We start from the raw sequence: 142932 nt of genomic DNA on the forward strand, positions 1-142932 counted from the left end.
CCCCATTGTATATTCTTGCTTCTTTTGTCATACATTAATTGACCATATAGGCATGGGTTTATTTCTGGCCTCTCTATTCTGTTCCATTGATTGATGTGTGTTTTTATGCCAGTACACGGCTGTATTGATTACTATGGCCTTGTAGTATAGTTTGATATCAGGTGAGCATGACACCTCCAACTTTGTTCCTTCTCAGATTGCTGGGACTATTCAGGAACTTTTGTGGTTCCATATAAATTTTAGGATTATTTGTTCTAGTTCTGTGAAAAATGACCTTTGTATTTTGATAAGAATTGCACTGAATCTATAGATTGCTTTGGTTAGCATGGACATTTTAATGACGTTAATTCTTTCTATCCATGAGCAGAGGATATGCTTCCACCTATTTGTATCTTCTTCAATTTTTTTCTTCAATGTCTTATAATTTTCTGAGTATAGAACTTTAACTTCCTTGGTTAAATTTATTCCTAGGTACTTCATTTTTTGATGCAATTATAAATGGGACTGTTTTCTTAATTTCTCTTTCTGATAGTTCATTATTGATGTATAAAAATGCAACTAATTTCTAATTATTAATTTTGTATCCTCCTGCTTTACTGAATTCATTTATCAATTCTAATAGTTTTTTTGGTGAAATCTTTAAAGTTCTCTATACATAGTATCATGTCATCTGCAAATGATGACTGTTACTTCTTCTTTTCCAATTTGGAAGTTTTTTATTTCTTTTTCTTGTCTTATTTATGTGGCTAGGACTTTTGATACTATAATGAGTAAAAGTGGATATCCTTGTCTTATTCCTGATTTTAAGAGAAATACTTTTAGATTTTCCCATTGAGTATGACTTTAGCTAAGGATTTGTCATATATATATGGCCTTTATTATGTTGAGGTATGTTCCCTCTATTTTCATCTTGCTGATAATTTTTTATCATAAATGGACGCTGGATTTTGTTAAATACTTTTTATGCATCAACTTACATGTTTGTGTAATTTTTATCCTTCATTTTGTTTATGTGGTGTATCATGTTAATTGATTTGTAGGTATTGAACCAACCTTGCATCCCAGGAATAAATCCCACTTGATCATAGTGTATGATCTTTTTAATGTATTACTGAATTCAGTTTGCTAATATTTTCTTGAGTATTTTCACATTTATATTCATCAGGAATATTGGCCTATAATTTTCTTTCTTCTTTTGTTTTTTTTTTGGTAATGTCTTTGTCTGGTTTTGGAATATGGTGATGCTCGCCTTGTACAATGGGCTTGGGAGCCTTCCCTTCTTTTGAAACAGTTTGAGAAGAATAGGTGCTAATTCTTCTTTGAATATATGGTAAACTTCACCTGTGAAGCCATCTGGTCCATGACTTTTTTTTGTTGGGAGTTTTTTTTATTACTGCTTCAATTTCGTTAGTAGTTACTGGTCTGTTCAGATTTTCTGTTTCTTCTTGATTCAGTCTTGGAAGAATTTTGTTTCTGGAAATTTATCCGCTTCTTCCAGATTGTCCAGTTTGTTGTTATATTTCTTCATATTTCTGTGGTGTCACTTGTCACTTCTCTTTCATTTCTGATTTTATTTATTTGGGTCCATCTCTCTTTGATGAGTTCAGTTAAAAGTTTATCAATTTTGTTTATCTTTTCAAAGAACCAGCTCTTAGTTTCATTGATCTTTGGATTTTTTTTAATACTTTATTTTTGCTCTGATCTTTCTTATTCCCTTCGTCCTACTCACTTTGGGCTTTGTTTATTGTTTTTTTTCTAGTTCCTTTAGGTTTAAGGTTAGATTGTTTGAGATTTTTCTTGCTTCTTGAGGTAGGCCTGTCTTGCCATGAATTTTCCTCTTAAGACTGCTTTGGTTATGTGCTATGGATTCTGGGTCATTGTGTTTTTATCATCATTTGTCTTAAGGTACCTTTTGATTTATTCCTTGATCTCATTGTTACCCTATTTATTGTTTAGTAGCATGTTATTTAGCCTTCATGTGCTTACATGGTTTTCAGGTTTTTTTCTCATAATTTATTTCTAGTTTCATACAATTGTGGTTGGAGAATATGCTTGATATGATTTCAGTCTTCTCAAATTTACTAAGACTTGTTTTGTACCCTAAAATGCAGTCTATCCTGGAAAATATTCCATGTGAAAAGAACTGCAACTTTGGGGTGAAATGCTCTAAAAATATCAAATTCACTTGGTCTAATTTGTCATTTAAGGCCATCATTTCCTTGTTGATTTTTCTGTCCGGAAGATATACTCATTGACGTCAAAGGGATGTTAAAGGTCCTTACTATGACTCTGTTATTGTCGATCTCTCCCTTTATGTCCTTCGCTATTTGCTTTATATATTTAGGTGCTCTGATACCTTTTCTTATGAAGTGACTAAGTTCTCAGAAATTGGTTCTCTCCTCTGAGAGCCCAAGCTGATCAGGACTTCTGGAACCTGAAGACAGCTTCTCAATGGCCTCCTTCCCGAAACATCCATAACAACTAAAACCATTTTGTCTATTTGTGTATGAGCAATCTCAACCTGCCCTTGGTGTTTCATGGGAACCATCCAAAACCTATTACTTATTATAGTCTTCCCTTCACCAGGTGCAAAGGCTTACCCCTCTTGTGATCTGCTGCAAAATTTTTCGATGCTTTTGCTGAGCTATTTTTAGGCTCCTGACTTGGCCTCATGGTTCTGCCTGCAGAACAGACATTACTACTGACTGAAAACACAACACTTATTAACCAGCTGATTAATCTCTTACAAAATTCTATTACTTGTCCTCTCCCTATCACATTATTATTCACTGCTGCAATACCCTGAATCCTGCTACTCTTTCCCCAGTAGAAGGGGAGCCTTGTGATTATCTTACCTCAGATAATTAGGGAACTCTCTGTACCTCACTCAGATTTATTAGTCTCCTATTGAGAACCCTTACCTGATACTCTTTGTTGATACCTCAAAACTGAAGCTGGAAGTTATCTAACGGCATATACTTTCACTAATTTAAGGTCTCTTTTAAAACATAGTCCTCTATCTGAGGTAAAATCAGACCAGATGACAGAACCTATTGAATTTATTAGAGCTTATCAACTAGGCAAAGACTAGACAGTAAACATATATACAAATAGTAAAAATGCTTTCGTAATAGTACATGATTTTTGTATGTTAGAACCCTCACCAAAATGGACAGGAAGTCAAGCAACTTTTAGATGTACTCAGTGTCCTAGAGAGTTGGCTATTATAAAGAACCATGCAAAAAGAGAAGCTAAAAGGAAATGTTCTAGCAGGTTATCCTGACAAACAAATAAACTTAACCAAGGTCATGACCCTATCTAAACCCTCAAAAGATAAATATCTGCAGGGACTGAAAGATGCCATTATAAAATGTCAACTTTTAGTTCCCGATTCTGAAAAGGAAGAGTGGGAAGAATCTGATTGTGCACTCACTCCATTTATATAATCTCCAGTGCCCTCAAGATAGTTGCTTGGTAGCATCAGATAAATTCAAATAGATATCAGCTAAATTTCTCCCTGAAACTACTCATAGGGTATAAACTGATTACTAGCTTAAATCAACACCGGAAGAGAAGCTTTAAAGAGACTAGAGGTCATTTTGGGGTTATGTGTCACCAGTCTACAACATAATCCTGGAAAAACTATAAAAGTGGGACATGGTCAGAACCAAAGCCTCAAGGGTCCTTTGAACACCTTCAGACCCATATAGGTCCAAACATGTAACCAGCTAATGTAAGGCCTGGTTTTGTCCTTCTGTCATGAACAGATTTTTCTCCTAGATCTCCATGTGTCCCTGCCAGATAGTAAATATTTTGTGATCAGGATGCCTGGTTCTGTTTACTTTAGGCTTACACCTCATGCATGTAGGAATAGCATTTCAAAACTTGTCTGTACACAGAGATCCTAATTCTATAAATCATAAAGGCTAAAAATTCTGATCCAGACACGATCTCCAAAAGGAAGCCACCCTTGGTTATTCGGTACTCTTCCTGGGGGAATGACTTGCTCATAATTCCCATTGGTGGGATTTAGACATATAGGATTATAAGAAACTTACCACTAACTTTGGCAGAAGTCATTAGTGGTACTATCTCTTCCCTAGACGGATCACAGATCAATCCCAACTCTTTGGCATGACAATGATGGACATTGTTCTGGATTTCTTGTTGGTTAGTCATGGTCTGTGCCATTCCTAGTACTGTACTTGGATCAGGAAAACCAGGAAGGTGGGACAGGTGGCACAGTGCCTTAAGACAAGGGCTACTTGGCTCTCTAAAGTGGATCCCCATGGCCTATACAGGACTTGTTCTTGGCCTGGGTTGGAATTCTTGGTTCAAAGCACCTTACAGGGATTGTTAATTGTTCTTGTCATTGTCATAGTGATCATGATGCAGGTCCACTGCATTCTATCCAGGTTCTGAAATGCTTCTGCACAGCCACTTTCATGTCAGATGATCACTGTGATGATACAACAGCAAGATCAAGGACACTTCATGATGTAGTTCGCCATGGAGATGACTGAACAATCAGTCTTAAGGTGGTGAAGATCCGGATTTTTTTACTTCCTTGAATTAATTTTCTTAAATTTATCTTTACTATTGAGTATTACAGATGTCCTCGTTTTCCCCCCATTGGACTTCCTTGAATTTTTCAACCTATAAGCCAAAAAAAAAAAAAAAGACCAAAATTGGGAACTGAAAGTGTGAATATGCAAACAGACAATGGCTAGATCACATATAACGAACGAACTCTGATCCACAACCTGTGCAGTCATCGGCCCAGGATAATCAAGACTCGCTCAATGACTGCCAGCTTCTCTATCTGATGCTCCCATTTCCAACTCAGAACCAACCTAGGAAAGCCAAGTACGTTCCCCAAGTGAGTCACATAACATGCCCTGCTTCTATCTAGCCTGCCTCCAGCTTTGCCACGCCAACCGCCTGATGACAGCACACCCGAAGCTCCCACCTCCTTTTGTTCCCACTCTCCAGCTCTTGCGCTCCTCTGCTTGCCTTTGAGTCTCTGCCAAAAACAAGTGAGAGTGGCGGAGTCTCTTGCTATAGCAAGTTCAGAGTAAATAGCTTCTGCTTGTTCTCATTTGGGTGGTCTTTATTGCTATAAAGCAAAGGATTATAGATAATTGGACCTCTCTTAAAAATTTCTTTTCTTCCACAACACTTTTACTTATTTTAATGACTATCTTGAGAGACCAGAACCCTCCCCTCCTCTGTATTATTCCTATTCTTAAAAATCATTTCCTATACTCTTTCCCCTTCCCCCAGACACTCATGAAGTCTCCCAAACCCTTCAGGTGTTCCTGGCCTCTCAGGCCCTGTGGCAACAGAGCCTCCAGGAAAAATTTCAAGCTCTTTAAAACTCTCAGAAGAAAAGCACAAAGTATGGAGCAAGTCATATGACCTTGGTGGGAGGAGCCCCCAGAACAGGGCTGTGCCACAGGCTCTGTACGGACCCCCTCCAGTCCTCCGGACCAAGTCCCTTGCCTCAGGTGGCAAGAGGCAGCTTTATGTTCTTTCTTCCCCTGGGCTAGACCCTTCTCAGCCAGAGGAATGTCTTTCCTCAGTGGGGAAATGACAAGCACAGAAAGGACTGGGGGGCAGGTGAGAAACAAGAGCAGCTAAAAAAGATATGGTTTAATTTGGTACAAAGATCAATAAAAGCATGGACACTTAAAATGGACTTTGCGTTTTTATTCAAGAACTTGACAGTGTGCATGGTAAATGTTGTCTGTATGAAACATCAAAATGACTTTCTTCTCAAAAAATAATTTTTTTTTTTTTAAGTTTTAGCATACACTTTCCTTACCTTGCCTGCCCACATTGTGAACCTGAATTGTTCAGTGTCATCAGAAAGGATGCAGGATCACGGTCTTTCCTGATGTGGGACAGAACTCCTGAAGTCACTGTGGTTGGAGTCGTCTCACGTCATTGCTCCTCCCATGCTGCCTGGCCCAGGTCCCTGTGATGTCCATGTCCCTGCAGCCTGCAGCCACCACAGGCAGATGGCCTCCCTGTGGTGCTCCCTTGCCTGGGCTCCTGCTGGGAGATGTTGGTTGGCCAGGTCCTGTGATTCAGCACATCTCAGAAACATCTGCAAAAATATCTTGTCACTTGACACAGCAATCAAAACCTGAGTGGCAAAGATTAACCGTGGTGGTTTCCTTTGGGTGTTCAGTGTGTGTCTCATTAGCTTGCGGGGCGAAGCTTATGCTCCAGCTGTTAGACGACAACCCACCCAACCTCCGCTGCAGGACAAACAGGAAACTCCTCTACCTCCAGGTTCTGGCTTCGTATCATCTTAGCAAAGATAATCCTTCGTGAGTCCTAGCTCCCTAAAGAGGTGGGAGACCCGACAAAGTCCTAACAGGCCGTCACGGCTGCTGCGCTGGAGAAGGGAGGGGACAGGGCAGGCAGCCTCAGTGGAGGGCGCTCCGTGTCTAATGGCGCAGGAGCAGAGGACAAGCGGCACACGTGTCTTTATGCCGAAATGTGAGGGGCGTGTGCCCCAGGCTGCAAGTGTCCTTCCCACCCACTCTCACCACATCTTCCAGGGCCACAGAGGTAAGACCTTCTGAGGCATTTCCTGGAACCACCTTAAATACCACCAGCTAAATACCCTTTGTGTGAATATGCTGGGCCGAGAGAAAGCCATTTACTTCCCCGCCTGGGGGAAAAGCGTTATCTGTACTGCAGGAAATTGCACTTCTCTATCAAATTTTCTTTTATATATGAAGTATCTGTCTAAATCCTGTTCTCAGACATTGCATTCAACTACATTTGCACCCAAATAAGCTGGTGGGAAGGGATCATCCGTGGAGGCTGGTGAGAATATGCTGCTTAAGAAAAATAAACTGAACACAAATGGAAAAATAAACCGAGTACAAACGCCTGCGGTCTTGTAAAGGGGCTTTTTAGTATTTTAGTGTTAGCTTTTCTCATCATGGGTTTCTAAACGTTCAGAGGTAACGGCTATAGCAAATAACTGACCCTAGAAATTAGGTTTATTTCCAGCCCCTGTAGTCCAGACTGAAGGAGGAAGCGGAGAGCACGCAGGTGCCGAGGCAGCCGCTGCAGGGGGGCCGGGCGGCCGTGGGCGAGGCTCGAGGAGCTGGTGTGTGCTTGTGCATCCGCCTGCACCAGGCAATGACAGGCCTCGGCGGCTGTGAGTCAGATTTATGTTGGTAACAACTTGTGTTTGCCGACTGACCCACCTGCTCCCTGCCAGGCATTTTGAGGGGTCCACAGAATGTCTGCACAGTCCAACGGGAGGATGGGAACAGAAGTATTTAGTATTTTAGCTTTATAGTGGTTCAGGGCGTAATTTCCCCTCCAACTTCTAATGGACTTTCAGCTATGACTATGCATTTTACAGCTTCTCTCCCACAAGTGTCCAACTCCAGCTTCAAGAAACAAGCAGCAAGCACAGTGCCAGGGGACTATAAACACCTGAACCTGACATTGGCTGCGGCTCTATTCCTGAGAAGGAAACCTCAAGGAACGGATTCCTTGAATGGCGGAACTAGCTGAGTTTTTAAGTTACTATAAATGTGCCTGTTCACATACATATTGTGCAAGACAAGTTGATAATATTACCAACAGCCTCCTAACCATCCATTGCTGTTAGTTCCCCAGTAGTTACCCCAACAGATTCCTGGGACATTTCAATCCTTGCACCGAAACTTCGAAGTCAAAAAACCCTGAGGTTTCCAACTAGGAAGTTAGAGAAAAGAAGTTTACACATTTTATGATACATGATTTTATTTACATAACTGAAATTATTTTCTTAGTCACCTTGATTTACAAAAACAAATTAACATGGTATGCTTTTAATAACCTTTCATAAATAGATTTTACAAATTTTAATAACTGGCAGATTGCTACTTAATACTTAGTAACACTTAACACTTAATAACTTCTGCATATATGCATGAAAATTCTGATAGGACTAGTAGGTATGAGAACTTTTATAACTCAGGACTAGACAATTAGGTTATTAGTTAAGGGTTAATTCTCCACCACTGGGTCAGCCACTTAGACCCGGAGTATGCAACCTGCTGAGAACAAACCTGCTACAGCAACTCACTTATTAAGTAGGCATTTTTAATAATTTGAGAGTTTATTCATATTTAATAAGACTAGGATTAAACACATCTGAAAACCAAAAGCTTCCAACTAGGTATCTGTAAAAGAACTAATCATAGTGGATCTGAAAAATGGCTCCAACGGCAGCCACGTTACATCTCCCGTAAGTGCTTTTCCAGCTTTCTCTGGGTGTGTGTACAGAGGCACGCACACACCACGAGGCTCCAACACACACTCAGCCAAGCCTTCTTGGCCACAAAAATGCCATTAATTTTATGAAATGCCTATAAAATACAGTATTGTAATAAAACTACAGTTAAGTCCTTTCACAGTGCTTTCATCTGAAGGCCAGGCAGTGTTTTGGTAACCGATCCTCTCCTGGGAAGTCACGGTGCTGAGACAAACAGAAGAGCCACCAGGACTTTCCCAAAGCCGCCCCCCAAGAGGGGAGGGGCGCAGTGTCTGACCACAAACAGGCAGAGACGAAGCTTATGAGTCACAGTCGGAATCTAAGAAACAAAAATGTCTCACTATAGCAGCATTGTTACAAACACAGGAAGAGTGGATACATGTCCTTTTACACACAAGCTCTATAAGAGCCAGACACTGTCTTTTCCACATCAGAACTGTTACTGGAGGTGCAGTGGTCCTTGGTCATTGTCAGTACTACTTCTAACATAACTAGCCGAACGGTCCCTTTTACACCGAGCACCGGCTCCCCCCACTCCTGACGTGCGAGACGAGCGGCTGATTTTTGGTGCTGGGCATGCAGTGGACCGAAGGCTGGGGGTGGGCTCACAGCGGCCACGTGTCTGTGGTCAGCAACGCCTGGGCTGGAGGCCACTCCACTCACACGCCCCCTTCCTTTGTGCTGTTCTTGACGGGGCGGAGACCACTCAGTGATGGGGCAAATGTGTCCGTGAGCTCTCTTCCCTCACACCACTTGTCTACACAGCAAACTGGCATCAAATCTCTCCATTGTGCTAAATCTAATAATCATTTTAATTGTAATAAAAAAATGTTTTCCTATGAAAAGGTTTTCTTATAATTAAAAAAAAAATTCTCAGGATCTTGAATGCTGAGCCAAGGCCTGTCCCAAGATCCCCTCTCCCCCTCCAGCCCTGGCAGGGTTCTGACAACATCACTAGGCCTTGCCAGGTCCCCATTCTCAACACGGACGGGTCATTTGGGCCAGGTTTTTTCCTTGCTGCCTTTGTGGGGGCGGGGGGAGTGTGTGCTTCATGTTTAAATCTCGTTGCCTTGTTTGGCGGCAACCAAACAGATCAGGTAGTAACTGAGGGACCCAAACGTGAGCGCAGAGTACGGTGATCCCTGGTGAACACAGACCAAACACGGGGCTGCCGAGGGCTGAAGAGGGAGGAGGGACCTAAACACTGGGCTCGGGACTCCCATCCAGTGCTCAAGGTCTGCTGGGAGGGAGAACCACTGGCCAGCGGAAAGGGCACAGTGAGGGCCGGTGGACAGTCTCGGCACGTTTCCTCTCCTTGCGGGTCCATTACCTTTCACAAAGAAATGTTAACTATCAAACGAGTCCGTTAACTGTGCCGCAGAGGGTGAAACCATCCAGTTAGCATATACACTATCATTTGCATATCGTGGACACCCAGTGTTAGTGCCATCGGCTCTCGTGAGTGGTACAGGACTCTCTTCAGGCCAGTTCGGGTCTGACATGCCTAAAAACGAAAACAGATCATTTGTTCTGCACTGAAGAACCAAATTTCATGTGCAGACAGTAAGGCCTTGGCAAAACTCCCTTTGAGGTTCAAACCAAACTTCTGGATTCTGTGCCAATTACAGGAACGGTTTCATGCTCCAGGTTTCCAAAGCACGTATTGGGGGAAATATCACGAGCTCTCTTGGTAACTGTAACTTGACAGAAACTCCCAATTTTGACTTTTATAAGCTTCAGACTCTCAACTCTGGTATCTTTTTGTTGACCTGCTTAACTCTCTGTCTAAGGCACCATAAAGCATCTGCTTATGGCTGTCCTCAACGGCTTACTGCAGGGGGCAGCTTCCATAAAAAGCTCTCTGACCTAGGAAGCCTACTATTTTCCACCCAAGTCTACCCTGGAGGAGAGGATCTTCCAGATCAAGGGTGCACACGGGTGAGTCCCACAGCGGCGACAGGAAATGGCATATAGCACGAGACCCAAAGCCAGCAAGGAACCCAGTGACTCAGGAGGCATGCAAAAGGAACAGTCCCAGCTGAAGAGTGCTTGAAACGCCAAGATTTCAAAAAACAATCAATGATGAGGTTAGAAAACAGAAAAAATTTTCAAGTATTTAATTGAAGACAAAAGAAGGAGTTTTGGCAAGAACCGTATTTACTGTCCATTGCAAGACCACAGCACCACGGACTACGTTCTCTCAGAAAGCATTTGCTCTAGCTTTTAGCACTGACTGCGTAAGTGACCACCGTCAGGACAGTGTGTAACACAAAGGATGTGAAAACAGCTGCCTGCGTGTGACCTCCCGGCTCTGGGCACGTGGCTGGGCACCCAGCACCGAGAGGCCCCCGGAGCTGCCTGCCCGCCCAGACGGGGTCCGGGGACCACTGGCTGTGCCCTCAGCGCAGGCAGGTGGTGCTGGCTCCTCCTTTCTAAATCAGATGCCTCCCCAGACTGGGTAAGTGTATTCCAGTAGTTAAATTAGAAGTACTACGACTTGCTACCCGCCCCAGAAATGACATCATCATCTCTCCACATCCCCTGAGTGTTCTGCCCTGCTCACTTCCTTTTTCATTTTAAATTGCGGGGCAGTATAGTAATTACACTTATTTTCACATCCTTTAAAAAAAACATAGTTGCAAAAATGCCTGAATGTAAACGGATGCAAAATCAGACATTACAAATAAAAAGGTTCAGAGTGGACTTTGGTTTCATTCAGACCAGAAAGACTCTTAAAAAGCATTCCAGAGAGTAAGGATAGTGCAGAGAGGAACAATGTTGCTAGAATCGAGTAAATGCATGTGAAATTCTACCATAGAGTTTGTTTTCAATCCACGTGGAGGGGAGGGTTCGAGGGAGGGGAGCATTATTACAGTCCACCAGGGGCATCTCCTCTTCCGAGAGGCCATCGTCATAAAGCAGGGAGTCGGATGGGGTGGACGCGGCCAGATCCAAGTAGTCCTAGAACAGAAAGATGGCTGGTCACCACTCCCCAACGTGGGCCACTGCTGGACTCCTGGGCAGAAGTCCTGGCCATGTCCCATTCCACACCAGCGACTGGTTTCTCCAAGGGACCTGAGCCCCTTACCAGACTGCCAACATTGAGGTCCTCCAGCCCCTGCATTGCCTGGCCTGTTCCTCATTGCTCCCCCCTAGAAAGTCATCTCCTTGGGGGCAGAAATGTCCTCCTTCACTGTTTGGGTCCCATCTCTGCAGCACTGGGCACCATGCCCAGCACTAGGAACCGGCCTGTTTATAAACCCTAGGCTCTGGGAGAGCTCCCTTCAGCCCCATTGCTCATGCGGAAGTGCCAAGATCATTGCCCATCTGCATCCCCTGCCTGCCCCTCAGCCCTGCGCTAGGAAGGCGTCCTTGGCATCAGCTGTGCTTGTTTAGGGTGACCCTGCATTACAGGATTTGGAGGCTCTGCCCAAACGATACACTTTACTACAAATGGCCTAGACCATGCATCTTGCTTTTCCTGTTTCCCGTTTCCAGGGATTACAACTGTTGGTAAATGTACACATGAGGACGAAGCAGTCTATGTAAGCACCACGAGGGCAGGGTCTGTGCCTGCCTGTTGACTTGCATTTCCACGATGTAAGATAGATACGGGCACAGCAACTGCTCAGTAACTGTTAGTTCAGACTTTGCTGACTTCCTGGTCCTCCAGAGCTGTCACCTGGAGGCACACCAGCCGAATCTCGCCTCCCAGGTCTGGTTTGTTGGGCCCACACTGGGCTTTTAAAAATATAAATGAGTTGCTGACATTAAAAACTGGGAAACTTAACCTAAAAAAAATCTCCTAAAATTTGGAAGACCTGACACACTGGAATTCATTTTCCTATAGGTCACATGTGCCTACAACAAGGGGTCCCTCAGAGGGCTGGTGTGCTCTTCCCTACTCACCCTCCCCCCCAGCCAGGCCCCTCAGAACATCTGAATTTAGGACACTCAGGTCAACTTTTACCTGTGATTTTGTTTGGCTTTGAAATATATCCCCCATACACCTGTCTTCTGAGAGCTCTTCCCAAGTGTCAAGCTAAAAATCTTGGTATCTTCATGATTTGAAAAGAAGCCTAAGGGCCTGGTGCCCTTGAGGGCCAGCACCCCATCTCACCCTGCACAGCCTCGCTCTGCCCAGGCACAGGGCCCTCCGTGGACCTGGACTGGGGCTGGGAACCACCCCTCCCCACCACATGCCCCCTGCCCCGCCCAGCCTGCTGGCGCCTGCACTGGGAACCGCGCCAGACACTCACTCTCCTCTTCACCATCATCTTCTCCAGGTCTTTGCTGATGTCGGCAAACACTGGCCTCTTGTCTGGCTCCTGCTTCCAGCACTGCAGCATCAGGCTGTACCTGGTGGGAAGTGCAGACAGGAGGCTATGACCCAGCAAGAACCACGCTGTCACGGCCACCACACCCAGCACAGTGCCAGGGGCCTGGGGGGCTCTGTTCTCAAACCCCAAAGCAGTCTCTGCATCACTGACATCCTCCTCTGAGCTGGGCCAGGATCTGAGGGCTCATCGGGGGCTCAGGGTGCCCAGTATTATAAGCTTCCCTTCCCTTGAGAGAGATTTGTTTTCAAGTCCCTTCAGGGACACTGGTAAACAGCTAACAAGATGCCGCGCCCACTATGACGACTGAGTGGGAGATGCCAGTCCTTACAGCTCTTAGGAAGGATGAACTAGGTGTGGAAACACACAAAACGTGTGCCAATCACACCTCTGTCTTACACCTTTATCACCCCCTCACTTCTGCCAGGCCCCGCTCGGCCGCGAGGCCTCCAGGACTGCCGTGTGCGGAGCGCTGGGCCGGCTGGCCGCCAGCTCAGGCTGCCAGGGAGGTGGCGCCACTCACCCTTTGAGCCCCGCGCCAGGCACATGGTAGGCGCACAAAGACTTTGTGGGATAAATGGACGGGCATGTGTCTGCACGCAGACAACCCCTTTCTCATGTGACCTCCACCTGTCCTCCGAGAATCACCCGAGAACCTCCGCGTGCGAAGGCTGCGCCCTTGGGCTGAAGTCTGGGCTCTGCCTGCCTACCCTTTGCCTGCCTCTGCACCCCCACTTGGGCACGCCCCAATATGTGCTCCATGGGCCTGACTGAATTATCTGCCCCTCTGCAAGTGACCAACAGGCACAGGTCTCTGGCCTTGGGCTCAGCTGCTCTGAGTCTGAAGTGCCGGCTCATCCTTCCCACGACTGTGCCTGCGCTCCGCTTCCCTCATCCTGTAGGTCCCCCCAGGAAGTCCACCCAGCCCCCGGGGGAGTTGGATCCTCAGCATCCGCCGCCATGCCCGAGAGTGGTTCTGTGACTTCTAACTGGTCATGCTCTGCCCTGGCACTGCCCACTCCCAGCTCACCGCAGATTGGCACCCAGGGCTGCTCAGGAGCCAGAGGGAAGAAGCGCACGTGCCCCGCCCCCAAACCCGGGCCAAAGCAACGCATGCTCACATCTCCTCGCTGCAGTTGTCGGGCCTCTCCATCCGGTAGCCTGTCTTCAGAAGGTTGAAGAGCCGCTCAGGAGGAATCCCGGGGTAGGGGTTGCCCCCCAGGGTCACAATCTCCCATAGCAGGACACCAAAGGACCACCTATGGGGAGCAAGACAACCAGTGAGTGGCCACCCCAGGCCTGTAGCGCCCTCCAGGAAACTCAGGCATCCAAACCCCCAGCAGCTGCTGACCCACCAGCCCAGAGCCCCCACTGTCACCTACAGAGAGCTGGTCTCAGCCTGGGGCCCCCTGCACCAATGGATGCAGGATGAGGTGGGGAGAGCCACCTGGCTGCCCTGCCCCTGCCCCGTGAGGCCTCCCAGCTCAGCCCTCACACCCACAGGGGGCACTGGGCAGGCCAAGGCAGGGGATCAGTGAGGTATCAGAGGTGGCCCAGAGCAGCCCAGCAAGTGCAGCAAAATGCAGGCTGGACCCCGGCCACAGGCCCAGGTTCCTGGCACATTTCCTCCACCTTCTGTATGCTCAGAAATGTCCATAAAGTCTTAGAAGAAAAAAAGCACTGCTTTCGAAAAAATACTTAACTGTGAGGGAAAATTTACTGTGAAGTTGGAACAAAATCATATCACAAAATAACATCGTCACATGAGCCCGCTTCCAGTGATGAAAAGCAAACACCTGCTTCCCACGGAAACCATGAGAAGGTCATGCTTGTGAGGCCAGCAGTGGTTACTCGGGGGGGGGGGGGCAGGGTCCAAGTGGCTCTTAGTCTCTTCAGTATGCTTTACTTTGAATTTCCCAATTGTCAACTTCCACAATCAGAAAAGAGCTGTTTAAAACTGTAAGAATTGCCTCTTCACAGCCCACATTACTCAAGATGTGCACGTCTGTTAGTGGCAGGACACTTAGAAGAGACAAGTCTGCTGTGTTTTTGAAAACTACCAAGTCTGTAATTTGACCTGGAAGACTGAGTTTGGGTTCTGTCTTTAAGCAGTTTGGGGCACACCAGCTAGAACTTACTCTAGGCCATTCCCACCTATGGTGGGGACCAATCCCAGGCGCCCTGGCGGAGCCCAGTCCTGGTCAGGCCCAACGAAGGGGAGCTGCTGGGCTAGGCCTGTGTGTCACTAAGACTTCCACAGGAGGCAGGGGAGAGGAGGAGGGGAAGGGGGAAAGTGAGGGGGCTTTGCGGCCACTGCTCACCGCTCTCAGGATGTTACTTCAGCTTTCAGAACTACTGCCTGAGCCCTGGTCATCTGCCAAAGGAAGACACAAAGCTCCCTCGGGTTGGGGAGTCCCTGTGGATGGTTGGCACGAGCTGACAGGCACTCAGGGCCAGCGTTGTTACCCAGTTGAGCTGCCCAGACTGGTGTCATAGTCCCCTTCGCATGTAACCTGCACCCCAGGAAAGCAACACCCACACTTACACATCACTTTGGGTGGTGTAGATATGATCAAAAAGGGACTCAATTGCCATCCATTTGACTGGAATCCGGCCCTAAGGAGGGAGTGAAAGATGGGCATTAATGTTGCTCGGACACCCTGGGAACTGGAGGAGGGGAGTGTGGAGGAGGCTGTGGCCCTGTCCCAGGTGCTTCCAGCTGAGTAATGACACTCAGAATGCTCCTGGGTAAGGAACTGGTAGCTCAGCTTCGGAGGGGCCAGAGATCCAGCCTGGCCCTCCCAGGCATGGCTGAGATGCCAGAGGGAGTCAGCTGGCCTGCCCATAGATACACAGGGCTTGTTTGTCATGCACCACATTCCTGCTGAGAGGGAACCCGAGGAATTGATACCAAGCCCAAGCTAGGTCCTCTACGGCCACATCTGCGGAGCTCTGGGGTACCCTGGGTGGTGCTGCCCAACTAGTGGGTCAAGAACACCATCTAACAAGATCTACCCTGATTTCTGAGGGCGAATGCCTTTGGGAAACCAGCATTTCTATCTTGGAGACTTCTGATGTAAACTAATATGCTAACAGCTCTTCTGAGAAGCTCTGAGAGAAGAAACCTGTTTATGTGCTGGTTTTCCCTCTTATTTTATGCCAGGGCCCTTTCAGCATCCTCTGGAGAGTGCCCCACACTGCAGAGGTGCTAAGGTCAGACCTAATAAGCCCTTTCAATGCAACTTCAAAAATTTTATTTTTCAATCACAGTTGACATTCAATATTATATTAGTTTCAGGTGTACAGCACAGTGGTTAGACATTTATATACCTTACAAAGTGATCCTCGTGGTAAGTCTAGTCCCCATCTGACACCACACAATTATTACAATATTATTGAGTATATTCCCTATGCTGTACTTTACATCCCTGTAACTATTTTGTAAGCACCAATTTGTACTTCTTAATCCCTTCATCTTTTTCATCCAGCCCCCAAACCCCCTCCCATCTAGCAATCATTAGGGTGTTCTCTCTAAGTTTGCTTCTGTCTTGCTCATTAGTTTATTTTATTGTTTTGGATTCTACATATAAGTGAAATCATATGGCATTTATCTTTCTCTGTTCAACCGATTTCACTTTCCTCAATGCTCTCTAGGTCCATCCATGTTGTTGCAAGTGGTAAGACTTCATTCTTTTTTGTGGCCAAGTAATATTCCATTGCATATATGTACCACCTCATCTTTACCCATTCATCTTTTGATTGGAGCATTTAATCCATTTACATTTAAAGTAATTATTGACAGGTACATAGTTATAGCCGTTTTATTGTTTTCTGTTTTTACTTTTCCATTCCTTTCTTATTTTCTTGCTCTCTTCCCTTGTATGTTGATGACTTTCTGTAGTGTTATATTTGTGTTCCTTTTTATTTCTTGTGTTTCTCTTGTAGATTTCTGGTTTGTGGTTACTCTGTGCTTCACATATACCAAGCTATGTTTATAGTAGTCTATTTTAAGCTGATGGCTGCTTAAGTCTGAACACATTCTATAATCACTACTATTATTAATCACCTCCTCTGTATATTTATGTTTTTGTCATTATTTTTTACTTCATTTGTGTGTATCCTTTAATTTACTGTTGTAATTACATATGATCTTGCTACTTTTGCTTTCTAACCCTTCTAATAGTTTTAGTGTTGGCTGATCCACTGCTCTTAGCATGTGTTTGCCTTTGTCAGTGAGATTCTTTTGAGACATTTTCTGATTCATATTTTTTATTTCCTTCTTATTCTTGAAGAAGTCCCTATAACATTTCTTGTAATAGCGGTTTGGTGGTAATAAACTCCCTCAGCTTTATCTTGTCTGAGAAGTTTTTTATCTCCTTTGATTTTAAATGAGAGCTTGGCTGGGTAGGGTAGTCTTGGCTGTAGGTCTAGGTCCTTGCCTTTCATCACTCTGAATATTTTGTACCACTCCCTTCTGGCCTGAAATGTTTCTGTTGAGAAATCAGCTGACAAGTCTATGGGAGCTCCCTTGTAGGTAAATAACTGCTTTTCTGTTACTGTTTTTAAGATTCTCTCTGTCTTTAATCTCTGGCATTTTAATTATGATGTGTCATGGTGTGGACCTCTTTGTATTTATCTTGTTTGGGACTCTCTGCACTTCCTGGACTTGTGTTCCTTCACCAGGTTAGGGAATATTTCAGTAATTATTTCTTCAAATAGATTCAATCTCTTGCTCTCTCTCTCCTCCTTCTGGTACCACTATGATGTGGATGTTGTTATGCTTGATGTTGTCCCAGAGGTCCCATCCCATTAACTATCCTTTTTTTGGATTCTTTTTCTTCTGCTCTAATTGGGTGCTTTGCTACCTTGTCTTCCAAATTGCTAATTCAATCCTCTGCTACATCTAATCTGCTGTTGATTTCAGCTAATGCATTCATTTCAGTTATTGTATTCTTCATTTCTGACTGGCTTTTTATGGTTTCTATTTCCTTTTTTATATTTCCTATCTCTTTGTTGAAGTTCTCACTGAGATCATCTATTCTTCCCTGAAGTTTATTGAGCATCCTTTACACCAGTGTTTTGAACTCTGCATCTGGTAGATTGCTTCCCTCCAATTCATTTAGTTTTGGTTCTGGAGTTTTGTACTGTTATTTCATTTGGGACGTTTCTTTGTCTCATTTTAGCTGCCTCCCTGTGTTGGTTTCTATGTATTAGGTAGATTTGCAATGTCTCCCAGTCTTGGCAGAGTGGCCTTATGTAGTAGGTGTCCTATGAGGCACAGCGGTGCAATCTCCATTTCCTTGAACTGGATGCTCTCGGGTGTCCCTTGTGTGGACTGTGTGCCCTCCTGTTGTAGTTGAGCTTTGATAGCCATTGGAATGTCAGTGGGTGGTGCTGACTCTCATACTGACTGGTTATGAAGACTGGCAGGGACTACAGAAGGCAAGTTGCTGTGTGTGGGCTGACCTCATGAGTGAGATTAGCTGTAGCAGGGCTCAGATATCTGCCACTTCCATCCTTTGGGTGTGATGTTTGTAGTGCTAATTGGGTGGTGTTCTGGTGTTATCTGAAGCCAGCCACCAGATGTATTGGTTTTGGGGACTCTTGGGAGGGTCTCCAGTGCAGGCCAACTTCAGCTGCTGCCTGTGTGTGGCCCAAGGCTACCTGGTATGAGTCACAAAGCGGTATTTGGTTGGTAGCTGCCTGTTATGGGCTTGGTGGTGCCTGGAAGTGGTTATGCTGTGAACCATGGCTGGTTGCCACTACTGCCAGGCTTGGGGATGCTTAGAAAGAGGTACAGGACACACCGAAGCCAGACACTTCTTGTTTGGGGTTTATGGAGCTTGGAGAAATTTTTAGAAAATTCCACAGTGTGAGCCCAGGCTAGCACCTTGTGTGGATTAGCTTCTGAAAGAGGTTCGGGCCAGGCAGGGTGTAAGAGAATCGTCAGGGCGAGGTGGGAACCATGTTAGCCTGGTTAATGGAGATTCAAGGCTTTGTGCCCAGCTGCACTTGTAGGCTGGACTGGAGGAGGGCTCAACAAAGCAACAATGGTACCTGTAGGCATTTAGTTCCAGGAGAGAGATGCCCCTCCAGCCTTTGCCCCAAAGCCAGATAATTCAGTTCCTCCCTTTGTCCCTGGTACTTTTTGAGCTGCTGTCCTTTTGTTGGAGCTTAGGGAGTGTGTTTGTGACCAAGTGAGTCTGTGCTTGGGCCCTTCAAGAGGATGCCTGGATCTACAGCAGCCCTCCCTCTCAGCTGGACAGAATCCCCACTGATTTTCACAGCCAGCTGTTGTGGGGATTCCTCTTTCCAGAACTGGTGATCTGGGCTGGGGAGCCTGGTGCAAGGCTGGGACCCCTCACTCCTCAGCAGGGACCTCTGCAGCTGAGATATTCTTCCTGAGTCTTAACTGCCACATAGGTGTGGGACACATCTCTGCACCTTCTACCAGTCTCAACAGAGGTACCATGGCTACTTCTTTACATCTCTGGTTATAGCTCTGTTCATCAGCTAGTCTTCAGGTGATTGTGAAGGATGGTTGTTCTATAATTTAGTTGTAATGCTCGTGTGGTAGTGGGAGGAGGCAAGCAGAATTTATGTGCCATCTTGACCACAGATGTCCCAAATACAACTTGATAAATAACTTTTCAGTAGGTAAGTCTTTAGGCACCAATCAATTAAAAATTGTGTGCACTGGACTTTAATGTAGTATTTACAGTAATTCCTTTTTCTTTAAAGCGTTCTTTAGGATTCATGTCCCTAGTGCAGTGTGACTGTTTCTGGGGCACGCGTCTGGAATGCTGCCAGCAGCCTGTGCTCTCCAGTGCCCTGTGTTTGAACCCCCTGTGTTTCTCTGCTCTGTGACACAGGCCTTCTTGGAGGATTGTGTGACAACAGGAAGGCCCTGTCCACATCCCTCCACAGGGTGGGGAGTAGCTCCTCTCCACTTCCCCTCTGACAGTACTGAGATGCGCTGCCACAATGGAAACCCCAGAAAAAACGAAATACCGTCCTCACAGCCTGTGGCCACACAGGGCTTCTCCCCGCCCCTCAGAGCAAAGCTGAAGTGTATGCAGTTGCTTCTGGTGCTATTTTTCTGAGCAGCATCTGTCCTGCATGTCAGGTCAGCTGTGACTCCTGAATGGCCTGGGAGCTGGCTGTGCCTGTCTGTCAGAAGGAGGCTGCAGGAGGGGCCTCAACAGGCAGCAGCCCTAAGAGGCCAAGACAAATGCCACAGGAAGCTGGACAATGCCAGGAATCAGATTTCCCCAGAGGGGCCCCAACCACCTACTTCAGAGATTCGGAGAACCATTTCAAGAACCCCATGCTGAATCTCTGGGCCCGTCTCCAGGGTCCTCTTGTGCCTTCCAAACTCACCCAGGCTCCTGTCCCAGAGGAGCCTCCACTTGTAACATGCTTCATTCCTTCCTACAAAGAACGGTCACTTCACTCTCCTCTGGGCAAAAAGCTAAATTACACAGAAAGGAAACGGTGACCTGCATTCTGTGGGAAGGAGAGGGACGCTGCAGAGGAGAGGATGGCTCTCTCCTCAGCATCAGGTGGCCTTCACAAGTGATAGTGACTGAAAGCAAGGGAAGCTTCGGGCCCAGCTCTCCAGCGGCCGGCTCTGAAAGGGCGGGTGTGGTCCTTAGGAAGAGACGAAGGACTCGGGGTTCAGTCCTGAACTGGGTCTCTAGAGACGCAAGATCAGGGAGGATTTGGGGATGATGGCTCGAAGCTCATACCCTAAAAGCCACTTTATTCTCTCCAGGCATGGTAGGGGATCTGCCGCCACCCTGACTGCTGTCCCCACCCAGCCCGGGGTCCCCGGCCAGCACCCGGGACCTGTACCTTGCTCCTCTTCACGTAGGAATCCTCTTCATACACATCCCGGGACAGCCCAAAATCTGAAATCTTCATCTTCCGCCCCTCGGCTACCAGGACATTTCTGGCTGCTAAGTCCCGATGGACAAGCTGCAGGGAAGATATAGCAGGGACCCCTAAAACCACGGCCCATCGCCGGCGGCGGGGGGCCGGGCCGGGGCGGCACACACCTTCATCTCAGCCAGGTACCGCATCCCCCGCGAGATCTGCCAGGCGAAGGAGATGAGGTCGCCCATGGTCAGCGCCCGCTCGTCGGGGTTGTCCAGGTAGCTGGAGTTGCGGCTGCCTCTGCTGCCTACGTAGCCGGGGCCCGCCTTGCGGCTCTCTCGCAGGAAGCCCCGAAGGGAGCCGTACTTGGCATACTCCACGATGAGGAGAAGGGGCCCTGGGGCAGAGCGGAGCTGTGAGCCGACTGCCTGCCAGCCCTGGGCAGGCAAAAGTCAAGCCAGCTCTGGGTGCCTCACAGGGCATGGGAAGGAGGGGGTGCAGGGTTCCTCAGGGCAGCGAGGCACCCTACCAGTAAGCAGGCAAATGGACACGGCCCTGCTCTGGGGGGCAAGTGCCTGGGTTCCGGGCAGCTCCAGGACTTAAGTCCCAGCTCATTCTCACATCGCTGCGCCCCCGACCCCGTAAGGCCGTGCTGAAGCCGCTGCCCGGTCGTTGCACATGACCTTATCCCAGGGTGCCCAAGGCGGGCGGCTACTGCACTCCACGCTTCCCGGGGATGCACACCCTGGTTCCTCGGATGTCAGGCCTTTCGGCATCCCTGGTCCTGCCACAGCATGGCCTGGGAATGGCTGACGGATGCAAGGGGTCTGGATCCCACACGGCCCCCTGCTTTCTGCTCCTGCCTGCTCTCAGCAGCTCTGCGCTAAGGCCCTGCCCTAGGCCCAGGCCTGAGTTCTGCTGGTGCTGACCAGTATCCCTGCTGCCCTCTCCCTGCTGGCTCCCTGTCCCCTCACACCCCCAACACACACACACACACACACACAGTGAGAGGCCCCTGGTAGCTGGTCTCTTGTGTCCTTATGCGAGAAATGGTGACAATGCCTTTGTCATGCAGGGCTGGGGTCACCTGGAGATCATAGCATGTCTAGTCCCCAGTGGTGCCTAGGAGGCACCATCCAGTTCCTTGCCCAGGGGCTCTGCCTGGAGCAGGGTGCTAACAACAACCAGAATGTTCCCAGAGACCTCTGGGCAGTCCCAGCAGGCCTGGGGCACCCAGAGCCGTGGCCTCACGCAAGCACTCCTGCGGCAGCCCCTGACAGCCTGCTCACTGACACAGGAGGCTCTAGCAGGGGCCAGAGCCAGAGACCATGCTTCCCGGGAGACAGGGAACAGGGGCCAGAGAAGGAGAGGATGGGGAATGGGAAGGAAGGAGAGCAAAGTGCCCAGGGCTCCTGGCCTATGCCCAGCAGCTGCTGTCCTGTGGCCGGCCTCACCATCCTGGCTGCAGGCGCCATACAGCTTGATGACGTTGGGGTGGTTGACCTGCTTCAGGAGGTTGAATTCTGACAGGAGGTCCCGCAGCTCATTTGGGGAGGCGTTCTCTGAAACACATGTAGACACAGAAGGCTGCAAATCCATCCCTCTGGAAGCCCCTCTGTGACCACGCAGGGTCGCGTTAACCCACAGCTGGGTTCTGCAGAGACCTGTTACCTCCTCCTCAGACACCCTCCCTGAGGATCCCACAGCTTGCGGCTAGGATTCAGAGATCTCTCATGAATCCTTCTGAAAAAGCAAGGGGACTCCCTGATGTCCCCACACACCCAATGACCAAGCACTCAACAGTTGGGGCAAGACCCTGGAGGAAGGTAAAGACCCCTCCTGTGAAAGGAGGACATGCATCCTGAGAGTGGATGCAGCTTGGTTTGGGCCTGGTGTGGAGGTATTTTGAATCAGAAACTGGCTAAACAGTCCTCCTGGGTCAGCACCCCATAGCCCATTGCCCGGCTGTGCCATGCCACTGCCTGTGGCTGCAGGCTAGTCTGAAAGCAAGAGACGGGGCATTAGGAATCAGGACCCCCGTACCACACATGGGAGGCCCTAGGCTGGCCTCACTGTGCCCACTTAGGGCGTGGGCTCTCTCAGGTAAGGGGCGGCCCAGTCTGGGGGCCTGAGGAAGCATCCAGAAGCATTGTATGTGTAGTCCCTGACTGCTGCACTAGAACTCTGCGTGTGCCAGCCAACTTTTGCCCCCATACTGCCGCTGGGACCCTGATCAATCCACTTGGGTCAGAGCCGAGCCATGGCAGAGGGCCATCTGCCTAGTCTCTGCCAAGAAACATGAATGTGTGTGTGTACACGCATGCGTGTGCCCATCCTGAGCCAAACTTGTGGCACAACTCGTCACTCATGGCAAGACTGAGGACCTGGGGATAGGGTTAGTCCTCTCAAGTGGTCTCTTCACCAGATGCCAGCAGGCACTAAGCCAAGAGGAATGAATGGGGCAGAGTGAGGTGGGAAGAGCTAGCAGTTCAAAACCAAAAGGGCTTTAAAATTTTTTAAAAACTCAGGTCTTTACCCAACATTGGTATAGAAGCTACACCACTCTAGAACCTTCCGAAGGAGGCAAGTTCTCACCCTGCTTCTCCAGGAACCACGACCCAGGTCATCTATGATGGGTGGGGGTCCCCAGATCGCAACCACTCAAGAACAACCATGGGAGGCTCTTGAGAAGGTACCAGGACAGCCACCAACATGCTGCCTGTCAATGGCTTCATCTACTCCTTGGGGCTCCCGCCAGGGTGCACGGCAGAGCCACCTGTGTGTGCGGCCTGGACAGGTACCTTTCAGCATCTTCACGGCCACGGTTGTGTACCCTGCTTTGCCTTTCAGCCGGAAGGCTGTTGCCTCGACCACTTTTCCAAATTCGCCTTCTCCCAGAGTTTTTCCAAGAACCAAGTTCTTTCGAGGGAACTCCCACTTTGGATCCTCCTACGTTGGGGTTGAAGGAAGGGAGAGAAGAGGTGAGGGGAGGAAGATGGTGAGGGTAAGAAAACAGGAGTGAGGCAAGACCCATGAACAAGCCTGGTGGACGGCTCCAGTGTGCAGAGAACTGGCTGATCTGAACCAGAAGGTGACAGTCGCCCATGTCCAGCTGGGCCCGGAGGTGCCATTCCATGGCAAGTCTCCACCAGGGCAAGTCCAGGCCTCCACCTGGACTCCCTCTGGATACCTGTACCTTGGCTGGTCCCTGATTCGCTGAACACGCTCTGGGCCAGCCTGGGCTTGTATCCCCGCCTCTCAGATGCGGTGTTCAGGGCTTACTCAGCACAACAGATGCTACGTGAGAACACAGCCTCTTCCCTGGCAGCCAGGTACAATCCCCTCAGCACTGCCTCAGCTTTGGACACCAGGCCCACCAAGCGCCGAATAGGCTGAGCCCAGGTCCTGGGGTGCCCTCTCCAAAGATATCCAGGAACCCCAAGAGGACTGAATCTGCAACAGTGGCAGAAGTTGTCTCCCAGCCCAGAACTCCCATCTATGGGTGGAAGTGTCCAGGGCAACTCCCTGCATGGCAGCCCCTGGACAGGTGCCACTGTGCTCCTGGGGAACCTCCCTCCACCCAGCGTGTGGAAGATGCTGCTCCTCCCATGGAGCTGGCGGTCGCCCTGAACCTGCGCACACCTGCTCCCCTCCACACATACCTTGCCTTCCTGCTGAAGCCTTGCCCACACACTCAGGGCCACTCTAGGATGCCTTCTCAGACCCCTGCCTGGCCTGTGCACTTGAATTTTGACTGGGGATGCTGGAACCTGTCCGGAACCTCCTTCCCCAAGTCTCCCTGCAGCTTGGCATAGATATGGCTTCTGGTGGCTGCTTACAGTGTACCCCTACCAGGCCCACACAGCCCATAGAGATGACACCCCTGGGAACTCGCTGCTCCTAAGTGAACAGAGCCATGTCCTTTGGTCTCTGGGTGCAGAGGGAGCCTCCTCCCAGTGCCATGGCCAGGGGAACCTTCCAGACAGCTCCAGGGGCATCCTGGTGTTGTCTCAGGTCCCCTAGGAACCCACAGTTAGGATCAGTTGATAACACTGTCATCATTGCCCTGGTGTCCTCACCTCCACAGTGCACTGAACATTCCACTAACTACACAGAGACAGTATTGAGTGTGTGTGGCTATCATCAATTTGACCCTTTTAAAAATATTAAGTACCATTCTCCCTGCTTTATACATGAGCAAACAGGCTGAGCGGTTGAATAGCATGTTTGAGACCTCAGAGCTGGTCAGTGTGGCCCTTTAGTCTCAGGCTGGGCTCTGGTCCCTCTGCATTCTGAGCAGGAGGTGATGTGGGCCAAGGTGGTGCATATCTACCAGCAAGAGCACCCATCAGCCCCACTCTCCCAGTGGACCTCACTGTAAACTACCAGGGTATGTAAAGGAATCATGTGACTCATCCCACAGGCCTACAGCCAAAGCTGAGATGCTACTGAGCCAGGGTTGAAGCCCCTCCACAGGCTGAGTGATTGGAGCTAGGAAAGCTGGGAGAGAGGCTGCAGTGGCCCCTGCAGCTGGGAATAGCCTCTATGGCCCCGACTCTCACTAAGGGGCAAGTACCTCTTGGGTGGCTCCTCCTATAAACACCAGCTACCTCCCAGGCCTGACTGGGGACTGCCAGGATGGCATGGTCCCTGGATGCTGAGCTTCCTCCTGGATGTCCACACGCCAAGCTCTCCCTTCCCAGACTCGTGGTGGGACTTCTGTTCCAACACACCCTCCACTCAGCACTTACCTTAGTCCCTCCCAGAATCTGAAGGGGCACCGCAGGCTGAGGGGAGGCCTGGTCAGTATGGGGGCTTTGAGGAGCACACGGTGACCACAGATCCAGGTCCTCCTACTGAGAAGAGGACTTGGAAACCTACCGGCTCTGGCTGGCACTCTGCCAGATGGTTAGTTACAGAGCCAAGGGGCCTGGCTCCTCCACAAGTGGCCCTCCATGCCAGAGAAGGACTCCCCTCCCTGCTGCTGCCACCTTGGCTGAGCCCTTGCCGGCTGCCATCTCTCACCTGGATGGGGACAGCACTCATCTCTGGGCTCCCACTTCTGCACCCACCCTGTAGGCTCAACAGAGCGTACTATGGAAATGAAAACAGACCATAGTCCTCCTTTGTTCAGCCCCCCAACATACAGGGGTCCCAGCCTCTGAGAAAAATCCACACTCCCCCTCAGGGCCCCCAAGCCCTTGGGCACCTGCAGGTATAGCATGGACTACCCTTATTGTATTCTCAGGGCCCCCAAGCCCTTGGGCACCTGCAGGTGTATCATGGACTACCCTTATTGTATTCTCAGGGCCGCCAAGCCCTTGGGCACCTGCAGGTATAGCATGGACTACCCTTATTGTATTCTCAGGGCCGCCAAGCCCTTGGGCACCTGCAGGTATAGCATGGACTACCCTTATTGTATTCTCAGGGCCGCCAAGCCCTTGGGCACCTGCAGGTATAGCATGGACTGCCCTCACCGTGTCCCCAGGGACCAAACCCCAGTCCATCTGAACAGCACCCATCGGTCTCCGCTGGCTAAACTGCCTCCGTGCTCTCTGCCCCACAGCCTTCTGCCCTCCCTGGAAGTCATTTCAGGAAGGGGGGGGTTTGCTGGACTGCTCCCGTATTAGCTGCTCGTGGGTTGCAGGACAGCCCTCTGTGCTCCTCCCCTCTGCAGCTCCCAGAGGCCAGCGCCCCCTGCAGGGCCTTGGGGGCCCCACCCAGAGCCTCACCGGGATCTTGAAGGCGTCCACAGACACCTGGTTCTCCATGGAGTCCAGTGAGGGCCGGCGGGCGCCGGATGAAGAGTAGCTGACCGGGAAGGCCTGCGCCGGCCGGCGGAAGGTCATCTCCGCGGAGGCGATGGGCGGCTTGTGGGCGTTCTTGTGGTAGCGGTGGATGCAGAAGGTGGAAAGCAGCACCGAGATGATGAAGGAGAAGAGCACAGCCGCCGCGATCACCATGCGGCAGAGCTCATCGCACAAGGGGTCTGTGGGCAGGGCGGCCATGAGGAACACGCTCCGGAGGGCCCCCAAATCCCAACAGGAGCCAGATAACCTGCCACACCCACAGCAGCTGGGAGGTGCTGGCAAGTGCTGCTGTGTGGAGGTGCGAGAACACCTGCCAGCACTCCAACAAGCACGACTGCATGCAGGTACTGTTAGAGACGCTTCCCTTATCTGGAGACTGTCATCACTCTCTCACAGAAGGAAAGAGAGAGGCACAGAGAGTGTCAGCAGCCTGCCCGAGGCCACACAGCAGAGGCAGGGCACCCGCCATGTCAGCCAGGACACTGTGCTGCAGTCAGCCGGCCCTGGAGGGCTGTGGGGACGTAACGCTCTTCCTCGGTGTTCCCAATGTCTTTTGTGCTTTTTTTAATAAAAAGTGAGGAGGAAAGGAAAGTGACTCATGACCTAGGGTCATTCAGTCCAGAAAAGTGTCTCTGGGCTCAGGCTGGAAAGCTCCCCATGTGCTCAGTGGGGCCTGCACTGCCCACCCACTTGCTGTCCCAGAAGAAGCACCTGGAGGCTCTGGCTGGGAGAGTGGGTCCCATTTGGACAGTGCCGGGGGCCCAGCCAAGGCCCTGCACGAGGACAATCCCAGCAGGCACTGAGTTATTTGGTGGAGGAACTGATTTTCCAGCCCAACCTTTGCGTTGAACTTTGGGCTATAAGGCACTATGTAGAGGCCCTGACCCAGCTCCCTGCCTGCAAAGATAGAGGAACAGAGGCCCAGAGGGAAGGAGGAGGGTCTCTGGGGTTTCAACTGCCTTCCTAAAAGTCTCTGGCTTGCAGGAACATAGGGGGAGCCCCGCCCACATGTGGCCCCGCCCCACTCACCCGGGCTGTCTTCTGGCTCACAGAAGCACTTCCTCTCCTCAGGGAAGCAGTTGCAGGTACCAAAGCCGGCTTTAATCCCCCAGCGCTCCCCAGGCTCATGCCCACCAACGATGCTGCCCCCTGGTGACAAAGGAAGCCCTCTCAGGGCCCTGGGTGACCTGACATGCCAGGACCACCCAGAGAGGAGTGTGGGAGGTCCCACTCTGCCTGCGGGGGGAGGGGGAGGGGGAGGGGGTGTGTGCGGGCGTGGGAGAGTGAGCTCAGAAGTCCAGGTCAACTGGACAGGCCTCAGCATGACCTGTCTCCAAGCCAATTACCTGGTCACAGTGGGCGGGAGAAGGAGCCCATAGGCTGCCCAGGGCCCTTGCCGAGGTCCACACATGGCTGCTTTTTAGAAGCAGAGGAGAGAAGGGGCAGCAGGGGTGACCAGCAGACTGGGGAGCAGGGAGCTGCACCCCTGTGAGTTGGCCAGGGTGACAGTGGAGTGTGGATCAGGGCACCAGGCTACCAGTTCTTTTGGGGGGGGGGGGTAGAGCTCTTCATTCAAATAAAATGCTAGACAACGGCTGGGCACGTAAAACTCAAGAACGAGGCTGGTCTGGCTGAAGTCCAGGTAGAAATCCAAGCTTCTCCCACCCACTACCCCACCTACCCGGGGCCCATCTCTGCTTAGGTTGACCGGGCAGGCCTAGCAGGTTGCTTACGGAGGCAGTCCTGGGGGCAGATGTTAGGATTGCTGCTCTCCACAGAATCACAGTGGCTGTCGGGGCAGGTCTTGATGCTGGGGGAGCAGGTGGAGAAGTTCCTGGAGATCCCTATAACACAGTGGGCGGGTCACTGCCACGTGGAAGCACCACCCTGGCCAGGAGGGCAGCACCCCAGGGCCTCTAGGGCCAGTCCTGCCCCTCCAGGGCCTGAGCAGAGAGAAACCACCCACGCATCCCTGGCTGGCTGGCGCAGTTGGTTGGAGCACTGTCCCGTCCACCAAAAGGTTGCAGGTTCAATTTCCGGTCAGGGCACACACCTAGGCTGCGGTTCCATCCCCAGTTGAGGTGTGTATGGAAGGCAACCAATTGATGTTTTTTTCCTCTCTCTCTCCTTTCCTCTCTATAAAAGCAATAAAAAACATGTCCTCAAGTGAGGATTTAAAAAACCCCACACATGCAACCCTACAAGCAGGGACATTGCTGAGAAGTGCTTGGGGTCCTGAAATGTACTGGCCAGCTGAGTGGTGAGGGAAGGAGGGTCTGAGTCACCCCAGGACTGTGGCAGCCTCACATCCAGGAGACCAGAAGAGGCCAGGCCCCTCTCAAGACTGTACCATGAGAGGGGCCCTCATAGTGGCAGATGCTGCTTGGAGTCAGCTGCTCTGCACATCTACGCCAGCTTGGGCCCTCCCTGCTTGGGGACACACTCCCTAGCCTGAGACCTCCTACAGAGCCTCTCTGTCCCCTGCACATCCCAGCTTTGGCCCAGACCTTCCCAAACCCAAAGAGAGTCCAGCCCCAAGCATCTCTGTTCCTTCGGCAATGACCAGCCTGAATGTCCTCGTGCCACTCACACCCTGAACTCATGCCCACTTCCTGGCATCGGGAGCCACAGACAGGGACAGAGCTCTGGGGAATAGATGAGGAATGAGAAGGGCCCTCACAAACTCCGTTTTCACTCAGCCATCACCACCCCTCCCAGCTGCCTGGCTGCAGGCCCCTGGCTCTGTGGGGGGCCTACCTTTTCCATCTCCCTGTCTCCACTCGCACCTGCCCGTCGGAGAGCCCAGGCCACCGCACTCCTCACACTCAGGCCGCCTCTTGCTGACTGCGCAGGACAGGGGGCAGCCTGGCTCCTCAGCCATGTCTGGGGGTGGAAGGAAGCAGGTCACAGGGCCAGCCTAGGCCCAGTGTCCAGCCAGCACCCACGGACAGGGCAGCACTGGCTGAGGTGCCCCCATGGGTCGAGCTCAGAGGGGAAGGGAGCAACTCGGTACCAGGTCCAAGGGAGTGATGGGGCTGCTGGGATAGGGGGAGGGTGGCACCACAGTCACAAAGGGGGGACAGCTACTGGGCTGGGATAGTATGGGGTGAGGATGTGAGGTGGCCAGACATGGCTAAGGATACAAGGGATGCCCAGTTAAATCTGAGCTTCAGGTAAACAGTGAATACTTGCTTTGTGTAAATACGTCCCTAATGTTTCGTAGACATATCTAAAAATTTGTCTTTTGAGATACTTCGCAGAAGTTGCATGGGACATACATAAAAAAATTGCTTGTTTTTTAAAGTTGAACCTAAAGTTGAATCTAAAATTTAAGTTGAACCAGGATGCTGTTTTATCTGGCAACTACATAGCAAGTGCATGTGTGAGATGCATTGCCGGTGGTGATGGGGCGCAGCCCTGTTTACTATGTGGTCTCTCTGGGCGGAACTGTTCCACACTGCCCGGCGTCCCCCCACCCCCACCCCCAGTCATCCTCCCAGCTCCGCTATGCAGCGTGCACTGTGACTCATTTTATGAGGAAGGAAGCTCAGGCTTAGGGAAGCCACCCATCCGTGAGAGGGAGCAGGATCAGGTCCCTTCTCTGTGTGTGGGGAAATGCCCATGTCAATATCATGTCCCATCCATCCCCACCCTCCACGGAGCCCTAGAACTCACATGTTCCCTCCATGGTGACGAGCAGTGGAGCCTGGGCCTGCCTTTGGGTTGGCTGGTCGGCAGCCACCACTGTGTACTGGAGCTGGGTACACTCGGGCCGCCGCAGGGCCTCTGTGTCATTCACGAACAGGGTCCCTGTGGTGTCCTCTGCCGAGGTGACCACTCCCAGAGCACTGCAATTGGCGCTGGAGAGCTGCAGCTCATACTGCACATGGATGCCGGTGAACTCCTGTCCATTTTCCACCGAGACTTTCCCAACCTGGGCGTGGCAAAGGGAATGCCTCAGATGGGAGGCTGGACAGGCTTGCAATGGTGGCTGGAGGGGCTCCCTGGCAGTCTGAGTCTTGGAACAGTCCTCTGCTCACCTGGGAATGGCAGCACCCCCTGAACTCCCCAACCTCCATGCCCCCATACACCTGCCTGGCCCTGCCCTACCTAGGCCATCACACCACCATCCACCCCCGCTGCTCAGAGCAGGTCACTGATGTCTGGTTTGGAGGCTGGCCCTCCAGGGAAGGACTCACACACTGGCTCTTTCCTCACTGGCTCCCTCATTCAGGCACAAGGCTGACACTGGTTCCCTCTGGTGCACCACCCTCGTTGCTCTGGCCAGGCGTTTTGCCCTGGGGACCACCAGTTCCTGTCCTCACTGCATGGGGCTGGGATGGCCCACCCCTGCCAGGTGACCCGCCTGGTCAGAGCACTGCACCCGGCCACGTGATCATGCAGAGTGGTTGCCTGTCTCATACAGGACCAGGGGCCTTCTTGGGACTTGGCTGAAACCCCTGGGAAAGAGGGGCTGCTTGGTTACCTCTACCCTCCTCAATGCCCCTCTCTATGAAAGGCCCAGGGTGGTGGAAAGTCAGGGAGCTTGGATGTGTCCAAGGAAGGGGGAAGACACCCTCTCCTTCTTGTGCTGGACCCAGGTGGCTACCAGAAGTGAAGGGAGCTAACCACAGGAACTACCACCATGACAAGGTGGCCCTAAGCCTGAAATCCACAGCTGCTCCGTTTACAATTTCAAGCAAACGTTAAAAAGTGCTCATGAGAAACATTCTAGAGACAACTGCACCAAGATGCTAAACATGGATTCATCTTCTTTGATGAATACTGACTACTCTCATTTTTCCACTTGTAATCATTCTGTTCCCGTGGGAAATGCAAATATACTTGCAGAAGTGAAGCCCCAGGGCTCCCACCTTCGCCTGCCCCAGCAGAGGGCGCCGCTGTTAATAAATTCGGCCGATGAAGACCGGTTTTTAAACATGTGGAGCCACGTGACATCAACATTTCTGCAAACCACTTTGTCACTTAACAATCTACCAGGAGCGTCTCTCCAAGTCAGCATACGTGTATTTACCTGGCATTGCTCTTATGCTAGTAAGAAGCATGTCTTATAGATACTGAGAAGGGAGAGGCCTTGTGCCTGTGGCTCCCCTTGTGTACTTATTAGCCGAGGGAGGGGGTGTTGCCCACCCCCAGCACGGTTTGCAATCTGCCAGTTGGAGTGCCCATCCTGGGGAGTAGCCCACTCCAGGGGTTCCCCACCCCTCCATATCCCTCCCAGGCTGGCAGTGGGCTGACGGCTCACCTGGGCAAAGCGGCGGGCCCGCCTGCTCACAGTGAAGGAGTAGGCGCTGGGCAAGCGCAAGGTGACTGGCAGCACAGACACATTGAAGTGGAGGAGGAGGGTGCCCTCCCCCGGGCCCTGGAAGTCCGAGTCGTTGACCAGCACAGCCAGCTGCAGGGTGCGATTCTCCAAGATGGGGAGGCTGCGGTTGAGAACCAGCCCTGCGGGTGGGGGCATGGTGATGTGAGGACTGCCCCATGCCACTGCACGCCTCCTCTCAGATGCACACACTGCCCACACATGCACATTCCTTCACACACACGGTGCGCAGGTAACAGACCTGGCAGCTGGCAATGTCAGAACCACTATTTAAATGTTAGCTGTTGTACCGAGCTGGAAATCCAGAGAGCCCTTCTCAGCTGGGAGGTAACATGTATGCAGTGTGTGTGTGTGTATGGGGTATGTGTGTGTCTCTTGTGTGGAGTACATATGTGTATGTGAGGGTAGGTGTGTGTGAAGTGTGTGTGTGAAGTGTGTGTGGGGTGTGTGGGAGTGGGGGTGTGGACGTGTGTATGGAACATGTGTGAGGTGTATGTGTGAATGTGTGGGGGTGTATGAGGAGTGTGTGTGGGGGGTGTATGTATCTATGGAGTATGTGTGGCACGGGTTGTGTGTGAAGTGTGTGTTTGTGTGGAATGTGTGTGTGGGGTGTGTATGTGGAGTGTGTGTGTGGGGTGCGTGTGAGTGTGTGGGGTCCAGCCCATGTACTGGTGTGGGATGTGTGTTGGACTGTGTGTGTGATGTGTGGGCACATGAGGTAAAGACCAGCACCACCGAGGTCCTGGGCAGGCTGTACTGGCCCTTTAGTTTCCCCAGGGAACTCTCCATAGCAGCAGCCTCCAGTGGAACCTGGACTCCACTGGCCCCCAGGCCTAGGAGCTTGCACACCTCAGTGCACCTCCCATGGGCCAAACCTGTGGTTTCAGCTTCATGAAGACAAAAGATGGAGGTGGGGGCTCTGGTACACAGAGTACAGAGCGAGTGTGCCAGGGAGGGCACGGGTGATGTTTTCCCATGCACGAGGCAGGTGGCCTACAAAGGCTTGGTAGGGGAAGAGGTGAGGTGTGAAAGAAACAATCAGGCCAGGCAGAAAAGGTAAAGGTATCAGTGATCCTGGGTTCCCCCAAAAGATTCCAAAACAAGGACCCAAGTACAAGTGGGGTATTTGGAAGGTGACCCCAGAAAACATGGGCAGGAGGGCTGGGAAGGGAGACAGGGAGGCCAGGAAGCTAATGAAAATGCCCCGTGTGTGGGTGAACACTGCCAGCACCTGGTGCCCAACCCTGCAGGTACATTCCAGGAGCCAGGCAGGACAAGTGTCTCAGGGTCTTCCCACTCAGGGGTACGGAGCTGCTGCTGTGCACCAGCTGCTGTTAGTAGAGAGCTGCTGGTTGGCGGGGGGCAGTAATCCTGGGCACTGGGCACCTGAGGGGCAGCAAAGTAGGGGGCAGGGTCTGAAGAAGGCCTCAGGCAATGACACGTGTTTGCAGTGGGCAGTGAGCCCAGGAGTGGTCAGCATGGGGAGGTGGGAAGGGGTCCTGCCAGGGTCAGCCATGGGGCAGTTCAGGAAGAGGGTGGCTTGTAAAAACCCACCAGGGTGGCTGAGGTGAGCCCAGCAGAGACAAGGGGCTGGATGGAAGATGGAAGGAGCAGCTGCCTGGGCTCAGAGGGCCAGGCCAGGTGTCAGTGTGCGCAGGGGGCTTCCCTGTCCAGAAACAGGGGCTGCGGTCCCCTGGGGGCCCTGCCAGGCCACACCCAGCCCCTCTTACTGTAGTCATGCACTGTTGCCCGAATGAAGCTGCCGTTGACCTGGACCAGGGTCTCATTGGGTGAGTGCTCCACGCGGAATGTCTGGAGGGCCCAGGCGTCTCCGGGGAGCAGCGTGCTTGTGTACCGCCTCAGGAGCTCCCCGGACGCTGGCACCACATCCGAATCGAAGACGTGCAGTGTGGCCACCACAGTGCCCTGTAGGAAACAGGAGGTGCCAGTCAGATTTCCTGGAGCCTGAGACTGAGGAAGGGCATGTGCCCCAGAGGTGGACCAGGAATGCATTGAGCTTGCTCTAGGACAAACTGACCTGAGTTCAAGTCCCCACAGGGCCACTTGCCAGCCTAAACCAGTCACCCTCCCTGGGCCACTGGGCCTCACGTCACCTGTGCAACAGGCGCGATAGGAATCTACAGGCTTCCTGTAAAGATGGATGAGAGCAGATGCCCAGGTACTCTGCTGACAGGCCTCAGCCAGGTTCCTGCAAAGTGGATACTCCACTTTCCAGAGCCAGCCATGCCCCGCAGCAGGGAGGGGTTAGCTCGGAGTCACAGTAATATACGGCAGAGCCGGATCCAAGCCCGGGTGTGCACCAGAATGCTCTCCTCCAAGCAACTGGACACTTGGCTGGAGAGGGCTGTAAGGAAGTTTCTGAGCAGTCACCTCTTCTCACTTTGCTAACAGGATTCCCTACTGTCACCCCAAGACAGCCCTGCCAGGCTCAGGGGGCATTTCCTCACAAGATGTGCTTTTTCCTCACCGGCACACTCACCAAACCCAGTCCTGGGGTGCCCAGAAAGGCAGGCAAAGACAACACACCACTTGCCCACCCTCCCATTGCACCTGCCAGCCGGCCGGCTGCAGGGCAGCCTGAGGCCCAGCAGGTGGCAGTTACGCTCCATATGTGCTACCAGGGAGGGCTGGGGCTAAGATGGGCGGGGCAGCCCCCAGAGGCCCCCCCCCCCCCCCCCCCCCCCCCCCCCCGCCCTGCCTTTCTCCACTCCTGGGCTATCCTCCAGGAGCCGCGAAGCTCCCCTGCCCCGCAACCCGTGAAGGCTGAGTGCGGGTGGAAGGGAGCATCCTGCAGCCAGCTGCTGTCCTCTCCCCTCCTGCGGGCACAGGTGTGCCCCCAGATGCATGCTCTCAGCCCTGCCTGCCTGCTGGGACACAGGCCGGGTGCCCAGGGCCCGTGGCCACACCAGTCAGGGCCAGCTGGGAGCTGGCGGGTTGCCCTGGAGAAAGGCAGAAAGCCCTGACGGACGACTGACAAACGAAAAACAACTTGAAGGCCAGTCATGCCTGGGGCTGGATGGAGACAGACACCGAACAGAGAGACAACAGACAACGGACAAGCACACGGGGGACACACCTTCTTCCGCTTGAACTCCACTACGGCACTAGCCGTGTCGACGCCCCCGAGGAAGGTGGGCGCCGAGTCGTCCTCGTCGTACACAGTCACCGGGAAGGGCGCCAGCACCTCCTCCTCACGTGCGCCCAAGCGCACCACGCAGGCAGCCACCAGCTCGTACTTCTCTTGGCGCTCGCGGTCCAGGGCCCACCGTGTGCTCACCTCCAGGCTGTCGGAGGCGCAGCGGAAGGGCAGATTCTCACCTGTGCACCAAGCAGACCGGGGACCCCCGTGTGATCCGGGGCTGGGGACAGGCTGAGCTGCCTTCCTCTGGCACCCAGCAGGAGCAGTGGCAGGGGAGGGGCTCCGTGCCCCACCCAACCTCCCCCACCCCAGCTAAGCAGGGGACACAGTGTTCCAAAAACAGTCTGCAGGGCTGTGTGCCGAAGAGCGTGCTGATGAAGGAGAGAGGGGACCAGGAGGCCTGCACCAGGTCCTCACCCTCAACACCTAGGGAGGGCCCTGCACCTGTTCCCCCACCTTGCCTCAGCTGTGGGGTGGCACCAGCTCGGCCAGGCTGCGGGCCCACAGACCCAGCAGAGACCCCGCTGCTAGCATCTGCTGCTTTTTGAAAAAATGTTAGCTTTTTAAAATTACGGGAGTAATACCTGCTCCCATAATCTTAGAGAACGGGAGAAGTCAAGTCACAATGCCACCACTAGAAAACAAACACAGGGGACAACTGGTGAGTGATTTGATGTTAACACACAATATTTCCAACTTCCAGGTTCATATCCCTGCTCTAACTTCTGGCTGTCCAGCTTGAGGCTGGTCACTGCGCCTGTTTGCTCACCAGAAGATGCGTGGGTGAGACTAACGTGCCTGCTTCTCGCCAGGCACTGCTGTGCACTTACCCACTCCTGCACCCTCCACAACCCCGTGAGGGGAGGACCAGTCACGACAACAGGCTCTTCAACCCAGGTCTGTGCTGGAATTGCATCTCCCAGGAAAAACCCAGAAACGGGGAAATGCTGAAGGCTGGGAGGTCAACAGGGAGGGTTACGTCAGCTCCTCTTGGTGGGAAATCCAAGTCTCTCCCATCAGAGACACATGTTAACAGGTGGATTACACATGTGGGGATGCTATCAGACAATGTTTCCCTCTACTGTTATGGTTACAAAAAACACACTCAACAAAATTTAAGTATGTAACTCTGAGCCAGGAGGAGCAGCACGCTAAACCATATGCTTTGGGACAATCTTGCACAAAGACTGTCCCTGCCCCTGGGCGAATGAGGATGGGGCGGTGAGTGACTACTTTTATTTTACTGAGGTTTCTTTAACATTTTTACCATGTGTGCACGGTCAGCCTGGTATGATTCCAGGTACCACATACTAGCAGTCCAGCCTCTGTGTCCTTTGATTTTTAATCCTTACATGAGGATATTTTTTCCGTTGCTTTTCAGAGAGTGTGGAAGAGAGAAAGATCGATGTGAGAGACACACATCCATCAACTGCCTCCGCACACACCCCAACCAGGGCCAGGGATAGGGCCTCGACCTTGTCCGGAATCAAACCCAGGACCCACGGGCCAAACCGGCTAGGGCCCTCCGTGTCCTTTTTGAGTCCCAGTTCCTTGTCTTATATTGTGTTTCATATGCCACTTGGTGGCCTCTCCTCATCTCCACGGGGATCAAGCTCCCTCCCCCGCCCACCAGCACCACCACGTGGCAGGGCCATCTCAGGGAGTGGGCTGTCCTCGCAGCTGCAGGCAGAAGCCTGGGGTCCTTTGGTCTCCTCTTTCCCTCGACACCCCGCATTCAACTCATCAGGAAGTCCTGCCCGGTCTTCCTTCAAACATGCCCAGACCATGCCCGCCTCTCACTGCCCTGTGGCCTCCACCCTCCTCCCAGTCTTTTTTTTTTTAATCCTCAGCTGAGGATATTTTTTCCACTGCTTCACAGAGAGAGCGGAAGGGAGAGAGAGAGAAACATCTCAGGGATATCTCCTGTAGCCTCCTAATTGTCTCCATGCTTCCGCCCTAAACCACCCCACCCCCAATCACTCCTAACAGCTGCCAGCCGAATCCTTTAAAGGTAAGTTAGGTCCTCCCCTGACCGGTGTGGCTCAGTGGTCAGAGCACCGACCCAGGCACTGAAGGGTTGCGAGTTCTATACCCAGCCAAGGGCCAGGGAAGGAACCTGGGTTGCCAGTTCATTCCCTGGCCTGGGTGGGGGTGCATGTGGGAGGCAAACAATCGATTTGTCTCTCTCAGAACGATGTTCATGTTCCTCTCTCTCTCCTCTCCCCATCCCTCCCTCCCTTCCACTCTCTCTAAAAATCAACGGAAAAAATATCCTCAGTGAAGATTCACAAAAGAAAAAAAAAAAGATAAGTTAGCTCCTGTCAGTGGCCCCCTCAAAAGCCTTCCATGACTCCCCAAGTCCCTCAGTGGGAAGCCCTGTCCGTCCCCAGGAACTTCTCTCACCTCACGTAATTCCATCCTCCCCTGTCACTCATGGCACTCCAGCTACGTGGAGTCCCCCTTGGCACTCTCAGAGGGGCTAGCCCTGACTGCCTTGCGCCCTCCGCTTCGGCTCCAGAGCCTCCTTCCCTGCCACCCTACTGAAGAGGCACCTGGCATCTCCACCACTCCACGTTCTCCAGGCTTTACTCCCCACCCGGCCCCTCTCAGAGGCTACCCGATTTCCTCAGCACATGTGTGTTCTCTGTCTTCCACAGGCATGGAAGCTCCAGGCGGGCAGGGTTAACGCTGTTTTTGTCACATCCTGAGCCCTTAGAACAGTGCCTGGCCCGTGCAGGAGCCAGCACACGTCTGGACACGAAATGAATGGAGGGGGTGGTGGTGGGACGTAGCTGCATGGCTCCTGTCGCGGTGGGCACTGCGCCTGGCACAGCAGGCCCCGGACCCGCCCTGTGAGGCCGGCACTCACCTCCCAGGAGCCTGTAGGCCGCGCTGACGTTGGGGCAGAGGAACTGCACCGGCAGCTGGCGAAGCTGGTGGAAGGTGCCCGGAGGCCGGTTCTCCCGAATTCGGAAGGAGAGGCCCGAGTCGGGGAAGCAGAGCTCCCGGGGCTTGAGGGAGCCGCACGCCGGGAAGGAGGCGTTGATGACCGAGAAGTACACGCGGGCGCAGCCCGGCCACTGGCATTCGCCCTCCCGCAGGGCCGTGGGCAGCAGGAAGACCTGGAGGTAGACGGTGAGCAGGGGGAAGCCGCCGTCTGCAGAGAGAAGTCAGCCCAGGGCGTCAGCCTCACCAGCGGGGGTGCGGACAGACAGGGGAGGGGCGGGAGCCCAGTCTTCAGCGTGGGTGGTCCCTGGGGCAATGCTGAGCTCTCTGACCTGGCCGTCACCTCCTGCTCTCCCGCCTTTGCCCTGGACCTGGGGTCTGTCTGCCTCAGGGCCCTGTGGTTCTGCTCCCTCTGCCTAGAGATTCATCACAGGCCCACCCCACCCTTCCTGTCATTCAGGTCTCAGCTCAAATACTGCTCCTCGGGGAGATGCCCTGAGTGCTGGGGCTAAAGCTCCCCTCTCCCCCCACCAGCCTCTCTGTCATTGGTCCCTAAGAGGGGTGCCCTGAGCCCTGGTCTAACCCCAGGTGGAGAGCTGCCCCAGGGTCTCCATGCCCCCCCGGCAGCCTCATCATAGAGCAGCTCTGCAGAGATACATGCTGTGGGCAGAGTACTTAGCACCCAGGGGTGGGACTGCCAGCAAATTCCATCATGGAGGCAGCACAGTGGCTCCCCTTCCAATGAGGTCTGGACCTCAGCTGGGGCGGGGGACTCTTTCTGAACCCTCCCCTGCTCTGGGCCCTAGGGTGGTGGCCTTTCCTCACACGTGCTCTTCCCATGTTCATTCGTTCTCTTTGCCTCTTACTAGCCTGTTTTTCGTTGCTCCAACCCTGTTATAGTTACTAATTCTCTATACAATTCTTCCCTGTTCAAATTACTGTGTGCTTTCTCTCCTGCCTGGGCCCCGCAGGCGCACGAGGCTGCTCTCCTGAAGAGGCCCCCTATGGAATGGAACCCTTAGCAAATCCCACCCTGGCCTCCACCCCAAGGGCCCCGGCTCTTCAAGTTCCCACAGGGGGCTTGGGATGAAGACAGTGGCAACTAAGTGTGTGCATAAAGAAGGTCCATCTCAGATGCCACCTTCTCCAGCAACCGTCTGGGGTGCCCTCTTTACTTGGGGACCCTGGTTTTACTGCAAGTGGGTGCAGTCATTCTGCCCTGCTGGGCCAGTGCCACCCTTCTGCACTCACAGGCTGCCTGCCTCTTACCCGCACACAGCAGTTGGGGGCTGGCGGGAGGGTCCAGTGGGGGCCTACTGGGTATGCAATCACCATTTGTGCCACAAGGCAAAACTCTGCTTCACACTCTTTCCTCCCTGTCCCAGGGTCACAACTGGCCTTCACTCGGGCTCTGACCCCTGCTCAGAGGACTGGCCAGGCCTTCCTTCTGCCCCACTTTCCTCCCAAGCACCAGACCGAAGTCCCCACCAGGTGCAAGAGCAGCTTGCTGCTGATGGTAAGACAGACTCTCTGTGAAGACTGCTGCTTCTCCAGCAAATTCCAGGCCATTTGCTAAGTAGAAACCTTGGGGTTTCTCCAGCCCCTTAGGCCCTCTCTCATGGCCCTAAATCCTTGTTAACCAATTGGTAAAGGCATCTGGGTCCAGGACCGAGAGAGCATCCCACCCCTCACACAGGCCCTTCAGGGTACTAGAAGCACCAGAAGGTCCCAGGGCCATCAGCAGCCCCCGAGCTTGTCCTGGCCCCCTCTCCAGGCTGAACACCAAGTCCATCGGTCTCCTTTACTCTTACACAGCGGGAGTCCACCCTCTGAGCCTCAGTGTGGGTGAGCCGTGGGCTGTGGAAGGAGAAGATGGGGCGGGGGCAGGGCTTCGGCTCCCTTACTGCGGATGCTGAGCTTCTCCCAGGAGCTGTGGTCCAGACTCCAGTTGAGGTAGAGAAGGCCCGTGTCCTCCTGGATGCGAATCCAGCTGTTCTCGTGCAGGCGCTTGCGGTAGGCGCTGTAGAGGTGCTGGCCAAGGCGGAAGCTGGGCACCTCCTCGGGGGTGTCCCGCAGGGCGTGGACGTAGAGCAGGGGCGTTCCGGCCGGCTGGCCCACGTACAGCTTCTCCCAGTAGGCGTCCCTGGAGAAGTAGAGTCCCAGCGGGGCTGCGGGGAGCAGGGAATCGAGTGAGGGAGGAAGAGGGGTGATAGTGGAGCCAGGAGCAGGCCCCCTGGGCACACTGGCATTATTCCTCGGTGGCTTTATCTCACACTTTGACATAAAAGATTCTCGCAGACCATAAAAAACTCACTAATTTAAAACTCTGAACCTAGTAGGACTTTCTCATGTGCAGTTCTTCGGACATCGACACACAGTTATCTGCAGAGCTATACAGTAGGTGAGAATGTCCTTCTTCCAAACAGAGAGCGGGGGAAAAGGAGCTGTATACAGCAGTTGCACAATCATTACCCAAGCCTCACGAGCACGCGAACAGCACAGAGCAAGGGGTTCACGCCAGCTTCTGAACAAATCACCTGGAGCCAGAGTTTTCAAGTGCAGGTGACGCTACCAGACAAGCAGGGCACGCAGGAGTCGCCAAAAACGAATCAAGTGCTTTATAAGAAAGTAACAAATTTTCATCTGAAGTTAAACACACTCCTACCATATGACCCAGAAATTCCACACTCCTTTTGTACAAGAGGAATGAAAACACGTGGCCATCAGAGTGGTAGGGTTATTCACAGCCACAACCTGGAAGCAACCCCGATGCCTTCGGGGCGAAGGGACAAGCCGACAGAGCTCATCACAGCGCAGCGGCCTATGAGGCAGTGAAAAGGGGCAAGCTAGCGCACACACGGCGACTTGGATGGGTCTCAGGCATCAGGCCGAGGCGAAGGAGTCAGGCACAAAGAATACATGTGGCACGATCCCAGACTGATTTTAGGCGATGGAAATCAGACCGGCTGCCTGTTGAGAGGGGAGAGGCAACAGACCGGGAAGGGCAGGAGAGAAGGCTCCACATCCGATAGGGGTGTGGGTCACACGGGCACATCCATTTGTCAACAATGTACAGCCAAGATTTGTGCATTTCAACCTATGTACATTTCCCCTAAAAACCTGCTCGTTGAGGGGGGCTGTGGGTAGAGTTGGGAATGCCACGAGGAAGGCAGATGCTGACCATGGCGGCAGAAGGGCACTCACCAACCGCCAGTGATCTGAGATGCTGCCAGTGGGTGCCAGCTCTCAGGGCTCCAAGGAACCCTGCTGGGGGAGGGGCGGGGAGGGCAAGTGTGACTACAAGACGGCACACAGACCTGGGCAGCCTGGGTTTTCCAGAGGCCCAGGACACTACTAGTTCTCCTTAGTGAGCCTGACACCCCCACGGAGGTGGGGTCTTCTGGCTCCAGAGGCCAGCAAGGGAGCACTGTGGTGACCTATCAGCCAAGCTTATGTGATGAGAGGCCACACAGCTTCTGTCAGCTAATTCTGCTGGGACACACACCCCTGGCCCTGGGCACTGGGTGACAACCTGCTGCCTTTGGAGCCACCCTGCGAGGGGTCTTATCATGGGGAAGATAGTCTGCCCAGAGGCCCCACCTGCCAGGTAGGCAGGAGCAGATCCAGTGTGGGGCTCCTCCTCTGGGGGTCTCCTCAAGCACACGCGCTTTTAGTGGTTCAGGGGCTGGGAGATGGGACGAGCTGAGCTCCTGGGAGCCCCTACCTCCAAGCTGATCCAGTCCCCCCAACACAGACTACGTTTGCAGGGGAGAATGGGCTCTGTCTGCTCTCGGCTCACAGAGCCCAGCCCGGCAAAATCCACGTGGGGCCCAGGCTGTTGCTGCCAAAAGGGATTTGTGGGCCAGGCAATGATTGTGAGCAGAAACAGACTTAAATGCACTTAAAATGCCTTCCAGGTGGTGCCTGCAGCAGGGTGTGCTGCCTTAATGCTCCTCCTTGTCACAAACACTTTTAGATGGAAAAACATATGCTCTAAAGGGGGAGGGAGAAGATGTGGATAAGAGTCAGCCTCAAGGGGGTGGAGGCTGGGCAGTCCCAAAGGGCCCATGCTTGGTTTAATTAATGCTCAGTTGTCACTGTCTTAAAATTCTTCATCATTCCAGAACAGCGAGCACACATCTTCATTCTATACTGGGCCCCACAAATGATGTACCCAATCTCAGTGGGTGAATGAAGGCCTGGGATAGGCCAGTGGTGTCCATTTCCACGGCCTATAGAGTGTTGGCCTCCTCTGGGCCTCAGTTTCTCCAACTGACATGCTTGAGAGCAGAGCAGCCAGTGTAGGTCCACACAGGCCTCAGCTTTGCACAGTTACGTATTGTATAAATTTCTCACTTCAGATTCAAAACTACTGTGTGCAGATCCCTTTACTATCCCATTTCACAGTTAAGAACACTGAGATGAGGTGAGGAGTGTCACCAAGTCGAACAGCTGGAGGTTCTACATCTTGGGCTTCAGCACAGTGGCTAACAAAGTGGTGGCAGGAGTCGGGATAAAGGCAGGTGCTGGGACTCCTGGGAGGCCCAGGGCCAGTCTGGCTGACCACACCCTGCTGCTGACACCTTTCTACTGGGGATGGCTGCCCAGAACCTGCCTCTGGTACTTTGGGAAGGTCAACAGCAGGATTTGCAACGGTTTTCCCTCCCATACCCGGCCACCTCTGAAGGCCATGTGGTGACAGAATGCTCCCATACCCAGTCTAACATTTGTGCCCAAAAGGCTTGGCTAGCATCACCCTCCAGCAGCACGTTGTGGTTGTGGTTCCTCGGGCTCCCCTGGGCCCTGGCATCGTGTTGAGGGATGAGCAGCTGGTTTTGCTCACATAGGACAGGCAGGTCCTGTATACCTGCCAGAGAGACCCCGGGAAACTTCAAGGCTTGTGTGTGCCTGCACACGTGTATTATATGGTTTGTGCACACAATTGTGCAGGATGTGGAAACAGAGACAGAGGCCCACTGGCCCAAGACCCCATCTGCTCCCATCCTGCCCCAGCCCAGCAGGGAAATGACTCAGAACTAATGTTCAATGGGGTGAAGGGCCGTCCTATCCCCAGCAGGGCCTCCTTCAGCATCTCCATTATAAGCAACCCCCCACAGAGTCTGCCAAGGGGCACTGAAGGCTTCAGTCACCCAGCCAGGGTTTTGCTTCTGCCGTTTTTGCTACAGGATTCTAGGGCAGGGGGAATAGGGAAACTGAGATAGCAAAGTCAAAACAAGGCCACGCAGTGTGGACAATTTGCAGCCAGCTTGTAAATAACAAGCCATTACCTTCCCCAGCCAAGGACGCTGGAGAGCAAATGGTTAAAAGCCTCCCTAAGGAGAGAGGCAGAAAAGGAGGGGCAAAGGGAAATAAGAAAAGGGCAGTTTTACTCTCTAAGCAGAGAAGCCAGCAGTCTGGGGCTTGGCAAGATACAACTGCCAGGTGCTTCTCATGAGTTCTGGAAAGGTCACAGCAAAGTAAAAAGGGACCTTGAGAATTAATCTGTACCAAGACATTCAGCAGAGGAATTTTGAGACCTATAGACAGGAGGGCATATAAATGCCTTGGACCCCCACCCAACTCACTCTTCAGATCAGCCGAGAGCCCATCTGCGCTTCATAAGCCAGATGTATAGATGTGCTTGCCTTCCTTCTTTAATAAAGGTGCATGCTTTAATTGCTCTAATAAAATTGGCTTCATCACAATGCAATCAAGGTCTCTCATATAAATTCATATATATGAGAAGACAAGGGTTGAGGCTGGGGACAGCCCTCTCCTACTGACTCGGGGGTCCGATGACACCTCTCTGGTGTCTGTGAGGAGTGCCTCTAACATTTTCCCTTTCTGTAGCCTGTCAAGGCAGGTTCCAATGCTCCATGCTTGGTTGGGATGTAAATTTGATACAGATGGAACAAGGCCCAAGTCCTCTCCTCCCTCTTGTTTATTCAAACCTTCCCAACGGCACACACATCCTCTCATTGTTGCACACCTCCCAACCTCGTTCTCTTGCTCACTTAGTGCAGACACACTGAGCCCTCCCAGGCCCTGACTATGGGCGCACCTTTGTCGGCTCTCCATGGTCCTGACTGACATTAGCCATTAGGGGCCACACAGCTCACCTGAGGTTCCTCCGACCTCCTTGCCACCTTCTGTGGTGGATGAACTGCCGTCTGACCATACAGGCACCTCCTGGCCAGATGCCCCTGGTCTCTCATCCCACCTCTGGGCTGCCCTCCAGGCTGTTCTGAGCATTGGTGAGTCACACTACCATGGTCACCCTGCCATGGAAACCCACAAAGCCCCAAACAACTAAAAATGGCAACATGAAAGCCAAGTTTGGGGCCCTTAAGAAAAAGAAATTGTGAAATGGTATGATCCAAAAAGCGTGTGTGGTCAGCAGCAGCCCCTGCATGTGCAGGGCAGGCCTTCCTGCAGGTCCGTTCACCAGGCAGCCCACTCCACTGCCAAGCACCAGAAGGTGCCGGTGACAGTTTTATTAAGGCTCAGCAGAGTCTCTTTAAGGGACGATTTCATAATGCCATCATCTTTGTTAGATAGGTCTAGAGGTTCTTACTCAATGCTATTCTTGCTAAATGTTAAAATGTAGCACAGTATTTTGCAGATAACAGCTGTAAACAGGATAAGCTTGACAGGAACCCAACTAGGTAAGTATAACCAACTTCAAAGACGAAACCAACATGAAATTAACCAAATGGGTGTACATAAGCAATGGCTAGGCCTGCTTCAGGGAGGCAGAGATGTGAACCCCTGCCTCCTTTTCTTGCTGAAAGTAAACAGAACTACCTAACAATCACCTCTCAACACCCCAAGCCCTGGACCCCTTGAGTTCATTAACATCTTCACTGGGAATGCAAACAGACATCATGGGCTCCTCCCCAGGGTGGCCCCTCCCTCTGCAGGCCAGCTGCCCTTGCTGGGGGGGGGCTGTCCCTCCAGCCTCAACCCAGGGCCCAGACACCAGTTGGCACCATCAGCCTCCCAGGATTTGGCCTGTCCACCCAAGGCCCTTGCTCCCATATCCCATTCACATGTTTCTCTTTATTCTAGTTGAACATTTGATACATAGAAGGAATACATTTTGCATAATATTTACCCTGAAAGTAGACACTACAGCAAACACCATGAACGGATGGCCAGCCTAACTGGACACTAAGCAAAACTGCTGCCCCCATATTCCCACCATCCACTCCATGCCACTCACAGCAAACGAAGACTTGCGTCTTGCCTATCTCTTGCCTTTTACCTACTCTAGACTTACGGGGTGATCACTGGTAAGTTGGACAAGTGTCCCAGGTGAGCCCATAGTCAGGGCCTGGCAAGGCTCAGTGCATCTGTACTAAGCAAGAGCATGGGGTGGGAGGGTATCTACCTGAAACTCAAATAATATTGTACATCAACTGTAGCTGGAAAATTTTTAAATTTTTTTAATACTTTTACCTCATTCTTGAAAGTCACTTTAGATGGGCAGAGAATTCTGAAGGACAGTTATTTTCTCAGTCCTGTAAAGGCACCATTCCCACGTCTTTTTGTTTCTGCTGCTGCCGAGAACTCCAAGCTCATTCTGATTGTCACTCCCTGGTGTCTCTCTTCTGTCCAGGTGCTTTAGGACCTTGTGTCTGGAGTCCTCCAGTTCCACCAGGAGTAGCCAGCTTGCTCACCTCCCATGCTGGTCTCCCTCCTCTAGGTGACGGAAGCACCTGTTCTCTCTCCAAATTCTCTAGCACACAGCAGCCAGTCCCCACTTCTAACTACTGCCTTTGATGACTCTGCAGTGTTCGGTTCACCAGCCTGGACACCTCCATCCCAAGTGCCGGATGCATATCTCCATCAACTTGTTCCTGTGCCAAGTCCTAGTCTGGCTTAGTGGACGACCCTCCCATGCTCCTCCCACTCTCCCGCTCATCAAGGTCCCCCTCCCCTGCCCCATGTAGGCCAAACACCTCAGACTCACCCTGAGCCCTCTCCTCCTCCACCCCTTCCAGCAGCCCTCAGACTGTCCTCTGCCACACCTTAGCCAGGTGCCATGCTCCCTCACCTCCCTCACCTGGGCGACACCATAGTGCTCACCCAGTCTCCCTGAGCCCACTTCTGACCCTACAGGTTCAGCTGAATCATATCACCCTCTGTAGTGCAGCACTGACTGTCCACTGCTTTTCCCCAGGGGGAGGTCCCATCTGCCCCACCCCAATCCACTCCTCCCTACTCAGGCGTCGCCACCTTCTAGCCACACTGACCAACTCATGACTGAACCAATGAATGAATCAACAGAGAACATACTAATGAATAAATGGGAAATGGTTTCGCACTTTTGAAAAATGGTCAGAATTTGGGATGGAGTGGGGGTGGTGCCAGGGAGAGGTGGGTTAGATCAGACTTGGCTAAGGTACTCTGGCTTGGTGTGGCGGGTGGACGGTCAGTAGCAGGATGCGGCACAGAGCGTGTGGATGATGCCCTCCTGCTCACGAGACTCATGTGGGCATGCAGTGCCCTCTAGTGCACTGGCCGCCCTGGTGAGGCCAGCAGCTGGTGCTAAGCACAGCCATCAGGCCGAGAGCAAAACCACTGACCAGCTTAGGAAACGACCGACTTACTGGTGACTGAGGAACTGCCAGCGGGCAGATGTCGGTTAGCCAGGACCTCTGTGCTCGGACGTGCACACGTGTTCATGTGCAGGCAGGCTCACCTGCTTCACACGCCCCACAATCACTAAGCTCTGTCCCAGCTGGAGGCTGCTTTTGCAAGAGATTGCAATGTAATTTTGCTTTTAGGAAAAAAGCACAGATCAGGGGAGGCTCTATGGCAAATAACACTTTGGGTGGATATTTAAAAGGAATCTGTTTTTTAAATTAATTGTGGTAAAACACATAACATCAAACTTACCATCTTAATAATTAAGTGTCCAGTTCAGTGGCATTAAGTATATCTACACTATTTTGCAACCATCACCACCATTTATCTCCAGAACTCTTCTCAACTTGTAAAACTGAAACTCTGTACCCATTAAACAATAGCTTCCCATTAGCCACTCCCTCCAGCCCCTGGTAACCACCATTCGATTTTCTGTCTCTAAATCTGATGACTCTTGGTGCCTCATATGAATGGAATCGAACAATATTTGTCTTTTTGTCACTGACTTAATTTCACTTTCCACAATGTCTTCAAGATTCACCCATGTTGTAGCATGGGTCATAATTCCCTTCCTTTTTAAGGCTGAATAATATTCCATTGCATGGATATATCAACATTTTGTTTACCCACTCATCCATCGATGGACACTTCTACCTTTTGGCTATTGTAAATAACACTGCTATGGATATTGGTGTACAAATCTCTCTCCGAGACCTTGATTTCAATTATTCTGAATATATACCCAGAAATGGAGTTGCTGGATCATATCTAATTCTATCTTTAATTTTTTGAAGAACTTTCATACTGTTTTTCATAGTGGCTGCAATTTTTTACATGCCCACCATGTAACAGCGCACGGGATTCCAATTCCTCCACATCCTTGCGAACACTTGCGCTCTTCAGTGTTTTAGATCGCAGCCATCCTGAGGTGTGAGGAAATATCTCATTGTGGTTCTGATTTGCATTTTCCTAGTGATTAGTGATGTTGCGCATCTTTTCATGTGCCTATTGGCTATCTGTATACCTTCTTTGGAGAAATATCCATTCAAGTTCTTTGCCTTTTTTTGAATTGGGTTTTTGTTGTTCTGATTAGGTTGTAGGAGTTCTTTATATAGTCTGAATATTAACCCTTTATCAGATATATGATTGTAAATATTCCCTCCCATTCCCTAGGCTGCCTTTTCCCTTTGTTGATTGTGTCCTTTGATGCACAGAAGTTTTAAATTTTGATATAGTATAATTTATCTACTTTTGTTCCCTGTGCTTTTGGTGTCATATAGGGGATCTCAATTTTAAAGATGTGCCCACAGCTCTATCTCTAGCCAGATCCAGGGCCAATCAGAACCAGTAAGTTCCTGGCCCCATCTGATGTCCCTGGCTGCCTGCCACAGGCAGGTAAAGACCTAGCACTGCTGGTTTCTGCTGAGGTTCCTGCCTTGGCTGCCCGTCACTCACAGGACGACCGCGCCCAGCTACAGGGGAGACCTAATGGCTGCGAAGCTCACCATGCCGTGGCTGAGGGTACACACAGACCTGCCCACAGGCGCCAACCCTCGGCGCCAGGGTCCTCCATTCTGAATAGGTACTGACACCACAGTGCCAGCTGCCCAGCAAGCCCAGTGGGTGCGGTGCCTGGGGCCCACACAAATGTTTTAGTTTTACTTTACGATCAGAAGAAAGAGATATAATAGGAATATAAAATAATAAAGTGGCATAGATTCTATTTGTTTTTAAACCAACAGTCATAAAATGTAATTTTACTTTTTGTGGGAAAAGGGGTCCATGGATGTCACAGGGCCTGAACCCATAGTGGTCATGGTCTGGCCGTGGTTTCAGAGTCACTTGATCCCCACAGAGAAGGCAGAGCACAGACCCAGGCCAGTCAAGTTTGGTGCAGGGTACTTCCCTCTGCCTGTGTGGCCAAGCCTCCTTCCCGCGTGTGCCAAGGTGCCAACCCCAGGAGCCTTGTGTGACCACTCACTGCACCCTGCCAGGCTTCCCACTCAACTCTCCAGCTTCTTCCTGCCTTCCCTGTCCCCAGAGGTTCAGTGGCCTCCCAGCCTCCCACCTGCCCTGGGCAGCCATCACGCACACCTTTCCCCAGGTGTCTTTCTGACCCCTTCGCTGGGCCTCTTGTGCCCGGCCCAATGCCTGCAGCCACGGCCTGACACTCTAGTCGTCAGACTGGCTCTGGGCCTTGAGCTCACTCTGTCAGTCTTGCCCCCAGCTCCCAGGTGCCTGGTCTTCCCCATCCTCTCCTGGATGAGCCTGTGTCCAGCTCAGCCCTTTCCCCATGCCCCGACCATGCTGGCCTTTGCTTTCAGAGTGCTCAGCCCAGGCTAATAGGAGCAGAGGCCGCCACTCCCCCAGGCGAGGCCTGGTCTCGGCGCGATACATGCTCCACTTTGCTGCACCATCACAACCTCCCAGGGGCTACTCTCATTAGCCCACTTTCTGGTGAGGAAGCTGAGATCGGAGAGCTCATGCACCCGACCGGGCACCATGGCGGGGGGGGAGCAGCAAGGTAGGCCGGGCCCCTGGGCAGGGAGAACAGGGGTAACGGGCTGCTGGCTCAGCAGCCACGCCTATGAGCACAGCGCTGGGCGCCGCAGGCAACCCTGCCGTCACACTGCGGAGGTGGTGCTGACTGGACGCTCAGCACCTCTGTGCAGCTGCACCACCTCTGCCATCTCCGCCATCACCACCACCCTCCCCCATTCTCCCACTCCCATCACCACCACCTCCACCATCACCACCACCCTCCCCCATTCTCCCACTCCCATCACCACCACCTCCACCATCACCACCACCCTCCCCCATTCTCCCACTCCCATCACCACCACCTCCACCATCACCACCACCCTCCCCCATTCTCCCACTCCCATCACCACCACCTCCACCATCACCACCACCCTCCCCCATTCTCCCACTCCCATCACCACCACCCTCCCCCATTCTCCCACCCCCATCACCACCACCTCCGCCATCACCACCACCCTCCCCCATTCTCCCACCCCCATCACCACCACCTCCGCCATCACCACCACCCTCCCCCATTCTCCCACTCCCATCACCACCACCTCCGCCATCACCACCACCCTCCCCCATTCTCCCACTCCCATCGCCACCACCTCCGCCATCACCACCACCCTCCCCCATTCTCCCACTCCCATCGCCACCACCTCCGCCATCACCCCACCCTCCCCCATTCTCCCACTCCCATCGCCACCACCTCCACCATCACCACCACCCTCCCCCATTCTCCCACTCCCATCACCACCACCTCCACCATCACCACCACCCTCCCCCATTCTCCCACTCCCATCACCACCACCTCCACCATCACCACCACCCTCCCCTATTCTCCCACTCCCATCGCCACCACCTCCCCCACCTCCCCCATCCCCAACCACCACCCTCCCCTATTCCCCAACTCCCATCACCACCACCATAACCACCACCCTCACCATCACCATCATCACACCACCACCACCTTCACTTCATACCCTCCATTACCAACTTCAGCCTTCATCACTTTCACACCCCACCTCCATTTCACCACCACCACCACCTTCACTTCACCACCCCATCACCGCTTCACCACCATCACCTTCAACCCCCATGACTACTACTTCACCACCCCCACCACCATCACCTTCACCTCCTATGACTACTTCATCACCACCACCATCATCGCCGCTTTGCCAGCCATCCTAAGGTGTCCAAATGAAAGCAGCTTTGCCATACAAGTTGTGGGAGAAGAGCTGGGCTGTAAAGACCTACAGGGTCAGCACTATGCCCGTTTGGTTCACGGTTGTATCCCCACCTTTCCTGATGCCTGGCACAGAGCAGGTGTGAAGGGAAGGCTTGGGCAGGCTCTGGTACTTGATGGTCCCCAGGTACCTCACTCTGAGAGCCAGCTGCCTCTGCTCATGGGTCCCTGGCTTAGCTCAGCTGTACTCACTCACTCAACAGCCAATGCCTCCTTTGAGGAAATCTGATAGCCTGTCCTAATCCTGTTGCTCTGAATTTAAGCCTCTGTTTGCAAAACCACTGAGAAAACAAACACACACCTCTGGCCTCTGTAGGTATATGCCCAACAGATAGACAATTTAGAGTATACACTGGGCACTCAATAAATGCCAGGGCCAGCTACTTCTCTGGTGCCCAGCGAGCACAGTAGTCACCACTAGTGCAGTATCAGTCCCAGTCTTAAATGTCTTCTTCCCAAAATGCTGCCAGCAGCCCCAAGTTGGCAGCCTGTGCCACTGTGGCCACAGGCTGAGTGGCCTTTCTGAGCTAGGCACGCAGCAAGGGCAAGCTTGAGGGGCCCAGAACATGGGAAGGAGCAAAAGCCATGCTGGCACACACTGGGTGCCGGGCTTTCTAAAATAAGCTCTGGGGCTCTCCACGCTCCACGACTAGCACAGAGCGCAGGGCTCCTGCCTGCCTGTCTGGTCGGGAGCTTCACAGCACAGCTCTCACGGCCCTTCTAGCCTGAACCCCATAGTGTGGTCCACAGTGGGGGAGGGCAGGGGGCTCAATGTGGGGTGTGGTGTCTTCCCAGACACCTGTCCTCCTGGGCCCTGGCTGGACAGGGTGGCTGGCAATCTGGAAAAGCAGCTGGTAGAGGAGAGACCCAGGGCCAGCCCTTGCCTCAAAGACCCCACGGTCCCTGCACGCACAGGGACTCTTCCACCCTTGTGAAAAGCTCTTCCTCGTACACCTTGCCTGAGCTATCCATGTAGGTTAGGGATTTCACTCTCCCCAGTCAATGCTGGGAAATAAGCCCGGCATTTGCCTCTCACACTCACTGCCTGATTCTCCTGCATCCCCGTGGTATCCATGTAGCCCTCTGACCATGGTGGGAAGGGGCCAGGCTTGGCTGAGGTCTGGGGGCTGAGGTCTGCAGCCTGGCAGCATGGGAGACAGCTCCCAGACTCATCCTCTGCCCACAGGCCCTGGATGCACCCAGCATGCACCCGTGGCTGCCACTGACTCGCCCACCCCCGCCCAGACCAGCTGCAGTGGCCTCACTGACATGATGGACGCTCCTGCCCAAATGTGATTTCCCAGCTGCCAAGTTAATCACCACCCTCCATGGCAGTTCCTTCCTGCTTCTATGCAAAGGAAACTAACAATTAGGTTACAATTAATTTCTTACTCCGGCAAGGCCTGCCTGGAAAAAGACTGGCCACTTGAGGGGCCTATTGATGGCCGTGTGCAGGTCACTAGGCCCCTTAGGCTCCAGTTCACCGGTGCCCCACAGACCCAGCAGGCTTTGTATTTATTACCAGCCCTGGCTGGCCCATTTTTGCCCTACTGTCCCCGCACCCTTCTCATCAGTGTTCAACATTGACCAGCAAGACTTCTACAGAGCGTTCTTCCTGAGAGGCCGCATTCAAAGTGCTTCATAGGCACAGGGTGAGTGGGGCAAAGACGTCTCCACGAGCGCTCGGCAGCCTGCTGGTCAGAGCTGGGCTTCGCTGGGACTACTGCAGCTCACAGGGAAGCTGGAAGGCCATCCTGCAATCTGGACGTGCCTCCTTGTCACGCCTGAGAGTTGCCCCCTCAAAGGGAGCCCAGTCTCCTGCTAAGCCTGCCTGACTTCCTGCCCTCGGCACACACTCCCTCCTTCATGCAGAGGGCAGGCTCCGGATTCATAGTGCTCACACGGGAGCCCACAGTGCTCACCCCGGGAGCTTCCCCTCTTCAGCCTCTCCCTGCAGCGTTGGGCCTGCCATCTTCTCCTTTCTCCACTTCTGCTGTGAGCATGAGCACAGTGGGTGCAGCCAGGGTGGGCTGTAGGCAGGACCCCCAGGTACAGCCACCAGAGTCTCTGCAGCAGAAGCTGAGCTCTCCCTGGGGATGTGGGGGGCCCCAAAGAAGGCCCGAGGGTCTGCTGTGCTGGGTACGTGGAGGTACAAGAGCTGGGGTAGCCTGAGAGACGCAGGTACCAGCAGAGTGTGGACCTGGGGCCAGAGAAGTCAGCGAGTCCTGAGGCCCCAATGCACGCCCAGCAGACCGGTGCTGGGCACATGCCGCCTGCATCTGGGTGCTGTCATCAAGTCCCCTGGGGGCACCAGACCTCAAAGACCTCAACTTCAAGAGTAAAAAAGGAACCTCTGCCCTGGCCAGTGTGCTCCGTGGTTAGAGCATCGGCCTGCACACCGAAAGGTCTCCGGTTCAGTTCCCAGTAAAGGGCATATACCTGGGTTGCAGGTTCAATCTCTGGCCCTGGTTGGGGCACATGAGGGAGGCAACCAATTGATGTATCTCTCTCACATTGATGTTTCTCTCTCCCTTCTCTCTAAAAATTGATGGAAAAAATACCCTCAGATGGGGATTAATGGGTAAAAAAAAAAAAAGGAGCCCAGCTCCAGGGAACTAAGTCCTCACTGAGGCCTCCCTCACATGTGACAGTTCACACCTCCTTCTGCGCCTCAGTTTTCCCATCTGTAAAGTGAGAGGCTTGCACCTGATGCTGAGGCTCCTTTCAGATGAAATTCTGATTCCGAGTCTCTGTGATGTTTGTGCGGGAGTGGTCATGGCATGAACTTCCAGACCAGGGCCAAGAGGCAGGACGGGGGCAGGATGGAACCTGAGGTGGGCTCTGGCCCCGGTGGCCCGTGGGGAGAGGGACATGGGGCTGGAATGAGATTAGAACCACACAGGTCCTCCTGGGCCATAGTGATGAGGTAAGAAGACATGAGTCTAAATCTGCGGGACAGACTTCAGCGTGACAGGAGGGAGCAGAAAGAAAAGGGCAGAGCGGTCTGTGCTTCTTTCCCCCAGCTGTGGGCCCTTCCTGGCACTTGGCCTTTCTGGCTCTGATCCCGGCTGTGGACTCCTCTCTGGAAGCCTTACCGGACAGCCCAGGCACAGAGCACCTGCTGGCAGAAGCCGGTTCTCCTCCTTTCTCCCTCCCCCAACTGTGGAATTGGATCTGCCCAGCCCCTGAACGCTTCCTGCTGCCCCTCAAGGCCTTCCGGCCACCTTCTGTGCTGGGCTCTGGTGGCTGTGGCAAGGTGGGGGCACTGCTTCAGTAAGCACCACTATCCCCCAAAATCACTTCAGCAGACTGGCATCCTGCTATCCACAGTGGCAGTCCCAGTGATCAGCCCCATCAGCCTGGCTATTTTAGGGTCTGGATTGAGGTTTAGCCAGATGGGGAGGCCCTGGTCCCCTGCTGCTGAGCCCTGTTGTGAGGTAGGCCAGTGGGTCACTGGCTCCCGGCACCCTCCCCTCCCCTGTCCTCCACAGGCAGTCTCTGAGCATCAGGGTCTCACACACATGTTGTATACCTTTGCTTTTGGGATGTCTGAACTCAATGTGGCTTTAGGTCCAGGTATTCCAAGAATGTCCTCAGGGTCCCAGTGGGGTCCTGGTGACTTGACCCCACAGGAGGACCGTCGGGTAAACTCATGTCCTCCCTGAAAGGGACCTGGGGCTCAGACACAGACAGAAACGCCACTGGATGAAACTGCTGCTCAGAAATACTTGGGAGATTTGATAAAGCAAAGTAAACTCAACAACAAAAAGACAAATCACCCAATTAAAATCTTGGCAAAGGACCTGAACAGATACTTCTCCAAAAAAGATATAAATGGCCAAGCAGCGAGTGAAATGAAGCTCAACATGACTAATCATTAGGAAAATGCAATTCAAAACAACAAGATACCACTTTGTACCCACGAGGATGGCTATCATTAAAACAAAACAAAACAAAAATACAGCCCTGGCCGGTGTGGCTCAGTTGGCTGGAGCATCGTCCGGTGCAACAGGAGGTTGCCGGTTGGATTCCTGGGCAGGGCACATACCCAGGCCGCACGTTCCATCCCCGGTAGGGACGTGCACGGGAGGCAACCAATCATGTTTCTCTCTCTCCCTTCCCCTCTCTAAAATCCATAAGCACATCCTCAGGTGAGGATTTAAAAACAAACACACAAATCCTAGAAATAAGTGTAGGTGAGGATGTGGTGAAAGGCGAGTCCTCACACACTGTTGGTGGGAATGTGAAATGGTTTGACTGTTGCGAAGAGCTGGCAGTTCCTCAGAAAATAAAGACTTAGAGTTACCATGTGAACTAGCAGCTCCACTCCTAGGTACATGCCTAAGAGAACTGAAAACAGGGATTCGAGCAGCTGACTGTTCACAGCATCATTCACAACAGCCAAGAGGTGGACGCAACCCAGAGATCCGTCAGCAGGTGAACGGCTAAATAAATGCGGTCATACACGCGATGAACATTACTCACCCTTAAAAAGTAACGCAGCACTGACACATGCGACCACGCGGATGCACCTCAGAAACAGCAAGGAGCTGAGAGTCCACTGATGAGAAGCACCCAGAATGGACACATCCATAGAGTCAGCACGCAGAGCGGTGGCCACCAGGGGCTGGAACCGGGGTAACAGGCAGCACTGCCTATGGACACGGGGTTTCCTTTTGGGGTGGTGAACAATTTCTGGAACTACTAGAGGCGGTACCTACACAAATGCCACTGAATTATTTACTTTAAAATGGTTAATTTTATGTGAATGTCACCTAAAAAAATTGTAATTATTTGTCACCCTGTCCCTCTCCCTTCCCTCCCCTGCTGCCAGGCCTAACACAGGTGTCTGCCGGGATGACCAGGAAAGGCGGACCTGGAAGAGCTGGGCACAAGTCCAGAGAGGGGACCCCGGGAAGGATGTGGTGGGTTTCTGGCCCGTGGAACGTGGGCAGCTTGCCCTGGGCCCCTCCAGGCCTGGCTGCTTAGAGCTCTGTGCCCCTCACCATGTACCCCGGGGTGTGGGTGGCTGACGAGCACGTCACGAGCAGGAGACACACAGACTATTGAGGCAGTGAGGCTGAGGGGGGGCTCTGTTACCAAGTACAGTTCTGCCTGCCCTGGCAGATTCAGGTAGGGGGAGGCTGGGGAAGCAAAGGAAATCCCAGAAGAGCCTTGGTTAAGGCTTTTCAAGGTTCTGTGGAGTCATGCCTGTGGCCCAGCGAGGACCACCTGCAGGCCACCCGCCTGACAAGGCTCAACCCCTCCCAGTGGCGGTGCTGAGCGTGTGTTCCCCCTGCTCCCCAGGCAGGCACGGCACCCACTCCATGGCAGAGCCCAGCTCCCGACCCCACCCTTTCTCCTCTCCAGAAAGAAGAGAATGGAAAGCCGAAGACCCCACAGCCAGGGCTGGAAGGGCAGGATGGGGCAGCAGGCGAAGAGAAAGCCGGCGTCCAGAAAGCCCGGCTCCTGTGCCTTTCACCTTCTCACCGTCTCTGCTTGTTTCACTGGCCAAGGAAGTCTAGGGAAGAAACTCATTAAACTCCCCCCGTCAGAGGCCCGCCATCACCATGCACCCCTAGCTCAGCCCCACATCCACCCACCCTCCGATCCCGGCACAAAGAGCACACATCTTTCCCAGCTGTTAGTAAAGTTTTAGGGAGTTACATTTATCATTCTTCCCTTTCTGGAAGAGTGAGAATTTTCAGAATTTCCTGGCAGTCACATAGGGACCTGGGGGGGGTGGACTAGAACCAGTTTTGATGACCGTTGTCTTGCCAGAGGCTTTCTGAGTGTCTGAGCAGCGGAAGCCTTTGTCCAGTCAGAGCCCAGGTCAGGGCTGGTGCTCTGGGCCAGGCCTGAAGCTGTCCCACTGCCGCCTCCTCCGGGGCATGCTGTCCCTCTGGAGCCCTGGGCACTGCAGAGCCCAGACATCTGCAGCCTATGTCGCAGAGGGGAGAAGCCCAAGGCTGCAATGAGGTGCAGCTGCTGGCACTCAAATCCTGGAGGGGAAACTGAGCCTGTAGGAGCCTGTAGGAGCACAGGCGCTTCCCCTGAGCAGGTGTGAAGAGCGCCAGCCCTGGCCCCACGAACACTGCTGACATCCTGGAGGGCCTCCGTTGCGAGCTTCTAGGTGACCTTTCTGTGGCAGTGCCCTGTCTGCTGTACTTTGTGGAGCCACCCACAAGGCAAAAGCAAACAGAGGTGTTTGCTCAGGGCCAGCCACCTGCTCTCCTCGAGGGCCCAGGTGTGCCTGGACCGCCTCCCTCAAGGTCCCACTGGCGCCATCTACCTCACAGTCACACTTCGTAGGGGCATCAGCTACAGAGAGGTGTAGGTGCTAGGGGAACAAAGGCATCCTGCTGTGGCCTCTCGCCCCACCTCCCCCTTGGCCAGGGTTCTCAGGGTGGACAGCTCAGAGGTCCACTGGCTTCCCAGCCTCCAGCCTTGGGGTCAGAGGGGTGTCCCAGAGGCTCTTACAAACACACAGCTGTGAGGCCAGAGCTCTATGGAAGCCAAGGCCTCATCTGCCCCCAGAGCTCAGGGAGGGAGGCAGGAGCAGGGCCTGGTTCACAGGGGTCCCCACGTGTCCTGGAGCTTCCACCAGAAGAAGGCATGTCCTCTAAGGACCTCCGAGGTGAGGCAGAGCCCCGACTCCCGAGTCACAGCCCACCCTAACCCCCCAACACTGGCCCTGGGCTGCCACTCTCTGCCACTTGGGCAGGGAAGGGAAAGCCAAGTGGGCTCTGGGAGGCCTGAGCCTTCTCACTCTGTCAAGTCCCCCAGAAGTGCCATCCCCAGACCCACAGAGGGACACCCTGGGCCTGACCTCTCTGAGTCTTACTGACGTCTCCCCTTCCCCCTCAGCCTGCCTGCTGCCTCTCCTCCATCTGAAATCACCCCCCCACCCCCCCTTCCTTTACGGCCCATGTCTCTCCCTGCAGGTAATGGCTCTGAGCTGAAAGGGCCCTTCTGTGGTCCCCTCTGTGCATCCCCAGCCCTGGGAAGTGCCCCAGGCAGCAGGTGGTCCCTCAGGGAGTTTGTGTGACTGAGCGCTATTACTATAATTGTTACTATAATTGTTACTATTGAGTCACTCAGAAGAACCACCATAAAAGTGTTGGGGGAGGAAGATGATGACAACATGGGGGGGGGGGTCTGAGATGAGCAGCGGCCTAGGTCAGGATCCTACCAGAGATCCCACACCAGGAATTGTCCTCCAAACCCAGAGGGAGGAAGGAGGGGCTCCATCTGCATGGAAATGCAGCTACTTCCACAGGACAGAAGTGCTACTCTGGGCAGAAGAGAACTTCTCCAACTCTGCCGGGATTTTTTTGCTGGGGGTCAGGTTGGACGCTTACTTCTCCCAGCCTGTCCTGCAGCCCCCGGGAGGAGGGCCCTGGAGAAAAGTGCACCGTTGCACCCACACCCCCTGAATCCCAGCACCCCCCCACCCCTCTCCTCAGCACAGTAGCTTCTGTCAGGAGCTGGGTCACTAGGCAGAGGGTGGGGCAGGGGACACACTCCATGCCTGTACCACAGCACAGAGACCTCTTCCTGCCACACCAGAGCACACACGTCCTCTCCCCTGGGGCTGGCTATTACAGGGCCATGCCTGGTGGCAGCCCCCAGGCCCACAGGGCTCCCTGGAGTCTGCTAAAGCAGCAGTCCCACCTGAGAAACCAGTTGAGAGCGAGAGGGGGTCCTGTTTCAGGTGACTCAGCACAGAGCCACACTTCACTCGCATACCTGGGCCCGGCTGTCCCCAGAGTCCCTGGAAGCCTGAGCAGGTGAGTCACCAGTGGGGGAGCGGGCTCAGGGCCACCTTCCCCTTCCAGAACACCTCTTCGGCCCTACCCCTGGTCCCTACCATCACTAGCCCAGAGAACGGGCTTGCTGAAAGCCAGAGGACCAGGGGTGGCGAGTCACTCAGTCCTCTCCTTGGGCTCAAATTCACAGGCTATGAGAGCCTCAGTTTCCTCATCTGTGAAATGTGAAAACAAGGCACCTCCCTCAGGGCTTTGGGAGGACACCGTGAGCTAGTAGGTGATCGGTACTCAGCATAGACCCGGAGGCTATGAGCCCCTGTGCCGCGTGGCCACTGCTGGCATCGGCCTTGTTCAGTTAAGACCAGGAGACCAAGGAGTCCGCTCAGCTTGTAGAGATGGGGAGGGCCACAGGGGAGGTGGCAGTGGTGGGGCCCTCACCTCACCTTGGCACCTCAAGCTCAGTTTTAACAGATAGCATTATTTTTAATTAGTTTTCTCCTTCCCTGGCTAAAAGGCCATTAGCTTCCCATTAGGTGCATGCATGCTATTTTCTTCACCACCCAGGAAACAGTGACTTACTTAGCCAGCCCTACAGCAATTCTGCAGAATAAAGGCAATTTAGCAATGAGCTCAATAAACTTCCCTGCTTGTGTTCTACTCTCAGGCCCCACCCTTAGGAGCCCACCAGCTGGTTCAACCCCTCTGTCCCTGGGTAGGCAGGGCCCTGCTGGGGCTCAGGGCAGTCCGTGTGGGACACAGGCAGCTCCAAGAGACCAGAGGGGCTTAGAAGGGTGGAGGAAGAGGAGGACAGGGCCCAGATAAGCCTGGTAAAGCAGGACCCGCGTTCCATGAGTCCCTGGCCAAAGGGGGGGAGGGACCGAAAGAGAAATGAAGTCTAGAGGCAGCAGCCTTTCTGGCCTAGAGGCTGCTCTGGTGCCTGCTGGTCCAGGCAGGAGCGCCCGCCCAGGCCCCACTGCAGAGGGGTGGGCCCGGAAGCCTGGAGAGGGGCTGGCCAAGTCATGGAGAATCTTCTTTCCTTTGGCGCATGGGAGTCAAAGGTCTGGGAGTCCCCAGGCAGAGAGGGCAGGTCCTTCCTTGAAGCGAGAGGTAATGAGCAAAATGGGACCCAAAAAGCCAGGCCAGGGAGATGAGAGATGGGAGTCCTGCTGAAGAGCTGCAGGTCAGGGAGAGGGTGCTGGGTAAGGGGTCAGCCTGAGACATGCAGCGGAGCCCCAGAAACTGGGATTCTGATTCCTTGTGTATATAACAAGGGTGGCTATACCTGTGCTGAGCAGCAAAAGGCCAGAAACCCTTCTAAGAACAACTTTTAGACAGAGGTTCCCTAGCTCTGGTTCCAGGATACAGGGTGCAGATGGGTATGAGGGGGTGAGGGGTAGATGTCCCTGAGTGCATATGCAGAATCCCGGTGTGTGTGAGTGGCAGGGTCTAGATTCCTGGGTGAGGGTGGAGTGTGAGGGGCCAGGCCACGCTGTGAGAGTGTGTCCACAGGCATCGTGAACACGTACCTTGAGAAAGGGAAGGGGTGCATCTTGGTGAGAGCTGAGTGTAAGTGTGAGCATGGATGCGAGGGTGTGGGTGAGGAGTCCCGCCCTGCTCTGCCAGTCTGCGTCTGGGTTGGCACCTTTACTGAAGATGTGCGTGGCTACACGTAATGAGAGTGTGCACATGTGGAGAGGAGGCAGGAGGCTGGGGGGGGGTGAAGGGTGAGGAAGGGGTGTCAGTCTACGTTCCATGACCTTGCTCTGGGCCTCTCTGGGCCCTCCAGTCTACCCCTACCAGCCCTGGGGCAGCGTGCTCCTTTCCCTGAGCTCTGATCTTAGCCACTGCTTCTTTATCTGGATCCCCCTCCTTAACCCCCTCCTGTCAGTCCCCAGCAGAGAAGGGAGCTTCAGTCTTGGGGAGGTGTCAGGCCTGCAGGAGCATAGCCTTTCTCCTCAAAGGCTCAGCCCATCCCCCAGGCAACAGGCCAGGCCACTGGAGCACGGCATCCACGAGAGGGCGCCCTGAGGCTGGCCTGCTCCCAGCCTGGGTGGGTCCCATGCAGGCGCAGGCACAGCACTGGCAGTCTGGAGAAGCTCCAAAGGGTGCTCATAGGCCTTCTCAAAGGCCCCAGCTGTCTTCTCCAGGGTGCTGAGGGGCCACTTCTGCACTCTCAGTGCCACCAATTGTGGTTTCTTGGTCATCCCAAGGGAAGGGTGGGCGGGGTGGGGGGCTTACTTTCCCTGGATTGGAGAGCCTGTCTTTGGCCACCTAACTCCATGGGCTGGGAGTGTAGAAAAGCCACCTGGTCCTCCCAAGTGCCACAGGCCAACCCTCACAGCCTGGACCGCAGGGTTCAGCCCCCTGCAGCCGCACTGGGCATTCTGTGGAAGGACGCTGGGAAAACCTCTGGCAGGAAAACCTTTGCAGGATCCCGAGGCTGCCTGCGCACACTGCTTCTGGCTCACACAATTACAAGCCCACGATTACAAAGTTGCAACCTAAGAGTTAAAGGGATCTTTACTACACCCTGTTTGTGTTTACTTCTGCCCTTCCTGTGTTTACAGCCTCCTGCCTGTCCTTCTCCCCCTGGCAGCCCTGTGACCCCAGGGTCCCAATGCTGGAACGGACTCCCTCCCCCATTCTTCCCCAGGGCAAAGAAAAGGCGTCTCACTCTGGGTACCACTCTGGCTTCAGTATCTTGAGACTGGGATCAGTCACACAAACGAAGCCCTGGGCAGGCTTACGAACCCAGGACCTGGGACCAGAGGCAGGGTGCCACCTGCTCTTCGGTGCCCAAAGGCCACACATACAGAGAGAGAGAGAGAAAGCTCTGTAAGCACTGGGGGAGGGTGGCCAGTGCTCCTTCCCCCCCAGAGGGAAACTTGGTGCACAGAGGTACTGCAGGAGCAGATCAGTCAGCGATGGCTTGGGGGAAACGAAAATGCATGGCCAATGGGGTAAGAGTGTACAGTTTTGGGGTTCATCTTGTTAGGGTCTGGGGTTGGGGGCGGTGATCAGCCTTTTTTGCCCACTCTAAGATGGTCAAAAGTTCTCGGTAAAGGTGGGCCCAGAGCCATCATAGGGACCCCAAAGGCCACACCTTCAGGCGCCCGGCGGGGCGCGACCACGGCAGGCCCGTGCCCCGCTGCGCTGGGCCAGTCTGAGCGGGCCATCCAGGGCAACCTACTAAGAAACTCCAGGCTTTTAGGTTTCTAAAGACTTGGGAAGCAAAAAACAGACGACGGAAAAGCAACCTTTTGTGAACAGGCAGATGTCCTCCGAGGCCGCGCAGGGCAGGGTCGGAGCGGGAGGAGGAATGCACCGCCGCGGAGCGCAGGAAGGAAACCAGGGCACGGTCTTCGGCAAACAGAACTCCCTGCGCAGGTCGCGGGCTGGCTTTCTGGGGCCACCTCGCCGCTCCTCCCCTACCTGCGCCCAAGCCGCGGCGAGACCCGTCCGCTGCGTTCCAGGCACAACCAGGCTGGGGCGCGGGGCTGCGCTGGCCCTGGGCACCGACCCCGGCCGTCCGGCCCGCCCGCGTCCCGCTCCGGCCGAGACCCGCCCAGACCGCATCACCTCGCTCCCCGCCGGGCCCCTTCGGCCCGCAAATGCCCGCGTCCCGCTCCGGCCGAGACCCGCCCAGCTCCGGGCCGAGGCGCCCTGCCCGCTGCTCCGCCTCGCTGCCCGCCCGCCGCTCGGACCCGCAAAGGCGCTCCTGCCGCCGCGAGCACGGAAAGGCGTTTCCGAACGCGCCGCCCCGCGCGGCGCCAACTTCGCCCCGGCCGCCGCGGGCACCGGCCGCCGCGGGACTCACCTTCGCCCAGCAGCGGCAGCAGCAGCAGCCACCGCAGCCCCGCGGTGCGGGCTGGCGCCTTCGCCATCTCCCGTGCGCGCCGGGCCGCGGCTAGAGGGACGGTGGCTCGGGCAGGGGGTCGCGGTGGGCGCGGCGCTCAGCCGGGCCGCCCCATGCCGCCCTGGACGCGGGGGACACTGCGGTGGCGGAGCGTCGGGGCGCGACTCCGGGCGATCCTCGGGCTGTGCGCCAGCCTCCGGTCGCGGGACTCGGGCGAAGCGGGCGCGGGCGACGAAGGAGGTGCCGGCGGGGCGGGGCGGGGCGGGGCGGGGCCAGGGGGCTGGGCGGGGTGCGGGGCGGGGCGGGACTCGGGAGCACCGGCCGGGCTACGCCTAGTGCGAATGGGAGAAGCCAGCAGACACCGGGTGCGGGCGGGGCGGGGCTGGGCGGGAGCGAGCTGCGGGGCGCGGGGCGCGGGTGTGCCCCCGCAGCCCAGCCCGCGCCCCTCCGCAAGCCCAGCGGCTCTTTCTTAGCCTGTGCCCAGCTCGCGGCCCCGGAGCTTCGCCCTTGGCCGCCGCCCCTCAGGGCGGGAGACTGCGGGGACGTGGGTCTGGCAGCCTGGCTGGGGTGCGCCGGGGCGGACGTGGGCGAGGCGGCGCCCCGCCTCCGGGCTGTGGTGCGGGGCGCTCCTCCGCCATTTCCCCGAGCGGGGCGCGCGGCGGGAGCGCGGTCCCTCCTGGAGCGCGACGCGGGGCGAGGGGAAGAGCCCGCGCGGGTCGGGAGCGCGAGCGCTTCTGGCGCCTGCTGCGCGCTCCAGGGCGAGCCTGCGGCGCGGCCCGTGTCCGCGTTTTGGGTGGAGGCGAGGGCAGGGGTCTCCTGGGGACAGTTAGTGATGCCCCCTCTTTAGGGCTGCCCAACCAATGGGAACGGGCCCCGGGCACAACTTTCCAAGAGGCCTGCGCTGGCGGCCTAGTGGGGCGCTCCAAGGCCAGATCCCCCCCAACAGAGCTCTTCCGATGCGAGACTGGGTAGGAGAGCGAGTGGCAGGGAGGAACTGGGGCCGCAAATAAGTTAAGTTTCGCCCCCCGAAAATGATGCCCACAAACACATGATCCTAAAAAGGTAAAACTCGGGCGTTACCGTGGGCCCCTGAGGGGAGGACGGCGGGGGGCTCTGTGCCTGTGCGGGGAAGTCCACTGTCCCCCTCCCGCCCGCGGCCTCCACCTGGCCCGAGGGCTGGGAGCCTCGGGGTGGGAGGGTCCAGGGTGCCTAAGCCCGGGGCTCCTTCTTCAGGGTCTTGCCTTCCTGCCGGCACAGGGCCCCACCCTGCGGCCGGCTGGCGCAGGCCCCGGGGGAGATCTGTACATCACTCTGCAGATATGAAGTCAACGTGAAGTCACCTCGCGGGCGGGAGGAGGAGCTGCCAAGACGGAGGCTGGCTGCGGGCTCTGCCAGCCAGGATGTCCGGAGTGGGCCGCTGGCAGCAGGCCAGTGCTGTGTTGCCAGCCCCGGAGAGCCACCCTGCAGCCATCGGGCCTTGTGTTGCCTGCCACACAAGCCCAGGGCCCCAGACCCTCAGGTTTATGGGGTGGAGTTGGCCACAGGGGCTCCCTTGGGTGCACAAAGGCTCTACCTCTGGGGCTACCAAAGCTGCACACTCAGGGCTGTGTCCAGGGAAGGAGCCTGAGTAGGAAAGGAGGGACTGAGGGGGACTTCTTTGTTACAAACAGGCTCCTGTGGCAGGAGAATGCAGAAGGAAGAGGGGTGGCTTGGCTTATTTTTCCAACCAGCGCCTCCCCAAAAACCTCCTACCTTGGCCAGGCCTTGGCTGATACTGGACAGGCTGGATGTCTGGTTGGCTCTGTGTGTCCCTCTGAGGCCATGCTCTTGCCTGAGCCCCCCCCCCCACCTCCACCCTTGGGGGCCTTCAGTGGACACCTGACACTATGGTTAAGGCATTGCCTTTTTAGGTCAGTGTCTGGTGGGACCTCACATGTGTACCACTGTACATACATGTATATGCATACGTGTATACACATGTTCACATATGTGGATGGAGTTACATACCTTCCCCCTCGTGCATGCTCAGGGACCTGACTGGAGGGGCACCGAGTAGAGGGCAGGGGTGAATCCCTGGGCTTGCTGTCTTCGGACTTCAGGTGGGAGTAACTCAGCCCTGCCTGGGGCTGCACACTGGCTCCGGATCCAGAACATCAGAGCAGCAGGAGGGTGCTTCCTCCCCCAGCAGAGAGGAAATGAATGCCACCTCCCTGCGGTCCCACAGGGCGAGGTCAAAAGTCCAGCTGGGGCAGAATCCAAAGATGCTAGTCTGATTCCCCAACAAACCTCTCCCTTTTCCCCACTTTGTCCCAGGGCCTCCGACAGTCTGCACGAGGTTCCTGTCCCCTGCTCTGGCTTCCCCAATCATCTCCCCCGTCACTCAGTTTCCAACTGTAAACATCCCCCCAATCAAGAGTGAGCACAAAAAGAGGGAGTATGTGTGCCCAAGGAGCTCAGTGTTGGGCACACAGTCAGTGCTCAATGAACCTTAGCCATTGTCTTGCCAGGGCTTAGATCTTGGCTCTAGCACCCTTGTCCTGGCCACACTGTCGAGGGCTTTGAAAAGCTCTCTCGGAGGTGGGGGAGACGCTGCGTCACAGTGTGATCAGTGCTGCCCCCTGCTCACAGTCCCCCTTGGAGTGTCACGGGGGCGGCTTTTTATCTACAGATTACTGGGCCCCACCTCCATAAAAATCCACATCCAAAAAAATAATTCCACAAGAGGTTGTGATACGGGATTCTGCTCTGGAGTGAGTCAGACCTGTGTTTGAATTTTTGCTACTTATAGTCACCTGCCATTGCATGAGTCACTTTATCTCTCTGTGCCTCGGTTTTGCCATCTCTAAAATGGGGACTGAAACAGTGTTCCCACTCTGGGTGGCTGGGAGGAGTGACTACGGCAGTGTTTGTGAGGCCCTGCCCCCAACACAGGATAAGGTGCTCTGTGGGTGGGTGGCTCACACCTCATTCTTGCCGTATTCCTTACTCCGCAGTGAGGCCTACCTGGAGTCCCTTGGGTCCAGCTCCAAAACACAGCTCAGGGAAGGGAGGGTGGAGGTCAAGGCCAGCAGGCAGGGATCCCACCTGGTGCAGGCTTGCCTGAGTGTGGAGGAGCTGCGGGGGTGGGGGGGTGGGTAGGAGGCAGGGCAGGATGCTTTGCCACCATGGACCCAGGTGGCTGTGGGGACTCCTCCACTTAGGAGTGGAGGCTGAGTGTGGGGACAGGAAATCCTGGCTCTGGGGGCTTTACAGGGTTGAGGAACAAAGCCAGCAGCACAGCCCTGTCCTGGGGGCACTGGAGGCCAGGCAGCCTTCCAGAAACTGCTGATGAGGCCTCTCAGGCCCCTACCTGGGCCAGGTGTGGTCAAAGTGGGCGTGGGAAGGGGTCTCCGGCCCTGTGCAGGCTTTGTGATGCAGAGGCGGGAAGCATAGACTCACTGCCCGCCCACCCCCGTGTCAAATATGCTGTCCCCACACCACTCACAATGCGCCAGGCTTGGGCTCGCAGGGTGTGGCAGTCAGGGACATTGTTCCCTGACTCTGGAGGCCCCGCCTGACTGCCTCATGTCCACTGCTGGTGTTCACAGATAGGGCGTCTGCCCGGCTAGCGAGAGGGCCCTCCTCTGGCCTGACTGGGAGCTGGCGCCTGAAGCCTGAGCCCAAGGCTCTGGAGCACAAGTGGCGGGGTCCTGCACACCTGCCAGAGACCCTGTGAGGCACAGACAAGGCTCACCCCCACCCAGAGGCCTGACCACAACTCTTAGCCCCAACTCACCCTCCTAAGGGCCCCCACAACAGACTTGTATTTCTCCTCTGAATTTCCTTCCTCCCTCCCTTCTCTCCCCATCTTCCTCTTCTCGCCGCCTCCCCTTTCTCTCAGAGGAATGTCTCTATTCCTGTCTCCTAGCCCGGGACCTGGCTAGCTGCACCCCTGGCCTCGGGTTCCTCATGTGCAACATGGGAGTGACATAGGGTAACTGCCCCACGGTGTTGTGAGGCCAAACCCAGGTGAAGCGTCGACAGGATCGGCACAGCTCCTGGCTCAACAGGACACTGGCATTTTCCTCTCTCTTCTTCAGGGTCCTTTGAGGTCCAGGGGGCTGTCTGGGTGGGAGGCTGGACAGTGGCATGGCGTGAAGGCTGCAGGGGCTGTCAGTGTGTCCGGCTCTGTCTCTTCTCTGTGTGAACCAGCACATTCCTTCCCAGTGTCTCTGGGCCTTGGTGGGAAAACAGAGTCCCTGCCCCCCAGGTGCCTGACAAGTAAATCCCCAGGCAGCCGGTCTGAGCTGTGCTGCTGATTCCCATCAGCTCTAGGAGTTGAGGCCAACAGGCCACAGAGGTCAGTGACATTGCTAAGTCAGCATGGAGAGCAGGTAACCCCTGAATCCAAATGACCACTTCCCTTGTGCTGGCTCCCCAGCTGCACAGGTAACGATGCACACATGTATGGCGATGGCAGCGAACTGAGACTGGCCTGCCTCAGCCGAAACCTGTCCCCCCCCCGCACGACCTGCAGCCTTCTCAGTAGAAGGAGAGCAGGCCCTGGAAGCCGGGAGTCCCCTCTGCCACAGCAGTGCTTATCTGACCATGTCATTACACATTCAGGAGCCGAGCCTCACCTGGCTCCTGGGGGCTTTGCTCACACTGAGTGGAGAGTGCCCAACCCAAGGGCACTGCTGGCCCAAGGCAGCTGGGGCATGCCGGGGCCTCAGGCCTGACAGTGCCTGCCTCTTGCATCATCTGGGCCAAGGAGAAGGCCAGTTCTGCTCACAAGCAAGCTGCGCAGATATTAGGGAGCTCGAATTGGCAAGTCCAGCAAATATGGCCTGAATGCTTTTTAGAAAAAACATCTCCCCAGACGGTTTCATAATCTGCCTTGTAATGCAGATTTAGACAAGTTTTTACGAATGCACTTTTTAAAATAGGTCTTAATGGATCCTTTGCAGTAGTTACAGTCCATCGCGTAAATGCAAACAGAAGGCTTTTTGAAAACATGTATTATTGATCAGAAGGGCAGCAGCAATTAGAAGCCAGTGTGTCATATCATTCAATACACACTTCCTATAGAGCCCTGCTTGCGTTCGCTCATAACTTTCTGACAAATTAGCCTGTCACTAGGAAGCCTTTCTTCCCCTTTGCTTCTGGAATTGGAGAGGACCGCTTATTAGCTGGAAGCGAATGAAAAATTAAACTCGCTATTACCATCTCAAAACCTACTTAGGACCTCTCCAGTTTCAGACTGAAATGGCAAAACCTTCAGGTAAGATGGGCGATGCTTCTCGATTTGGTCTATGGCCCACAATAAAAACAAACAAACAAACAAAAACTGGTGACCAGGCAGCAGGAGATTGGAGTGGAGGCCCCACCGGGAAGCCTGCTTGTGTGGGAAAGATGCTGAGGCAAAGGGGAGAAGTGACTCAACAAGGGTCCGCAGGTAGAGGTGCCACCTAGCCCCCCAATGTGCCCAATAGTTTTGCTTTTCCCTCCCCAGTCATGGAACCTAAAATGACTAGCATGAAGCTGAGACTTATTTTTGCTCAAAAACTCATATGTGAGTCTATATTTCACCCAACTTGCACATTTTCCGTTTGCCCTTCTCTGTGACAAGTTCATTCATTTAGCAAACATTTGCTGGGCCCTGACTGCATTCCAGGTGCCATCTTCCGCAATGGAGATACTACAATAAACAAAACGAAGACCCTCCCTTCATGGTGCTTCTCACAGACAATCGCCACCACACGAAGGACGGGTGCAGTGCATCTGTAGGTGACCCAGGTGGTGAGGGACAGAGGGCAGGGTGTCCATCAGGGCTGGGGGCCTTTGGGCAAAGAGGGTGGAGCTGCAGGGACAGCACTGCCCTCCTTGAAAACACCAGGATGCGGGAAGGCGGTGGAGGCGGGCCTCAGCGTCCCCCATGCTGCCCCAGCAGGGACAGGAGCCATGCCCTCCTCCTCATGAGAGCATCTCCGAAGCAGCCTCACCCTTCTGGAAGCCGCAGCTCTGGCCTGAGAGGGTCACAGCCGCAGGATCCGCAGGCGAATACTCTGGCCTGGGTGGTCTTCGGAGCCAGAAAAAAACTGTTGTGTGGTTGGAGTGCTGACAAATAGGAAGTCCATTGACTTAAGGCCCGTAATGGCTCCTGGAGGCACCTTGCCCAAGATGGCCTGGGCTGCAGCTCCAGGCACAGTGTGCAACTTCCAGATCCATCTCGGGCCTGCGGGCACTAGGGTGGCACACTGTGAGCTGGAGAGGGGGCAGAGGGTCCCAGCTGGCCAGTGGGCAGGCGCAAAGCGTAGGGGCACAGCCTGGGTGGCTCCCCCAGAGCCCTGTGTTTGCAGATAGGGCTGGGAGCACGGTACTCACCTGCCTCCAACGCCGTTAGCCTTGCCCAGCTGTTTCAGAAGCCCCAGGGAGCTGTCTCAGGTAGATCACAGGCGCCCTCATTGCCTCCCCTCCAGCACCACCCTGGGGTAGCTACCTGAGCCTAGACCTGCAGGGCTCCCACCTTTGCTGCAGACCCCTCACAGAGGCTAGATGGGGCCTCCTCCCTGCTTGCTGAGAAGTTGGCCAGCCTGGCCTTTATCCCCTAGAGCAAGGCTGTCTAATAGAATGTTCCCGAAGATGGAACCATTCCACTCTGTGCTGTCCAGTGTGATGGCCACTAGCCTCGTGTGGCAGCTAGTGAACGCTTGAAATGTGGCTGGTGTGACAGAGGAACTGAATTTTAATTTTATTGGATTTATAATAATGAAAAATTAATCACTTGTGGTTAGTATACTTATGGGGCAGTAAAGTTTAAGAGGCAGCTCCCCAGCCTCTCCCTGGAGCTCCTGGGGGTGGGACAGGCTCTTGGCACAAGGCTCCCCCACTGAAGTGAGAGCAGAGCCCTGAGTTGCTGGCCCAGTGGGCTCTGATCCAGCAGCTTTCACCGTTTCCGACTTCCTAGTGGTTTGCAGATGCACAGCCCCAGGGAGAAGGGTGGCATTGCTGGAACATACGCTGGGCACCCCTTTTGCCCTGGGGACTCTTCTGTTCTTCTCCCAGCCCAACTCCAGGCCTGACCCTGACTCCTGAAATCCCTGCCCCCTGCAGGCAGAGCGAGTACAGCTCAGTAGCCACAGGGCCCTCCTCTCAGGGGCCTCTTTGGAAAGGGGCTGATGAGTTCGTGCATATTAAGATGCAGTGATGAAGGGCTGTCAGGGGACTCTGTGCAGCGGCCAGAGACCCAAGGGCCTGCTTGCTAATGCTGGGAGCTCAGCACTCGGGCCTTCTCCACAATTCTCATCCCTCTGCTCCTGACACCCTCCCAACCCACCCCCTACCACCCTCCATGGCCTCAGATTTCCCGCCTGCTCCCTGGCCACTGGTTTCCACTAGCCGTTCCTTCTGCCCAGAAAGCTCTTCCCGCCTCCTCCTGGCCCTTCTGTTGCTCAGCTCCTACTCATCACTCAGCAGGCTCGGCTCCCAGGCACCCCTCTTCCCAATCCACTCTCAGAAGCTCTGTGGAGACACTCCCGGGGGGCCCCGTGTGCCTCCTGGTCTGACTGTTGGATTTACGTCTGAGTCCTTTAAATGGGGACCTGGAGAGGATTCTGAGTGCTGGTCAAGTGAGAATGGCCATCCAGGGAGAGAAGACAGCTTGAACAAAGGCAAAGCTGGTGCCAGGACCACAGGCGGGGTAGCTCGAGGCCACCTGTGGAGTCACCCCGTGTGCAAACTCACATGGCCCTGTGAGCCCCTTCTCCTTGGGGCTGCCTCTCTCGGGGAGAGAGCAAGATGCCCAGATAAATCATTTCAGGCCTGACATTTGGAGCATTTGAGTTTGAGACCAAACACAGATGCCCTTCCGATAAATTCCTTTTTGAGAAGTGTTTCTCAGAAGTTTATGACTTTAATAGGTTTTTAGTGTAAGACAAGCATCGGGAAGTGTTTTGTTGAGAGACTTTCTTTTAAAAGCTCAGGCTCCTTTTCCCTCTGGCCTTTTAAACAGAAGGATACAAGGATCTCAGTGCGGGGAACATTCTCCTCCAAGATCCCTGGGGATCTGCCCCAGGCTGGGATTGCTCCAATGAAGGATGTTGGGGAAGGCTCTGGAGACCTCAGTGCTCCAGGCCAGCCAAGGTCGGGGGGATGCTGGGGCCTCTCAGGAAGCTGATATGGAAGCTCAGAAGTATCCTCCTCACTCAGAGCAGTTCCCCTCCCCTCCCCAGTCCCCCTGAGAGGAGCCTGGATGGCTCCTCAGAGGTGAGAAGGGCTCTGTGTGGAGGGTGTGGGTGCCTCCAGAGGCTGGGACTTCTCTGTGGACTGGAAACTTTACAAAGCTCCCCACGCTGAAGCCCAGGAGTGCGCAGGAGCTGAGCTCACTGCGGGCCCTACGCCAGAGAGAGGAGACGCGAGGAGAAGGTCAGATGCAATCATGTCTGGAAGCTTCCTCCTTCCAGCTCAGAGACAGGCACCCACCTGCTTATCTCGGGTTCTGTCTGCCCCAGGACCTCCAGCAAGCCCTGGGTCCTGCCGCCACCTTCTGCCCAGCTCTGGCCTGGACACTAAATGTCCACATGTTCCACTAGCTCTGTGTGCTCCTCTGTTCTTGGCCCCCCTGCACGCCCCCCCAGGACAGGGGCTTTGTTGTGAGGGGAGAGATGCCCCTTCGAACTGCAACTCATCCTTGAGTAGGGCCAGCACCAAAGAACTACAGACCATATTGCCCACATCGTCTGTGCTGTGGCTCTGGGCCATGTGGGAGTGGGGGTTCCCCAGTCCAAGCTGGGTTGACCTCAGGCTTGTCTTCCTAGCAGAGTGGGTGTGGGTGGCATTTGGAGCCCAGATAGGAGCAGGAGGGGCCACCGTGGAGACCCAGGATATGGTTCACAGAAAACATACAGAAGGAATGGAGAGGAAGCCGTGTGGGCTTCCTGGTGGTGTGGGCTCCAAGGGCACAGCAGCCTCCTCCTGGTACAGCTAGCTCAGTGATGAGCACTGGGGGGGTGGGGATCTGGAGAGAAGGGTGCCCAGACAGGATAGGACCCCTCCTGAGGGCATCAGAAATGTCTAATCAATCAGTGCACCAAGACTCAATGTCAGAGGCCTCCCCTAAAATTCCTGCCTGCAAGAGAGAGATACAGGCCTCAAGACATAGGACACAGGACAAGAGCACCTCCCTTCCCTGAGCACACCCATGCCCTTCCCTTCCCATCTTCTTCCCCCACAGGTGTGCATCTCCTAAACTCTAAGTGTCCCCAGGAGACTTGCAAACAGGGGACCAATGGGCAGCAGCAGCTTGTCCTGGGCTCACCCCCTGAACCTGTCTCCAAGGCTCCCTTTTCTCTGACTTCCCAGTGAGCTCACAGCAGCCCCACCTAAGCTCCCCTGTTGCTGCTTCTGTGCTAAGCTCTTCCTTGTCTCACTGTCCTCAGACTTAATAAACCTACCTTCAAGTAAAAAAAAAAAAAGACTCAATAGTGACTGCAAGAAGGGCCTCACATTTCATCAGGTGACTTCCATGGACCCCTGGAGCCATGTTTCAACAGCACCAGCTGCCGTAACTGAGAAACTCAGCCTTGGTTTTTCCGTTCTAGTGATAGTCTGCCCTCCCACCCTGCCCCTCCACCTTGCACCCCAAGGGCCTGGCTTAGACCCTGCCCCAGCCCCTACTTGTGTGGAGCTCGGCATCTTCCTGAACAGGAGCTTGTGTGCAAACAGGACCCAGTGTGGTCAGCGGTCCGGGTCATGTATCCCGCTGTCTCAGGCAGTGGATGGCGACAGCCCTGGACCTGGGTGCCCCTTCCCCCACCCCAAGAGTCTGCCCCTCCCCTTTTTCTCACTGCCCCTCCCCCCATCCCTGTTCAGCCCCAGGAACTTGCCAAGACCCCCATCAGGAGTCCAGGATCTTCTAAAGCTTCGCTCCTGCTTTGTGATTCATTTCCTTGCAGGATCCAGACACTTGGATGCGGCTGCTTTCTCGTACCATTCATAACAATCTTTTTTTGTTTTTTTCAGTGTCTTAGGAGCAGCTGCTCACAAACTGAAAGCAGCCCATCAACTATGCCCTGTCTTTGGGGACTTCGCCTGTGTGTGGGGCTGGCAGGGGTGGGTGGAGATAACCCATTTTATTTCCAGGCTGATACCCAGGCTGGGGAGAGATGTTGATTGGTTACCCATTTGCACCTGTAATTTATGAGCACTCCCCAAATGCTAAAGATTTGGGGTTTAATTACACATGTCTGACCCCCAGGAGAACGTACAAGTGAGGTCACTCTGGAAGGCAAACCTTTGCAGGCCCAGGGCGGTCGGCTCAAGTGAGGACAGCTCACAGACGTCAGCTGTGGAGAACCTACCCATGGGCAGCCCTGGACTGAAGCCTCTAACTCATCCAGGGTCCCAGTACCTACCCAAGGGGAGCAGTGTCCCATTTTACAGGTGAGGTCACTGAGGAGCTAGCCCAAGTCTTTTTCTGGAGCTTTTGGTCCATGCGGCTCTAGTAGAGGGCTGGTCAAACACAGTTGGAGCCTGCCCCCAGGTTCTGACTCTGGGTGTGGGGTGGGATGGGAGACTCCACTTGAAACAAGTTACCAGGAGCTGCTGATGCTGCTGGTTCCAGGCCCACACAGCGGGACCCACTCGCTGCTCCAGATCATGGTGGGATGGGAGAAAGGTGGGTGAGGGTCTCAGGGTGGAAGGTGCCCACCAGCTTCACCCTCCAGCCAGCGCACCACCTCCTCCTCTATGTCTGCTCCCTGTTCACAGCCTTCATTTGCCCTGGTTTATGCCCATGGCCCTGGTTTTGCTGGGAGCCCACCCCAAGCTCGCCTGCTGTAGGGACCCACCTGCATTCGCAGACAGTTTTTGTTTTTGTTTGTTTGTTTTTTAAATTTATCTTTCTTGTTGAAAGTATTACAAATGTCCTCCTTTCTCCCCCATTGATCCCCTCCCCCTGCACCTCTCCCCCCAGGCCTTCACCCCACTATTGTCTGTGTCCATGGGTTAGTCGCAGACAGTTTTCAATCTCCTTCTAAGACCCATTTCTTCAGCTGGGCCCCTCGTGTGAGGCTCAGATCCCTCAAAGTCCACTGCAGGGTCCAACGCCCTCACTGCACAGGCCCACGGGATGGTGATCCGGCTGAATTTAATCCAAGATCTGTGACCGGACCCTTGTACAACACTGAGCTCCAGGGAATCTATAGCAAGTGCATCTTTGATCCGCAGAGCAGGGGAGCTATTGCCATCTTCCCTACAACAGCATGCTCTGCTCTGGGAACCTGGTCTCTGCAAGCCGTGGTCACCTGGTAAAGGCTGACTCGGGACCCGTGTGTGGCCAACAGGGGCCCGAGGAAGCTGAAGGAAGAGGGAAGCCACAGGGAGGCCAGGGGAGCCCGTAGCCCAGGCCGCTCCAGCTGTAACAGAGGAGCCGGCGGCAGCGGCCGCAGTGACTCCGGCTGGCCTGGGCATCGTTATTTGCCAAGACTGAGCCTTTGGAGCAGAGGCATTTTCAGTGTTTGATGAAAATCTTGCAGCCAGAGGAAGCCCCGCTCTAAATAACTGATAAGGAGATAGGCACTGCCTGGAAACGTTTCCTAGTCGATGAAGAAGAGATAGCGGTCAGCTGAATAAAAAATCACTCTGGCCTGCTCTGGCTGGTGTTCCGTGGTTAGAGAGGCAGCCTGCGCACCGAAGGGTCACCAGTTCGATTCCTAGTCAAGGGCAGTACCCTGGGTGCAGATTCATCCCCCAGCCCCCCTGAGGGCCGTGAGGGAGGCAACGAATCAATGTGTCTCTCTCACACCCATGTGTCTCTTTCTCACTCTCTCCCCCTCCCTCCCTTCCACTCCGTCTAAAAATCAATGGAAAAAATATCCTCAGGTGAGGATTGACAACCACAACATTACTCTGGCCCTATAGAGATTAATATAAACATCAGATACGGAATTTGTAAAGGATGCCACGTCCACCTACTCTCCCTGGGTTAAATACCCTGGCCTATGATTTATGTTCTGTGCTGCAGGGCTCCGTCAGCATAATCAACAGGGATGAGAAATGCGACCCCCAGGCTGTGCCTGCCCACGGGGCTGGGGTGAGGGGAGCTGAGGGGAGCACATGGGCCACCCTGGAAGCTATTGGGAGCAGGGGGTCCCTCTGAGTCCATTCTGTCTCCTTTCCCCCTTCTTCTACCTCCTGGTGGACTCCAGGCCATTGGTGGACAAGTTTCCGAAGGGCTGGGCCATGGCACTGTCTCACTAGGTCTCACCCCTGTTCTCTGCCTCTCCAGGGGCCACAGGAGGTGGCCAGAAAAAAGAGGGCAGGGCAGGCTGGGCAAGACACTGCCTGAGACCAGAGCAGTTAGACCCCCCTGTGCTCAGGGAACCTCCTAGCAGTAAGTAATCAACCAGCACACACCCATCTTTGCTTGATGACAACTGCTCCACCCTCCTGGTTCAGGTGAAACTTGCCTAGGAAGCAGGAATTCCCACCGTTCCTAATTTGGGATCCGCCGTTTCCTTCTAGGAGATGTAAGTTCAGTCCTTGCGGGCCAGTGCCTGGGTGATCTCTGCAGGGAGCTTCACGCTGGGGCTTGTGCACAGAGACAAACGGGTCTTAGGCAGCTGCAGGTCTGGCCTTCCTGCTGTGCCAGGTGAATCAGGTGAGACGAGAGGTACTGGCACTCCTCCTTGGTGAGGGCTGTGCTTGTTCATTCCGCCTCTTGTGTCCCCCCCCCCCCCATGCACACGCGGCACCTGGGCAGGATGGATGGTGGGTGGGCAGGCAGAGTCAGGGCCAGCAGAGATTAGTAGTGAGGCAACTCAGGGAAGGGTTGGCCCCCTGACACTAGAACCTAGCCTTTGATGCTGTGCCCTGCCCCCAGCAGCCAAGGAGAGCCGCCTATGTGATCTCAACACTGCTGTCCACGCCCACCCTGAGCCCGCCCTGGGGCCTAAAACCAGGGACAAGGGATCCTGAGCAATCCCAGGGATAGAGAGGCCCTGAGGCACCACCCAATCTAAGCCTCACCATACCGATGGAGAAAACTGTGGCCTCAGAGAGACTGGTCAAGGCCACAGAGCAAAGCAGCCTTCGTGGCCCCCAGGGCAGTGCCCTGTGTCCTGTGCCTACTGGGCCTGGCTGCAGGGTTGCCCATGGCACCAGCCTGGACACCGTAGAGTCCTAGTGACACTGAGGAGATGAACATAAACAGGATGTTACCCTTTACACTGTGTCACAGGCTGAACTCTATCACGGGCTGAACTGTGTCCCCCCAACCCATACATTGCAGTCCTGACTCCCAGGACCCCAGAATGTGACCTTAGTTGGAGGTAGGGTCTTTACAGGTGCAATCAAGTTAATATGAGGTCCTTGGGGTGGCCCCTAACCCATTACGACTCGTGTTTTATACAGAAAGGAAATTTGGACACAGACATGCACAGAGGAAGAAGATGTGAACACAGGAGCTGAGGAGAGAGGCCTGAACAGACTCTCCCCCTCGGCCCTCAGAGGAGCCCACGGGATTTCAGACTCCTCACCTCCAGGTCTGTGAGGTGCAGTCTGTTGTTTAAGCCGCCCAGGTGTGGTACTTTGCTGTGGCAGCCACAGGAAACTAATGCAGAGGCAAAGAAGTTCACGATAATGAACTTAGAGCAATGCTAGTTCTGTTTGTTTTTTTATTTTGATTTGGGGGGTGTTTCAGATGTTTTTTGTGCTTTTAATGTTTTAGTTTGTTTTGTTTTTATGGATCCACACATCAGAATGTATTGATGAACGATAAGGGGGTTAGCAGGCGATGCTGGGGAAGGCTGCCTGGTGCATTCCAGGGGCAGTGGCCTTTACGGGAGGCGGTCCCGAGGCTGTTGGGATGGAGGTCAGGTTCGCTGGAGGCACGGAGTGAACAGAGGAGCCACAACCCACATCTTCTGCCTCCTTGGTGAAGTTTTCTGTCTCCACTGATGACAATGATGTAGATCAGGAACCCTTTGGCACCCCAACTCAGGCACCTCCCTCCAGTCAGAGATGGAGGAATGGGCTCCTGAGGGCTCGCTTGTCCTTTTACATAACAGACTAGTGCTATTTTAATAGAGAGGATTTCCTGGGCATTGCTGGTGTAGGCGTGATCGTACAACATGTATTTTAAATAAAATCATACACCCTCACTTGGTGAAACTTATTCTGGGAATCACAGCATGTTGTTAACGCCCTTTGACACCCCTGCTCAATTCCAGTTTTGTGCTCACAACAGCCCTGTTACTGCTGCTTTTCAGTAGAGACTTAAAAAAGGCAATTTCTCTATAGGCCAGAAGCCCGCTTGCTGCAAGTTTACGGAAGGGATTCAGATACCTCACAACCTTTGGAAAAGGACCATATATTTAATTCTGAAAGCCAAGTCCTAGCAGTTTGCAAACATGAAAACATTTCCATTAAATAGTAAACCTAAGACTGGGCTTTCGGGGCTGAGACTCCTCCCCTCCTGTACACAGTGGATCCCGGTGAATGTGGCTCCCGCAGACCCAGGCCAGTGGGAGCTCCCCAGGGATGAGGAGCCCTGTGCCCACCCAGGGTCCTCAGTCAGCCTCTGCAAAGTGGGTGCTGCTTCCCTGCGACAGAGAACCCCCAGGGAAGGCTGAGAGATCACCTAGGGCACTGTCTTACCTATTGCTGAACAACAAACTATCCACAAACCGAGTGTGTGAAAGCAGTTTCACAAGCCTGCAATTCAGGCCTGGGCAGTGCTCAGCTGGGACAGCTTGTCTCTGCTCCACTCCACTTAGCTGAGGGTGGCTTGTGGGCAGGGCTGTGGTTGGTGCTGGCTGTCAGCCCAGACCTGCATCTTCTCTGGAGCTACCCACTGGGGCACAGACACCCCCCTGTAGAATCGGGCTTCCTTACAGGTCATCTCACCTGTGACCCAGCCTCCGAGTCACCCTGCATCCTTGGCCTTGCTCAGTGCTCCATGGCAGTCACGAAGGCCTGCCAATTTCAGGGAGTGGGGAAATCATAGAACCCATCTCTTAATATGTGGGTGGCAAGGTCCTGAAAGAGCATTTAAGGAAGGAATATATCGCTGTGGTCATTTTGGAAAATGCAATCTGCCACGCTATGGGTTAGAGGTCACGCCAGGGAGTCTGGGTAAGGGGGCAGGTCCCAGCTATGATTCACCAGCAGGAGTGAGGGACATGGTACAAAATGCCTCTCCGCTGCTGCTGAAGCGAACCTTAGAGGCCAGTGCTCCACAAGTCACTCCCGTGCTCCCCCAGCCCTGCGGGCCCATTAGCAGCACAGAGACCAACCTCGATCATTGTCAAGGCTCCTTGGATGCCTGGACTCACCAACTGTGACAGGAGCCACCAGTGCGATCTCCCACAGGGCGTGATCCACACAAAGTGGGGATTTGTCATGCCTGGGGCATTTTATAAAACTTGTCATAAAATGTTCTTGTTTAAAAATCTGCCAAGCTGTGGCTCTATTACTAATAGCACAGCCAGCATGAGGTGATGTTGCCGGGAATGTGGGACCTGTGATTGGGCTGTGTGCTCCCCACTGTGGGACCCCAGAGCCCACCTGCCCTGGAGAGGACCGGGATGCTCAGGGCACTTTCCTTCTCTTGCCCTCCCCAGGAGGCCTGGCACAGTGCTGGGCACACATGGGGTCCCAAGTCAACACCCCTGGTCACAGGATCTGAGACCTCTGTTGCCTCCTGGTTGTTCTCAGAATGGGGAGCCACAAGGTAGGGTGGGACAGGACTCAGGGAGGACCTTGGCCCCTCAGGGTGTCCGAGATGGGGTGAAGAGGGCTGTGGTCACAGTGCTGGGCAGGGCCTCTGCAAAGACCACAGAGGGGATGGGAGAGCAGGGCTGCTTTCCTGCATCTGCTCAGAGTTCCCTTTCCATGTCCATATTCCGGGTCAGAACCATTGGGTTTGAGCCTCAGAAGAGACTTCGGCATCTCCAATGTCTACAAGGGAAACGGGAGAACTCCACCAGTCAGTCGCACGATAAACATCTTCCGAACCCCATTGTGTGTGGAGCAGCTCAGAATGTATGGGTCTGGGGCCCCCCGGAGCACCTCCCACCCCTGACTTGACCCCCATGCTCTTTTCCTAGGTCAGCCAGTCACTAATCCCTGTGTCCCCTCACCTTTCCATTTGCTGAACCTCCTGAGCGCCCAGCTTTCGTAACTCAGTCGTAAACCTCATGTCCTCAGCTGCAGAACAGGTTCAACCTGGTGCACATCCAGGGTGGCAGTGCAGCCAGCTGCTCAGAGCAGGGGGAGGGTCCCGGGAGGTGACCCCAGACAAGAACATTCCACATGTATCCATCTCACTGCGCCCCCCCACAAATGATATTTGTTCCTACTCACCTGGCCAAACCCAGGCCCTGGGTGGGCTCACCCCTCTGCCTTCCCGTCTGGCACCAGGCTGGAGGAGATCAGCTGAGCTGTCTGTGTTCAGGACACCCTCAGGCTCAGCCCACCCCGGGCACTCCCTCCCGGTGACTGTGCGAGCCCAGCCCCTCTGCCCCAACCCACACCTCTTCCTTTCTTTAGAGGAACCTTTCCCGCTAATCGCCGGTCCGCTGGCATCTGCACCGCCTGCACCCCGTGCTCAGCGCGGCTCCTGAACCCGCCCCACCCACTTTGTGCGTCCGCTCCTGCAGCTCCAGGCCTCCTCTCCTGCCCACTGGATCCTTCCCTTCCAAATACAAACCGGCTGCAGTGCTGCTCGCCCCGAAACCCAAACTCCTGGGCTCTGACATTTCTCCGCTCCCCTGACAACGTTATCAGTTATCTCTGTTAACTGCCTCCCCACCTCTGGCCTCATCTAAGCCTGAAGGCTGAGGGCCTGCACCCCGTCTGAGCCCCTGGCGGTGTGGACCCATGGAGCCGTCCCGCCCCTGCCTCTCTCCTCTTGGCTTCCCGGAACCCCTCATCTCCTCTCTTCCTCATCTATACCCCTTCCTCCTCTTCACTTCTAACCATGGGGGTGTCAGCAAAGGACCCTGGTCCTGGGCCCTCAGCTGACCCCTCCCTCACTCCTCAGCGGCCCCATCGGGACCCAGGCTTTAAACTCTGCCAGCCCCTCCCAACAACTCCAAGGTCCAGGCCTCTGCGCCCTCTGAGGCCCAGTACAGGGCTCGCTGCCCCCACAGCCTCTCCACCCAGATGCTCAGCGGCATCTCAGTTTAATGTGTCCCAAAGAGACTTGATGTCCAGTCTTCCCACCTCCAAATCTGGCTTCCCTCTGTTTTCCCATCTCATCAGTTTCTCAGGACAAAAACCAAAGAGACACCGTGACGCCTTTCTTTCGTACCCCATTTGATCCAATAGCATATTCTGCTGATTCTCTCTTCTGAACTTATTCAAATCCCACCCCTTCCCTGCCTCGTTGGTTGGGGCGGCCATGGTCCAAGCTGCCGCCCTCTCTAGGAGGTTTGGACCGCCCTCCTTTGGGGCTCCTGCCTTCTCCCTCACCCCCTTCTAATTTGTCCCCCATAGCCCCAGAGTGATGCTGGGAAATTACAAGGCCCCGTCCCATGGAGGGGGCGGCTGAGGCCTTGGCCATGCTGGGGCTGATATCTGACCAGCATGCACCAGTGTCTGACCTCGAGGTGCCACCTGCAGGATGAGTGGTCCGGAGCCTGCTCTGACATTTCGGTGCCTGTGCAGGATCCTCCCCATCCCGGCTCACCCTCCTCCCCGGCCTCACCTCCCCCAACTCCTCACTCTGCTTGGGCTCCTCTGGTCCACTCTTCCTTGAACACAGCAAGCCCATTTGCACTCAGGGCCTTTGCACTGGCTGCCCCTCTACCTGGGAGGTGCCTGCCCAGATGCCTGTGGCCCCTCTCTCTCTTTGTCCAGGTGTCTGCTTACATGTTGCTCCTTCGCAGACCTTCCCTGGCCACGCTGTACAAAGCAGGGCCTCCTCACTACCCTGCTCTGCTTTGCTCTCCTTAGAACTCTGTCACATTTGCATCATTGTATTTGATAGCATACTTATTGGTGTGTGTGTGTGTGCCTGTGTGTGTGTGTGTGTACGTGTGTGGTTTTACACTATAATGTAAGCTTCTGAGGGCAGGGAGTTTGCTCTGCCCTAGTGCCTAAATAATGCTTGGAACGTGGTGGATTCTCAACAAATATTTGTTGATTAAATGAATAGATGTGATGGCAATGCATCCACATCAAGACACATGCTTACCTTGGCCTTCCCAACAGTGGTGCAGTATTTCACTGTGCGGATGTGCCAGAGTTTAATTAACCGCCCTCCTACTGGAGAAAATGTAGCCTTTCTGTTCTTCTACTACTAGAAACAAAACTGCATTGCACATCTCTGTATAGCAGTCTTTTCATTCATGTGCGAATACAGTGAAAAATCATTCATTTCAGCCTCTGGACTTGCTGGGTCAAGGACTGTGTACACGTAAAGCTTTGGTAAATAGTACCAAACTGTCCCCCAAGAATATTTAAACAAATTATGATCTTCAAAATATTTGAAAGAATGAAGTTAACACCATGCCCTTTTGAGCCCTTGAGACTGTGAGGTCAGTCTCTGGGGCTGTGTGTCACTTCATGGGAGCAACGCCGTGTCTGGAGAGGGTGTGGGAGTGGGACTGTGTCTTCTTGGGCACTGTGGCCATGGTAACCAGGGTGCCCCAGCACTGAGGTCCCATCCCCAGCCTTTTTCACTCTTACAGAAATCAGCCTGCAGTGCCTGTCACTGGATCACCTTTATCTCACTCGGGGAGATAATGCACAGCCACAGGGATGGATGGCAGTAAGTCGTCCTGCCTTACACAGAACTTCCTGAAGTTCACCTGCTCCAACCCAAAGCACGTTTACTCAGCACCTGCTGCGTGCTGGGACGGTGGTGTTGCAGGTGGCGGGTGCAGTCTGCAATAACGCAGAGCAGCGCTGCCTGCAGAGAGCTGTCATTCTGCTTGGGGAGACATGCTGAACAGACTACGTGAGCACGCTGCACAGCATGTTAGGTGGGGCGATGCCGTGAGAGCAGCAGGAGCAGGGTGGCAGCCGGTTTTGGAAGTGGCTTCAGGTGTTCACACGCTCATGCAATCCCCTTCCTTTGCCTGGGGGCTGAAACTGCCACTTGCTTCTTACCAATAGAAATGGAAGAAATGATTGGGTGTCACTTCAAGCTTAGGTACAAAAGGCTGTGAATCTGTCCTACTAGCTGACACTCTCTCTCTCCTTTGTGCACTGTGTTGTCTGAGTAGCACTTTGGTGGGCCCACGTGCAAGGACCTCTAGGAGCCAATTCCTGCCCACATCCTCGTGAGGGAGGCTGAAGCAGATCCAACCCCGAGATGCCTGCAGCCCAGCAGACACCTTGACTGAAGCCTAGAGAGGTCCTGGGCCAGAGGCACTGCGAACCACACCTGGATTCCAACCCACAGGAACTCTGAGATAACAAATGTAAAAATATTATTGTCTTCAGATACTAAGTTTTGAGCTAATTTGTTACTCAGCAATAGCTAACTAGCACAAACGGGAACAGAGAGTGCCAGGGAAGGAGTGTAGTTTAAAATAGGGTGGCGTAGGAGTTATTTGAGAAAAGGCTTGAAGAGGGAGAGCCATAGGCCCAGGGGCAGAGCTGGATTCAGACATGAGTCTGTGGGAGCTCAGACTGGAATGGAGCAAAGGGGTGAGAGGCATGGGGGTAGGGTAGGGAGGGGAGGGGAAGAGGTGTCATGAGAGCATTTGGGCTTTGACTCTGAACTTGGGGAAGGGGGGCCTTAAGACTTTGAGCAGTTGTACATTTTAACAGGGCTCCGTTGGGCAGTAGGAGTGTTTGGGAGGGTGAGGGCAGGGCTAGCAGGGAGCTGACAAACAAGGAGAGTAGGGGCCTGGGTTTACTTGAAAGGTGACCACAGGGTTACGCATGGGGAGTGAGGGGAGAGAGCTGTTCTTACATCAAAGGGAAGGAGGTGGCAGGCAGGTTCGGGGGGACTTAGAGCTCACAGCTTAAGCCCTAGATGCCTGTCTGACCTGGGGGCAGAGTTGGGCCAGGCAGCTTGTAGAGTCTTCAGAGCCTGGAGGCAGAAGTGAGTATGGAGAGAGGTGAGGAGAGGGCTGAGGGGTGGAGGGGCTGGGCCTGGAGTCTGGATGCCAGTGAGGCAGTGTGAGGAGCAGGTGAGTCACTGCTGACAGGTCCACAAGGTGAGGCCAAGCACTGACGGGTTAGTGACTCAAGGCTCAGTGGCAGTGAGAGTGTCCCAAGCCTTGCAGAGGGCACGAGGGTGTGGGAGGGGCAAAGTAGATGGAGGGACACAATTTGAACCAGTTTTATAGTCAATTTGCAGTTTTATTGCAAATAAATAGGGTAGCAACCAAAGGGCAAAGTGAGTCCAACAGAGGGGTGTCTTAGATGGGGGAGTAACAGTATATTCAGACCCAACAGGATTGTTAGGCTAGACTGGGGTTCAGCAGGATGCGGGGGCAGGAGAGCAGCAGCTGGAGCGGGTCAGAGTGAGGCAGGGAGAGGGCCCTGGGAGCCAGTGGGAAGTCAGAGTCTGGTCCTCAGGAAGCCCTGAGGGTTCTGTCGCTCCTGTAGCACGTGTTGGTCCCCTGACATTCCGCCACGCTGGCCAGCAAGTGACCCTGGGGGTGACGGAGAGAACTGAGCCGCCCTGGAAGACTGCACTTGGAATTTCCTGGCCTGGCTGAGGTTCAGCCTTTAATCTTATGTTGCATTTACAGCCTTGTTTCATGTGGTTTGTGAGAAGCTGGGGGGGAAAGGGCTGATAAGCTTTACAGAGGAGACGAGAGGCCAACCCGAGGCACCCTTGACTGACCCTTCGAGGTGCTGGGGCAGGACAGGGACTCTGGGGGAATGGCTGTCAGTCACCACTGAGGGTGCAGCTGGGTGGCGGGGTATCCTGAGCTGCCCCAGCTGCAGTTTCAGGAGAGGCATGGCTTTCCCAAGCCTCAGTTTCTCCCTCTGGAAAACGGAGCAAACGAGCACAGGCTCAGAGGCTGTGTGAGGGAGCGGGAAGGAGGCTACAAGGGGGCAATGGCTTTGTATAGGTGAGTCCTTGCATCAGGTGAGGGCCCAAGGTGGCACTCACAGGACAGGAGAGTGCCCCCAACAGTCCAGTACTTATTGCTCTGCGTGGGGACCAGAATCCCTGTGAAAGCGGGACGCCCCTGAAGGGGAAACCTCTCGTTTGATGACCACTTCCTTCCTCTTCCTCGTGGCCCGGGAGGGTTTGCTGCCTCCAGGCAGCCAAGAACGCAGGTTGTAAGAGCAGGACTGAAGCTGGATGTCACAGCGATCTGAATTTTTCTTCTTTTCTGGCCTCTTGGGAGAGCTACTATTTCTTTCATTGATGAAAATGTGTTCAAAGCGCACTTTCCACAAACTCAGAATAAATGAGCCGCCTCTCCTCCAAGGCCTGGCCCTGTGGCTGTGGCCCTCCTGCCAGAGGTGGCCCGGGCTAGTCCCAGCCAGCACCTGCTCCACCCTTCGCGCCACTGGCGGGGACTGGGGCCCACAGGAGGCACTAAGCTGCTCAGTGCACTTGGGGAGTCCGGGTCCCTATCCCGCCTCTCCTCCTCCTCTGTCTGTCTCAAACCAGGCTCATTTTGGGGACGCAGCAGGAGTTTTCAGCCAGGAGTTGGTATTCAGCCAGGAGTTTGGGTTTCAGCCAGGACCTGGTATTTGTTAAAAGACATGAAGAAGGTGAAACTGTTATCAGGAGAGTGTATCTGGGGTCTGAGTTCACTGCGGGGCCTCAGGAACTAGATACCATCAGCCCGGCCTGCCCAGCGGACATGAAGGGAAGCTGTGGGGTCACACATGGGAGCTGCTGGCTCAGGGGCTCCCGGGAGCCCAGAAGATGGAAAGCGAGTTAACAGTCCGCGAGGAAACGAGCGAAGCAGCTTTCACTGACCTGAGCCGGCAGCAGTGCCGTTGCTGCCTGGGCGGCGGCTGAGGCTGGAAGGTGGGTTTGGGAGCCCTGCAAGCCCTGCATCTGGTCGGCACAGCTCTCAGCCTGGCTAAGTCCCCAAGAGAACGTGAGCTTTCAGCTGCCCCACAGCTGGATGTGCCCCTCCCGTTCCACAGCAGGTGAGCCTCTGTGTGGACGAACCCCACGAGCAGGAGAGGGAGAGAAACACTGCAGTGGTCCCCCTGCTGAGAAAATGTTTGGTGAACTCTCACCCACTCCCAATTCACTAAAACATGGTCACACGGGTTTTTCTTTAATGTGATAAAGAAAATAGTGGCGGGCTCTGCAGGGTCATTCCCAACCTCCTTTCCTTTGCGATCTGTACTCTGAGGCCAAAAAGGCAACTACACTATATTCCCAGCCTGTCCTGAACCAAGTGTGGTCAAATGGAACAGTTCTGATAAATGAGACGTAATTGGCAGTCAGCTAGGGGGTTCTGATAAGGCTTACTTTTCTCAATAAAAGAGCCAAGTACTTCTAGTTTTCTTTTTATTTCCCTTCTTCCTACCTTGAAGGCGGATGTGATGGCAGGAGTTGGGGCAGCCATGTTGCACCACGGAGGCAGAATGCATGAGAGAGAGGCAAAGTGTTTGCTGAGACAAGGCCCTTAAGCGGCTGAGCTGCTGGAGGCCTCTCGTAAATGGAGGCAGAACAAAACCCTGTTTGTTCAAGCTGCTGTGTTTAGAACTGTTGCAGCTAAAAACACTCTTAGTTAACGCACGCCACTATGGCTACGGCAGACTCTCAGCCCGCATCACGCCAGCAGTGAAACCCCAGCTGCATTCCCATCGCGTGGAGAGAAGCTGGGTGTGCCACTGTAACTGCCCGAAGGAAAATAACACGAGTAACGTTTTCTGAGTGCTCACTCCATGCCAGCTCCTATCCTGAGCACTTGACATACTTTACTCATTTGATCTTCCAACAACCCCATGGGGACCATTTCATAAGGGTCAAAACTAAGGCACTGAGAGCTGGGGAGAACTTGCCCAAGTTGGTACACAGCGAGCTACCTGAATTTAGAAAGTCTGGCTCTAGCACTGGTCCTTGTAATCTTATGCAGAACTCTCTATGCAACCATTAGTTCAGAGGGTGGGAAGAACCACCCGTGTCTGAGGCCTCTCGTCCCGAGTCTCATAGCCACCACGTTTCCTTCCCCACGCACCACTCCCCACTCCACTCCGGGGAATGCAGCTTCCTTCCAAAGGAGGGTCTGAGCTCGGGAGCTGACCCCTGGAATGTCTGAGAGCCTCAAGCTGGGATAAGCTGTGGGCCACCTCACAGAGAGCCAGGACTCTGGGCAAGGCCCTCCTCTGCTCCGGAACACGTGTGAGTGGACACTGCTGAGATTTCTCTTCCTTTCCTTGGTCTTGTTTCCAAAGCTGATTAACCCACTTTGATACACATTTTTTTAATTATTATTTCTAAGCTGCTTCAGCATTCAACAATACTGGTGAGTCTCATCAGCAGGGAAGCTGGCTTGCTCTTTTTCGCCTATTAGCCCTTCATGCTTTTTTATTAATTACAAAAGAAATACATGGGTGCTATAAAATCTGCAAATAGTTCAGTTACATATTAAGTAAAAACTATAGTTTTCTGCTCTCATATTTTCAATTCTAAGGGCTAACATCGCCTGGGAGACTGGAGTGTCACACACAGACACACTTGCCCATGTAAGAGGCACGCATCGTACTTTAAATAAAAAACAGCCCACACGTAGTATTCTGTAAACTGCTTCTTCTCCAATATAATAATTTATAGACTTAAAATCTGGCTCATTGTTTTCAACATGTGCTGCGTGTTCTGTGGGAAGTACTGTGGTTTCTTTAGCTCACCGGTGTTAACGACACTGGTTGTTTCCGATGCGGGTGCTGGTTTGGATTGAAGAGACTCCTAGAAGTGGCACGGCCATGTCCAAGCGCGCACATTACAGTGCCTGCCGGGTGTGGCCAGAGGTCGTTTCTCAGCTGCTGCACCAGCCACCCTGCCACCCGCTGAGAACAGGCGTGCTCGTTACCCACGCCGCCTCAACCTTGGACACCTCCAAACTGTAAAGGTTTTGCAAACACCTCAGGGATACCCAGTGCCTAAATCTGGGGTTCTAAATACTGTCTCCACTAAAAGGAACCAGAGACCAAGGCTCCTTGGAGAAATGATTGATTCCAGGGCTGGCGCAGGGAATAAAAAAAAAAAATGAGCTTAGAATAGTTTGTTGTGACAGAAAGTAAGGAAACACTCGAAGAATGACAGGGACATGTCAAAGGGATACAGGAGCCAACCTGAAGGGGCTCCCATTGGCCAGCGCGGCTACTTTGAGCATCAAAATAAATAATTACAGTAATGAATTATAACCATTGAAATGAAAACTCCATGAGTCTATAATGATACTAAGTAAATAAAAAGAAAAGGAAAAACTTTTCTTTGTAGTAGAATGCTAGCTAGTAAATGTAGATGGAATGTTTTAAAAAGTCATCATTTGGCAGCACTTACAATCATAAGCGATTCAGATAAGAATCAACAGCAGATGCTAAATTTGTGGGTGAAAGTCTGCACAGGAACGGTGATCACAGTCTCCAAGCATCTTCCCACAAAAGTATTTATCACAGAAGAAAAACAGCAACTTTAGAATTGAGAAAACTTAACCAAATAATCACTGTGAGGATCATCGGCGATGGACGAGCTCCTGCGTCCGTCTCAGTTGACAGGCTGAGGGGGCGCAGCTACGCTTCTGCAGCATCCCCGCCCCACATGCATGGCCCGGGAAACACCCGCAAGCCCAAACCGAGGAACACTTTACAAAACAGCCAGACAGGTCCCTTCAAAAATGTCAATGTCATGCAAGCAAAGGAAGGTGTCGGCTGTCCCAGGTTACAGGAGACCCCTGGGTCATGACACTCAGATGCAACACACGGCCCTGGACTGGAAAAAGTCGTTATTAACAACACTATCAGGACAGCTGACAAAATTAAAGTATGACTTCAGATAATATATGGAAGTGTGACTAATCGATAGCAATTGTATCAGTGCTAACTTCCTTGCATTCGATAAACGTACCCTGGTCAAGTAGGAAAGTGTCCTTGTTAGAAGAAGATAAAGGTTAAATATCTAGGGGCAAGGAGGCATGAATGTATGCAACTTATTGTCAAATGATTCAGAAAAGAAATTATATATACATCCGTACCTATACATACATGTATGCATGTGTACGAAACACACAGAGAGGAAGAGAGAGAAGCGGAGAGAAAGAACAAACGTGGCAAGATATGAACAGTCGGTGAATCTGGGTCAGTTTGGAGTTGTCTCCAAATAAAAGGTTTAAGAAAAAATTATTTTGCCAATGTGTTAGGTGCAAAATAATATCTCACAGGTATTTGAATTTGCATTTGCCTCATTGCTAGCAATGCGGAGCCTATTTTCATATACTAGCCACTGCCAGTCATTTTGTGAGCTGCACGTTTATAGTCTTTGCTCATTTTTTGATTACATTGTTTTTGTTCTACTAAGTGGAATGCTTTCTAAATTTGTATTAAAATTTTTCTATTTTGTACTGTTGAATGTTTCTCCTATTTTGTCATTTGTCTTTTGATGTTTATAGTGTCTTTAGCTGTGCAGATGTTTTACATTTATATCTAGTTAACTCTACCATTTTTTCCTGCCCCTCTGTAATAGTATAAAGTATATATAATCTTGAGCAATCGAACAGTATAGCTAGGGTTCAAATCTGCTTCTAATTTCATCATTTTTTTTGGTGTGTTTTTTTAGTAATAATAAAACCATTAAAATTTTTTTTTTCAATTACAGTTTGTCTTTAACATTATTTTGTATTGGCTTCAGGTGTACAGAACAGTGGCCAGACAATCACACACCTTACAAAGTTCCCCCTGATTCCTCCAGCACACACCCTGAACCTCAAATGGTCATTGCAACACTATTGACTATACTCCCCATGCTGCACCCTCACATCTCTGTGATCGCTGTGTAACTACCAATTTGTACTTTTTAATCCCTTCACCTTTTTCACTCAGTCCCCCAATACCCCTCTCATCTGGCACCCACCAGTCTGCTCTCTGTGTCTATTTCAATTTTGTTTGTTTACTTTGTTATCTAGATTCCACATATAAGTGAAATCATATGGTATTTGTCTTTCTCGGACTGACTTATTTCACTTAGCATAATACCCTCTACGTCCATTCATTCTGTTGCAAATGGTAAGATTTCATTCTTTTTTATGGCTGAGTAATATCCTATCATATATATGTAACCATCACTTTTTTATCTACTCATCTATTGATGGGCACTTGGGTTGCTTCCATAGCTTGACTATTGTAAATAATGCTGCATGAACATAGGGGCACATATGTTTCTTTTGAATTAGTGTTTTAGGTTTCTTCGGATAAATACCCAAAAGTTGAATTGCTGGGTCATAAGACAGTTCCATTTTTAATTTTTTGAGGAACCTCCATACTGTTTTCCATAGTGGCTGCACCAGTCTGCATTCCCATCAACAGTGCACAGCGGTTCCCTTTCTCCACACCCTCGCTGGCATTTGATTTATTGATGGCAGCCATTCTAACAGGCATGAGGTGATACCTCATTGTGGTTTTAATTTGCATCTCTCTGTGATTAGTGACACTGAGCATCTTTTCATATGTCTATGGTCCAGCTGTATGTCCTTTTTGGAGAAGTGTCTGAGTTCTCTGCCCATTTTTTAATTGGATTGTTTGGAGCTTTTTGGTGTTGAGTAGTATGAGTTCTTTATAAATTTTGGATATTAAACCCTTATGAGGTGTATCATTGGTGAATATACTCTCTCATTCAGTAGGCTGTGTTTTTGTTTTGTTGATGGTTTTCTTTGCTGTGCAAAAGCTTTTTAGTTTGATGTAGTCCCATTTGTTTATTTTTTCTTTTGTTTTCCTTGCCCAAGGAGATGTATCAGAAAAAATATTGCTATGAGAAATATCAGAGATATTACTGCCCATGTTTTTGCCTAGGAGTTTTATGGTTTCAAGTCTTACATTTAAGTCTTTAATGCATTTTGAGTTTATTCTTGCATATGTCATAGTAATGTTGTCTAGTTCTTTCCTTCCTTCCTTCCTTCCTTCCTTCCTTCCTTCCTTCCTTCCTTCCTTCCTTCCTTCCTTCCTTCCTTCCTTCCTTCCTTCCTTCCTCCTTCCTTCCTTTTCCTTTCCTCTTCTTCTTCTCCTTCTCCTTCTCATTCTCCTTCTCCTTCTCCTTCTTCTTCTTCTTCTTCTTTTTTTTTCCATGTATCTCTCCAGTTTTCCAAGCACCATTTATGGAAGAGGCTGTCTTTACCCCATTGTATGTTCTCACCTCCTTTGTCAAATATTAATTGATCATACAGGTATGGGTTTATTTCTGGGTTTTCTATTCTGTTCCATTGATCTATATGTCTGTTTTATGCTAGTACCATGCTATTTTCATTACTAAGGACTTGTAGTATAGTTTCATATCACATAGCATGACACCTCCAACTTTGTTCTTTCTCAAGATTTCTGAGGCTATTCAAGTCTTTTGTGGTTCCATACACATTTTTAGAAAATTTGTTCTAGTTCTGTAAAATATGCCATTGATATCTTAATAGAAATTGTAGTGAATCTGTAGATTTTTGGGGGGAGTATGAACATTTTAATGGTGTTAACTCTTTCTATCCATGAACATGGTATATGCTTCCACTTATTTGTATCTTCTTCAACTTCTTTCTTCAGTGTCTTATAATTTTTTGAGTACAGGTCTTTTACATCCTTGGTTAAATTTATTCCTAGACATTTTATTTTTTGATGCAATTGTAAATAGGATTTTTTTTTTTTAGTTTCCTTCCTGATAATTCATTATTGATGTATAAAAGTGCAACCAATTTCTTAATATTAATTTTGCATCCTCCTACTTTACTGAATTCATTTATCAGCTCCAGCAGTTTTTTTTTGATGGAATCTTTAAAGTTCTCTCTCTATAGTACCATGCAATTTGCAAAGAATGACAGTTTTACTTCATTCTTCCCAATTTGGATGCCTTTTATTTCTTCTTTTTGACTGATTGTTGTGACTAAAACTTTCAGTACTGTGTTGAATAGGAGTGGTGAAAGCAGACACCCCTTTCTTGTTCCTAACCTTAAGGGAAACACTTTTAGTTTTTCCCTGTTGAGTGTGACGTTGGCTGTGGGTCTGTCATACGTGACCTTTATTATGTTGAAGTATGTTCCCTCTATTCTCAATTTGCTGAGAGTTTTTATCATAAATGGGGGCTGGATTTTGTAAAATGCTTTAGTGTGTCTATTGATAGAATCATATAATTTGTATCCTTTATTTTGTTTATGTGGTGTATGATGTTAACTGATTTGTGGATATTGTACCAACCTTGCATCCAGGAATAAATCCAACTTGACCATGGTGTATAAGCTTTTTAATATATTGCTGGATTTGGTTTGCTAATATTGTGTTGAGTATTTTTGCATCTATGTTCATCAGGGATACCGGCCTTTAATTTTTTTTTGTAGTGTCTATATATGGTTTTGGAATTAGGATAATACTGGCCTCATAAAATGAACTTGGGAGTCTTCCCTGCTCTTGAATTTTTTTGGAAAGTTTGAGAAGGATAAGTGCTTTTCTTTGAGTGTTTGGTAAAATTCACCTGTGAAGCCATTCATCTGGTCCAGGACTTTTGTTTGCGAGGAATTTTTAAATTATTGATTCAATTTCATTAGTTGTAATCAGTCTCTTCTGTTGATTCAGCTTTGGAAGATTGTATGTTTCTAGGAATTTATCCATTTCTTCCAGATTGTCCAATTTGTTGGCATATAATTGTTCATAGATTTTTCTTATAATCCTTTGTATTTCTGTGGGGTCAGTTGTCTCTGATCCTCTTTCATTCTAATTTTACTTGTTTGGGTCCTCTCTCTTTGTTTCCTGATGAGTCTGGTTAAAGGTTTATCAATCTTGTTTATGTTTTCAAAGAACCAGCTCTTGGTTTCATTGATTTTTTTTGGTATTGTTTTTGTAGACCCTATTTTATTTATATCCACTCTAATCTTTAGTATTTCTTCTTTTTTATACTCTCTTTGGGCTTTGTTTGTTGTTCTTTTTCTAGTTCCATTAGGTATAAGGTGAGATTATTTATTTGACATTTATCTTGCTTCTTGAGATAGGACTGTAATGCTATGAATTTCCCTCCTAAGATTGTTTTTATTGTGTCCCATAGTTTTTGTTTTCATGTGTTTTACTTAATTTGTCTCAAGGTATGTTTTGATTTCTTCCTTGATCTCATTGTTAACCCATTCATTGTTTAGTAACAAGTTACTTGGCTTCCATGTGTTTGTGTGTTTTCTTTTTTTTTTTCTTTTAATTGATTTTTAGTTTCATATCACTGTGGTTGGAGAAGATACCCAATATGATTTCAATCTTCTTAACATTTTTGAGACTTTTTATTGGCCTAATGTGTGGTCTATCCTAGAAAATGTTGTATTTGCATTTGAAAAGAGTATATATTGTGCTGCTTTGGGGTAAAATACTCTCAAAATATCAGTTAAATCCATCTGGTCTAGTGTGTCATTTAAGGCCACTGTTTCCATGTTGATTTCTGTCTGGAAGATCTGTCCATTAATATCAGTGGGATGTTAAAATCTCTTACTATGACTGTATTACGGTCAATCTCTCCATCAATAATTGCTTTATATATTTAGGTGCTCTTATGTTGGGTGCATAGATGTTTACAAAGGTTATGTCCTCTTGTTGGATTGATCCCTTTATCATTAGGCAATGTCTTTCTTTGTTTTAAAGTGTATTTTGTCTGATGTAAGTATTGATAACTCCCTTTCTTAAAAAATATGTTTTTATTGACTTCAAAATGAGGGAGAGGGAGAGATAGAAACATCAAAAAGAGAGAAACATTGATCAACTGCCTCCTGCATGCCCCCTACTGGGAACTGAACCCACAAACCAGGCATGTGTATAGAGTTGGTCACAGTATTCCTTTATTATTCTTTTGATGTCTGCAGGCTCTGTAGTGATATCCCTGTTTTATTCCCAATATTGGTATTTTTTGAATTCTCTCTCTTTTCTTTGTAAGCTTTGCTAGAAGATTGTCAATTTTATTGATCTTTTTTTTAAAGGATCACCTCTTTGTTTCATTGATTTTCTCTATTGTTTTTCTGCTTTCAATTTCATTGATTGAACAGCAATCTTTACCATTTCCTTCATTCTGCTTGCTTTGCAGGTAATTTCTTCCTTTTTTTTCTAGGTTCTTGAGGAGTTATGGGCTGAATCATGTTCTTCCCAAAGTCATATTTTGAAGTCCTAAACCCAAGTACATCAGAATGTGACTGTATTTGGAGATAGGGCCTTTAAATAGGTAATTAAGACAAAATGAGTTTCTTTTCATGGATAAGGCCCTAATATAATATGACTGGGGTCCATATAAGAAGAGGGGAGTAGAATATAGACACACATGGACAGAGACACAATGAGAAGCAACTATTTGCAAGCCAAGGAGAGAGACCCCAGAAGAAACCAGACCCATTTCCATCTTGGTCTTGGACTTTTATCTTCCAGAACTGTGAGAAAATAAACTTCTGTTGTTTAAACCTGTGGCATTTGTATTGGCAGCCCTAGTGAAAAGGCGAGTTTAGATGATCTCTTCGAGCTTTTTCCTATTACATGCATTTGGTGCAATATATTTCCTTCTCATCACTGTGGTAGCTGTGTCCCACAAATTTTGATAGGTTGTATTTTTATTTTACTTACTTCAATATCTTTTTCTTTCCCTTTCCTTCTTGATCTATGGATTATTTAGAACTGTGTTGTGTTTCCAAGTGGTTAGAGATTTTCCTGTTATCTTTCCTGTTATTAATTTCTGGTTTCATTCCATTGTGGTCAAAGAAAATACTGTATGATTTCAACTCTTTGAAATTTGTTGAGATTTGTTTTATGGTTTAGGATATGATGTATTTGGTATTTGTTCTGTGGGAACTTGAAAAAAATGTGTATTCTGCTATTATTGGCTGGTGTGTTCTATAAATGCTGGTATGATCCTGTTGGTTGATATTGTTGCTGAGTTCTGTATCCTTGCTAATATTGTCAGTAGTTCTATAAATTGTTGAAAGAAGAGTGTTGAAATCTCCAACTATAAGTCTGGATTTATTTTTCTTTTCAGTTATATTAGATTTTGCTTCACATATTTTATAGCTCTGTTGTTTGGTGTGTATACATTTAGAGTTGCTGTGTGTTCTTGGTGGATTAACTCTATCAGTACATAACATCTCTCAGTCTTGGTAATTTTCTTTGCTCTGCAATGTACTTTGGTTAATACTGATATTAATATAGCTATTCTTGGTTTCTTTTGATTAATGCTTGCATGATATATCTTTTTCCATTCTTTTACTTTCATACTGCCAATAGAATTATATTTAAAGTGAGTGTCTTGCAAACAACATGCAATTGGGTCAGATTTTAAAAATTCACTCTCTATCTTTTAATTGGCATATTCTTACTATTTTCATTTAATGTAATTATTAATATGTTATAACTTAGGTCTTCCATTTAATTTTTTGTTTTCTGTTTAAAATTTTTCTGTTTTATTTTTTCTGCTTTTCTTGGTTTACTTGAACATTTTTTAGAATTCCATTTTGATTTATTTCTCATGTTTTTCAGTATATCTCTTCCTATAGTTTTTTTAGTGGTTGCTTTAGGTATTAAATTACAGTATATACATAGCTTATCACAGTCTGCTGGTGTCATTGTTTTGCCAGTTTGAGTGGAGTATAGAAATCTTACCTTTGTTTGCCCTTTACCCTTTTTCATGTATAACATGATTGTTTTAAGTATTTCCTCCTCATATATTTAGAAGCAGAGCAAACAGTGCTATAATTTTTGTTTTAACCGTCAAACATCATTTAGAAAACTCAAGAGAGAAAGGAAATAATATTATATTTACTTATGCTTCTGCTTGCCACGTTGTTTGTCCTTCCTGATGTTTCAGGGTTTCTTTTCTTATTATTTTCTGTTTAGAGAAATTTCTTCAGCCATTTTTTAGGGTAGGCGGGCTGCTGACAAGTTCTCTCAGTTTTCCTCCATCTGAGAATGAAAATGGTATTTTCACTGGGGGAGTCTGGGTTACAGTTTTTTTCTTTTAACAGTTGAAAAATACAATACATTTCCTGCTAACCTTCATGGTTCTGGTGAAAAATACACTGTCATCCAAATGGGTCATTTCTCTCTAACAGCTTTCAAGATTTATTTCTTTGCCTTTATGTTTCAGAAATGTAATGATCACGTGTCTTGGTGTGGATTTCTATGGTTTTATTACCTAGTTTCTTATATCTGCAGGTTTATGTCTTTTGCCAAATTTGGAAAGTTTTCAGCTCTTATTTCTTTGAATGATGTTTCAGCCCACCTTCTTCTTCTGTTCTTTCTGGGACTTGAATGACACAAATGTTAGCGCTTTGGTTATATCCCCCCAGGTCCCTTAGGTTCTGATCATTCTATTCTCTCTCTGTTGTTCAAGTTGCGTAATTTCTATTTTAGCTCCAATTCACCGACTCTTTCCTTTGCCCCTTTCATTCTGTTGAATCCATCCACTTATTTCAGTTATTGTGCTTTTCAGTTCTGAAATTTTATTTTGGTTCTTCATTATATCTTCTATATTTTTTGCTGAAACATTCTATTTTTTTTCATTTGTTTCAAATATATTTGTAATTTCTTGACTCATTTTTATGATGGCTGCTATGAATTTTTTGTCAGATAATTCTAATATCTCTGTCATCTTGGTGTCAGCATTTATTGAATGTCTGTTTTCATTTCATTTGCAATTCCCTTGGTTCTTGGTAACGCCCTGTAGAAACCTGGACATTTTCATATCATGTTTTGAGTCTCTGGATTTTATTTAAACCTTCGGTTTTGGCTAGATCTCTGGGATACTGCTCTGGCAGGGAAAGTAGGGCCACCCCTCCTTACAACCAGGTAGAATCAGAAGCTCAGGCTCCTCACTCAGCCTCCGCTGACACCTGAGGTGAGAGTGGGTGATCCTTATTACTGCTGGGTGGGGTGGAAGTTCCAATTTCCACTTGGCCTTAACTGACACAGCTGGCAGGGATAAAAGTCCCAGCTCCACACTGGCAGTCTCTTGCATTCCCTTGGCAGGGGTGTGTGGCACTTTGTCACAGCCTCGCAAAGGTGGAAGTCTAGACTTTGCTGGCATGAGTTTGGCTCGGGCCACAGTTTTTCCTGTGGCTTGGTTGCAGTAGACAGATTATTATCTAAAATTTTCTGTCTTCCCAGGCTATCCTTTTCTGTCCTTTAGCTAGATACAGGTGGCTTTTTGGGGACCTTTTTTGGTCTGCGCTCTTTGGGCTTCCCGGCTTGCTTTCTCTTCAACTCCAAGTCTCAAATCTATGAGGCACAAAGAAAACCCAAGGAACCTACCAATGTGTTGTTCCTTGGGTCCTAAGGCCCATAGCCAGTTTACCTTGCTCACTTTACCTTTTTGAGTCTTCTTACGTATGTTTTATGTCTAATTCCTGAGGGTTTTGTGTTGTGCTTAGTGGGAGGAACAATGGCATGCTTTCAGATTTTTATCTGCTCATTGAAAACATGCATATGTACTCATGTGTGGCATTGTCTTGAGGTCATTTGAATATAAATTACATCATTCTGTAACTGTATCTATCATAACATAATTCAAACTTTACCTAGAAAGCTTTCCTTAAATTTTATTTTTCAATTACAGTTTACTTTCAATATTATTTTGTATTAGTTTTAGGCATGCAGCATAGTGGTTAGTCAGTCATATCCTTTACAAAGTGTTCCCCCTGATATGTCAACAATCCACCTGGCATCATACATAGTTATTATAATATTATTGATTATATTCCCTCTATTGCACTTTACATCCCTGTGACTATTTTGTAACTACCAACCTGTACTTCTTTTTTTTTTTTTTTTAAATATATCTTTATTGATTCCAGAGAGAGAGAGAGAGATAGAAACATCAATGATGAGAGAGTCATTGATCGAGCCCACAAGCCAGGCATGTGCCCTGACCGGGAATTGAACCCTGATTGCCTGGATCCCAGGTCAATGCTCAACCGCTGAGCCACGCCCGGCCGGGCCCAATCTCTACTTCTTAATCCCTTCACCTCTTTCACCCAGTCCCCCAGTCCCCCTCCCCTCTGACAGCCATCGTGTTTTCTGTATCTATAAGTCTGTTTCTACTTTGTTTTTGTTCTACGGATTCCACATATAGGTGAAATCATATGGTGTTTATATGACTTATTTCACTTAGCACAGTATTTTCTAGATCCACACATGCTGTCACAAATGGTAAAGCTTTGAATTGATAGACTTTGAAGCTTATTTTTTTAAATTATTAAATTTCTAATTTTATTCCATTGCTACAAATAGAAGTCTTAAGGAATATTTTTTTTTGGAATTCACTGGAAATTTCTTTGAGGATTCATATGTATGACTATTATAGTTCTCTGGTAGACTGTAGTTTTCATGAACATGAATTATACTCTTGGTTACTTTTAATGATTTTTCCCTTTGATTTTAACTTTTTCTGAAATTCACATAGAGACACCTACCTTTTTGGTAACATTTGTCTAGTATACCTTTTCTTTATTCCTGTATTTTTAATCTTTGATGTAATATAATTTTCTGTTTGTCAATAGCATATGGATGGAATTTGTTTTAACTTAGCCTGAGTTCATTTATTAATAGTGGAATTTATTGTGAAGTTTGATATGATTTGACTCATTCTTGCTATCTTATGCTTTTTTACCCCCTCCCCCTCATTTCTTCCTTTTTACAGTCATTGTTCAACCCCACCGGGACCTCACATCCATTTTACCAATTTTTCACTGTACCTCTACTGTTCATGTCCTCATTTCTCGTCTATGCCCTTGCTTACGGCAAAGTCCCATCTACCTCTGCCTACCTGTGTCTCTGCCCTCAAGACTAACTGTTCATGTCCTCATTTCTCTTCTATGCTCTTGCTCATGGCAGAATCTCATCCACTTCTGCCTACCTGTATCCATGCCCTCAAGACTAACAGGCTGAAGAAAAGCCCATGACCATGCAGCTAGTTTCATTTCAAATACATGGTCATCAACCTCAAGAGGCTCGCAGAGTTGCCTGGCAGTCATACTCTAGTCTCTGGTTCATTCCCTCCTCCATTCTCCCAGAATATACCTTCTCTTCTGTGCTTGAACTGCCATGCTCTCAGCAGGTGTTAAGTCCCTTGCTTTATGTATATTTATATTTCACAAAGAAAACAAAAGCAATTATTAGAGTAAGTCCATAAGCTCCACTCATATCTACCTACCTACCAGTGTCTGCTTCAAATAACCTCCATGTTTGCCCCTGTGGATACACTGTCTTTCTCCTTGTGCTCCAGACCCCAACATCTCATGCTTACTCAAGGCCGTTTCTCCAGTTACTCTCTCTTGCATCATCAGTTTTTCCCTTTCCATTGAATATTTCCTAAAAACCCACACAAAACAGACAATTATTTCTCTCAACTTAAAAACCACCCCTTTCTTGACCTCCCTTAAATTTCTAGCTGCTATCCAACGGCTCTTCTTTGCTGTAGAGCAGGATTATTCAGCAGTCAGGTTTGCTTTTATCCCCACTGCCATTAAAGCTGCTCCAGTCAAGAGTGCCAGTGGCCTTCATCTTTTAAACACAATGGTCAACCCTTAGTCCTTATGTTATGTGACCTCTCAGCAGCGTTTGACGCTCCCTCTTCCTTGAAAACTCTACTTGGTTTTTCTCCTACCTCACTGGCTGTCTCCCCCCTTCCCTTTTTTTCCTGGGTCTTCTCATCTCTCCGCCTCTTGTTGTGGATGTGCCCTGAAGCTCAGTGCTGGGCCGTCTTATCTTTTCCATCTACACTGCCTCCCTTGGATTATTTTATCCAGCCTTTAAGTACAGGCTCCACACTAATGATTCCCAAACATGTATTTCTAGCTCAGACTTTTCCCCAAATCCCAGTCTTACTTGAGTGCAATATCTAAAGCCATCATAAACTTAATAATGTGTTCAAAGTTTAATTCTTAGTCTTTCTCCCCAAGTCTGTTTCTTCCACATTCTTCCCCATTTCAGTAAATCAGTTGTTCAAGTCACACACACAGCCTGTATTGATTATCTATTGCTATGTAACAAGTCACCTCCAAATTTAGCAGCTTAAAATTACAAGCATTTCTGCGGGTCAGGAGTGGCTTAACTGGGAAGTTCTTGTTCAAGGTCTCTTGGAGGATGCAGTTGAGTGGTTGGCTGGGGTGCAGTCTCACCTGAAGGCTCAACTGCAAGAGGACCCACTTTCAAGCTCCCTCATGTGACACATCTCAGATCCTTGCGGGCTGCTGGCCAGCCTTCAGTTCCTCACCTACTGGGCCTCTCCATCAGTTTCCTGAGTGATCTGAAGGCATGATGGTTGGCTTCTCCCAGACAAGTGGTCTGAAGTGAGAGCAGCCAACACAGAAGCCACAGTCTTTTTACAGCCTAACCTTGGAAGTGACATATCGTCACTTCTGCCAAGTTCTATTCTCCAGAAGTGAGCCACTGAGTCCAGCCTGCATTCAAAGGGCAGGAATTATACAGGTGTGATTACCAGGACACAGAGGTCATGGGGGCCAGCTCAGGGCTGCCTGCCTCACAGCCCTTACCCCGCCCGTCAGCAAACCCTACCTCCTCTGTTTTAACCTCATGTCCTCCACTCCCTGCCTCAGTCACTCTGTTTCAGCCACAGGGACCTCCTTGCTGCACCAGTCAAGCCCCAGCACAGAGGTTTTGTGCTTCTTGGTCCCTCTGCCTGAAATTCTCTTCTCTCTGACCCACAACATTTGCTGCCTCCCCTCCCTCAGGTCCCTACTCACATGGAGACGACTCCTGACCACTCTGTTTAAAACTGCAGACTACCTCTGCAGTTCCTCTTCCTTTATCCTGATTTGTTTCCATAGCTTTGATCATCAGCTGATGTACTATATATTGACTTGTTTATTTTGGTTCTTTTCTGTTTTCCTCACAGGGATGTAAGCTCTAAAAGGGCAGATAAGTTTTGTCTGTTTGTTTATGGTTGTACCTCCAACACCTAGACTAGTGCCTAGGGCATAATAAACTCTCAAAGAATTAAGGTTTTTTTGTTTCAATGTTTCCTTCACCGAAGGCTACAAACTCCATTTTTATTTTTCTAGTAGTTAGTCTTAACACAAATATTTAAGTATGTATTTCCTATCAGTCTAAATTTAATCAGCAGCTATACTTCCTCTATCAAGAAATAAAGACTGTCATATGCACCTACTTTCCTCTTCTCCCTCTAGCAACCTCTCTGTGCAGAGATCTAGGATTTTAACTTCATTCACTTATTCATTCATCTTTGTCTTTTCATTCAGCCAAAATTTATTGAATATCTACTATGTTTCAATTCTTTTTAACAATTAAAAATGATCTACACCTTGTTCTATATCATGTCAGGAGGATGTGTGACATGGGTGTACCCATTTATTAAAATAGTGTAGCTATATTTATACAACTCAATTGGGAGACAAATGGAAAATGGCCAGACCATATATAAAAATAGAATTCTTGCCTACAACCTGCAACGACCTGCCTAAGAAACCAGCCCAGGAAGCCAGCTGGCTGTAAGGGAGACTTGCAGGAAGCCAAACTGCTATCTCCAGTGACAATCCTGGGAGCTAAAAAATAACTTAGGTAACAATTCTCCCCCAAATGGCCAGGCCCTGATTAACTGACAGCTGCCCTAATTTTGGGCCCCCACTTTCAACTTGAGACCATTCAGGGAAAGCCAAATGTGCTCTCCTCACCAATCACACAGGTGCCTCATCTCCAGTCAGCTTGCCTACAGCGTCCCCAGGCCAAACGCTTCCAGTCAGGACATACCTGAGGCCTTCTCTTTTTTCTGCTATAAAGTTCTCTCATTTTTCTGCCTGCCTTTGAGTCCCTTCCAAAAGCAAGTGACCATGGCCAACTCTTCTGCTATAGCAAGAAAAGCAAAATAAATTGCCTTTCTCATCTGCGTGGCCTTCGTTTACTTCTACACAATGGCTGTAAATTTGCCTGTAAAAATAGCAAATGAGTAGAGTGAAGAGCTGATGGAAGTACAGATGGCACAGGACTGACAGAAGGTTGATAATTCTTGAAGCTGAGTGATGGTACATGGGGGTTTATTGCAATATTCTCTTTACTTTCTATATGTTTGATTTTTCCCCATAACTGTGACTACTGCTGTTCTCTTATTGTACATTTTCCCTTTGGGTCAATTTTCCATTTTGCTGGAAGTCATTCCTTGTTCAATCAAGAGAGATGCACTGAGCATCTCCTCTGTGGTTATCTGCTCTAGGCACTGGGGGAGTAACCAAAACAGAGCCAGCCTGGCTCTCAGGAGCTCGTGCTCTAGCGGGTGAGGCTGGTAACTAAGCCAGTGAGCGTGGCTCCATCCATCAGGAGGTGCTGAGAGTCGCTCTCCTCTCCCTATTGATGCTGAATCCAGAGGATGGAGGGCGTGGCGACAGGCCTTCCCCATCAACAGGGGCTCAGGAGTGTCCCGGTATGGCCCTGGGCCTCCCCTCTTCTTTCAGAGCTGTGGGGACAGTTCTGCTGGCTCAGACTCCCCTCCACCATAGTGTCCCCTTGAGCTGTGCCCCGGGTATTTCCCCTTCTGCCTGGGGCCCTTCCTCAAGCAGACTGGGGGTAAGGGAGGTAAGGCCGTGGCAACCCTTGTGCAGCAGAGTGGGAGCAGGCGTGATGTCCAGCTGCATATCCTCCCTGTGGAAGCTTCTGGAAGCTTCTCAGGGAGTCCCAGCAGCCAGCCCCCACTGATGACACACCTCTTTACTGGCTTCCTTCCTTTGTCTCACTCCTGCCTCCTGGCATCGTCTCCCAAATCAACTGCCTGGCCCAAGTCCTTGTCTCAGGCTCTGCCTTGGGGCTGAGGCAGCTGCTTGGTGGGCCCCAGGAGCCCAGGGAGGCCGCCGTGCCTGGAGCATGGGCGCAGGGGGGGTTCTGAGACGAGGCTGGCGAGGTGGCAGGGGCCGGGTGCCGTGGGCATTGAAGGCCGTGGCAAAGGGGATGGGTTTTCTTTGAAGGAAGGAGATGAGGAGCACGGGGACAGTGAGCCAGGAGCTAATGGTCCCCGTCTGCTTTCTCAGGGCACTGCAATGAAAACCACTGGCAGGGCCAAGTGTAGGGGGAAGAGCTGTTGCAGTGGTCTAGGTGGGCCCCCCATGTGGGGTCGGAGGGTTTGTTGATGGAGGGTGGGAACCTTAGCAGAGCCAAGGTGGCTTAGCTCCTAGGGTTTTGAACTGACACCTGAAAGGACCAGGCTGCTACCTGCTGTGATGGGAAGGTCTGGGGGTATTTGGTGTGGGTCCCGGGGATGGATCAGGAGTTGGTACAAGTCACCCTTGAAGCGCCTTTTCAAGGGTCAGAGCAATCCTCTCGGGCCGGGCGACATCAGCACACAGATGCACTGAAGCCACAGCATGGATGAGATCACCCAGGAGGCAGTGTGGAGAGAGAGAGGACGACAAGGGGGTGAAGGTCCTGGGACATTCCAAAGGTCACACGTAAGGGTGGACTGGTGGGACCGGGGTGGGGGGTCTGGCAGGTGCAGTGAGACCAGAGCAGTTGGGTGCGCGTTGTCTGGGACTCCCCTGCAGCCACCCGCTGCTGCTCTGCTGTCCCTGGCCAGGGAGGGAGGTGACTCATAGCCTCAAAGGCAGCCAGTACCATCAACGTACCTCAAGAGGAACTGAGAAGCAGAGAAAAGTGGTCCCTTCCTCTTGGGCCTTCATATAATGTCCCCAATTTTCCTTCCCATGTCATCAACACCCAGGGAAGGAGAGCAAGTGACTTTTTTTCTTTATGTTTTTTTAATTTCTCATTTTCTGCTTTGAAGATGCTATTTTTACAGAAGAAGAAAGAGCCCAGTGCATTTTATTTTATTTAATAGTAGAGTTAGTTTCCAGAGATGTAGATTCTGCAAGCACAGTGGTGGGCTTGTGGGAGCCTCCTGGCCCCCATATTGTTCTGAGGGCTTTATACCCCCTGAGGGCAGGTCAGCTGGGCACTGAATCAGTGAGACTGGACCTCCTGGTGATCCTGGGAAGTGTCCCCTGCAGAGAAGAGACTTCTGTTTCAGGCAGGCCATGTGGCCCCAAGGAATCTCTTGGCTCCTCTGTGGCCATTCACATCTCTGTCCATGAGGGTGTCACCGTGGCCTCAGGCAGCTTGAAGTGGAGGGGAGCTGCCACCATCATTTTGTGCACCTGCTGTGACCTTCCTAAGGAAGGCTCCTTGCCTCCAGGCTCCAGGGCTGGCTCAGGACTGTTTGGCGGCCATTGTAAATGTTCATGATTAACATGGATTTATTCAGCAGTCACCTGTCACATAGCCACTGAGTCCCCAGCCTGTGCAGTCCCCTGTTCTGGTTGCTGGGTGCATAGCAGTTAACAGAAGATAAAGGCGGAGTGGAATCAGGGACAGTGGGATGGCTATGACCGTGGATGTGAAGGGCGGAGGCAGGCCAGGGGCACAGAGCCGAGCTGACACTGCCTCCCCAGCCCCCGTGCTTCCTGTGGCTGAGAACTGAAAGGGGCCGGAGACTCCTTGCAGCAGTGTGGAGGGCCGGGCGGGAGAGGGGATGGCGGCCTGTGGCCACTCCCTGCCCTTCCTTACCTAACATGCCACCCTCCTTCACTCCCTCACACCAAGCCCCTGGCCCTGCAGACTGACACTGCCTGGGGGAGACGACCTTGTCTTGGTGCCCCAGGGACAGGTCACAGGAGATGGCTCCTCTGCAGGTCATGTATCTAGGAGCCACTGACAAACAGCTTTAAGGGTCAGTGCAAGTCACAAGATCTCACCAGACCAGCCAGATATCACCATGGTAAAGCAAAAATCAAAAGTAAGGGCCCACTCCTGTGGTAGCTGGGAGCAACTTTCTTTGGGACCTCAGACTCGGCTGGTTTCTATAGCAATGGTTCTTTGGGGCCTCGGACCCCTGGGAAAGTTTCTTCTCAGCATTCCCATCACCTGCCCTTTCAGGCCCCAGGCAGAAAACCCTCTCTTGTTGCTGTGTTGTTTTGTTAGATTTGCCTGTCTTTTCCAAATTGTGCATGAAGAATGAATTACTTTTACAACTTAAAAACCAATAGTTTTATTAAAAAGCAAGGGAAAGTTTACAGTTCCCTTTTTAAAACAATGCAAGCAACTCTGGCTCAGTCCTGGTTGGGCAAAGTGTGTTCCCAGGGCTGCCTGCCCAGGCCTGAGGGCCCCACTGGCTAGAGCCTGGCTCGCTGCTAGAGCTGCTGGGTGTTGGCAGGGCCGATGGTGAGGGGGCTGCCAATTCACTTATTGCAGGGCCTGTTGGTTTGGGCCTGTAATGTTCTAGGCCCCTGGGTCTCCCCTGTTCTTTCCCCTTCTTATTTTTATTCTTATAAAATGACCAAAAGAAATACAACCTCCGATTTCAGTGAAAATTCATCTAAGTAGACTTTTAATAAAAACAGAGGCTCTTGCTTGATTAAAAAATCAATTAGGCAGCAGAGAATTTTATTAGTCAATCATGTAAGTAATTAGAAATATTGATTGATGGGGTGCTGAACAATGTGGGGCAGTGGCCGAGGCGGGGACACTGTGAAGTGATCTAGGGGAGGAGCCTTTAAATCACTCCCCTCTGTGTCTCTCGCAAGGTCAGGCCAGGACACATTAGACAAGGGACTTGGCTGATCCTGGAGCCTCAATTTTCTCATGTGAAAAATAACAGTTCTGACTGCAAGGGCTCTCTCAGTTTAAACAGTGAGTTGTGTCACAGCTTCTGGCTTATGACAGGAGGGGACATATTCTTGAGGGTGAAGAAATGCTGGAGTCCAAGACCAGTCTTGTCCTGGGGTCTTGGGTTGGGAGGGATGGAGTGGTCAGTGGAGGCCTCTCTTCTGAGACAGGACTTCCTGGGCAGGGTGCCTGAGAGAGGGAGCATGTGGTGGCGCTCAGCCTGCCATGGTCAGCAGAGAGCTAGGGGACTCCGGGAAGAGGCCCAGCGCCAGAACACTGCCGCTCTGCTGTTTTCCTGCTACATATCAAACCACTGCATCCCTTAGTCACTTAAAGAACAATGGTGGTTTAGCTCCTAAAACTTCAAATTGGCCAGAGTACCGTGGGGACAGTTGGTCTCTGCCCCATTCAGGGCAGCTGGGTGGCTGGAGCCACCTGAATCCTTGTTGCTCCCAGGTCTGGCTGTGGCTGTTGCTGGCATCTGCTGGACTGTGAGGCTGAGCCCTGGGCTTCCTCACAACACCACGGCCGGTTCCCAGGTGAACCTACTGAGAGAGGACCGGGTAGAAGACAAATCACCTTGTCTGACCTAGCCTCTGATTTCACTCCACGTCACTTCTGCCGAATTGTTTACCCAGCAGCCACTAAGGCCCCTGCCGCCTGCCATCCCCCACCCGCCACTGCTCTCTGCGTCTCAGTGTGTCTGGGTGTCCGGGGGAGAATCCCTCTTGGTTGGGGGAGTGTCGAGGTTCTGAGAGGACCATCTGCCACACTGGACCCTCTCCCAGAGGCCCAAGGGTGGCGTCTCCTGCAGGGAGGAGGGACTGCCGTGACGCCCCCTTCGGAGGGAGCGGCGGCCCTCCACTGAGGGCCCGGCCGTGTGTCTGGCACTCAAGCACACCATCCTGTTTCCTCTTCGCAGCAGCACGTGGGCTGGAGACCACCTCTCACTTCACCGAGGAGGAAACGGGGCATCTGGAGGTCCCAGACATACTTGTCCAAGGACCCCTGAGGCACATCAGGAGCCGAGCTGAGATTCACGCCTGGCCCGCAGGACTCCGAGCCTGCGTCCCTCTCCCCACGTTGTGACCCCCGAGGCTGCCTCAGCCGGGAAGCTGACCGCTGGCTTCAGTAGCCCTGACTGTGGCGGCCCCACCTCCTTCCTTAGTGAGTAGCGATGGGGAAGTGTGGGTGCCATCGGTGAGGCCCCAGGGCCGGGTGGGCCACCGTCCTGCTGCCCTAAAAGCGGCCGCTGGCCCTCTGAGCAGCAGCAGCCTCTGTGCAGAGCCCAGCCTCACTCTCCTGAGCTGGCACTGACCTGCGGCTGCCCCACATGTGGCTCGCGCCTAGACACAATCCGCAGAGGCCACCTGGACCCACGCAGGGCCCAGCGCCCTGACAACTGTTCTGGATTGTAGCAGCAGCCTGGGCCCTGCCCGTCTGCCCCGCATGTAGCTGTAGCTGGACCTGCCCTTCAAGGAGTGTGGGTGCCCATGGCTGACTGTGCAAGGCAGGATCTCAGGGGCACCCTGAACCCTGAGTGGACTCAGCTCCCTGGATGCTGTTGGGGGCTGAGTCATTAGCTGCTCCCCAGCCCCTGGCCAGGCACAGGACCAATTCGTCAGGCACTGGGTGTGTTTCCTCCCCCTTCTGGAGCTCCTTCTCCCCCATCTGGTGGATGCACCTTGGCAGGCCCCTCAGGATCGGACTCCAGCGGTGTCTCCCCTAACACGGAAACCTGCGTAATGGACAAGGAGGAAGATGGGGCTCCAGGAAGTGGACCCAGGCAGGGAGAGGAGGGAGGGAGGGACACCAGGCCTGAGAGGCATCTGCTGTCAGCCCCCTTCCCCCACCCCCTTGCCCTTGGGGTTCCTTCTGCGTATCCAGGAGGGAGTCTCTGTCTCTGTCTCATGGGAGCCTGGGATAGTCACCCCGACCCAGGTCCAGGCTCCACCTGCCCCTTCCTTCAGGGACCCTGAAAACCCCGCCTCTCTGGGCTCATGACCCTAAGCACTCGCCCCACCAGGAAGAATTGCGAACTTGCTGCCCACACACAACTTTCCAAAGCCTCACAGCGCGGGCCCTGGAGATGCTTGTACTCAGGCTGTTCATCCTCGGTAAGACCTGGCTATTTGCTTAGACTAGCTGACATTTCCATGGTCTTTTATTAAAGAAAACATCCCAGGGAGAAGGTAGGATGTTTGCACAGAGCTTATGCCCTTGCGCCTGGCCCCCAGAGACCCAGCAGGGTCTGCACACCATGTGTGGGGGGGCGAGCAGGTGGGCCGGCGAGGGGTTGGGGTGCCCGCTTCTCCTCTCTCCTTCTTTCCTGAGAAGAAGGGGTAGCAGGTAGCCTACCCCCACCACCCCGGCAGGTGCAGAGACCCTGCAGTGTCTGCTTGGCCCGTGCTGGGCTCTGAGAGGCAGGATGGATGGAGGGCCAGGTGAGACCACTGCCCTCCCCCTCAGTGGGACTGCGGTTCACGGCCCCACCCAGGCCTTCCATCCAGCTCACTGGCCGTGCCCTGTGCTAGTCTGTCTTGCTCTTTGGTGCCCTGTGCTCTTTCCTCTCCTTTGTGTTTTTGTGTCAGCATCTGCCGGGAGTGGGGTGAATGCCATTTTGAACTAATAATCATGATTTTTATTTAGGATCTGTCTCAAAGGTTACATCCTTCCTGAGGCTTCCCCAGCCAGGCCCACCTGAAGCCTGAGGAATGTTCTCTCCCAGCCCTCTCCCAGGGCCCGGGATCTTGCCTCCTCAGCATCAGGCCTTGGTGGCACAGTCACTGACTGGGTGTGGGTCCCAGCTCTGCCCGTCACTGGCCCTGTGACTTCTCAAGCTGTGAGGTGTGATGAGTGCTGTAAGGAGGGCCCTAGAGCGCTTGCTGTACGTGCTGGACCCTCCCCAGGCAGCACAGTGGAATCCCCTTGTCCCCCCACTAAGGCCACAATGCAGCCCAGGTCCCAGGTCCTGGAGCCCCCACCTGGCAAGCAGAGGGAGCCCTGTGGATTCCAAGGTGTGCCCCGACCTTCGTGGTCCTGGAGAAGAGGAGAGAAGGGCCACTCATCACCGTCCATCTGCCTGGGAGAGCCAAGCATTGTGGCTGCATTGGCCTTAGTGAAATCACTCTGCAGGCCTGGACGGCCATGATTTGATTTCAATCCCTGGGACCCTTTTCAAGTAATACCTTTATATGTCTGAGTAAACATTCCTACCTCCACTCCAGCCCCGCCTGCAAATCATGGAAGGCACTTCCATTTTAATTAGGCAAGGCTCCAGTTGAGACCAGCTGCTGATAAAATTAGTCATTGTCACCCTCAGACTCCAAGATGGGGCTGAGCATTCGTCTATAGCAGAGCTGAACTGCCTCCCTCCTGTCCTGGGGGGGCATCCCCTTTGGGGCACTCTTGTTGTCAGGAGTGGCCAGTAGTGGGGCTGAGGTGTCTCCTGGGACAGTGTTGAGGTCTCACAGCACCAAGACCAGCCAATCAGAGCACCCTGGACAGGGGCAGCTGAGGGGAAGAGGTGGGGTCAGGTACCTGGGGGCCAGTGTCCCTGCTACTGCCAGGTCCCACAGAAAGGGGTCTCCATACCCTGGGCCTGGGGTAGGGGGCAGGGGGCTTGCAGGAATTGCCCAGTTTCTGCCCTCACCCCACCTTCAGTGAGGCCCAGAGTGAGGCCTGTCCCCTCCAGGTGCATGCACAAACACTTGGAGACGGGAACCAGGGTCCTCCATCCCTTGGTGGCCTAAGGCTGGTTAGATGAGTACATGTGTGCTGCTCAGACTACTAAAAATAGATGAGGGAGGCCACCAGCTGAAGCAGGTTCAGGACCAGGGATAAAAAGGTAGAGCTCTCTGTGTAATCTTTGAGAATTCCTGGGTTGTTGTGATCTCCGGGCCAGGCTGGAACTGAGCTCAAGAATGCTCATGTAGGGGACCCAGCTTGGAGGGAGTTCCTCAGTTGGCAGCCAGCTGTGGGGTGGAAGTCAGTTCTCCACCTCCTGTGGTCCTCAGGTGGCAGCAAAGCCTGGCATAGCCCCTGCCTGCCTTGACCTTTGGGAGGTTTCCTCAGCCCTTGGGGCCAAGATGTTGAGAGGGGCTTCTAGTGCTGGGAGGTGGCTGGGTCAAGCAGGGCTGATCCAGGGTGAGAGGTCACTTGCTTGGATACTCTCAAATGGTAGGCCTGCTTTCCTATCCCCAACACACTTCTATGGCTGCTCCCTACCTGGGAAAATCCAGGGGCTGCCTCTCCACCGGCCTTCCACATCCCTGACCTAGTATACCCAGGAGAGGGGAGAAGCAGCTGGAGCTGGTGACAAAGCCAGGATCTGTGGGGATGGAGGGAGAGACTTCAGGCTGGGTATCAGGTGAGGGAGGCTCCAAGGGTGGGAGTCAACTCTGGCAGGTAAGTGAGCCTTGGGATGGCCTCCGATGTCCTTGAATTGTCCTGGCCCTACGTCTAATTCACTGTGTGTTCTAGGCTACCTCCTTTCCCTTTCTGGACACCAGCTGGATGAACTCCAAGCCAGCAGAGCCGGCCTCCTCCAGGGTTCTCAAAATGTGTTCCATGGATCCCAAGGGTTCCCCAGGAGGCACTTCAGGGGTCATAGAGGAATAGGTTATAGTTTATGGGAGGTTGGGGGCCAATTTGGGCTCTCATCTCAGTTTAGAAGATTGAAAACCAGAGAATCTTCTTCCTTGAACTTTCTGAGATTCTTTGGTTCTGATCCTACCCCCAAACTTCTCCTCTTTTTCTCTCCCATTCTTACCGCCCTGTCCTAGGCTGACCTCCTCGCTGCTGCCTGGACGCACTGCCCGCCATGCTGCCTCAGCTCCCCCTTTCCCAGCCAGCCCTGAGCCTCTCCTTTGGACCCCTCGCCTCGCTCCACCATCACCATCTCTACCACTCCTGGTCACCACCATCTCAGTCCTGACCAGAGAGCAGAAGTCTCTCCCCACAATATCTCCTCCCTCCCTTCCTTCACACAAACACGTGCACACACGCACATGATCACACGCACACACCCACACACATGCGTGCAGAGCGAGCTTTCCAAAATGACGGGCAGATCCCAATCCTCCTTCATGCAAATGTCCAGTAGCATGAGTCCCAGAAGCCCAATGGCTCCAAGGGCTCTTTGGTGGCCTCTTGGCCCCTTGCTCCTTCCTCAGCACCCTCCCTCCTTTGGGATCAGACTGCTCACCCTTCCTGCCCCTTGCCAGCTGGGACCCTCGCACTTGACCCCTTCTCCCATCTGTCCAGCTGGTTCTTTCCCTTCAGCCTCAGCTGAGCCGTCCTCTCCCCAGAGAGGCCCTCCCTGAGCACCCTGCCTCTGCGGGAATTACACCTCCCCAGTGAAGTTCAGCCCCTCGCCCTGTCTCTCCTTCATCTCCCTGCTTGTCACTCTCAGCCAGCATCTTCTTTGTTGGCTGGTTGGCCGTCTCTCTCCTGAGACAGGTAGGGACTTCCTGTCTGGCACCTGCACTGCAGTGTCCCCACCTCTGCAGGTGCGTGCACAAACGCTTGGAGACGGGAACTCTGCAGGCTGTCAGCCAGTTGAGGGTGGAGAGCACGTGTCCTCCTGTCAGGGACACCATACCTTGTGCCTCCATGGGGCACCGTGTGATGGCTTCACACACGTGGTTCACGTCACCCAGGGTTACCGTGCTGATGTTTTTCGATCATGCAGATAGGACACACTGCCTCAGAGGGCAGCCTGTGCCCCAGGCGGGCTCTTGGGGTGGAGAAGGTGCAGAGCCAGCGCTGGCTCCCCGTGGACCCTGGAGAGGACCTGCCCTGGACCAGCTGCGGTGGCCTGGCCCTGGCTGCCCTCCAGCTGTGGCGGGCATCCTCTGCAGCTGGGCCCAACCCATGCTCTGCCTGGCTCTCCACTGGGGACTGGCTGATGATGTGAGACTGGGGTTCCTGCAGTGTAATTAGCTCCCGGAGCTTGGGAATGCCCCCTCCGGCATGGGGCGAGGGTGGGCTCCCTTGCAGGTGTGTGCGTGCACCGTGCCTGTGTGTGCGTGTGGCTGCTCCTTGGGGATGAGGGGTCTGGCACAGAGACAGCAGAGCTCGGTCTGCCTCTTAAAGAGACAGGGTCAGGGGCTGCCTTAGCACTTTGGAAACTCAGAAGACCCACTTCCTGACACGAGATCCTAACCAGTGGCCCAGCCTCTCTAGGGTTTCAGTTTGTCCATAAAATGGGGTAACAATTTGGCCTTGTTCTCAGGCTCTCTGTGAGGATCAACATGGTGCCTAGCCAGAGAAGGTGCTGGAAAGCGCTGCTGCAGGGCAATGAGAGGCTTGTGCTGAGAGGACTGGGTGGAGGCAGGAGGGGACTGTGGCATCTGCCCACTGAGTGAAGAGATTCAGGCAGGCCGGACTTGGAGGCAACCTTCTCTTTCCTGACCACCTCGGGAGGCCTTTGTGAAGATCCTGTGGTTGGACATGGGCCCAAGAGGCCAGCCCATGGCCAGGAGTTAGAAGGACAGTCACTCTCATGGCTGAAATCTCTGTTCAGGCCTTAGCTCAGGGAGTGGGCATAGCTGAGGGTCCTTCCCTTTTCTTGGAGCCTGCCGAGATACCTCAGCCTGGGACCATTGAGAGCACCAGCACCCAGGCACCCCGAGGTTCTCTGCAAGCCACAGGGGAGCAAGAGGCTCCAGAACCTTCCCAGTTGCAGGGACAGTGAGAATGAACCTCTGTGTCAGCAGGAAGGGTTTCTGAGGCTACCTGGGGGATGGGAGCTGGGGTCACACACCGACCTCTGGTCCCTGCCAAACAGGCTCCTATTTACCTGCTGCCACCTCCTCCAGGAAGGCCCATTCATTGTGTCAGACAAGGGAGTTCAAGGCCCAGGGAGCTCTCTAGGTGCTCCCTCTCCTCTCCCAGAAACCAGGCAGGGTATGTGGGAGGGACAAAAAATAAGAACATGGGTGGGAAAGGCTGCCTAGCCCCCCGGAGTGGGGGCCCTCGAGTGTCCCCCTGCACCTCCCAGTTCTCAGCGGTCTCATGGGAGTATTGCCTCCCTGCCTACTCCCAGGGCTTCTAGAGGCCCAAGTGTTGTGTGAGAGAATAGAAGTAATAAAAATGATAAATAGTCAGGTGATTATTTTGCCCTCTCTTTGTGCTGCTAACTGTTGGCTGTGAACTGAACCAAATGCCTCGTGTTATGAAATGTTGGAACGGTTTGGGACCTGTGTGTGGCCCACCGGACACCCAGTCAGAGGCTCCGCAGCTGCACCTGGGCAGATGGCCCTGGACTCTGCCTGAGGGCCTGTGGGCCTGTGGGCCTGTGGGCCTGTGGCCTGTGGGCCTGTGGGCCTGTGGATGAGCCTTGCCCTTCCTCCTCGGTCTCCCCGTCTGTGAGGTGAGGTGCTGGCAGCAGTTGCCTCGGATCTCTCTTCTGTTCTGAACTGGAGGATGTTTTCCCTGCATTCCCCAGCGTCTTTCTAAGCTGGCTCTATCCGAGGTGTGGCACAGATTACTCTAGCTCCCTGGGTGCATGCCCCATTCAGGAGATGGCGAACACAGCAGCCCTGGACCCACGTTTCCTGTGACATGGGCATGTCCCCTAGAGCAAGAGACAGCCCAGCTGCCGAGCTGAGCACTACCTGCTCATGCCCTCTGCTTGGTGGCACTTCTGGAGGGTAAGCCTGGAACACAGATGTGGTCCAGGTGCCACCTCTGACCCCTTCTCTGTGTGTTGGGCAGATGCCCTGTGCCCCCACTACAGCTCTGAACCCCAGAGCTTGTGCACAAAGAGGCTGTCCCCACACAGGCAGGATGCGGTCACTGGAGAGGCCACCCCAGCTCTGCCAGAGTGGGGGTTTAGTGCCCTATCATGCCACACAAAGCCCCCACTTTGTGGCCAGCCCATGGCCCAGGCCCCTCCCACTGTTCCCAGGCCACCTCATCCTCTCAACGTTTCGTTTTTCCAGGGTTTGTGCCTTGTCTGTGCTGCAGCCTCCACTTGGGCTGCTTATCCCTCCTGTGTCCCCGACGTCCCTCCTCTGTGAGGCCTCCTGTGAATGCCGTGCAAGGAGGGGCCAGCTCCCTGCTTCTCTGCATCTCCCAGCTGTTCTCCTCCAGGGGGGGCTGGAGTCACCTGCCCTGTCCCCAGGCCCATGCTGGCAGGTTGAATGAATGAGTGCCCAGTGGCCAGGTCTCTGTCACCTCCAAAGTCCTGCCATGCTGGGCTGGTGGGCCACAGACCAAGGGATACAGTCAGAATAACCGAATCTATCACTGGATCAAGCTCCTGGTCCTCACCTGGGAGAGCTTGTGGACGGTCAGCTCAGGAGTTCCTTGGCGGGAGGCACATGACACTCTCTATAGTCCCAGGATCTTGAGCTCCCAGCCCAGCCTGCTCTGGCGCTTGATTGACTGCAGGCTGCTGCCGATGGAGTGGACTCTTCTCTCTGTGCCAGGTGTTAGATGGGCCAGGACAATCTCCTCTAGAGACCTGAGAAAGGCAGTGAGAGTGGCCTCCAACGGGGAAGATGGAGCTTGGAGACTGGAGAGCCATAGGTTTGGGGAAGGTGTCCCTGTCTGTGTGTCCACCTTCCAATGTGTCCCATGGAAAACAAAGAGGCCTGTGACTCAAGATATCTGGGAGTGTCATGCCTGTTCCACTCTTGGAGATTCATATGAGAAGTTCTGAGGAGCCCTGAGATGAAAACCACACTTTGGAGCAAAAGCTTATGTAGCTTTGAGAATCCAGCATGTCCCAAACACGTGGGACCCCTGAGACTTTTGTGAGTGCGATGGTTATTTTATGTGTCAACTTGGGGCCAAGAGGTGCCCAGATTACACATGATCTCTGACTGTGCCATGAGGGTGTTTCCAGGTGAGACTAGCATGGACGCAGCAGGTCACCTTCCCCATGTGGGTGTGCGATATCCAGTCTGCTGAGGGTCCCAATAGAACAAAGGGTGGAGGAAGGAGAAATCAGCCCTTTCCCTTCAGCCTGACTGCTGAGCTGGCACATCTGATTTTTTCCTGCTCTCTGCCCGCTGGTTCCCAGGACTTTGGAATCGACAGAACCACACCGCCAGCTCTCCAGGGCCTCCAGCTTACAGACAGCAGACTGTGGGCCTTCTCAGCCTCCATAATCCTATGAGCCAATTCCTCAAAATAAGTCTCTCCCATGTATAGATCCTGTTCATTTTGCTTCTTTAGGGGACACTGACTAATACAGTGAGAGTGACCCCATAGCTGTCAGTACCCCACAAAGCCAGCCACGCTGAAGAGCCCCTGGGCAGAAGGCGTTAGGATGTTATGGGCCTAGGGGAGTCCATGCCCTACCTGAGGAGCGCACTCACTTGTTTTGGGTGACCAGTGAGGCCTATCGTAGCCCCTCCTGACTCTCAGCCCCAGGCCCAGGACAACCAAGAAACACGCATCAAACCTCATTTCTTTGCTCTTTCTCTTTCGGTTATCCCAACACAGCTTCCAGGATTAATAATAAACTCATAATTTAAAGATAGCTATCATACAGCCAGCCCATCATGAATATCATAACTTGATAAACAGCAAGAAATGGAGAACTCCAGACACTGACCATGCTCCTCTGTGAAGACAGATGCAAAAATCCTAAGTAAATTGTTAGCAAATAGAATCCATCAGACATTAAGAGAATGACATCCTGCCACAGGTAGGGTGTCCCTCTGGTGAGTAAGGGTGTGTAAGGTTAGGAAGGTGTTAGCAGAGTCCACTCACTAGTGGGTCACACGGTGAGGAGAGAACATGAATGGCCAACAGCAATATGAAATCAGATGTTCAACATCACTAGTTATCAAGAAAATACAAATAAAAAAAGAACTATCACTTCATATTGGTCACTTTGGAAAAAACTTGTCTGATAATCCCAAGAGTGGATAAAATAATGAACATCGGAAATTTCACGCCCACGGGCAGGGTGTAAATTAATCCAATCACTCAGAGGAGCAGAGCATAGAACCTGTGAATTTGAAAAGTGTGTTGCTGAAGATGCTGAAGCCCCACTCCGGGTTCATACCCTTGGGCACCACTGGGAGGCCAAGTAAGATGCCCCTGAGGGTATAGTTTGTGATAGCACAAAACTGGCAATAACTGAACCACTGGGGAAGTAGATGAACAAATGAGATATTTATGAGATAGCACCCTAATGGAGAGTTAAAATGAATGAATTACATCTATCTGTATCAAAGTGGACAAGCCCAAAGGTGGATGATGGCTTGAAGCCCTTGTGGACCTTCACCACCCACGTGTGTTCGTGGGCCCCACACGCATGGGCTCGGGCATGTTTACGTGTCTCGAAACGTGGACGGCAGAGAGGCCCTGAGGCTGTGCCAGCCTTTGCTTCCAGGAGGGAAGGAAAGTAACTTGAGTCTGGAGGGAAGGTCACCTGCAATATTTTATTGCTTTTCTATGAATTTAAACTTCTGAAGTAAACATGACTAGCCCTCAACATTTATAAATTCTGACACTGGTGTCTGTTATACTCTGTATTTTTCTACAGTTGTAAAACTTTAAGCAGAAAAACACACAAAAGAAACCAATGGAATGACCACCACTCCCAGAACAGTGCTGGCCCCTGCCCAGCCCAGGTCTCAGGGACTAACAGTTATGAACTTGCCCAGCCCAGCTCTGGACCTGAGCCCACACGGGCCCCCGAGGACAGTGCTCGCGGGGGCCCTGTGTTAGAGTCCTGCTCACTGTTCACTCAGGCTCTGCGGGTCCTCGCCGTGTCCAGCTCTGGCCTCTGGGGAGTCCCTCTGGCCTCCAGCTCACCCTCATCCAGGGAGCTGCTGTGGACCTGGGGGTTCCAGCAGCAGCCAGAGGTCTGCACACTGCCATACACACCTGACTCCAGAGCCTTGGCCCGCTCAGGGCTCCTTGCAGCGCTCCACATGCTCCTCCTTTGCTGGGCTGGGTAAGAAGCTGGGTTCACACCAGAGCGATAAGAAAGAACAGCACACACTTACGTGCTTGGAATTCACCAGGCAGGCACTGGCCGCTCTCTGCAGTCATCTGCTTTCCCCTCACAGCCACCTGCTGTGGGAGAGCATGCCAGACCAGGACACCTCACGCGGGACACCCAGGTCCCTTTCTGCCTCGTCTAGACCCAGAGAAGAAGGAGCCCCGAACAGGCAGGGAGGGGGAAAGGCTGGGAGTGCTGTTCTTTTGACATCCTTTGTTTTTGTCTCTGACATACAGAACATAGGATGACCTCATATCTGAGTGATTATAAGAATGAATGAGAGCCATCAGTTGGGTCCCCCCGTGCTGGTTCCCTTCCCAGGGTCGGGTGAATCCCTCTCCCTCTCTCTGCTTTGGGAGAAAGGGGCCTGGGGGAGGGAAGGAGTTGCCCTGTGGTCAGGAGAGGCAGGGTCCAAGGAAACGCTACCAAGGGTGCCCTTGGATGACTAATGTGGGGCTGCAAGTGTCCTGGGACGTCACCTGCTGGTACACTCACCTGCCTACTCCAGTCTTTCTTCACAGCCCCGTGGCACAGACACTGGGAGGTTCTGCCTGACCCTAGCTCCCATCTGGCCTGCTCAGGCCTCAGGGGCCATGGTTAGGGCTGTGCCACCACACAGGTCAGGGGCTACACTCTGGGCTTCCAGTGAACCTGCAGTAAGTTCCAGGTACCCAGCATCATGACATGTTCATCACAGGCCGTGATGCTCTCTGGATCCAGAGAATTCTGTGGTCAGGTCTCTTTGTCCTGTTAGAGCCCTTCCCTATTTGTGTGTTAGAGCTGCAGTGGTGACGAAGCTGGGGCTGCATTTCCCACCCGGAGAAGCTGGTGTGGTGTCTGCTCACAGCGGACCCCAGGGAGGAGGCTCAGAGCTGCTTGCCTGCTGGGAGAGCCTGAGAGGACAGTAATGCAATCACCACCTCAAAGCTGGGAGCTGGTGGCTTTCACTGAGGTATCATGTTCATGCCTTGTGATCCCAGCCCTGGCTGGACCTGGAGCCCCCCCAGTGGCTGAGGTCCTCCTGGGGCTGGCTCCGTCATCTGTGCAGCATTGCCTCCTGCGGTGCGCCCTCAGAACATTTCCTGGACAACCCATGCTTAGTCCCACCTCTGCTCCTGCGGGTCGCCCTTGCTGCTATGCCTGTCCTGAGCCAGAGGGCCTCTCTCCACGGCCATCATCCCCAGGATGTCTGCTTGCTTGACTGCGCTTGCAAGAAGCAAGCTCTGATCTCAGATGGCATCTCATCTACGTGGCTGGTGTCCCCGAACAAAGTCGTGAGAAGTACATGTTAATAGCTCAAGCTCGAAGAATATAGTAGAAATAGTCATAATCATCTTTGGGAAAACAAAGTTGTACTAAAAAGAAAGAGTATAAGGGCAGGAAGAACAGAACAGTTGAATAGCAGGTGCTCTGCCAGTAAATGCCAGTCCTTTGCAAAATCGGGGTGAAGTCCTATGTTCGGTCTGCACAGGCTTGGGAGCAAACCAGTGACCTTCTGGCTTATCACCAAGAAAGACTGGGTGGAGCCTCGCAAGGTTGCCCTGGGGCCCCTGATGTACTGACCCTGGGTGGGGCACAGGCCTGTCACATGGGGAGTGGCACAGAGGGGCTGCCAGGCATCAAAATGGCAGGGGCTGGGCTTGGTCTTGGTGCATAAATCTGTGATACGTGAGACTTCCAGAGGCACTGAGGCCCGGCCACACTGGTTGGCCCAGAGGTCACCTCTAGCACATCACCATGAATGGACTGGTGCCCCTCACTGTCCTCACAGGCTGGAACGTGGCCCAAAGAGCTTGTGACTTGAACTGGGCAGTGTCACTGTGTTGAGCTGTGCTTCCCCCTGTCCTTCCCACTGCCAAGGAGGGAAAGGCCTCCACTTCCACAGCCTCATCTGGATGCTGAGAGTGGGCCGGCCTGGCCCTTCACTACATAAGTGGGATTCATGCAGCTGTTTCATAGGCTGGACTCTGAGGCCTGAGGCTGCAGAGCATGTGGGTCTGGGGCCCTGGCCCTCCTCTGACCCTGCATGTGCTGGCTGGAGGTCTACAGAAAAAGGCATGCTCTCACAGGGCCTGGGAGTCTCCAGAGAAACCTTTTTGTCAGGGCCAGAGTTGACCTCTGACCTCAGGTGGCACAAAGGGGAAAGGAATGCAGATGCTCTGAGAGCCCGAGCGCCTTGGGACAGCATGGCCACGCTGGGTTCTGTGCTTCCCCTCAGCAGGGGAAAAGGGGCAATGATCATGGTGGTCGCCAAGGTTTATTGAGCACCTAATATATTCCCAGAATGATGGGAAGACAGTTTTTTCTTTCTTTCTTTCTTTATGACTACTATGAATAAAGCTGCTATGAGCAATAATGTACAGCTTTTCTCCTGGGCATATATGTTTCTTTCTCTTGGGTAAATGCTTAGGGGTGGAATAAATTCATACTTAACTTTGCAAGAAACTACTAACTGTTTTCAAAGTGATTGTAACATGTTACATTCCTCTCAGTACCACACAAGCATTACATAGTTGCTAACATATGCTCTTCTGTCTTTTAAATGTTATCTCTTCTAATCAGTATATTGGGTAAAACACAGCCTGGTTTTAAGTTGCATTTTTATTGAGGATATTTTCATATACTTTTGGGCCATTTATAGATCTTCTTTTGTGAAGTGTTGGTTGGAATCTTTGACTAGTCTTAACTGAGTTATTTGTCTTCTAATTGTTGTGTTGTCCTGGTTATTAATACACTCTAGATACAGATCCTGCCTCTTACGTATGTATCGAGAATACGCTCTCGGCCGTGGGCTGCCTCCTCACTTGGTGCTTCTCTAAGAGCCAAAGTTTTTAATTTTGAAGAAGTCTGATTCGTTAATATTTTATTGTATAGCTCTAGTTTCTTAGAGCTTACCTCAAGCAACAGAATGTAACTCAAGGTTACAAATGCCGTCTCCTGTTTTATTATGGAAGTTTTAGAGCTTTAGCCAGTTTGTTCAGGAATAAGTTCCACGTGCACGGTGCGAGCTCCAGTCTCAAAAACTAAGATTTCTGTTTTCTATACAACTATTCAGTTAATCCAGCACCACCTGTGGAAATAATACGCTTTCCCTAATGAATTTGTTTCTTTGTCAAAATCAAATGACCATTAAAAAGTGGATCTCTTTCTACACTCTCCTCTTTTTCTGTTAATCTACATGTCTACCTTTATGCCATACCACGCTGCTTACTGTAGCTTCGTCATAAGTCTTAAAATCGAACACCAATCGGTCTTAAAATCGAAGTCACCAATTGGTTCTTTTTCAAGATATTCACCAACCTACATTCTCTGTATTTATGTAATTTTAGAAACAATTTGACAGTATCTACCAAAAAAAAACCTTATTGGGATTTTGATTAAAAATACGTTGAAATCATATATCAATTTGGGAATGATAGTTATCTTAACAATTTTGATTTTGATTTTTTAATCCATAAACTAAATTCTTCCATTTATTTAGGTCTTGTTTAATTTTTCAACAATGTTTTATAGCTTTCACTGTATAGTTTCAAACTATTTCATTGTTTTGAATGCTATTGTAAAGGGTATTTTTTAAATGGGAAGAATTTTTTGAGCCTGGTTCTGTTTAATCTTCACATAATAGACAACATTATTTCTGTTTCCCGATGGGGAAAGTTGAGGCTTCCAGAGGCCAGGGAGCCTGCCCAGCTCACACACAGCTGAGAGTCGCAGGGTCACTTGTGCTCTCCTACCTTTCCTGAGTGTGGAGGCTCCTGCCATGAGCCATAGCTTCACATGCCTCACGGTAGTCAGGTAACTGCTGCAAGCCCTGACTTGTTCCTTCTGTCACAGAGATGTCCCTGGAAGCAGGGTTGACCAGGACAAGCCAGCTGGCCCTGAACAGGCTGACCTGGATGATTACATCCATGGCAGGGATGCCTGGGCCCTAACCCACAGGAGGCTACTCAGAGAGGCCCCCTCACAGACCCAGCAGGAATCATGGGAGGCAGGGCTATTCCCTCCTTCTTTGGAAAACAAATAAAGCACAGAGAGTCTACCACGGGGACCAGCATGCAGCCACCACGGAGTTAGGAGCTGTGGCTGCCCATCGGGTAAAGCGCAGAGAAGGTGGCAGCCACAGGGCCCGGCAGTCAGACCTCCAGACCCCACCTGGGCAGGTGTGTGCGTGTGTGTGCATGTGTGTGTGTGTGTGTGTGTGCGTGTGTGTGTGTGCGCGCGTGAGCGTGGGCTTGGGCATGGGGACAGGGAAAGGGGACTGTCAGGGTGGCAGGGCTGTGACTACTCTTCATTCTCTCGAAATGTCCTTAATGAAAGTCGTGGTAAGTGGATGGAATGCATGATCTGGAGTTGGATCCTGAATCCGGAGACGCCCGTGCTGTGAAGGACAACGTAGGGGCAGCGAGTAAAGTCGAACACGGACTGACGAGTGGAAGACGCTGTTCCTCTGACAACGCCGCTGTGCGCACGAGAGACTGTCCTGACCTTGCAACAGTTACTGAATTTAAGGTAAACAGAATCTATTGTACTCTTCTTGCAACTTCTCTATAGGTTTGGGATTATTTTCAAAATAAAAAGTTAAAAGGGCAAAGTGCCCTTTATAGTCATCACAACGCTATTTGTGTAATTAACAAAGAGGGAAGGGAAAGAAGTGCTGATCTGGGTGTTGACAGCTGAAGGTCTGAGGACCCCTCGGGAGGTAAGGAAGGGGCTGTGCCCTGAGACCCAGGTGCCCAGCTGGTCTTCCCAGAGTATTGAAGGCTCCTTCAGGAGGTTTAAGGCCGCAGAGCCTTTGAAGTGACAAGTGGAAGGCGGGGGTCCATTGAAAATCAATGTGCAGGACAAGCAAGTGGGCTCCAAGGCAGAGAGGCCTCCTTCCTGGCCAGGCTGCTCCGCTGCACCCTGGCTGTCCCGTGTCTGGGCGGGGGTGGGGGTGGGGGCGGGGGTGGGGGCCGCAGGTGATGGGAGTCTGGCTGGGCTAAGCGCCTGCCCAGCCTCTCTCATTCCCGGGCTCCTGTGGGCCTGGCTCTTGGGCAGCCATCACACGTCCTGGGTCTGCTCCTGGCAACCAGGCCTCTGCAGACAAGTCTCACCCGCTTGGCCTCAGGTTGTGTATCAGCCAGATGGGTCAACCCGCCCTGGCCCGGTGGCTTGGTTGGTCGGAGTGGACTCCCATACACCAAAAAAAAAGGTGGTGGGTTCAATTCCCAGTCAGGGCACATACCTAGGTTGCAGGTTAGACCCCCGGGTGGAGTGCGTATGAGAAGCAACCGATCGATGTTTTCCTCTCTCCCTTCCTCTCTCTAAAAATCAATAAAAACATATCCTTGGGTGAGGGTTAAAAAAAAAAAAAAGATGGTCAACCCTATGACCCCACTCACCTCCCAGAGCCTGAGGTTAGAAGCTGTCCGGGTGGGATGAGGTGGAACCCCTGGGGGCAGACGCTGTTGTGCTGTCTGTATCTCTGGTCCTGGAGATGCCTGTCCAATTTTAGGTGCCCACCAAATACTCAGTGGGTGGTTGACGTGTTCATTCAGCGAATATTTATTCAGTGGCTGTGCCAGGATAAGGACTGGGGCCAGTGACTGATGGGACATACACAGCCCTGCCCCTAGGAGCTTGTGGAGAGATAGGCCCATGAAGAGAACAGTCTGGACAGTGCGAGGAGCCCCTGCCCTGTGAGGTCCCAGTGGTGTGTATGCTGTGTCAGCCAAGGGAGAGAGTAAGGGGCCAGGCACAGCCTCACAGGTGGTGGCCACCACACGGTCACACAGGCCCACATGCAGAAGGGCCGTGGCTGGGTTTAATGCTCCTCTATAGCCATCTTGACATTCTTGGTGGCTTTATTTTGAACTGGCATTCTCTAAATGAAGTCCCGGGAAAGCGGAGCACGCAGGAGCAGGGAGATACACGAGCACGTGCGTGGCTCCATGCGCATAACGCAGACCTGCATGAGGCTTCATGAGCACGTGGTGCTGGTAGACTGTGGGGGCCAGTGACTCAGGGAAGACAGGAGAGCTTGTCATGCTGACGACGGAGTGAGGGTCCAGGCAGGACAGCCCTAAGAGGCCATACTTTCTGTTAGGACCAGGATGTGCTGGGCATATCCTAAGGAACACAAATAAGAAGCCCTATTATATGTCCTTTCTCACTCATGTCACCGCCCTATATTAGCCAGCCACTTATGATGAAAATGATGCCACAGGAAAAAAGGGAAAGAGAGCGACCTTCCTTCTTCCTGGACCATAAGCTGAGGTTGACAGTGTTGGAGAATGTGCCCTGGCGTCAGGAAGTGAAGACAGGTGAGTTAGTTGTGTGAAGCATTTGCACTGTTCTGATGAAAGAAGGTGCATCTGCGTGTGTGAGTTACAGTAATTTCGGTGATTCACATGCGTTAAATACTCTTATGTTTGCGTTTCAAACCGGCATTAAACAATAGAAAGATAAATGGTAAAATTTATGCTAAAACTTTAACTTTTCTTTACTTAGATTGACATTAAATAGCAAATGAAAACACTATGAGAAAAGGAAGACCGAGGACAAAAGGAAGAAATGTCACAGTTCAGCACCTTGAACCTCGCGGTCCCAGCCCTTTGATGTAGGGCCCTCACTTCATTCTGCCTGGGCCTGGGGAGCGTCCTAGTGGGGCGCAGGGCTTGCAAAGAGCAGGTGGGAGGCTGTAGGGGAGGCCGGCCGTCAGAGGGGAGGCTGTGAGAAGGGGCCATGTGGTCTGGAAGGATGTGGGCTCCCTGCCAGATGTGGTCACTGTAGGGAGGGGGGGCAGGGTGGAAGTGGACCCTGCAAGTGTGCTATTCAGTGCCTTCTTAGGGACAGTCTGGGAGTGGGGGTGCAGGGCAGAAGTGGGGCAGCCCCTGCTTGGTGTCAACTGGACCAGCTTTTATGCCTCGGGCCTCCAATGTAACATTTCACTTGAATGATGTTCTGAGGCCAAGAAGTGCTTGGAGACATGCTGAGTAGGTGACCTCTGGGCCTAGTTCAGGACTGGCCTTGAGCCTTGTCAGCCTGGGTCCCAGAGGTGTGTGGAGGTGGAGATGTTTCCCTCCCACAGAGGCCTGCAGGAGCTGTGGTTAGGGGAAGGCTTTGATTTCACCATCTCGCCCCACCCCCAGCCTGGAGGGATCTGGGGGCCCAGTGGGATCTGCCCGCAAGGAAGGTCCAGTGTCTTTCCTTTCACTCATCAGCCCTGCTCTGCACACCAGTTGGAAGATGATGGCCTGTCTGGCGTCTGGGGAGCGCTGCCTTCACTTGAAAGCACAGATGATTAAAGCCTAGGCTGGTGGTGATGGAAGCAGCTCCATTAGCGCTGGGGGCAGGTGGCACATGGCTTCCTCTCCTGTGAGTTTGCTCAGGTCCTCTGCAGGGGTCCTGGACACACACACACATACACACACGCTGCCCCGGCCCCCCTGTGATACTAGCAGCAGCTCTGTGAGGTCAGCAAGGTGGGGCTGGGCAGCAGGGTTAAGGAGGTGGAAATACGTGGACTCACGCTTCCTGTGTGGCCGTGCTGCACTGGGCCCTCTGAATGCATCGCCTCATTTATTTAATCCTCACCTGCGCTCTCATAGCCACCATCTTAGCAACTGCTCTTCCCAGTGTATTGACTCTGTGTCAGGGATTTTCCACATCTCAGTTCAGATTTTCATGTGACTTTAGCTGACCAAGGCCGGGAGGCCCTGTGCCCATGCACATGGGTTCTGCAGCCAGACTTCCCGATCTGTTCCTGAGGACCTTTGGGACCCTAAGCTCTCCTCCCCGCTTGCTTCACTTCCTGCCTCTCTCGCCCACTGTGCTTCCTGAAAACACCTCCCAAATAAACACCTTGAACCGAATCCTAGTCTTGGGATCTGCTTTTGTGGGAATCTGAACTCAGACCCCTCTTCAGATACACAGAGAAGAAACAGGCCCAGAGAGGGCTGCAGGGCCTGAGGTCTCCTCCAGAGTCCTCGGCATAGCCGGGCCAGACCCCAGACCCCAACCTCAGGTCCACCTGCAGTGAGTGGAGTTGCCCACGGTGTCCACTTACCTGCAGCCCCAATGATGTTGTCAAGACAGAGCTGGCAAATGGTTCTTCAGCGACTTGGCCCATTCCCTGACCAGAGCTTGCGTCTCGATGCCATAGGCAGATGCCACACCATTTATTAGGGGAAAATGAAGATTTTTGAGAAAGCTTTCTGAGAGACGTGAACATAGATTCTGTGGTCTTGGTGCTGGGAGGTGTTGGTGCCCAGCTCACAGGAGGAGTGGGCACTTGGGACTGGGAGGTGGAGCCAGGTCAGGGCCAGGCCCAGGCCCCTGACCCTTTGCTCTCTGCTGCTCAAGCCAACTAAGTGGACCTGGGGTGTGGTGCCCCTGGGAACAGGCATTACTCAGGGGACATGGCAGAGGCTCCCAGAGGCTGCAGGACGGAAAGCTTGGTCGGGGATCTCCAGACTCATAGGTTAGTTGAGGGAATTTTTTGCTTGCTTGTGTCTGAAGGTATCCAGTGGCCTGGCCTGAAGAAGCAAAGGGAAGGAGAGAAAGAATGAGTTGGAGCGTAGCAACTCCAACCGGGCTCTAGCCGGATTCCAAGGAAAACTGTTAGAGCGCCATGGAATCATGAACCAATTGCTGAAACACATGGCATTTAAACATAATACAGTGGAACCTCAGTTCTTGAACTTAATTCCTTCCGGAAGGCTGCTTGAGAAGCGATTTGTTCACAAGCCGAATCATTTTTTCCCTTTAGAAATAATGTAGTTGAATTAATCCGTTCCAGACCCCTAGATGAGTCCCTGTTTTGACCGTTCTCAACTGCCTGTGGTCATTGTTCCCTGAGCACGTTTACACCCTTAGCAACATCAGCACTCTTGATGGCCTCTTCATGTTTCAAAATTGTGCCATGTCAAACTTGGGAAGCAGATCAGACATGCGAACACCTCTATCATACTTTGCAGTTATTTCTTTTTTAAGCGCTATCATTGTTCTCACAACTTTCCCTTTCACTTTGCTGCTATCACTAACCTTCTTAGGGCCCATGGTGACTTACTGTTTTTGGTTCCTTTGTCAAAAAATATTTACCGGTATACATGTGGTTTTATTTTTGGGTTCTCAGTTCTGTTCCATTGATATGTTTATGTTTTTCTGACAATACTGTGCTCTTTCAATTATCGTAGCTCTGTAGTATAATTTGAAGTTAGGTAGTGCGATATCTCTGGCTTTGTTTTTTTTTCCTCAGGATTGCTTTGGATATTTGGGGTCTTTTGTGGTTCCATACAAATATAATAACTTTTTATTCTATTTCTTTTTTAAAAAAATATGTCTTTATTGATTTCAGAGAGAGGAAGAGAGAAAGATAGAAACATTAATGATGAGAGAGTCATTGATCGGCTGCCTCCTACACGCCCCTTACTGGGGATAGAGTCCAAAAGTCAGGCATGTGCCCTGACCAGGAATCCAACCAAGATCTCCTGGATCCTCGGTCGATGCTCAACCACTGAGCCATGCTGGCTGGGCATTATTCTATTTGTTTAAAAAGTGACATTGGGATTTTGATTGTATTAAATCTGTATATTCCTTTGGGAGATTTTTACTTCAATTTCATTAGTTGTATTCAGTCTATTCAGATTTTCTGTCTCTTCCTGATTCAGCTTTGGAAGATTGTTTGTTTCTAGGAATTTATCCATATTTTCAGGTTGTCCATTTTGTTGGCATTTAGTTGTTCACAATATTTTCTCACAATATTTTGAATTTCTGTGTTGTCAGTTGTTAAATCTCCTCTTTCATTTCTGATTTTATTTATTTGGGTCCTCTCTCTTTTTTCTTGGTGAGTCTGGTTAAAGGTTCATCAATCTTGGTTATATTTTCAAAAAACCAGCTCTTGGTTTCATTGATCTTGTATATTATTACTTTAGTTTTCATGTCATTTATTTCTTCTCTAATATTTATTATTTCTTTTCTCCTACTCATTTTGGTCTTTGTTGTGTGTTTTTTTTAAGTTCCTTTAGGTGTAGATTTAGATTGTTTATTTGAGATTTTTCTTGCTTTTTGGTGTAGGCCTGTATTACTATGAATTTCCTTCTTAAGACTACTTTTGCTTTGTCCCATAGAATTTGGGTTGTTGTGTGTTTTAAATTGTCTCAAGGTAACTTTTGATTTTCCCCTTGACCTCATTTTAACTCATTCACTGTTTAGTAACATGTTTTTTAGTCTCCATGTCTTTGTGTATTTTTCAGCTTTTTTCTTGTAATTGATTTCTAGTTTCATACCATTGTGGTCAGAGAAGATGCTTGATACAATTTCAGTCCTCTTAAATTTATTGGTACTTGTTTTGTGTCCTAACATGTGGTCTATCTTAGAAAATGTCCTATGTGCTCATGGAAGGATATGTATTCTGCTGCTTTGGGGTGAAATGCTCTGAAGATAACAAATTAACCTGATCTAACATGTCATTAAAGGCCATTGTTATATTATTTTTTTCTTTTTGCTGCTTTGATTGGGTGTTTTCTGCTACCTTATTTTCCAAATGGCTGATTTGAGCCTCTGCTTCATCCAACCTTCTGTTTATTCTTTCTAGTGTATTCATTTCAAATATTGTGCTTTTCATTTCTGACTGGTTCTTTTTTATGGTTTGTCTGTCTTTTTTCATGCTGTTGCAGTTCCAAGTTTCTTGTAGTTCTCAATAAGTCCCTTTAGCATCCTGATAACCATTAAAAAAAATTTTTTTTTTTTGTACTCTATATCTAGTAAATTGCTTACTTCCATTCCATTTGGCTCTTTTTCTGGAGATTTCTCTTGTTCTTTCATTTGGGGCATATTTCTTTGTCTCCTCATTTTGGCTGCCTCTGGTTTATTTCTGTGTATTAGGTAGAGCTGCTATGTCTCCCAGTCTTGGTAGAGTGGCCTTATGTCGTAGGTGTCCTGTGGGACCCAGTCACGCCCTCTTGTTGATCACCTGAGCTGGGTACCCTTGTGTGGGTTATGTGAACCCTACTGTTGTAAGTGGGTCTTGATTGTTATTGACCTATTCGTGCATGGGGCTGACCCTCAGGCTGGCTAACTGTGAGGGCTGACCCTGACCACAGTGTACAATCTACTGTGTGGTTGCTGACCACACAAAGCAGAATTCACCTCAACAAGTTCTAGAGCCTGCTGAGATCTCCCTTTGGATATGCCACTTTTGAAGCTAAGTGGATCTTGCTCTGATGTTGTGTAAAGCTCTCAACTGGGTATATTAGTTCTGGGGCCTCTTGGGAGGGATTCTGGTGGAGGTTAATATCAGACACTGTATGTGACTGGCCCTGGGCAACCTATTTGGAGTTACAAAATGACCCACAGTTTGAGGCTGCCTCTGCTGGACCTCCATGTGCATGGGAACCAAGCTGTGTGCCAAGGACAGCTTCCACCAGCATGAAGCTTGCGCAAGGAATCCGCCTCCGCCGGCCTCCTTCTGTCTCCCCTTGTTGGCTGCCTATTAAGCTAGTCACTAAAAGAGCCTCTGGTGGTACTCCAGTGGTGTGGGCTAGGTTCAAAGTGAGTCACCAGTCAAGGGCGGGGTGAGTGGTGTTCATCAGATTGATACAGGTTTAAAGTCGGTGCCAGTGCTAGGTCTGAGGCCACTCAGCAACTTCCCAGGGTATACCAAGCCTAGCTATAGCCTGTCTGGTGCCCATAGACATTTGTTGTGGGTCAGGGTTGCAGGGAGTCATCATGGTGAGGGCAGCAGAGTGTATCAGGTCCAAACAAGATTTGGCTGGGTGGAGGGGGGCTCTTCACCCATCAGGTGTGTGAGGAAAAAATGGCCCCAGTCCTAGAGCCGCACAACTCTGTCTGACCCAGAATCTGTCAGGAGCCTGAGCTCAACGGGTGGGATGGGAGTGGGGTCTGCTCTTTTGGCATCTTCGCCCTTCCTGCCAGTCTCTACGTGACTTCTGTAAATCCTTGGTTATAAGAGTTCTGTTTAGCTAGCCTTTGGATGGTGATTCAGGTTGATTGTCCTATACTCTAGGTATAATTCCAGTTTGGTCCTGGGAGGAGGTGAGTGTACCTTCCACCTACTCTGCTGCCATCTTAGATCTGCTTAACCGGTTCAGAGTGGAGTTTTGCTGGGGGACAGTGAGCCCTGTGAGAAGTCAGGGGAGCCGTTTGGCAGGACACCGTTGCAGTCTTAAAACAGCATTCTTTCTTCTTCAGAAAACCTCAATCTTTTTTCTTAAGTTTTCAAATGATTAAAATGGTTGAAATGGTCTACCCACATTATGGAAGATAATGTTCTTACTGAAGATAATGTTCTTACTCAAAGTCTGCTGATTTGAATGTTAATCACATCTAAAAAATATCTTCACAGCAACATCTAGACTGGTGTTTTGACCAAACAATGGGGCTCCATAGCCTAGCCAAGTTGACACAGAAAATTATCACATGTAGCATAAACACATATATTTCTTTGCTTTGTTAGCTAAGAGGGTCTAAAAGCAATAACATCCAAGTAGTAATGAGTACATCTGGCACCCAGATCTTGGTTTCTAAAACCATTCTCCAATAAAAGGTACCAGACCTCATTGGACAATGGCTGAATCTAGGCTGAGGTAAGAAATATAGAAATTGAGCCTGAGCATCTTACAATGCCAGAAAGTAAGAGAGTGGTAAAACAAACCCATAATAATGAGGCTGATGCCCCGCCGGGCATGGCTCAGCAGTTGAGCATCGACCTAGGATCCAGGAGATCGGGGTTCAATTCCTGGTCAGGGCACATGCCTGGGTTGTGGGCTAGGCAGCCAATCAATGACTCTCTCATCATTGATGTTTCTATCTCTCTCTCTCCCCCTCCTTTCCTCTCTCTGAAATCAATAAAAATATGTTTAAAGAAAAAAAATGAGGCTGGTTAAAAGGAACACAAACAAGTCATTTACGAGAACCCTCAATGGCCAACGGTAGAACATTCCAAGCAAAAAAATAAACTAGTATTGGGTTATACCTCAAAGTATAAAATTAATATTGGTGAGTCCATACTTATGTAAGTAAGTTACTAAATAAATAAGTAAGTAAATAAATGGGAAGAACAGACAAATATCCCATGCAGAAGAATTCCAAACAAGGTATGTAGATAACCGCACTTAGGGAGGTGGAACATAACTCCCACGCCTTAAGTGTGGGCTGTTCTTAGTACTTCTTTCCAAAGGATGCAGTATACTCTGCGGGGGAAAGAAAGAGCAACTTTACAGTAGGGAAACCCGACTAATACTGTCTCATCCAGTCAACAATGTCAATACCAACAATCATGAGCCATATTAATGGCAAATACCCTTGATATGATATGATGAGAAGGCCACTTTATCTCTGTGGTCTTCTACTTCAAAACATATTACCCCAATCTAATCATAAAATAACATCAGACAAATCCCAACAGATGGATACCCTGACCAATAATCCTCAAAACTGTCAAGGCCATCAAAAACAAAAAGTCTGATAAACTGCCACAGCCAAGAGCATCTGAAGGAGACATGACAACTAAATGTAATGTGATAACCTGGATGGGCTCCTAGACCAGAAAAAGGACATCAGGTGAAAATGAAGAAAATCCAAGTCAGGTGTGCTGTTTAATTAATAATAATGTATCCAAACTGGTTTCATTAGTTGTGATGAATGTACCATATTAGTGTAAGATGTTAATAATGGAAAACTAGGCTACACAAGAACTTTCTGTACGATCTTTACAATAATTCTGTAAATCTAAGGCTCTTCTAAAATAAAATGTCTATTTAAAAAAGTGGATTGGAAGTTTGTATAGGGAGAGGCGATTGATATGTCAGCATTTTAAGTTAAGGATCCCTAAATGTCTTTTCCCTAGGCTGACTCAGTTTCTCTGGAGAAAGGTCCTCTAATTTCTGACGTGGGGAGTATCTGATTGGCTGCTGGTATTTGGGCTGCTGCCTCACGGGGAAAATGAGTGGGGTGCACATGTCATTGCTTAGTAGGCAAATGTTCACTTGGCCCTGATTCTGAATCTGGTGCCTCCCCTTCTCAGTAGGCACTGGATGTTCCCAAGACCTGGGCCTCTCTGGGTCACTTTCCCCAGGGAACACTGCCAAGTGGTCTCGGGACCTGACTCTGCTGCCCCCAGCCCTGCTCTCATCACTTTCCCCTGTGGGACTCGGGCAGTTTCCACCAAACCACCTGTTTCCTGTGTTCCCACAAGTGTTAGTGTCAGTTGTTCTACTGTCTCTTCTGTTTTGATTGATTCCTTGGTCATCTGTCTTCATAGGTGTCAAACTTCTCTTTTCTTTTATGATGATTTGATAGGATTTTGGGAGAGAGTGAAAATCATTGAAATGTTTGATCAGCCAAGTTTAACTGCAAGTTTCATTGATCCTTCCAACATGCTCAAATAGCAGGGGCATGATCTTTCCTGCCCTAAGATCCTGGTGCTTAGCACTAGTCTCGAGGCTCCTTTCAGACAAAAATGAATCAGATATGGGGCAGGCAAAATCCTGGAGCTTAAGATCAGTCAGAATCCCAGTCTCTCTAATATTCCAGATTCCCCTGGAAACCCATGGCCCCATTGCCTTGAGGGAAGGATGACCATACAGGTGAGCTTCTCTGAGCATCAACTTGTCCAAGTAGGTGCAGCTCCCCCAGTGGTTGGGGAATCCTGAGGCAGCTCCAGTCTCTGCAGGGCCCATGGGAGCTTCTCAATAGAGCCTGACTCACCATCATGAAGCCAGCATCCTCCCGTTCCATCCCCAGGCAGCCCTGGAGGGGGGCAGAGCTGGGGTATGTTCCCATTGCTCTGATTGGCAACTCTGAGAGGGGTCACCGGGAAAACCCCAACTTCATTTTGTTCCGATGTACTCACATCACATTTCAGGTGTAGGCTGCACCCCAGGAGGAAATAGAAATAGGAAGTCAATTCCATGGGTTTCTCCTCACAAACAGGAAGCTAAATGCTCTCACTCAGGCCAGAGTGGCCGGAACACTGTCTGTGAAGCTTGAGAAAGAAACTTAAGTGACTGCCTCGAGAAGTCTTGCTACTTGGGGCCCTGTCCTTCCCTGGAGCCAGGATGCTGTGTGGGATTCTGTTCCCCACTGCCTAGACAGCCTGTGTTGTCACCTCATTTTACTCAGGGTGACGACCAGGTTGGGGGGAGCCAGCCTGAGACTTGCTGCCCACAGCCTGTTTGAAGTGAAGTGTCCCTGTGTCCCCTCCCTTCTGGGGCCAGGCTGAAAGGCCTTCCCCTCCCTGCAGTGACACTATCTCCTGGTATGGAAAACACAGAAAACCAGATGGTCCTCTCACATCCTTGCAGCTGGACAGTGCCATTGTCTCCTCTAGCCCTCAGGGGTCCTGGGAGATGAGCATGACCTTGGGGTGGGGGTGAGTGCCCTGCCCCAGGTCCCTCCTGGCTGTAGGGCGAGTGGCCATGCTTCTCTGCCAGACCCTGCTCATGTTGGGTGGTCCCTTCCCCTATGTGTCTGACCCCACTTGCCCTCCTAGGATGGACCTCACTCCAGCTTCACCCTCTGCAGTGTCCCACTCCTGCTGGCCCTACGCACACACTCTCTAAGGGCCCCCTCTTCTCACTGCCTTCCAGCACTGACGTCATCTCTACACATCACCCCTGCCAGGTGCTGCTCAGCTTGGGAAGGAGCTCCAGAGGACAGAACAGCTGGCCTGGGGGACTCACAGGGAGAAAGGTGAGGTCACCAGAGGAAGCCATGGCTAAATGTTAGGCCTACAGAGCCCAGGCCCAGCAGATGGCAGTTAGAAGCACCTCGATCTGTCTGGCAGCCTTGCGCCTTCCAGAAAACAGGCTCCATCCCACCTTCATGTATTTATAATAGTACTTTCTTTCTTTTTTTCTATGTTTATCAATAAAATCAATGACACAAATCCCACACCAGGGGTTGATTTGAAATCTCTGCTGGGAAACCCCTCCTTCTAAAGCCCTCTTTCTTCAAAGAGCTCTTCTAAAAGGCAGTCGTGGTCTCTGCTCAGGCAGGGCCCTTGGGGATACAGAGGGCCCTGACTCTCAGCTTGGCCTTCCATGGTGTTTTCTTACTGTTTGCGCCCATAAGTGAATTGAGCGGGGGCTTGGCTCAGAAGGACACACCATGGGTATCCTCACCAAAGGGATTCTTGGGTGAAGAGCACCAGCAGGATGAGGGCTCTGGGCCACAGGCCCCACTGCTGTGCTCTCCTACCCTCACCTTAGCCTGGAGCTGCAAGCTAGGCTGTGTCCATACTGGGCCAGGCAGCCTGGAGTCCAGCCCAAGGAAGGATGGGCACTGAGCACAGCTGATGGGGGTCCTGAGGAGCTTCTAGGTGAGGTCCCAAGGCTGCAGAGCACAGGTAGGAACTCTTAGGACAGGACTGTGGCCAGGGATTGATGATGGACTCCATGGAGCTCTGGCCCTGCTTGGGAGCACTGAAGGCTGGTGACCTGAGAAGAGGTTCCCATGAGTCCTAGCAGTCAGGGTGTGGCCCATGGCCCAGATGCAGGTCCTGAATGTCCCCAAGCAGGCAGTGTGGGCTTACCATCCTGGGCTCCTCTGAGGGTGCTGGGCACACAGGGCTAATTACAGAGACGCTCGGGTTTCAAGGCCAGGGGCTCAGAGGCTGAACCCTGTGTCGTCTGGGGCTCCCGCTCTGGGAGATGCATCTGCTAGACAGTTGCAGGTGTTCTGGGCCAGGGGTCTCGGCATGGCAGTGGCCTTGGGTGCTGGGCACTTTAGCCACAGGGCTCAAGTCTTTGTCCATGGCCAGCCATGGGGCAAGTCTGCCCTTCTATGGAGGTCAGATGCCTGCTCTCTGATTGTTCTGCCACCAGCTAATACTTACCGAATTCAGCTGTGTGCCAAGCACTGGGGGTTTAAACACTGGTGAGGTCAGTGCTCTCAAATTCCTGTTTCACAGGGAGGAAACCGAGGCTCACAGAGGGTAAGAAGCTTGCACCAGGTTACAGCTAGTTGAGCGTCTGAGCCAGGTTTCAATCATAAACCACTAAATTTTACCGCCCAGGCTGCCTCTCTCCATAGCAGCACAGACCTTGGGGTTGGTTCCCTCTTCCTGTGGCTGCTGAGCTTGCAGCCCCCGAGGTGCTGGCTGGGGCAGCGGGGCAGCCCTGCTCTAAGCCAGGGGCCCTGCCTGGAAGCACAGGAGGGGTGAGTCCTTCCAGGGCCATTCCCGGCCTTGGGTTCTGTATTAGCCAGGGTTCTCTGGAGGAACAGAACCAGCAGGATATATGTATGTATATTATATATCTCCTAGGTCTCTACAGCTATCTATTTATCTACATCTACTTCATCTATATCTATTTATCATCTATCTATTATTTATCTATTTTTCTATCAATCATCTATCTATCTACCTATCTATCATCTATCTATCTATCTATCTATCTATATCTATCTATCTATCTATCTCTATCTATCTATCTATCTATCTATCTATCTATCTATCTATCTATCTATCTCTATCTATCTATCTATCTATCTATCTATCTATCTATCTACCTACCTATCTATAATCTATATCTATCTATATCTACATTTATCATCTATTTATCATCTATCTATCCATCTATCATCTATCGCCTATCAATCAAGAGATTTATTTTAAGGAATCAGCTCACATGATTGTGGAGCTGAAAAGTCCCAAGATCTGCAGTCAGCAAGCTGGAGACCCGGAAGAACTGATGGTGTACATTCTAGCCTGACAGTTGCAGGCCCAGTTTGAGTTTATCTCAGTTTGAGTTTAAAGGCTACAGAGGACCCATGTCCCAGCTCATGGACGGGGCTCGCCCAGTAGGGAGCAACCTGCTCTGCTCAGGCTACCGATTCAGGGTTAGTGTCATCCAGAAACACCCTCCCAGGCACACTCAGAATACTGACCGCAGTATCGGGGCCCCTGTTGGCTCAGTCTGCTGACATATAAAATGAACTATCTCAGGTTCCTCATTCCGGGCCTGGAGTCTCTAGTGTCCTCTGGCTCCCACCCTCGTGCTCTGCTCTGGGACAGCTTCGGCTGTGTCGCCTGGATGTGGCCGAGGCCACTTAGCAGCGTTTCCTCTGGGCATGTCGGTCGCACTCTGAGCTCCCTCCTCCGTCCATGGGTGCACTGCCCACAACCAGTGAGCTATGTAGTTACTCTGATGGAGCCACCAGTAATGGCAGTGACACTCAGACATGTCCCATGTACTAGCTTTGACCAGAACCCCATTTACAGGTTAGGGCACTGGGGCTCAGTGGGAAGTGTCAATGGGATCTGAACCCTGGCTTCTAGCCCCAGGCCATCTTGCCTTTTGCCCCCACTGGGGGGTCATGTGGCTTCCCCCATCTTGCTGGCTCATGGCTGTTTCTGAAGCTGAGTGGTTTGCCAGCCCAGGGTTCCTGGGACAGTCTGGGATGTGCAGCGGGAAGCTGAGGCAGAGTGGGGACCTTGAGGGTGAAGAGAAAAGACCATGTCTCTCCCCAGAGCCCACCAGGAGCTGGCCTGGGGGTGGGAAATGACCAGGAGAGGCAGTCAGAGGGATGCTGAACATTCTCTAAGGGACAAGGCTCCCCACGCCCTGGTGAGATGTGATGACCGCTACATGGAGACCCCCAGACTTGGCTTAAGATCTCAGACAGGGTGGTCTTCACATGCAGTTTAAAAATGGCTTCTTCCAAAAATCAACACAGGCTCTTACAATGCTGAAATAGTTCTGGTACATGCTGAGATTCAGGGAACTGAGTCCGGAGTACTGGTGTGCGTGCGTGTGTGTGTGTGTGTGTGTGTGTGTGTGTGTGTTTATGTGCAATGTGCATGGGTCTGTTGGGGGAAAGGGAGCTGGTGAACTTGGAGAGGCTCTTGTCTAAAAAGGAGCACTGACCCTGAGAAGCCTGTGAACCACGGAGGTCAGGGAGGGTGGACACAGGATCCTACTTAAGGTTGGTTCACCCTTGACAGGGTCCCTGAGGGCTCAGGACCAAGAGATGGAGGCTGCTGGGGCCAAAAAAGAGATCACTGGCAGGAAGAAACCTGGCCTATGGCTACTCACACCCTTGAGGTCCCAGGGGCATGACTACCCCTGCCTTCCAGATGAGGCCCCGATGGAAAGGAGCAGAGGCCCCTCAGGCCAGGGATGCCAAGAACCGCCAGGCTCTGATCACTGCTCCACACAGGACCCCAGGCGTCAGACCCCCTTCTCCATGTCTGCCTTGTCCTGGCATCGCTGTAGCTTCATCACCATTTCCTGTAAGTCAACTCCCCTTTTAACCTAGCCTCATCCTAAGTAATGAGCCTTCAAACCACACTTTTGGTGCATTTGGGTTTCTTTCCCCTCGATGCACAGTGTCTACGAAGGTGATGTGGGCTGTTCCTGACTTCAAGAGGCGGCCGTGCTCTGCGGCTGCCCCCTGGGAGTCTGCCCCACCCCAGGGGACAGGGTGTTCTCCAAAAGCCAGGCCACTTTGGGCTGATCTTGGCCAAAACCTTATGACCTTCAGGGAAACGTCTTTTTCTTTGCAAAGCCAGGTCACATACTCTAACTTACTTGCCTTCTTCCTTTTCAAAATTTTTATTGAATTTATTGGGGTGACTTGGTTAATAAAATTATATAGGTTTCAGGTGTACAGTTCTGTAATACAGCATCTGCATAGTGTGCTGTGTGTTCCCCACCCAAAGTCAAGGCTCCTTTAGTCACCATTTATCCCCCTGGGCCCTCTCCTACCTCCCCCACCCCCTTTTCCTTCGGTAACCCCCATACAATTGTCTGTGTCTATGAGTGTTTTCTTTTTGCTTAATCCCTTCACTTTTTACACCGAGTCCCCCAACTCCCTCCCCTCGACAGCTGTCAGTCTGTTCTCTATACCTATCAGTTTGTTTCTATTTTGTTTCTAAGTTTATTTTATTCATTAGATTCCACATATAAGCAAGATCACATGGTATTTGTCTTTCTCTGACTTGCTTATTTCACTCACCATAATACCCTCCAAGTCCATCCACTCTGTCACAAAAGGTAAGATTTCCTCTTCATGGCCAAATGAAGTGCTCCATGGTGTGAATGCCCCACAGCTTCTCTATCCACTCACCTGCTGACGGGCACTTGGGCAGCTTTCAAATCTTGGCTACTGTAAATAACACTGCAATAAACATAGGGGTGCATATATCCGTTTCAATATGTGTCTTGAGTTTCTTCCAATATATTCCCAGAAGTGGAATCACTGGGTCCTCAGGCAGCTCCATTTTGAATTTTTTGAGGAACCTCCCTACTGTTTTCCACCATGGCTGCACCCGTCTGCATTCCCACCAGCAGGGAACGAGGGTTCCCTTCTCTGCACACCCTCGCCAGCACTTGTTGGATGATCAGAGAAAGCAAATGAAGCCACAGGGAGCTATCACCCCACACCTTACTCTCCCTCTTGAGAGTGAGAGCTCAGTGGGGTAGAGCGGGCTCCACTTTTTCCATTGTGTCTTCCAGGAACGGCCGTCTTTATCCCCAGTGACACTTGGTGTCTGAAGTCCACATTGTCTGGGGATGAGCACAGCAGCAGGTTCATATTTGTGTGGCACTATTTCCCATCCTCTTGCCTTTCCCTTTCTGTGCTTCACAGTGACTTTTGTAGCAGCACATGGCCAGATTTTGCTTTTGTGTTCAATCTGGCAGTCTCTGTTACATACATTTGTGGCTATTGTTTTTATTGACCTATGAGAATTTCTTTCCACCTCTTAATTTCTATCTGGATTTTTCTAGCCTTCTACTCTCCCTCACTTTCCCTAACTTCTATTAGAGTGACTGACTTCTCTGGTTTGGAAGTTGTGGTAGGCTGAGTATGGCTCCCAAAGATACATGCACATCCTAGTTTCCAGACCCTATGAATAGCACCTTATATGGCAAAAGATGTCATTACATTAACCGCTTGAGAGGAGGTCCTTATTCTGGGTTATTCGAGTAGACTCTAAATGCAACCACATGCACCCCTATAAGAAAGAAGCAGAGGGAGTTTTGACACAAACATACACAGACGTGAAGGTCTCGTGAAGGTGGTAGCGGAGACTGGAGTGACGTGGCCACAAGCCCAGGAGTGCCGGGGCAGCCACCAGAATCGGAACAGGCCAGGAAGGATTCTCCTTAGAACCTCAGGATGGAGCAGCACCCGCCTCCTTGACACCTTGATTTCTGTCTTCTGCCCCCAGAACTGTAGGAGAATAATTTTATGTTGTTGTAAACCATTAAATTCATGATACCCATTATAGCAGCCGCAGGAAACTAATACAGAAGTCATTATCTTCTGTTTCTATTACTTTAATCAGTTGCCCCGAAAGCTTTCACCTGCACATTAGAACACACGTGCTCTTTGTCCAGACGTTGCCAGCATCTCTGCTCTGCTCCTCAGGAGTGTGCCGGACGCTGCTCTTTAGTGTTTCGGCCTCATTTTGTTTGTATGGCTACACATTCATTGTTATTATTTTTCTTTGTATTGTCAATGCTTTATTGGGTCTACCCACAGATTTACCAACTACTTTGTTCACCATTGTTCCTTTAAAATGTGTTTTTATTGTAACAAAATATATAGCATAACAATGCCCTTTAAGTCATTTTGAAGTGTACAGTTTTGTGGCATTAATTACATTCACAATGTTGTTCAACAATCAATCGCCACTATTTTTTCCAAACCTTTTTCATGATCCAAACAAAAACTTTGTACTCATTAAGTGATCATTCCCCATGCCCCACCTCTAACCTTTGATAAACTCTAACCTACTTTGTCCCTATAAATTTGTCTATTTTAGGTATTTCATATAATGGAATCATACCATATTTGCCCTTTGGTGTCTGGCTTTTTACTTAGCATAATGTTTTTTTGTGTTTTTTTTTTTAAATATATCTTTATTGATTTCAGAGAGAGGAAAGGAGAGGGAGAGAGAGAGACAGAAACATCAATGATGAGTCATTGATCGAGCCCACCACCCGGGCATGTGCCCTGACCGGGAATCGAACCCCGATCGCCTGGATCCTAGGTTGACGCTCAACCGCTGAGCTACGGCCAGCCGGGCAGCATAATGTTTTCAAGGTTAGTCCATTATGGCATGTGCCAGAACTTCATTCCTTCGAAAGGCTGAATACTATTTCATTATATGTATACGCCACATTTTGCTCATTCAGTGATCTCTTATGGACCTTGGGCGGCTCTCACCTTTTGACTTTTGTGAATAGTGCTGCTATGAGCATTAGCATGCATTTGTTTTAGTTCCTGCTTTTAATTCTTTTGAGTACATACGTAGGAATGGAATTGTTGGGTCATATGGTAATTCTATGCTTAGCTTTTTGAGGAATGGCCAAACTACTTTCCACAGAAGTTGTACCATTTTAAATATATCTTTATTGATTTCAGAGAGAGGAAGGGAGAGGGAGAGAGAGAGAAACATCAATGATGAGAGTCATTGATCAGCTGCCTCCTGCACGCCCCCCACTGGGGATCCAGCCTGAGACAAGGGCACGTGCCCTGACCAGGAATCGAACCATAATCTCCTGGATCCTAGGCTGATGCTCAACCGCTGAGCCAGGCTGGCTGGGCAGAAGTTGTACCATTTTACATTCCCACCAGGAGTGCACAAGGTTTCCAATTTTTCCACATCTTGACCAACAGTTGTTATTTTCTGTCCTTGTTAGTTAGTTTTTAATTATAGCCATCCTAATAGGTGTGAGGTAGTATCTCATTGAAGTTCTGGTTTGTATTTCCCTAATGATTATTCACTCTGAGCATCTTTTCATGTGATTATTAGAATTTTTATATTTTCTTCAGAGAAATATCTATTCAAGTCCTTTGCTCATTTTTACATTGAGTTGTTTTGTCTTTTAGCAGTTCTTTATATACTCTGGATATTAAACTCTTAATGAACATATAATTGGCAAATATTTTCTCCCATTCTGTAGGTTGTTTTTTCACATTCTTTTTTTAAAAAGTATATCTTTATTGATTTCAGAGAGAGGAAGGGAGAGGGAAAGAGGTAGAAACATTAATGATGAGAGTCATTGATCGGCTGCCTCCTGCACGCCCCCCACTGGGGATCGAGCCTGCAACCCGGGCATGTGCCCTGACAGGGAATCGAATTGAACCTTGATCTCCTGGATGCTCAACCGCTAAGCCATGCCGACCAGGCTGTTTTTCTCACTTTCTTGATGATGTCCTTTGTTGCTCAAAAGTTTTAAATTTGATGAAGTCCAATTTATGTTTTTTTTGTTGCTTGTGTTTTTAATGTCACACCTAAGAATTCATTGGCATATCCAAAGTCATGAAGATTTATTTTTCATGTTTTCTTCTAAAAGTTTTATGGTTTTAGCTCTGATATTTAGTTTGTTGATTCATTTTGATTTAATTTTTTTGCATATAGTGTGAGGTAAGGGTCCAACTTCATTCTTTTGTGCATAGAAATCCAGCTGTTCCAGCACCATTTGTCGGAAAGACTATTTTTTCCTCATTGAATGGATTTGGCGCCTCTGCCCCAAATCTACTGAGCGTAGACCGGACTCTCAGTGTTAGTGCATGGGGGTATGGTTCTATCCTAACGCCAGCTCCACACTGTTTTGATTGCTGTAGCTTTGCAGTAAGTTTTGAAATCAGGAAGTATGACTCCTCTGACTGTGTTTTTCTTTCTCAAGATTGTTTGAACTATTTAGGGCCCCTCGCAATTTCATGTGAATTTGAGGATATGTTTTTTCATTTCTTCAAGAGTGGTTGTTGGAATTTGGATAGGATTTGTGTGGTTGTAGGGTTTGTGTGGTTGTTGAGATTTTGATAGGGTTTGTGTGGTTGTAGGGTTTGTGTGGTTGTTGGAATTTTGATAGGATTTGTGTGGTTGTTGGGATTTTGATAGGGTTTGTGTTGCACCTGTAGATTGCTTTAGGTAGAGTTCTCGCCTTTGAGGACCTTTGAAACTGGAAGCAGGCCAAGATGCTACCAATTCACTGAAAATCCATTTGCCAAGCCAATATTTCAAAAAAATCAATTTGCCAAAGACAGAAAAGCCAGATGACCAATTTGCCAACTTTACCAATTTGAGAAGCATTTGTTTCTTTGATATAATAAAGTTTGCAGCCGTTGGATGATACAGTTTCAACAGTTTCTAAGGACTTCTATGATGTTTTAGCTGCTGGCTGCTGTTTTGTCTCACGAACCCCTGAGGAAGGTTCAGCAGCTGGGTGCCAAGGCACAGGGGGCAGGCAGGCTTTCTGCGCGTCGGCTGCAGCCCCAGTCCTGAGCTGGGTGGCCACCCTCCCGCCTTCCTCCTGGTCAGTGCAGGGTCAGGTCTGCGATGGGCCTACGTTTTGTGATTTCTTGCTCTTTACTTGTCCCTGGAAAAGTCCCTTACTTTCTCAAAAGCTCAGGCATGCATTTAAATGTTTGTCACATTTTGCCCAGTCTTTCTAAGTCGGGGGGGCAGGTACGGGGGAGGCGCTGTTTGTGAGAGGCTTCTCAGGGTCTCCAGGATACAGCGTTGCTGAAATGGAGCCCTCTTGTGCCCTTTTTGTAGACAAGTAGGCAGAGGCCACAGCAGGAAACCCACTCATGACTGTAAAGCCTGGGGTGGAGCTGAGGTTTGAACTTGGGTCTGCCTTCTGAGCTGACGGCAAAGGGTCTTCCTTTAAGTATCTGAGTCGTCTCTGTCCACAAAGTGGCTTTGAGGAGGAAGGGAAGCAATCCCCGAGGCCCCAGAGCTCTCTAGGTGTCCGACTCTATTCATTGTCCAGCCCCGGGCACCTCCAACATGCGCTTCCAGTGTATTCGCACAGCAGCTGCAACCCCACAATACTGATGAGGTAAATTAGGCCCAAAGTGACAGACTGGCTCCCACCTTCCCCTAGTTGGCAATCTTGGCGGAGCGGGAATGCTCGCTTGTCCTCCTGACTGCTCGTCTGGTGGTCCCCACAGTGGGGCAAGTTTTCACATCTCACACTGGCACGAGCTGGCCCAGGAGGCAGAGCACAGGGGTTCCCAGGCCTGAGGAGTGACAGCTGGGGCTTGGCTCACAGCTTGTGGGGCCATTGCCATCACTGAGGGCAGAAGCAGCCGAGTCCCCCCTGCAGGCCGGGGGAGTGGATGCTGGGGACCTGGGTGGGAAAATCAAAGCCGGGTCTGAGGGGTGAGTAAGACACTGTGAACGTCAGGAGCGGAAGCAGGGAGAGGAGGCCAGGTGCAGTCTCTTTCAGGAACCTCCCAGAATTGGGGGGAGGGGGAGACTCAGAGCTGGAAGGGGCCATGGTGTCAGGAGTGGCCGAGAGTTTTTATCTCGCTCCCCTCTCAGGTGCTTGGTTGTGGCTGCCTGGAGTGATGTGTTGAGAAAGATCCTGAGACTCACCTGGGCTCAGTGGGAGGGGTCTCCACGGGGGAGCAGGTATAACTCTGGTGTAAATGCCGGCTTTGCTGCCCACCTGGTCTCCACAGACGGAGTTGATTCGATGGGGGTGCAGCAGGGCCTGTGGGATTTGCCACGGGACCCAGAGCCCAATCCCCAGACTGGTAGACTATCCAGGCCCGTTCCTGAGCCTCTTCTGAGTACAGCAGATTCCGCCAGGCCGGACCCACCTGGGAGGCAGGTTAATGCGCTGCTGCATATTGCATGAGGCAGCCTGCTGATGGAGCACTATGATCCGGCTGCAGGCAACCTGCCTCTGAACTCAGTGCCCAGAGGGTCCCATTAGCTCGGCCGGGCAGGTCCATCGCCCCCTGGGAAAGCCTGGCTGGTCGAGGCTCTGTGCCAGGAGGAGCTCATGGATCTGCCTTCTCTGAGATCACCTTGCCACGTGCCCTGGGAGGTAGAGCAGAGCCGTGCCCAGCTGGCAGCCCAGGGCCAGATGAACGTGGAACTTGGCTCAGAGCACCTCCTCCCAGGAGGGGGGGCCCCAGCCCACCATGACCTGCTCCGGTGGGCCTCGCCTCACCCTCCCCTGCCAAAGACTGCACCCTGTTCAGGCCACCCCTGCAACCTCCTGCCTGGCTGCTTCAGTCAGTTGTTTTAGACACTGGACCTCATCTCTGCCTTGAGCAAGCTCAGTGACATGTACCACAGACTGTCCTCGTGAGTGGTCAAGATGCCAGGCCATCTCACCTGGCATGGGAGGGGAGCTCTCACAGGTGTACTGGCCTGCAGGCTTCACCTTGTCTCCAGAACTATTTATGGTGGGTCTCTGGGGCCTGCGGAGCAACGCAGGCTCTATCAGGCTTCCTGATCACAATTCCCACAGTTGGAATTGCCTTCTTCTTAAACCAGTTTGATAGAATGACAAGGTGGGGCTTGCTTGCTGGTGGTAACATGAGCAATTCTGGGGGGTCCCTGACCACCTCCTGCCCCTCAGGCCTGCCCTCTGGTCATCTCTCCGGCGCAGCACCAGGATGGGGAGTGGGCACGGATGTCCCTGGGTGCACATTGCTAGGCTACAGAACCAGGTCCGGGCTGGGTAGCTGTGGGGCATGATAGGCTCAGGCCTAGAGGAAGGTGTGGCCATCGAATGAGGGTCCCTTCTTCCCCACAGGCTTGCATTTACCCACCCATGGCAAGCCCTGCTGGACCTACCCCTGCCTAGACTTAATGAGTAGTCCCCTAGCAATCTTGGGTCCGCCCTGGGGTGTTCATGTCCTGTTGAGCTGGCTGTTTGGGGGTTAAGCACTCAAGCTGGTGTCTCTGAGCTGGTATTCCCAAGGACGTGACATTAGCTTCTGAATCAGATGGGACTTACCCTGTGGCCTGGAGCAGGCAATGGTGCGAACTAGGGACACAGGAAGGGCATCAGCAGCTCTAGGGCCTGCACTGTGGCTGAGATGTGTGCTCCTCCTCCAAGGGGCTGACTGGGACCCACAGTCTCCACCCCACTGCAAAATCCTGAAGACCACCTCCACAGCCTTGCAGAGGCCCTCTGGCTCCTCGGCCTCTCAGCATGGTCTGCCCTTCATGCCAGGGTGCTGCCCACCCACCTCTCAGCCTGAGTGTCCAATAGGCCCAGACTTTCTGGAATCAGGAGTCCCAGAGACTGCTCTGTCCCACCCCCACTGGGATAACCACTGGCTTCTATTAAAGCCCTGTCCTTGTGGGGGCCCCAGGGTCTGTGAAAACAGGATGCCAGCCCCGGCCCAGCAATGTGGAAGAAGGCACAGCTGGTCATCGCTCTCAGTCTCCAGATAGGAACACTGTCAATAAAACTGTCATCATATTTTATTAAACTGAATTACAAAGGGGATCTGGCTGGAGGCAGCCAAGTGCTAGGAGAGGACAGACAGGAACCTCCTGGCTGGCAGAGGCCCTGCGGCCCTGACTGCAGATCCAGCCCTGCGGGAGGGAAACAGGGATACAAGACTGCGGGCCCCCTTGAGTCCTCCTGGGCTGGTAGGGTGTCCACAGGATGGATTGTGCCCTCACATCCTGGCAAGGAGACTGATAGCCAAGGAGGGGGCCTGCTCAAGGCCACACAGCTGGGCTGGGCCAGGCCAGGGAGTCCTGAGTGACCAGCTGGCAGTCTCCTGTCTCCTGGCCTGCACTCCACTCCCAGGTCACACTCAACATCCACCTGCCTCTGTATCTCACGGGGCTTAAGTCCTGCTGGGCAGGCCCAGGGGCTGTCCAGCTTCACAGGCCTGGAGCCAGCAGGGTGCTGGCCACGGCTGGTGCTCTGAGGATTGACTGACCACCCGAGCCCTGCACTGGCCACAAGAGCCCAGGTTCTATTTTGGACAGTTAGCAGGTATCTCAGTGGTTATAATGACAATGTCTTACTGGTGGCCCAGCTAACAGAGTCAGGTGATGGCTGCAGAGCAGTGCTACCCTCCCAGAGGGGAGGCTGATCTCTGGGATCCTCCCTCTTCTGAGTCCCTGTGTGCCTTGGCCTCAGTGACATGGGGGACTGGAGACCACCCAGACAGCGTCTCCTGCTGCCACTCTGCCCTTGCTGTCAGCACACTGGTGCCATCACCAGGACTGCAAGGCAGCTCACAGCATGAAATGGTAGCATGTCAGGACTGGTAGGGGCTCACCTCCCTCAATGTCCCCTACAAGTGGACACTTGTTCACCCTTAGTGATAGGGAACTCTTTCCCTCCCTTGATAACTCACCATCACCCTTCCTTCTACACCGCCTGTTCCACCCTCCCATCCCTCCCAGGCATCTCTACAACCTGCCAAGCGCAGCACCCAGAGGCCTGCAAGGTCCTAGCTCTGGAAGGTATGGTGGCTCCCAGGGCTGTCAGGCACCAGGATGCCATATCAGGAGCTACCATTGAAAAATGCTCTCCTGCATGTGGTGTGCAAAGCCAGGCCAGAGAGGAGAGAACCCTGCCAGGGAGGAGGCTTCAAAGCCTGGAAGCCCTGCCCATGCTCCAGGCTGGTCCCTGAGCTACTGGCCATGTCCTTTCCTAGTCCCACCTTGCCTCTGGGTCCACCCACCTG

At 51.7% G+C, this 142932-nt stretch overlaps 1 protein-coding gene across 1 annotated transcript; it reads right to left on the reverse strand.

Annotated features, from left to right (window-relative positions):
• Positions 1–9568: 9568 nt before the first annotated feature.
• RET (ret proto-oncogene) lies at positions 9569–61916 on the reverse strand. Its single transcript, XM_081158217.1, is given in 21 exon segments — positions 9569–9678; positions 9681–9794; positions 11104–11251; positions 12550–12649; positions 13749–13886; positions 15173–15243; positions 20482–20604; positions 20685–20899; positions 21957–22064; positions 23304–23451; positions 26235–26491; positions 27342–27461; positions 28046–28156; positions 29070–29195; positions 29988–30246; positions 31579–31778; positions 33387–33582; positions 34754–34995; positions 37686–37973; positions 39667–39930; positions 61770–61916. Coding segments are annotated over 21 exon segments (3330 nt in total). The 5' UTR covers positions 61837–61916; the 3' UTR covers positions 9569–9643.
• Positions 61917–142932: the final 81016 nt, after the last annotated feature.

Source organism: Miniopterus schreibersii, assembly GCF_964146895.1.
Source record: "Miniopterus schreibersii genome assembly, chromosome: 14".
NCBI classification, from domain to species: domain Eukaryota; kingdom Metazoa; phylum Chordata; class Mammalia; order Chiroptera; family Miniopteridae; genus Miniopterus; species Miniopterus schreibersii.